The sequence below is a fragment of the Myxocyprinus asiaticus genome, chromosome 50, assembly GCF_019703515.2.
Source record: "Myxocyprinus asiaticus isolate MX2 ecotype Aquarium Trade chromosome 50, UBuf_Myxa_2, whole genome shotgun sequence".
NCBI lineage: Eukaryota > Metazoa > Chordata > Actinopteri > Cypriniformes > Catostomidae > Myxocyprinus > Myxocyprinus asiaticus.
The window spans coordinates 14,179,484-14,323,662 of NC_059393.1; the positions used below are offsets into that span (position 1 = coordinate 14,179,484).

Here is a 144,179-nt window from a genome sequence, read left to right on the forward strand (position 1 = left end):
CCACTTATGCTGCTGCCTATCTAGAAGACATCATCATTTACAGTAATGATTGGCAGTGGCACCTGCAGCATCTGAGGGCTTTCCTGAAGTCATTGTGACGGGCGGGACTCACGGCATTCCCTAAGAAGTGTGTAATTGGATGGGTGGAATTACAGTATCTGGGCTTCCACTTGGGTCATGGACAGTGTGGCCCCAAATTGATAAGACTGCAGCAATTGCAGCCTGCCTGAGACCTAAGACCAAAAAGGAGGTATGACAGTTCCTGGGGCTGGCTGGCCATTATCGTAGGTTTGTGCGTAACTATTCGACTGTCACCAGCCCGCTGTCTGATCTTACTAAAAAGGGGGCACCAGGTCCGGTCCAGTGGACGGAGCCATGTCAGCAGATGTTCATGCGTTGAAAGCTGCGCTTTGCGGCGGGCCGTTATTACACTTTCCTGATTTCTCTCTTCCTTTTGTGTTTCAGACTGATGCGTCGGACAGGGGGTTGGGAGGCGTGTTGTCCCAGGTGGTCGAGGGGGAGGAGCGCCCGGTGCTGTACATCAGCCGAAAGCTCTTGGTGAGGGAGTTGAGGTACAGCACCATTGAGAAGGAATGTTTGGCCATCAAGTGGGCGGTCCTTACCTTTCGGTATTACCTCCTGGGATGGCCTTCACCCTCTGTTCGGACCACGCCCTGCTCCAATGGCTCCGTCGCATGAAGCATACCAACGCGCGGATCACACGTTGGTATCTAGCTCTTCAGCCATTTAAATTCGAGGTGGTCCACAGACTGGTTACGCAGATGGCTGTCGCTGACTTCATGTCGCTGTTGGGGGTATGTGGAGGCCGGGGCATGGTTGAGCGCTGATTTGTGAATGGAGAGCGAGATCGGGAGATGAGAATGGTAAGGAGTCCCACCTCTGGGTATTATTTGGAACAGCTGTTTGTGATTTGCCATGAGAGCAGAGAGGGATAAAAAGGGGGCAGTCCAGACTGAAAAAGGGGAGAGAGAACGATACATGAAGCTGACTGTGTGTGATTGTGCTGAAAAGCCATTAGTGTGTGTTACAGCAAAAGAGTGTGGAAAATAAAAACTTACTTGGATTGTTTAACCGGCTCCCGCTTTCTCCTTAAGAAGAAAGCTAGTGACGTGTCACAACAACATTCAGAAAAAATAAGATGTGAGAGATTATATTCTTTTTTTCTCATCATTCTTGTCAAAAGAAATTTTTTTTTGTGATTTACTAATTCATGCTTCAAAGAGCTAATCTTTAACATCTATTATAACAACCTATTAACCCATTATGTTTCATATCATTCTCTAAAGACTTATAAATCTCAATTATATAACCCATTTTGTCTACTGTTGCTTTGGGTTTCAGGTTTCACTTTGTCCATGAATCATACACTGTTAAGGCTCCAATGACTGTCTTGTGTAAGTGCCGTGGGCTGGATCCTCCCAGCAGGACGGGTAGAGTACATGAGCCCGAGGTAAACAAAATAACAATGAAAATCAAGCAAACTGCGTAGGCTGGCGAGAGAGGCTTCACAAAATGGTCCTGCTAATTTTTTTGGACATTTTTCACTTTTTATTGCATTTCTACCTGCAGGGGTTTCAGTGTCTTATTGGTCTGGACAATAAAAAATTGGTTTAAAAAACTTGTAAAAAAAAAAAAAGAAACATTGTAGATTGGTACATGCCTAACCATGCATTTCAAATCTTATCTTCAGAGCATACTCATGCCATTAAGCCACCCACGGCAAGCTCTTCACTGTCTCAATCTGCATACAGCGTAGGAGGCTATTGTGTGGCCTCTTCAGTTCACATAAATAGCCACATTAGACTCACCGCTGCCCCTTCTATTTGCATAAAAACGGTACAAAACAAGTAATTGTACTGCATATGCAGCAAAGCTTTCAACTAGAAAGTTGAACTACTTTCTAGAAAACTCTTGTTTTTAGTCCTATAACGAGTTGTCTGTTAATTTATCTAATTTGATTTGACAAATAGTGTTCCATAAGTGCTGACATTTAAACCACATCCACATTTCCTTATGCTTTCTATTTTATGATGTCATTGTGTCCGAAGTATGCGGTACTAGAGGGCGCTTTCGAAAGTCTACATTGTTGGTGAAGGAAAACGCTGTTCCAGTGGGGATGAGAGGTATAAACATTGTAAAATCAGTGTTTTTCAATCAGAAACGTGTAACTCCACATTCACACAATTAAATTTTTGCTTAAACTCAATTTGAACCCTTGTGCTACCTTAGAGACATTTTTATCTTTTTCATTTTTGTTTTTTCTCTCGATCATTTTGGCTGTGTTAATGCCAACGGCATAAATTTTGCCAAAGGTGTGTATTTTTGGGGGAATTTTGATATTTCAACCTCAGTTCCTATAATACATATATAATACACTGTGTTCACAAAATAGTTACACTCAGGACCTTAAGGACAAAAATGTCCCCATTGCAATATTTGATCCCAGTGCCATTAAAACATAAAATTATGAATTCTATGGTATTATGCTTTCATTCCGGAGCCTGGCTTGCCAACAGATGGCACCATTTTTCTCATGTTTAGCCTATGGAGCAAATACATGCTTTTTTCCTATTTTCTGTTTGCTGTATTATAGAGCACCGCAGGCCAATTGAATAAATGGTGCAGCTAAAATTGTGTGGGTGTGTTGGTATAGATGTCAGAGTGTGTTTTGTATGTGTGAATGTGTGTGTGTGTAAAAAAACAACAGTGGCATTATGTAAACAAACTGGCATTTAAATGGTTAAAATCCTGAATTAATATTGGGTAGTTATGATCAGGACTGATGCTGGTTAAAAAATCTAAGTCAGTGAAAGTGGAAAATAATATATAATATTTTTATGGCAGTTTTTTGACGCGGACATTTTTGTCTTCTAAGGTCCTGAATGTGAGTTTTTTTTTTTTTTTTTTTTTTTTTGACTGCACAAACAATAATGATGGATCAAAATCAATGTTGTTGCTAATCACTGACATATCCCTGACTGTGATAATCCCAAAAAAATTTACCCTTAGCATTTAGTATATGGAAAATGACAACAGTGACATTATATAAACAAACTGGCATTTAAAGGGTTAAAATCCTGAAAATAAATGAATATTTGGTAGTTATGATCAGGACTGATGTTGGTTAAAAAAAATTAACTCACTGAAAGTGAGAAATAATATTAATATATAATATTATTATGACAGTTTTTTTGACGCAGACATTTTTGTCCTCTAAGGACCTCTGAGTAACTTTTTTTATTGATGCACAAGGGTTAAGTTTCCTACTGTCATCGTTTTTCCAAAGTATGTGAAGTCAAAGAGCATTTTCGAAAGTGTCTGTTTTCAGTGGAGAAAAATGCTGTTCCAATGTCAATAAGAGGCATAAATGTAGCAAAATCAATGTGTTTTTCAAGCAAAAAATGTATTAGGCTACGTCCACACTTAAATGTTTTTGCTTGAAGACTCCATTTTCAGTTTCCTAATGTTATCCTTTTCCAAAGTATGAGATACTAGAGAAAGCAAGTGTCCATTTTCGGTGGAGGAAAACTCCGTTCTAGTGTCGATGAGAGGCGTAAACATAGCAAAATCAATGTGTTTTTCTTACACAACAAAACACCTAAGCAAAAACTTAATTTGTCCACAGTAGTACATTTTCACATGAAAACTTCATTTTCAGGTTCCTAATGTCATCTTTTTCCAAAGTTTTGGTACTGAAGTGCATTTTTAAAAGTCTCAGTTTTTAGGTGGAGAAAAATGCTGTGCCAGTGAAGATGAGAGGCATAAACTTGGCAAAATCAATGTGTTTTTAATAAAAAATCTATTGGTGTGGATGTGGCCTCAGTCCATTGTTGAGGACATATTCTATTCTATACTACACATAGTTTGGAAAATGATAACGTTAGGAAATGTAAACAGTTTTCAACCAAAAATGAATTGGTGAGGACAAAGCCTAATTAACTGGCTATTATGTGTCTAAAAACTTGATATTACTTGTTTAAGAACTGTTGTTTTAAAGTAATATCACACTTGCAATCATGCTGTTGTACTGAAAATCTTCATCAGCCATTTGCTGGATTTTCTGTACAACAGCACACATGTGCTGATGCTCATGTGATATTGTTTTATTATACAACCCATTTGCATTATAGGATATTCACATAGTTTGTGGTTAGTTTGTGCAGGAAATGAATGTCCATTGTGTGTAACTTATATATTGAAAGTATCATTAAATATACAAAATATACATAAGAAAGAAACTAAACAGAGAACAGACTGATTTCATTTCCTATTCATTTCAAAGGACCTGGTACACTTTTTCCATTAATATTTGTGTTGGCCTGAGTGGGCAGGCCCTTAGTTGTACAGTATCTCCACTCCTGAATGGAAATTGGATTTTGAATATCAAATTTTCCCAGATATATAGCATTGAACATCTTGCTTTTTGTCTGTAAGCTTTGAGATGGCTAGTGCCCAAAGCCTATACTGATATTAGTATATGGAGAACAATAAATCCATTGCTATTCTTGGGCAGGCTGTAGTGTATCATTCTTTATAAGCTGATATTACACTCTTCTCCAGCAATTGTTCCCTCTGATTGCTTTCGGCGCTCTCCGCAATTGTGTATCATCCTATCATTCCGTAAGTAAACACTGGAAGATGGCTTGGCGATGGTTGATTTGTCGTGAGGGTAGGAGTCGAAGGAAATTGCTTAGCTTCTCTTTCAAAAAACCTCCCTCTCATTTACGTTCCTGCCAGGCTCCAACAGCCAAATAAATGTGTTGCTTATTGACTCAAGAATGGGAAATTTCACAGTGCCATTTTTTGATGGATTTGTTTGTAAGCTCCAATAACTTCCTGAGCTATGCTTAGCCTGGGTGTGACGTCACACTCAAATTTTTAACACATGGGCTGCATCAAATTCATGTACTTTCATAATATGTATGGCACTGAATTTGCTGAATTATGTTGTGTAGGTACGCAGGTGTGTAGTATAAATATATTTCCTGGACATATTTCATCCATCACGCTACTAGCTAACAACTTTGGCTAACATGAGGTAAAGGTTAGGAACAAAACAAGTTACTATTATGCTTTTTGGGATTTTACCTTTCCTTTAGTGTGTAATATAGCTGTTTGTGCATGTAAAAGGTCTGCAAAGTTACAAAGCACAAAGTCCACGCCAAAGGAAGTTACTCTCTACCACAGAAAACACTGCTCCTGAAATGCCTGGTTTGCTGTCCAGCCATTACTTCCGTGGCATAGCTATGTCACTATGTAACACATTTGCATAATGTCCACCTCAGGAATGCGCTGCTCAGGAAGCCTCGGGAACTGAAACTTGGTTGTGGTAAGGGGCATTACATTTCTGACACACACTCTAAGCAGTTGACTAATCAGAGCAGACTCGGCTTTTCGGAAAAGGGGGCTTTAAAGAGACAATGTACAGTATGAGAAAAATAATGTGTTTTTTGAACATTAAATCATGTAAACCTATTCTAGTAGACCCCCAAAATAAAATTATGAACCTGTAAATGAGCATAATATGGGCTCTTTAAAATAATCCTTACATCCTGACGTTCACATGTTCAGAAATCTTATGCTATCCATGAAATAACACTTCACAATGGTCCCCTTGTCTGCTTGAAAGGAGAGGTAGGGACGTTCAAATTGAGTGTTTTTTTTTTTTTACCTATTTGCGCTGTTTTGTAATTGTTTTCCTATGTAAACATGCTCTAAACAGATGTTTTTCACCACTGAGCTGTCTAGTGTTTTGTTCAGCGTCTCGCGCTGGAGTGTCAAATTTTTTAGACGCCATGTCAAGTTACTTCTTGCTAGTTAAGAATGCCTTTGGTCTAATTGCTGTTCGATCTTAGCATTTTGCTAAGGTGTTGCTGATATTTCTTTTGTTCGCGCACATCCCTGAAATTCTTGACCTAGGAGAACTCGGCTAGTCAAAGGTCATTGATGAAAACTAATTGTGGGTTTCTGTTTAGATGTGATATTCTTTAGTCATTTTCCTCAGCAAACTAATTTGAAAACAATGTTGCATGTAGTATAAACAATGTGTAATTAGGCTTTAGGTTTCCCTTTTTGTGGCACTGGTTGGCAAAAGTTGTGGTCTAATATGCCAGTTTTTCACTGTTCAACACACCACATCCCTTATTGGCTTTCCACCAAAGAAGCGTTTATTTATTTGTGACAGATTGAAAATTGGGGTCCATGACCGCAACAAGCATATGCTCTATCTACCCAGAGTTTTGTTACTCTGTATAATCAAGCCTTATATAAATGCAGTGCCATGGTTCGACCCTGTTAACATTTGTCTCCTCCGAAAGTGTTTTTTCTTGCAGATTCAATTTTGCGGGAAGTTGAGAGACAAAATCATTATGACATCAATGCTGACTCATTCCATCATGCCATGGAAACAAAAAGGCCAGAAATGGGGTCTCTTTCATAATGTTTGCTTTTGTCAAGCAATTCTTCCCGATGCTGCCCTGAGAGTACAGAGTAACTCTGTAAATATTACAATGTGTCTTCATTTTGACCAATGTGACACCACTCATGGTGCCACTGGGAACATGATTAAGAGATTAGTTTCCCTGTTATATGCTCTGTGTAGACAGCAGAGCACAAAAGAAGCACAATTGAGGTACACTCTGTGCAATGCTCTTTAATACAATGCAGCTTGTTCATGCACATGGGAAGGTTTTATTAGATGCTTGGATTTTGTGTCATCATATTAGACCCAGAGAATCTTAAAGTGTCTCATACATTTTAAGAAAGCATGTCCAGGTGACATTTTTTCCCCTTAAAAAACCCCAAAACAAAAAACAAAAACAAAAAATTCATTATATTTTACATAAAACAAAGCCTTTTTTAAGACCATATTTTTAGGTCTATTATTTTTATGATAATTAAGCACATTTTCCCCCAAATTCACATTACCGTAATGTGCACCGTGTTTTTCCGATTATAATTTTTATTTAAATCAGCATAAATGAAGAGCAATACATCACATTTTACCATGATGTATACAAAAAATATGTAAATATAACCTATTGCTACTTGCTGGTCAGTGGGGGGTGGGGATTCTCATTCTAGAGAGCATTTGATTGGATAAAATTATGTTTTGTCCAGGATGAGTCATCAGTGTTTTTGGTTCATTTTCCAGAAGAAATAAATTGTAAATTTTAAAAGCGAATATATGATAAAAGTGTACACTAGAATATAGACTACCTCAAAGTGAACGAACATAGACTTAAAGCCACAAAACTCTAATTTTAATTTAATTTCATAATTGACATGATAATGTATCACAATGCAAAAAATCTTAATGGTTCTATAAAGTCTTTATTTTCTTTCTTTGGTGAAATATTACCCACACATGTTCTTCATTCTCCCCAGAAGCTTGATTACAGAATATGAGCCATTCTTAAGGCAGACAGACGGCCTTTGCGAAAACACATGCTGTTTTTGGCCAGTGGCATCCTGTTGCCATAGTCTGGATTCAGTAATAGCAATGGCTTCATATTCTTGGCGTTACTCCCAGCGTTACTCTGGCATGTATTGCGGGGCAGAATACTTGGCTGTGTTCTGAATTGCTCATTACATTCCCTGAGGCATACATAGGCCAACCCAAAGATACAAACAAAGACAGACGCAGCCGACAGCAGGGACTCCCCCCCCCCCCCCACACACATACACACACTGCATGACTGCTCACATTTCTTTTGCAGCAAGTGTGTCATCTTAAGATTTTGCTGCTGCTAGGGATTAATTCATTGTGTTCCAAGAGCACATAGATTTAACTGCCTATTTGACCAGCTACAGCGGAGGTGTCAATTCCCAGCAGTGATCACAATAGATTTTTTCTATTGAAAGTTAAGTATCTCCTGAAGGACTGAAAATAGCATTTCTCCAACCACGCACTGCATCACCTGATGAAAACCATTAGCACCTGATCTTTGCTGGCAGTCTTCATTTAATTTATATTTTAGGTGTTCTCATGGTAACTTATAAGATACCATGAGAATAAATAAGACTGTGTGCACGTGCATCACGATCTAATCCTCTGATCCAAAACCTAGTGAGCTGACTTCGGAAGCAGCATTTTAAGAAATCATATGCTATGTTTCCATTCAAGCTGCAAATGAAATTTATGCGAAAAATCTGGATTGCGAATACAGCAGTGTTTCCATGCCATGTGTTTAAAAGAAAAAAATCAGCACTTCTGGGGAAATTGGCGTGAAACAGAAGTTAAAATGTAAGTTGTAGCTACTGTAGCTAAATAGTTCAGTTGAATTAAAAACAGCTTATTTTACCCAATATTTGTGTGTGCTATGTATTTTTATGCTTTTTAGAGTATTGCACAGTTAGCTTAGCAATATGCTAAACTCTAATTCCACTGAAATCAGTTTTGAGTCAAGTCTCCTGTGTGGAGCGCTATATGTGTAGTATTGCTGGAGTTAATATATTCATCAGTGTGAATAAAATCATGTGTTTGCAGAAAGGCATAAGGGCTTGGTCTGAATATCTGAATTAACCAGATATCTCTGCAGTGGGGAAGCACTGGGTTTTTTGAGCATAAACAATTGGATATTAATCCATCTTGACTTCAGAGAGAGAGCGTTTTTATGTGCTCTGGAACCACACTGGATGTGTAAGCCTTTAATGAAGTGTTGTTAAAAGAAGCCAAGGAGTGCAGAGACCCAGCATCATGCTGAACATCAGCCATGTTAGCGCTTATGACTTTGATGCTTGAGATCCATAGAACCAAATCATCATTTGGCTGTGTGTGCCAGATTATTGTCAGCAGGAGACAACCTATTTAGATCCCAATGAATGTCAAGAGAAGCTGCTAATATGCGTTTCGTCCTTTTCAATTGTGCATTCATAAAATTATTATGTTGACTTTACAAAACCAACATACTGTTTATTCTACAGACATTGTTGAGGGTTTTTCCAGAATCCCTAAACAAATCCAAAGTTAGCAATTGTAAATCCTAGAGCTTTCAAGCTACATCCACCAAACTCGGCACAGACCTTCAGACTGTTCTGACTTTTGCAATATATCTTCTAACTTATCGGAATTAGAGTTTTTGCAGAGCAGACTATCAGAAATCTGAGAAATCCTATAGAATGCTCAAACAACCCAATGGAATGTTTGTGAATTCAAAACTCAACTTAAAAGAAATTCAAACGTAAACAAACCCACATAAGGACTTTTTTCTGTTTTAAAAGAATATTCTGGATTCAATACAAGTTAAGCTCAATCAAAAGCATTTGTGACAAAGTTGATTACCACTGTGGCCTTCATCCTTCATCTTCTGATCATCCTTCAGTCAGGTTCACAACGGGAGTGGGCACTAGGCAGGAGATAGGAGAGGTGCAATTTAATTAGCCTTGTTTGGTAGCGTGAATGAGGTGCACCTAATAAGAACAGAGCCTCATCACTGCTGCCATTAAAACATAGAGCACATCTCTCCTCGAGAGGTCGACCTCTTTCCCCTAGTACATGCACGCTAGTTAGATGTGACGTCGGACCCACATCCTGGAGCCCTGGTGCCAATTTGATGCAACAGCAGGGACCAGGAAAATGGGCCGCCATTCCTCTCAAGCGTCGCAGCTTCAGGGAAGTTGAGCTGCTCAAGAGAAACTGTCGCCCCTCGCGCCAAGGACCCATGAGGGGAGCATGTGCGGGAGGACCCTGCCCCTAAAACCTGAATCAACTGCCTAACCTACACAGAGCCCCGTTGCAACGCGAGGATGTCAGATTTCCACTTTGTTTGGACACTTATCCCCCATGGACATTTTAGGGTTTATGCCCCTGCGTCATCATGTCAACAGTTGTAAAATTGTATATAACTTAGACACAGAAAATATTAGTAAGCGAATTTATCACACTAAAATCATGCAAACCCACATTTTGTTTATGTCTTGTGACTAAACTTTTGAAACAGTATTTGAACCTTTACGGATTGGCCCCATTTGCATCCTTTGTAAGTACGTTACTGTAACCCAGATTTGAGCTTTTTTTAAAGAAAAGGAGGAACGAGTCTAAATATTTTTATTTTTTTTTGTGTGTTATAATCAACATTATGCCAGAAATGCGGTTGTTTGAGCTTAACTTGTTTTGAGCCCAAAATATTACTTTAAGTTTCCTGAACACTCCCACCATCTGCCATTGGTCGGAAAAACAGTTAATCCCACCCCAGACTCATGTCATTGGTTGAGCCAATATTGACATGTCAGGCTGGTCATGATGCTAAAAAAACAGACCTATGTAAGTGGTACAGATCCACAGTGTTTACACTTTTTGGGAAAATCTTGTTTTAAGTTGGCTCTGCATATAAAGCTAGGAGAGGAGAAATTATCCTATGTTTCATATTTTTTTAATCACCCATATTTAAGTGAAGCTCATTCCGTAAGTGTGTCTCTGAATAGTCCTATTGTAGCCCTTGGCATGTCTTTATAGATATTTTTAACAGTGATGTAAATGGAGCAGAAACACTTGTGGTATGCTAAGCACGTTCAATAGTGATACCTGGATAATGAATATAAATAACCAGCTCGCCTTAGATTTGTCTAAAGGAACAAAAGGTGATGCCATGCTTTTGGAGTAGCTGCTTTGCTATTTATACTCATTCACTTGATGGGACTGTAATGCAGTGTGCTAGATGAGAATTGCATTCATCATTTGAGTGTTGTCAATTCGAAAAGTCTCCAGATTTCACAACAATCTCCAAGGCTGTGTCAGAACTCTACTTTGCTTCACTCAGTTTAAACATAATCTGTGTATTTTGCCTCAGTTGCTCTCCAAGTGTACTTTCTCGTCTTCTGCAGATGTTTGGCTGCATCAGCGGAATTATAGCAGGTGCGCGTGACTGATTCTCAACCCTGCCTTTATCTGCAACGTCAGCTTATTTCCACTTCACAGCAATATTTAAAGTGTGTCAGGGCTTGTGTTGTCTTGTTTTGAATTGTGTTACCACTGGAGGATACAACTGTACGTGAACCCAACATCAAAGCCTGTTGCAACCTCTTCTGCTGCTTCGAAAGAAGACTCGGTCCAGACTTGCACTGTCTCTGGTGCGGCTTATTGGATTTTGAAAAAAGGATGACCATAGCTTAATTTCCCTACTCATGAATTTCATGAGCTTAAGCTTTTTGGTCCTTAGAAGGAAAAATCTGCATCTATACTATCTCCAGTCATAATATTCAGGGCTATATTTAAATATAAATATATTTTTTTGCATAACTGTACAGTGCTCTGTCCTTGTGTTCTTGGTATGCTCTTTTCCATTTTTTTTGTTTATGGTAAATGGGAATGCTGCAGCCCTGCTTAGTGCAAATGAAAGAAATTTACACATGGCTTTGTGGACATCACTGACCCCTCCTGCCAGGCTAGGGACCGTCTGTCAAATCTTACACCACCATGAATTTCAGTGCTGGTTCAGGATGGTTAATGCTGGTAAAGCAAGCAAGTTTTTGTGTGATTATTAAGTATGGTTGTGGTTAATAATAAAAAAAAGGATATAATTAAATAACAGGAAAAAAACACAATGATCAATGAACAATAAATGTTTACCAATGATATTTACTTCTAAAATTGATACTGGTTAACTGTAAAAATACACATACATATACATACGTTTCTGAATTTAATTCTGCAAACATGATCTCCTGCATTGGCACAGTAGTTCTCCCCACTGGCATACCCCCAATGTTTCTCTGTTTCTCTCTCTCTCTTTCTCTCTTGTTGCCTCCCAATAGGGATTCTTTTGAATCCAGTGGGACTCCAACTATGCCCTTCCCCTGCATGAATCCTATCTCGGCTGCCTCAAGAGGCGCAGATTTGTTCTCTCAAGCAAACCCCTTACACACCATGCAAATTTTGCCCAGCTCAGGCAATGTCATTTACCGCTAAAAGAGAAGCACGGTGTAAGTTCAGTAAGGTCAACTTGGGGTCTAAGTGACATTGCAAATTTGAGTCACTTCTGCCTCTCTGCCTCATGGTGATTTCACAGCGGCATGTCACCTTGTATCATCGTGCAGTGCTCCTCTGCCAAACTATAGCATGTTAAAACATGCTCTGCTGTGTACTCAATCTCTGTGGTGGAAGCAAACAGTTTTACCTGAAACGAGTGTCAGGGAGTTACTAAAAGTAGCGACACTGACTTAACTTAAAGAATTACCTTTGTGTTTACCTTTTACTGTGGCGCTGCTGATAGCACATTGCACAAGTAGCCTTAAAGACACAGGTTCTGGTCCTGTGGAAACAAGTAAGTAATCATGTTCACCTAATCAATGATTCTGAGGTTGCAATTTCCATGTAGAATGACATTTGGGGTTTGGGTTAGGGCGTATGGTTAATGACATTTGGGGTTAGGGTGTATGGTTAATAAAGTATGTGTTCTTGTTGACTGTATTACATAATATCTAACTAAAAACAGTTCGCTTTTGGCGCTACCTTATGGACATTTCACCCAGAAACTGGATCTTCCACGTACCCTTATGTTCAATAACACTTCCAGCTTTGGTCACTGGAGGCAGTAGTTTGAATTTTTTTTTTAGGTAAATATTTGATTGTAAAAAGGAATTATAACACCTGATAGTTGTAAATTTAAAAATAAATCTCTCCTCTTAAATAGATTCAATGTAGTGGCAACTTTTTGTTAGAAACTTGACACATTTTTCAAAAGGGTTTGACTATAGTTTAACTGTTTTAAAGACCCTATGAAATCAGAATTAAATTTTGCTGTCCTTCTACTAGTCTATCTATTAGCTTTAAGGTCATCTATATGCTAGTGTACTTCGAAATGTTGACAAAATTCACAAGATATAAGTGTTTAAAATCTGCCGTCTCTCTTCTACGGCTAAAAAAAAAACCCAGGCAAAACCATAACGTCACACATAGAGCCTGAGAAACTTTGTCTATTAAAAATACTTTCTAGAACGAAAATGCACACTCCCCCTACATTTGTTCAGCACACATGGCTGTGTTCTCACCTGCGCTGATGATGCCTTCACAGAGCACTTTGAAGGGAGCACAATCCATGCTGTATGGTTGTTCCAAACAGAAATTCCAATTAGAATAACTTGAATGACCATAATCACTTTTAAGCCCTCTGAAGCTCTCACAGTGTACAGTGATTGTCTTCATAGGGAATAGGGCATAGGGATGATCACTACTGAACATAACACGCAAAAGCTGGATGCAAGGAAAGTTACTGGAGTTTATTTATATGTCTAATGCAGACATTTTTTTCGGAGGTTCTTGGGATGTACAGCACGAGTAAGAGTTCTTTATTCTTTGTTTACTGTATTTTGATTCAAAACATTGATATATTGTGATGTTTTACTAGCTTGTTTCTCATTCATCTGCATTGACTTGCAAAACAGTTCCAGCCTTGTTGTAAGCAAAGACGTGATGCGCTGTGTTTGTTTGTTGGGTGGTTATATTGTAACATGGTCAATTAGATCTAGTGGTGGGGATTTTTAATCATTCCAGTGACTTGAGTCTTTTGAATCCATTCACCAAAAAGATTTGTTCAGATTAGTTCATGAACAATTTCTGCAAATTACGCCTTTGCACCAGTAGATGGCGCTAAATGACCGTCTTTTACATTTTGACCGACTATTTGCATTGAACCAACCAGAGTCATTCACGACAGGAACAAGTTTAATTATTTTTTATTAAAATTTGCATGTCTACAAATCTACTAAGAGACTTAAAGGATTAGTTCATCCAAAAATGAAAATTCTCCCATAATTTACTCACCCTCATGAGTTTTAGAATAATATTTCAGCTCTGTAGGTCCATAAAATGCAAGTGAATGGGTGCCAAATTTTTTAAGCTCCAAAAATCATATACAGCCATCATAAAAGTAATCAGTTCGACTCCAGTGGATTAATGTCATCTGAAGCTAAATGCTAGGAGTGTGTAAGAAATTGATCAATATTTAAAGCTTTTTTTACTAAAAATTCACGAGGGTCGAGGTCATGCGCGTTGGCAAGTTCACGCGAGAACTGATGCTGGTTTGAATATGTCAACTGTGGCGCAATCTTGGAACGGTTAACAAGGAGAGCTGTTTGAATCGGTTTGAATGCGAGTGAGTGGAGGAGATGCCTCAGACTGAGCTCCTTGCTCAGACCGCTGCATAAACTCCTTTTTGTGTCGAAAAAGTAGCACGGTCCATAGAAACAGTTGCTAATAAGGGATCTATGTATGAATATCTATGCAGAGGAGGCTTACGCGCTTAGGTCACGCGAGAGGCAGTTTGAACACCACCCTCATCAACGTACAAACCTCAAGCTGGCCGGAAGCGAACATTTTTAGTTAAATGTTTTTTTTAATATTGATCTATTTTTTACACACACCTAGCGTTTCGCTTCAGAAGACATTAATTAGACCACTGGAATGGTATGGATTATTTTTATGATGGCTATATGTGCTTTTTGGAGCTACAGAGCTGAAATATTCTTCTAAAAATCTTCATTTGTGTTCTGCTGAAGAAAGACAGTCATACACACCTTAGATGGCATGAGGGTGAGTAAATGATGAGAGAATTTTCATTTTTGGGTGAACTATCCCTTTAAGCACTGCATAGTGTTTAAGCATCAGTGTTTAAGCGTTTCCCTACAAATTACAACAAATCATATCTATCATAATGTGAACTGCTGAGCATGACTTTTTATCAAGCTATACAAAAAAAGACAACAATACAGCCTAAAAAATAATTCTGAGTTTCAAGAACATCCATATTTCATTGCAATGTGTGGTTATTACTCACTTTTATACATAATTCATCCAGCCCCTTTTCCTGTTGAACGAGATTGCTGAACTGAACGAACGACTTGCCTCCTCTCATATAGCCAGAGAACAGATCATTGTTTATGAATGAGATGGCTTATTAATTTATTTCATTCACAAACAAGTGTACCAGTACATTCAGTTCAATCACGAATGAGATGTCTCGTCTAGTTCAGACTCAAATGACCGACTACTAGTTCAGTGAAGGGGTGTATTCATTCAGTGGGTCAAACCAATTATACACTATGCTCCTTCACAGCCCGCACTCAAATGCTTTTAGCTCAAAAGTCAGTGGAAACATGGTTGGACTCTGTATTGAAATCGCTTCTCAGTTTCCCCGTCTGTTGGCTATTTTTAAAAACAAGTCCCAGCCAAACTTCAGACTTCAGTAGAAAATATGTCAACACGCCAAAGAAAACTGTGCTGGTTAAGGCACTTCATGATTAAATTATGCGTAGCTTGTGGCTTGGTGAGCTACAGTTTCAAAACATCTTACCCATCACAGATTGAAATTACACTGTAAAAGAAATCCTGTTGTTTAAAAAAAAAAAAAATTAAACAGTATATTTTACGGTGCAGTACCGTTGTTTATATTATTAAATGATAAACTTAATATGGTAACCTTGTAAAACTGTAAAAATCTGCTTTTCACTTTATAATGTATTGTTAATCACCGTAGTAATTACAAAAGTGCATATGATGACATGAAGTTTATCAATAGTGGCCCTTCCTGGAGCAATGACCAATAAATATATAGAGACAGTGCTCAATGTCACTCACACAAACACAAAACACCATCAGGGTAACACATGTGAAATTAAAATAATGCAATAAACATTAACTAAACTACATTAAATATAACACAGAACACCCCAATGTACATAACTGATATTAAAAATAAGAAGAAACATAACTATTCCCATAAAATATAATGAAATGTAATGGGTCACGCAGAGAACTCTGGGAACACCCGATTACTTATTACAATAATTTACCGTAAAAAGTACATGTACTTTCTTTTTAAACATAATATACATTTTTATTGTTAATTATACTGGAAAATCATAATTTTTACATCTAAAAAATTTATATTTTGTAACATTTTACAGTAAAACTACATGTATTGTCTTTTTAAATATATATATATATATATAAAAAAATGTACGTATATTTTACGGTAACTACTCGTTAACCAATTTACATTTTTTTACTGTAGCATTTTTACAGTCTTTTACCTTTAAAATTAAGGACATTGTTTTACAGTGTACATTATCTCTATTACACCAAGGACTTTTAATTAAAATTAATTAACACACAGTGCCCCTTAGTGACTCATGTTACCCAATACAATGTCAGGCCACCATATGCAACAAGCCATTTAACATTGCGCATGATAAGCATCCTGACAGGCAGGAAAACGTGTGAATGTTATTCAGCCTCACAATGTTCTGTGGCCACTTTACTGCTTTGAAAGCAATTTATTAGGGCTTAGCACCCCCAGGGAACACACACACACACACACGTCAAGGTGACCTAATAATGTATGAGAACAAATAATGTATGAATCACTCATATGTACAGTATAAAGACTGTCCCAACCACTACACTAACAGCCTAAATGTGTCAAAATGGTGGGTAGACTAATTCCAAAGTAAACAAAGTAAATTCACCAACTCGGTCTTTACCACTTTCAGTGACATCCTATTTGAAATTAACTTTAAATTAATGACTTTAAAAAGTAAATGATCTGTGAGTGAGCTGGTTTTTGGCGAATATTCAGCTCAGTTAAATTAAAGCTGCACCTCTGTGTCTGTGAGTCACCACTTACCAGAGTTGTTTAATTGAAATACAGTTTGTAGTGAAAAATAAATGCCACATGAAAAATGCCTTTGAATGTATTGCAGGGATAGTTCACCCAAAAATGAAAATTCTCTCATCATTTACTCACCCTCATGCCATCCCAGATGTGTATGACTTACTTTCTTCAGTAGAACACAAATGAAGATTTTTTGAAAAATATCTCTGCTCTTTATGTCCATACAATGCAAGTGAATGGTGATCAGACATTTGTAGTTCCAAAAATCACATAAAGGAAACAAACGTAATCCATATCTATCCAGTGGTTAAATCTATAGACCATTTCAAGAATGTAAACAAAAACAAAGGAATTAGAACGGTCCAGACGTATTTACGGATCCTTTCAACAAAGTCTCTTTTTCAAGGTAAGTCAGTCCACTAAGCGGCCATTTTTGGGCAGTTTTGGCAGCTATTTTTCTATGTAAACAAGCGGCATGAATGTGCAGCTCCTATCTACTTGAATGGGGAAAGACCGAAATCTCCAAAATGGATGGTCAAGATTACGATAAAAGAACATATTTCAAATAAGCAGTAAAATCTGACAACACTATGCGGCTTCTCTCGAGCGGTCTAGCTTCCCTGGGCTTCAGCACTTGAGGGTAATAGAGGCCCAGCATCCTGGCCTGTCGCCCGTGACGCATGCTCCAACTCGCCCCGGGGTTCCTGAGCACGGGTCGGGCAACGCATCTAACTCGCACCAGACCCTCCCCGCTCCGTTCCTGGACCTGTGAAGACGCCAACAGGTAGAGACCGGTCACTTAAGGAGAGGTGCGCTCGGTGTTTAAAGGCAGTGGTGATGAGGCTCCTCATTTGGATCACGCGAGCTCCATCACATGGGGCAACAATGATCCACTGGAAGGGCGTGTTGTTCTGTCGCAATAATAAATTGTGTTCCTTTACCTCAGATAACGCTAAAAATGCAATTATACTGTCTTGTATAGCTAATGCACATCCGTGTTCTTGAGTTTATTGGCAGGCGATTTCTGTATCGAAAAGGTGATTGGCTATTTTACCTGTAAGGCGGGTTGACCGTTGGCTGCCATTGGGCATTCCAATTTCTCCCATTCATTTTAATAGAAGTGGCCCATCTCTGCTAAGTAGTCTCTGTTTTGACAAGCAGGAAATGTTCATGGAACAATGACGTCACCAACGAACAGTCCTTGAAACGGTCTGTATATTCAGAAGCAATATAAAAGGTGAGGGTCCTAAATCTCCAGGGCGAGTTGGAGCACGTGTCGCGGGCGACAGGCCAGGATGCCGGGCCTCTATTACCCTCAAGTCCTTTTTACCCTAAATATCCACTTTTACTTTCACTTTCAGATGTGAAAGTAAAACTAAACAGGCATCAAATGTGACTTTCAGATGAGATTTAGAGTAAAAAAAAGGACTTAAATTTTGAGCTGTTTCTCACCCACACCTATTATATACCAGGTTTAAGATGTTTCAGCAAGGTAAAGAAACCCAAGCAAAGAGAGTGTACTTTTTCTCCTCATTTCAGAAGTCCACCGCACCCCACTTGTTCTCAGAAATGCAGATAGGCCATCTCCAACACATCCAGGTGCCCTTTCGCTGTCCTCTACCAGGGTTTGTTGCTTCAAATAAAGTGTGACGCACTCCGGCACTTCCAGATCTCTGAAAGGTCATGCAGTCTTTTTTCTGAAAAAGAAGACAAAGGATGTTTTTCTTCAATTGTCTCAGAATTCCCCTGTCTCTGCACTGTTATCTGACCATTTATTTCACAGTTGCCACTCAGACGAGGCTATCTTAGCGGTTTTAGTGCTTGTGCTGAGATTTGTGAGGATGCTGAATTGCAAAAGGGCACACACATCTAAGGCTGGCCATGGTCATTAGGAACAGCAACAGCGTTGCAGTGTATTGTGTTTATTGTTATCTTAATATGTATCCCAATGTGTTGACTAGGGGACCTCTCAGACCGAACAGGTTCTTGCTAGATGCAGCGCAACGAATGACACAGAATGCAGGTTTTTGAGACACGTTTTTTCTATTACACCGATCACGTACTGTATATGTAAATGTGCTAGATGGATGTCTTTGACCATTGTGGCATCTTGCACAGGAATGGTGAGGTTTTTTTTAAAACCATGTCAAGTTATAAAAAACCTTAACATAAAAAAAGCACCTCAAGACACCTAAATTCTATTCTGTTCGTTTTAATGCATATTGCTTTATTCTGACGCAAGCAGGCATTCGTCCATGCGCAAGACGCCGAATAACAGTGAGACACCGCGCAACAAAGACATCCATCAAGCGCATGTTTACATAGAAAAACAATTAAAAAACAGTGCAGCTGGATATAGCACAGCCAGAAAAGTAAAAACACATTTTGTGTGAACAGGCCCTAAGGTGCCTTAAGGCCAATACATACTCCACGCAAGTACATAAATGCAGGCGCTTCTAGCTATGCAAACTTGCCACAAGGGGCGCTATATATACACTATCATTAGTGTGAACTGTCCACGTATACAGTGAGTTTACTCTTTCAAGTCAACTACACCCATTGCAAATTGGCACAAACTTGCTGCAAATTTGCCACTGATCATGATCAGAGGCAAATGAGCTTTGCAGCAATCTTGCAGCAAATTGTCCACTGTTGCCAAAGGTTTGCTGCAGGTTCACCACTATTGGTGAAGAGCTGCAAACTTCTGGTAAACATTTGCAGCGAATCACAAGCTCATTTGCATGTGAAAAGAATGAGTGTCAAATCTATGGCAAGTTTGCGGCTTGTTTACCTGAACTCTAGACTTTTTGTAAGGGCTGTCATGCCGGCGCAACAGTTTGAAGAGGATATTGCTGAGCAAGTAAGTCAAAGTTAATGTATTTTTAGTAACTTAGCTATATAATAACACATCCAGTTTAATGGTGCAGACTTTTGAAGTAACTCTATCGCCATCTTGAGTACTGAAGTTTGTTACCATAACAGTAATGCAGGAATGCAAGTTAAGCTTGTTCAACTTGAACCATGCGTTGGCAGTGTGTTGGCCAGTTGTTCACATTTGCACACATGTAATTGCGTAAAGTATGTTTCTGGAAATATGCTGAGTTCCATTTAAAGTCGAATGTGGAGTGGGATATTCCGATTGAATATTTCCAATTTACGACCATGCCTGAAACTCGGCATTAGCAAATCGCCATTCTAGCATTTACTTTGTAGGTCTTACCAAAGAACTTTCCAAGTTGTGGAGCATAAATTATGTGAGGAATCAATATTGCTGAAATGGCCAGTGTACAGTAGCACCTGGTTATTTTGGGGATGCAATTTCCTCTTCCTCTATCTTTCTGCTCCTATCTTTATTTTCCTCTGCAGTAATAAATTGATAATATTATTTTTCTCTGTTGATCTACTCTCTGATTTACGTTTGGTTTTCAGTCTGACAGTTGGAGTCTTGCTTGACTCTCTCGTTTGGCTTTTTTCCGTTTGTTTTTTTGTTTTTTGTTTTTTTTTCAGTTATGTGCTGCCATTGAGTGTTCCTTATTTTTGTTGGTTGTTTAAGCAAACCACTTTTACTGTTGCTCAGACTTAACATTTGAGGTTTATCAAAAGTGATCAGACTTACAATTTAAGCTGCGGCTACCTTTCGATTGACTTTTCGATCATCATCTACTCACATATCTTCTTGTCAAACTTGAACTCCCATCCGCAGTGATATGCAAGGTTTCTTCACATGAGCTTGCGTTTCCGTTCACTCATGTTCAGATACGTTTGAATGGAAATGAATGTAGCGCTAAGTGCCTGTTGTACTGTATATCAGAAAAAATTAAATAAAGTCCCCAAGACTGACAATGAAGGAACGACCTGAGCCATATCTATGGACCAAAGCCAAATCTTCTGACTTGGGTCAGTAAGCAACCACCCAGAACACCCAGCGTTGTGGCGGCACTCACATTTTCTTCAGAAAATTTACAAATTTTGTTCTCTTATTTCTCTCTTTCCCTCATACATGCAACACAAATAAATCTCTCATAGGATACATCTAAATCAGCATCCACTAAACCCCATACTGAGGGACTCAGTTTTGACAAACAGTCAAAAAAGGTCAACCAAAAACAGTACAAAAGATTGCACACATAGTCTGATTAAGAGTATCAAGTGTCTGCTGAAATGATGGGATTCCAGCTGCTGGTCTTTACTGTTGAGTATTCAAACCCTCATGGATTGATATCAGTGAGGGACTGGGTTGTGAAGTCGACTTTTGAGTCGAAAATCTAAATATTACAAAAACAACTAGCCACTGCAGAAGAATACATTTGTTTTGAACTCTGCAAGACAGTGTCAGTCCCTTCTTCAGGCTTCATAGTGTGGACGCCACTTCAAGTGGACTTTTGCCTGCCTAGTGGAGGGCACTTAATTGTTTTCAGTGGGATTGCACTTTTGAGACACTCCCTAAGTCATCAGTTTGCTGGCAGTGTGAGTTTTGAAGCTGTTCAGCTGTAGTGGAGAGTGGAAGAGAGACAGCCTCTTTCTTTCTCTCTCTCACACACACACACACACACCAGATATCACAGCTTCACAGAGCAAGAGCCGTGGCAGGAGTACGACTCATCCAGCCTTATACACACACTCTTTCACACACTTGTCCAGAAAGCCACACATCATCTTTTCTGTCAATGGGACAATATGTACAGAGAACCTGATGACTACTGGCTGCCGACAATAGAAAACAAAGACCAATCCAGCTTTTCTCTGCATAGAGGCTAAACTATCCAGTGGCTGAGTGAAACCACCAAAGCAAAAGGGACGATTTTGTTGGGATCTTGGAATCGGATGCTGCAGCTACAAGCATCTGGAGGTTTAATTGGTTGACTCGAACCGACTAGCTGTGCACAGCCCACTCACAGAAGCTGAAAGGGGACAGTCAAAACCGAGGATACAAGCGCTGAGCTGTTGTCAGGGTTGAGGGTACCACCTGTCAAGTTCTAGCCCTGGGTGAGCAGTTTCATCTTCTCCAGAGAGGTGCCGTTCAATGCTGTACAAATTGGCAGTGTTCCACCAGTAATTAGTGCTTAAATAAAGGGGGCGGGGGGCTAAAAAGAGCAACATGCTTCTCAATAAGGAAGACAGACTTGTTAACTGCATGCACCTAATTTCACTTGTCATCTTTGCCATTGGGTTTTAGTTGCTAGGTTAACAAAGACACTTGAGGTATTGTACATTTAATTAAGTTGCTATTGCATATCCATCTAATGCTCACTAATGTATCTAATACAAAAACGCTGCCTGCGCTCGCTTCTGCAAGCTTAATTACCACAGCAACATCTCTTGCATGCAAATAACGATGCTCATAATTTAAATACGTCTGGAAAGTCTTCTGAGGGTGTCCTCCGAGCTGGTTTAAATATGTAATTGATTGTTCAAAAACAATCTAATTGTGTACTACAGTGTATCACTGTCCTAAATCTCTCATCTTGAGAACCTTTATAAATGTGTCCCCAACTATTCAAGCATCAGATTATAATAATTAGTAATTGGCTCCCTTTTAATTGATGAGTTGAAATTATTAATTTAGCCACATTCCACAGGATGTTAAATTGAAATATGCATCAGATTGACAGGATGAGGAATTACAATTTAAAGAAGTTCAACACAGTAACTTAACAATGGAATTTTTCAAACATAAACAATTACATTAACTAATAATGGCAATTTATTTCCCATTATGTTGAATACATTTTAACATACTAGACATAATTCTCTAAACTATGTTCAGTACTGTCATAACTAATTAATAGCCATCAAAGCAGGTTTAATTATTATAATAATGATTATTACTATTTTAAGAGCTTTTTAGAACATTTTTTTTTTTTAAAGTATTCTTCCACCATGGTTCATAAAATTAAAGTTAATTTAAGAAATATAATGAAATATACTGTATATGAATTAAATACAAATTTGGGCAACACTTTACAATAAGGTGATAATAGTTAACTTTAGTTAATGCATTAGGTATCATGAACTAACAATAAAAAATATATTTTTACAGAATATATGAATCTTGTTTAATGCTAATTTATACAATTCATGTTCAGTGATAGTTCATGTTTGTTCCTTATACATTTTCTATTGTAAATGTGTACAACATTTAGTAGTATGCTGTATGTAGAAATTAACATGAACCAAGATTAATAATTGCTGTAAAATAATGTTTATTGTTAGTTCATGATAACTAATTTTGTTAACTGTTGTTAACAAATGCAACCTTATTGTAAAGTGCTACCCACATTTCTAAAGGTGGCATTTCAAACATTGATTATTAATATCATCTAATGTTTCTGGAAATGCCCAATAAGTTGTGTGCATGAAAATGTGTTTACATGTAATTAATTCTGAAAAAGTAGATAATTAAAAATTACACTTACAACAATTAATTTTATTTCTTTGAATTTCATTCCATTCTAAATCTACTTCCATCAATTCAAATTACAATTCTGCATTCCGTTTTCGACCTAAATAACAATTCATTCTCAATTAAGAATTTTTTATTCAATTCTCAATGGCGCACATCCCAGCAAGTACAAAAACCTCATTGGCCAATAGGAACACAAATTTTGATGTCAAGGCAATTTAATTTTGTGCTGTAGGTCCTCTTGGCATTCTTGGGTCTGGGTTCTTCAGCGGCCACTGTGTATGAAGTGGCAAGATGTGTCTTTACAGTATCGGAAAGTTGCATTGTTGCAACCCTGCCTGTTGGTTTGTATCACAACAGTAAGAATCACGAGCTCCTGATGAAAGGTTGATGAACAGAGAGGATCACTAAGAATGTGGACAGTGGAGGAGGCAGAGACATCAGCGCTGTTGTGTTCGGATCAGTACAGATAATAAAGATCAGGCATGCAGCTGGTTAAGAAATAATCACCTGCCTGTCCACCTTGATTCGTTTAGGAGCAGAGAAATGAATACATTTTTTTTTTTCTTAAATATGTTTCTTTATTAACTTGTTTATAAGGGTTGAGGTTTCTTGTATCTATCTATTGTTTTTGATGAAGAGAGCAATAGCTTTAAAGTTAACATGAATTCAGAATGGACCCTTTTTACTTTCTACATGGTGCTGTCAGCTAGGTTTTTCAACATGATCATGTGATAAAAAATAAAAAAATAAAAAAAAAAAACATGATCATGTGGGAAATCGATCATACATTTTTGCACCTTTTCAAGCTTTTACACATTACCCTCTTGCGCGAGCAACCTCCGAAACACAGGTTCTAGTCCCATGAGAACCAGGAAGTAATTGTGTTCACATGAACAATAGTGAGGTTGCATTTTTGCTCTAAAATTAAATTTTTACTTCATTGATGGTTAGGTTTAGGGTTGAGGTTTGGGTTGGTGGGGTGGGGGTCGGATAAAGTGGATAAAATATGCATTCCTGTTGACTGTAATACATCATTAACAGCTAAAAATACAACTTGCATTTGGTGCCACTCTGTGGACATTTTACCCAAAAAACTAGAGCTCACTCTTGCCCAGACATTAAAAAACAATTCCAGCTTTGGCCACTGGGGGCAGTGATTTGATTATCAGTAAGCACAGGCAGATTTCAGCAGCAAAACTTTCGACCTACTTTTGCTGAATTCACAGTGTGATTGGTCTGTTTTTTTGGAAATTCCTCACACAAAATGTCACTTCTTGGCAGATTTCACTGAAATAGGTTTACTTCGAAATTACACCTGTCTCCTTGACAGTCGGAGACCTTTATAGGCATTCAGAGATCTGTCCGTAAATTATTTTGCGCTTTTGGGTTTACTAATGTGTCTTTGGAGGGCACTGCTTTGGAATAGGCTGTGTGGTTGAAGTTAGCAAAACAGCTAAGCAATAATTTTTTTAATTCATGTTCCTAGACTTATTGTGCACGATTCTACGGAGCCCCTTAGAGGACAAGGTGGGAATATTTTTTCTGAAATAGTTTTGCATGCCCTTGCAATAAGTTTTGCATTCCCTCGCAATTTTTTACGTTCCAAAATAAATTTACCGTGGATGGTTTTACTACAGTAAACATATTTTAACCTTGATATTCATGGTAAAATCATAGTAATAATTTACAGTAGAAAAATGAAAACTATGGTAATAAAAACCATAATTTTGTGGTTATTATGGTTTTACTACAAATACAATGGTATTTAAGCTAAAAAAAAAAAAATTACAATTGTGTAAAACAATTAACAGAATGTTTAAAATTGAGGTGTTTAAAAAGTATGAAAGAATGGAAGCTGGAAGTGTTGTTGAAAGCATGGGCACGTGTGAGCTCCAGTTTCCAGGTGAAATGTCCACAAAGTGGTGCCAAAAGCTAGTTGTTTTTTCAGTTGTAAATGATGTAATACAGTCAACAGGAATGGATATTTAATTTACTCTACCCCCAAACCCCAACCCTAAACATCAGTTGAGTACAATTTATAGAGCAAAAATGGAATCTCAGACTTGTGCTAATCTATTATTTATAGTCTTGAATAGTCTGATTATTTGAACGCAATCACTTTCTGGTTCCCATGTGATCAGAACCCGTGTCTCTGAGGTAGCTCGCACAATGTACTGTCACGCTACAGGAAAAGGGAAACTCTGATGCAAGGATGTCTGATGGGAGATGATGCTTGTCAGTAACTTGGCAGAATGGGGTCCATGTCAGGGTTCTAGAACATTCAGTTAGCAACATGTCAACTTTCCATGTGAAAATTGTAAGTGTAAGCATTAGGATACACTGAGATGCGCCCGTGGGTGAACTTGACCTTCAGACTCCACATTCCAGTCCAAAAGCCACCTCAAAAGTGGGCGTTCAGCTGCAAACTTACATTCTGGTCTGGCTCCATTCTGGTAAGGAACACCCACTTTTTAATCCAATAATTTTCCAATATGTCAAGTCCAGCTTTTTATTTAATATCCTGTTTCACTCATAAATATGTCACAGTACGGAAGTAAAATGGGTTGCAAATCGGTTTCATGTTGACTAATGTTTTTTGGCTTTGGACTTTTTTGCTTTAAACTCCATTTAGCATTATTAGCTGGTGCTCTGTCAACACCTGTGTTAGCCTGCTTCTGATGAATGCCACAAAGGTTACGCCGCAACACTCTTTTGCTTATGTCCTCCTTAATACTATTATTCCAGTCACTTGTGTTGTGTATTGAGTGCAGCCCTTGTAAATGCTGCCATGCATCTTTGGCTTCACATTTAACGAGCTAGCTTGTGATCCCTCTGTTTCATTGTAGGCCTGGGCCTCCTCCAAGCCAAAGTACAGAAATTGGACATTTTAAAATATGATGAAATGAGGACAAAAGCAGTTTTGAGTCTACGTTAATGTTTTATACATTGGCTTCGGAACAAGGCTGCCTTTTGCACTTCTGAGCCTCCCAATGGAGCACTACAAAACTAAAGTGATTTTTCATGCAGCACATACTGTATGATGACTGCTTTGTGTTAGTGGTTTGCATATTAATCGATGGTCAAAGATTACTGTATGTGTGATAAATGTACCACAACAATACCTGAAATAACTGTTCGTATTTAAAGTGAATATTACGAATACTGAAACATTTTGGTATTATTGTAATGCAATAATTGTGTAAAATTGTAAAATCCCTATTTTTTATTGGTCTATCAATCAATTTAAAGACTGATGAATGACCCCCAACTTTAAAAAAACAAAATTACTAAGGTCGTGCTATAGTACAGTGATGGTATCAAATGATAAAAGTACCATAGTACAATTTTCACATTCCATGTTATCTTCATGGTACTCTGAGGTACTTCAAAGAATACTGTAGTATTATTTTACCACCGTTTTTACTTGGTACTCCAAGTTATTTCAAAGAACTCCTTGGTATTACCATGATACATATAAAAAAACAGCTATACCAACAAAACAGTTCTGTGGTATTATCATGGTTTTTGGACATGGTAATGTCTCTGGAAACTCTGGAAATACCATGTTAATAGGACCATGGTAGTACATGGTTTTCTTTAACCTCCAGAGACCCCCGCGTGACTGCTGTGTGCATTTTCCATTTCCCTTTTTGATTTGTAACTAGTAACACCTAATAAACAAGCAAATAAAAAAAAAATTCTATGGCAAATAGTTTTCCTAAAAATTGATGTCCACATATGTGGACAGCAGGATTAAGCTCCCTTGCTCACTATTTAGTGAATGACTTAACCTCCAGTGTGCTGTCTGTTTGCACTGGTCTCAGAACAGTTCAAAATGCACCTTATTTTCATCCTAACTCAATATAAAGCCTCTGAAAGCAACATTGTTCAGCTTTTGGATGAATACATTTATTCTCAATGTGAAAATCCACAGTAAATATATAGGAATGAATTTACTAATGTTAATGAATAGAACCGTATTGTATAGTGATAAAAAAATAAAATAAAATAATATTTTATTTATAAAATAAAGCGAAATGACCCACAAATGTGTTATAGTTGAAAATTAGTAAACATTCTTGAGGGAATAAGGTCCCATTTTCCACATATGTGGACATCATGTTTATCAGCGCGCTGATGCGTGAAAATTGCTTGGATTTTTAAAGCGGCATATCAAACGAAACGAGATGCTACTCTTTACACCCAAATACGGTTTCTTACCAGAGGTACTATTGTTGGTGCTGTGCTCGTAGGAGCCCTTCACAGGAAAACGACGTCACACTGTTGTGTTAAGTGACATTATGCGCCAGAAATGTAACCCTTAAATGACAGTATAGAGTCTTGCGAACAGTATTCAGTCGATTTTAATTCATTTAAATTATGCGTTTCATATAGCAAAGCCAAAATAAAATGTCCACTCGTGGACGTGGGGTCGCACGAAGTTAAAGTACCCTTGAGTATGCACTGTAAATACCACCACGGTACATGAATTGGGTACTCATTCAGTATCATGGTATAAGTACCATGGTATTGCCACAAAACATTTTTGTAAGGGTACTTCAAAGAACCCCATACTAATATGGTGCATGAAAAAATAACATTGTAATACCATGGTACTTTGATATATAAACTATGGTCCTGAAAGATACATGTAGCATGGTATTTTCATAGTACTCCAAGGTATGAAAGAATTCCATGGCATTACAATGGTATATGTCCACAAACATGGCAATACCATGGTACGTTTTTGTTAGTGCACTCAGGCGACATGTAAAAGTGGAGCCATTTAATTGTTGGTTTTGCCTGAGGATAGCCAGTCTGTGCTGCATAATCACACCGTAGGGAAAATATGACACTTTTCCCGCCGATATCTTTACCTTTTGACTGATTAATCTGGCTTTTGACGTTCAACTTGTAAACTGCGCCGTTGCTTTCTTTCTGAGGTTTCAGAGGACAACGTTCTTCTTCGTTGTCAGTCATAGACTAGGATTACCTTTTCACTGTCCTTGGCTACTTTTTAATGTTCTGGGTGAGGCTCAGGTTGCATGTCTTCATTGTCCCCCTGCCATAGGCCTTCAATTTAACCAGCACTTTAATTATGTAACTGGATTATCAACCTATGCACCAACAAGCCCGAAAACTGTTTTCCCACTTCTACTAAGATGAGATTGTTTTGATAGGAAGGTATTTGATAACCCTTCCCCTTAATTTCCCTTCATCAGTTGCTGGTAGATTGGGGTTGAATAATTTTTCAAATGTTAGCCCAAAAATAGCCCCTCTGGGTTGGAAGTCCTCCTCCTGTACCACCCAGAGGTTACACAAGAGGCAGATGTCTCATGTTTGATGGCATTAATAGCCGTTTCCTGTCTGATATGGTTGATGTTGACATTTTATCAATTATTCACCATGCTTGTGGTCTGCAGTATTGGAGAAGGCTCTGAAACCGTAGCTAACCAAGATACAAGCTCCTTATGTTTTAAAATAAGTTAAACTACAGTCAAACTACTCTCTTGAAAAAGCAGTTAGCTAAAAACAAGTAGCTAACTGCCTTGAGGATTTTTAAAAGATATAAAAAAATAGTTTATCTTTCATTCTTTTGTGGAACATAAAAGCTGAATATCCTGCCCACTTTTCCATATAAGGAAAGTAAATGTGGTCTGGGGCTGTCAAGCTCCATAAAAGTATAGCCTAAAAGTAGTCAATGGCTGCATCCGAAAACGTAGGCAGTTGACTTGCTGCCTTGCTGCCTAAACAGTTAATGTCTTAACTGACAGCTGTTTAGAATGAATGGAACTCTTAAGAAAACTGGTCTCTGAACAGTTCAAAAAAGCACCTTATTTTCATCCTACCTCTGTATACAGACTCCAAATGTAACTCGTGTGCTAGCTATATTTGCTAGCTAGCTAGCTAGATTTTTGGACTCAAGATGGTGCCGAGTATGGCTGCTGCGTTGCGAGCTCCGACACAACATAGTAGTGTTTTGTTTGTTTTGTTCACAATTCTTATGTTTTTCTGTCTTGGATGTTGTCTGCCTTATTGTCTACGACAGACAAACACTTTTGGACATTGGTTCAGCAATTTCACACCATAAACCGGACTTCAAATTCCACAATGCTGACCCGCTGTTTACAAACACGCAAGCGGAGCCCTTTGTCTGGGCAGTCCGGACGCGGAAATGCAAAAGGAAAAGGGGAAACAGAGCCGGCGTTCTCATCAGAGTACGACGCCGCGCAAATCGACCCCCGCTACCCACTATTCTACTGGCAAATGTTCAGTCTCTGGATAACAAGCTCTGAGAGCTGAAAGCGCGGATCTCTTTCCAACGAGAGACGAGGGACTACTGCATTATCTGCCTTACGGAAACTTGGATGTCTGCGGAGATTCCAGACTCAGCCATTGAACCCGCGGGGTTCTCTGTGCACCGAGCGGACAGAACGAAAGACCTCACAGGTAAAAGCAGAGGTGGTGGTGTATGTTTTATGATCAACAAATCCTGGTGTGATCAGAGGAACGTACATTCTATCAAGTCTTTCTGCTCTCCTGATCTGGAATTTCTCATGCTTCTGTGTCGACCATTCTGGCTACCAAGGGAATTCACAGCGGTCATTATCACAGCTGTGTACATTCCCCCACAAGCCGACACAGACCGGGCAATCAAGGAACTGTATGGGATTATAAGTGAGCAGGAAACAGTGCACCCTGAGGCCGCGTTCATTGTGACCGGGGACTTTAATAAAGCCAGTTTAAAATCAGTCGCACCAAAATACCACCAGCACATTAGTTTCAACACACGAGGGGATCGGGTTTTGGACCATTGCTACTCTCCCTTCCGGGATGGCTACAAATCCCTCCCCCGCCCACCATTTGGCAAATCGGATCACTCTTCCATTCTGCTTCTGCCCGCTTACAGGCAGAAACTGAAACAGGAAGCACCCACTCTCAGAACGATCCAGTGGTGGTCGGACCAATCAGACTCTACGCTACAGGACTGTTTTGATCACACGGACTGGGAGATGTTCCGGTCCGCCTCTGATGACGACATCGAGCTTTACGCTGATAGCGTAATGTGTTTCATCAAAAAGTGCGTGGAGGACGTGGTTCCGACCAGAACAATACGGATCTATCCAAACCAGAAACCATGGATAAATAACGATGTTCGCGCGGCACTTAATGTGCGGACATCCGCTTTTAATTCCGGGAACGCGGAGGAGCATAAACAAGCCAGCTGTGCCCAGAACAGCCAAACGCCAGTATAGGAGCAAGATTGAAGGACAGTTTAACACCACCAACTCTAGAAGCATGTGGCAGGGAATTAACATCATCAAGGACTTTAAAGGGAATAAAAACTCCACCATGAACACCGCTGCCTCTCTCCCGGATGAGCTAAATACTTTTTATACCGCAACAACCGCTCCACTGATGATGCCATTGCATCTACAATACACACTGCTCTCTCCCACCTGGAAAAAAAGAACAGTTATGTGAGAAAGCTGTTTGTAGACTACAGCTCAGCCTTCAACACCATAGTGCCCTCCAAGCTAGATGAGAAACTCCGGGCTCTGGGCTTAAACAACTTGCTGTGCAGCTGGATCCTGGACTTCCTGTCTAGCAGACGCCAGGTGATTAGAATAGGCAGCAACATCTCCTCATCACTAACCCTCAACACTGGAGCCCCACAGGGCTGTGTTCTCAGCCCACTCTTGTATTCCTTGTACACACATGACTGTGTGGCAACACATAGCTCCAATGCCATCATTAAGTTTCCTGATGACATGACGGTGGTAGGTCTGATCACTGACAATGATGAAGCAGCCTACAGAGAGGAGGTGCACACTCTGATACACTGGTGTCAGGAGCACAACCTCTCCCTCAACGTCAGTAAGACAAAGGAGCTTGTGGTGGACTTCAGAAGAAAAGACAGAGAACACAGTCCCATCACCATCAATGGAGCACCAGTGGAGAGAGTCAGCAGCTTCAAGTTCCTGGGTGTCCACATCACTGAGGAACTCACATGGTCCATCCACACTGAAGTCGTTGTGAAGAAGGCTCATCAGCGCCTCTTCTTCCTGAGACGGCTGAGGAAGTTTGGAATGAACCGCCACATCCTCACACGGTTCTACACCTGCACTGTAGAGAGCATCCTGACTGGCTGCATCTCCGCCTGGTACGGCAACAGCACCGCCCACAACCGCAAAGCACTGCAAAGGGTGGTGCGAACTGCCAGACATGTCGGAGGTGAGCTTCCCTCCCTCCAGGAAATATATACAAGGCGGTGTGTGAAAAAAGCTCGGAGGATCATCAGAGACTCCAGCCACCCGAGCCATGGTCTGTTCTCACTGCTACCATCAGGTAGGTGGTATCGCAGCATCAGGACCCGCACCAGCCGTCTCCATGACAGCTTCTTCCCCCAAGCAATCAGACTTTTGAGCTCTTGATCTCCCACGATCAAAATACATCAGCACTGCACTTTATTACCCTTACTCTTATATCTCACACCGGACTGTCATAAATTATATTATTATTATATTATATTCTCTCTTAACAACTGACTATCAACCGACAGCCTGAATGTCAATACAGTACAATACAACCTACTGTACATTCTATATATACTACTATATATACTTTTTTATATATTTTTATTTTTATTTTTTATTTTTATTGAATAATGTGTATCTATATAGTGCGTATTGTATACTGTACAGTGTATGTTATTATTTGTATATTGTTGTGTGTAATTATGTGTATATCGGACATTTAAATTGTGCTGTGTTAATTTGATGTTATTGTAAATTGGTATATGTCTCATCACTGTCACGACTGCTATGTTGATCGGAACTGCACCCAAGAATTTCACACACCATTGCACTTGTGTATATGGCTGTGTGACAATAAAGTGATTTGATTTGATTTTGATTTTGATATTGCTAGCTAAGTCTTTTGATAGCATATGTTAGCGATTCTTTGAGAAACAGACATTGAAGTCACTATATTCGCTTTTCCTATAGTCACTACTACTATATATAGTGCCATATCTTTTTAAATATACTGTATAACTGTCCATTGATATAATTTATAATTTAGTTTGAGACCTAGTTTAGAAACAATGAGAGGTTTTGAATTAATGAATACATCTTATTTACTGTAACAGCAAACTTGAACAGATCAATTTACACTAATGCAGCAAAAAATTAGGTGAAAACAGTAACGAACAGCGGCGTTTGTCTAAAAATTACCCTATTAAAAAAGAAGCACTAAAATGCAGCACACATATTTCTGAGTAAGGACTGGAATCAGTGAATCATTATGTGTATCAGTTAACTTACATAAATCGTCTGAATGAACTAGTATAACGCACTACATTGGATCAGACTTGTTTATTTATTTAGTTTTAGTTAAAGACTCTCCAACATTGGTTGTCTTTACACTGCCTATAACTGATAAAGTCGACTGCGTTGAGCAATGATATATTAAGGTCACATTTGAACATTCCTCTATACAAATTTAGCCTTGCCGCAGCAGGCAAAATCCGACAACAGTCACATCCAGAGCTTCATGTCATGAAGTGTAATGATGTATAGAGACTAATAAGCCTATTCCACTCATACACAGTGCTCATTTTCACGCATGACAATCATAGGATCAATTTAAAAACTTCCATCTCCCCTCTGTTCTGCATTAGAAAGTCATGACTCATTTCATCAGGCAATTATAAGACTGGGTGGAGGTTATGAAGAAGAAGGAAACATAGAAAGCAATTTAGCCTGGTGTCGCTTGAACATAATTCATATCCATTCAAAGGAGGAACAAGTACGATAATGGCGGGAAGTGTATTTGTGGTGCCTTTATTTCTTTTGGTGGAACATTGAAAGGTTGGGGGAAGCTCAGTCTGTTACATTTATTTTAGGGCTGTCAATTGATTTAAAAAAATAATCAAATTGATTTCATGATTTGGTGATTAATTTATTATATTAATTGCAAATGGTTGCAATTACTAATATTTGCTGGGTACAGCCCACAGATTATGAATTAAAATACATTATTATGGCAGACGAGTATTAAGTAGACATTACAAAGTGTGGCTTTGTGAGTCGATATATTCATCTTATTTTCAGTCCACAGCAATCCATACTTTGAGTTTATCAATCTGTTTTAGGGGCCGTTCACACAGAACATGTTCTCACATTCCATTTGCACAATTTTTTAATTGTTGTTCAATGTATACATGCAACAGACCGTTCTCTTTGGATGTTGCATTGCGTCTCACTATTTTGTATTCTGTTTCCTTCAGTGGTACTCCATCCAGCCGTTTTTGGATGCAAAAACGTACCCTGAATGAATAAAGCACCCTATAGGGGCCGTTCAGACCATACACATTCTCGTGCTAAAAGTTAGCAGTGCAACTAATAGAATACAACACAGGTATTTTGGGACGCACATTTAAAAAATGAAATTCTTTTTCACCTAACTCAGCGTCTAAAAAATATGCAGCTCCTGCGCATAATAGCTGGACATGGCACAATGGTTAAAAAAGCCATCAGTCTAGCGGATGTTTACGTGTTTTGCACGGGTGAGGGGGAATGATTGAATGTGTACATTTTTGTATTACATTTTTTTCTTCTTTATAATTAATAGGATTTAAAGAACAAGTTTATCTACAATATAAAAGTGCTATAGGTATTTCAGAAAGTTCCAGCCTAGAAGAGACTTTGTTGTCAATCGTAAGATAAAAGACCTGTTCCCCACGAATGGTTTAATTGTTCATATTCCTTTATTGGATCCTGACCATAATATCGACAGATGGTGAGGGAGATAAGTCTAAACACACTCCCGTCTACTTCCCCTCCCCTGAGGTAGCTGTCAAATAGTCCTGGATCATTTCATCAAATGGATTTCGTAATGGCGCTCCAGTTCCTCACACCAAATTGGAATCAGCAAGGGAGTTTGTTTACATAGTATATCAAGGTGCTTTCATGTCGGTGTTTAGCATGCAGCATTGGGGTGCCATCCAAAAAATATTCACTTGTGCCTCGCTTTGAGCATATGGATGTGCTCTGTACAGAGCTTTGCCAAATGTTGTCTTGTTTGACTGTAGTTGTCAAATTAAGGAACAGAAAGATGGATGTGAAAAGCAATCGATACACCTGCGTCAAAATATGCTTAATTTTAATTAAGATTTTTTTTTCAATTAACATTTTTTATTGAACACATACACGTCGAATCAACATTTAACATTTAACCCCCACTAATATCCCTCCCCAGTCACCAACCCCACCCTGACCCCCAACGTACACCCCTGTGGTCACATATAATAACACACACACACACACACACACACAAACACACACAAAAGAAAATATAATAAACATACATAATTAAACTAAACTTCTCTCTCCCCATCCCCTCCTCGAGAGTCCCCCAAAAACACTAAATAATTACCCAATTTCCTAACAAACAAGTCCCCAAACCCCAGCCTTCTACTTACCACCTCCTCGAAAGCTGCCACCTTCCCCATCTCCACACACCACTCCGGAAATGATGGCCCTCCGTCTGACTTCCAACCACTTAAAATAATTTGTCTGCCAATCATGATACTGGTCAGAACCCAATTTTTTTATATGTTTATCCCCCAAATTTATGACTGCCACATCACCCAGAATACAGAGTCTGGGGCAAAGTTAAATCTGAGTGCCCAAAACGTCACACATACAACACTGAACCTTCAACCAAAATTCTTGGATCTTAACACACCCCCAAAAGACATGGGTTGTGTCTCTATCTTCTGATTGGCATTGCCAGCAGGTGGGTGTGTCTTTAAGACCAAGCCTATACAATCTAGAGGGGGTCCAATCGAATCTGTGTAAAATCATGAATTGCATAAGGCGAACCCTTACATCTCTAGATGCAGACTTGAATTTTTTTTTAATCCTAGCCCACACTCCCTCCTCCAATACCAAATTTAAATCTTTCTCCCATAATCTCTTGAGAGAAGTTGAAGCTCCGTCCCCAAGTAGGATTATTTAAATTTTTTTAATATTTCTTATTTTAAATACATTTTAAGTCATCTTAAGGCCCCATTGGAAGTGTGCTGTGGCCCCCTAGTGGGTCCCGGCCCCCTGGTTGAGAACCACTGTGCTAAATGACTAAATGTAAATGTTTAATTTGTTGGTGATGAACAGATGTTTGTAGCCTTGTTGAATTAGGAATGCGCTTTTCCTTGAAACCCTTTCGCCACCTTCTGTACACTACACTTCCTGTGTCAGTGTGTTATTCAGCTGCCAGTAGACCTCAGGAGAGGCGATATCATTACTCTGATGACAAAGCATCCATCTCGGCAAGACTGTATTGGAGTGCTGACAGATCCTTGGGTCTCGATAGGTCCTTGGAAGACCTGCATGAATATCTCATGTGATTTAAAATAGAAGGTACAGGCAAACTCAAACTGCTCAAGCCTGTTGCAAGGCTTTGATAAATTATTCAGCTATAATGGAACACTCATGGTGATCATAGGGTCACCGGTGTTGCAGAAAATTCTTGTTACTCAGCTTAATTCTGCTTCTTGTTTTCCCTCTTTTGTTTCTAGCTATGCTCACAGGGTCCCAATGCATTGTTCACTGCTCCCTACGCACGGAGCAGGGAATATCTGTAGAAATTAACTCACTTCACAAAATCTGTTCAATTGGAATGCACTGCGATTGGAAAGCAACCACTGTGTTCTCCTTTTTCTCATCTATTTCGATTTCTTCGTACCTTGGCCTTCATTGATGTGGTCACGCTCTATTTGAGGGGTGTCCTCTCTGTGCATGTGATTTTGGCGGTGGTCTGAAAGGACATTGACAAGAAGACATGTTCACAACCCAGCTGTGTTATTCATGGTCTGTGTTTGATCAGAGTAATATGAAAATTCAACAACACATCGTGAAAGCAGAAAAAATGTCATGCTAGTAGGGAAGCAATAGAAAATTATGTGGTAATCCATCTGTTTTGTCACATGCATGCCATTTCTCGGCCATGTTGGTGATGCAGTTTGCAGTCTGCTGTTACTGAAAATGTAACAGAAAAAATGAAACATTTATACAAACTGCATTGCTGGGAAATGTGCTTATTTGCCATGAAAGTAATGTCATTTTGTAACTAATCCAGCCTGATCTCACAAAAATTACGCGACTGTGGCGACATTTGAGCAAAATGCTATTACTTGTTTCCTTACATGTACAGTATGGCGGCTTCATTTTGTTAATATAAAATAATTAGAAATTTTTTATATGAAATATAAATATGAAATATTGCTTATTAAAATATTTTTAATTGTATATAGAAATATGACCCAGACAATTCTTGACAGTGTTTGTGACATTCACCCAAAAGGCTTCATTCATGAAACACAGGCTGAGCGAATCTCTGTGTAAATTCTTATGTTTCATTCTTATATAAATTGTTGCATTAAATTGAAAGCAGCAGTAACACTAATAAGTTTTAGTTTGAAAATGCATTAATTTTGCAACATTTACGCCTCCTATCCACGCTAGAACGGTGTTTTCCTTTACTGAAAACAGAGTATTTAAAAAATGCTCTCCATGAGTGCATACTTTGGAAAACAAAAACTAATGGGAATTGTGTAGAGTAAGGCCTAAGTGTTAAATGTCTGGACAGCGTGAGGATATGCAAATGTTTACAAACTTTGAAAATAGCTCTAGGTTTAATATTTAGAAATACTGAAAAGTGGAATGCAGGCATTTGGATTTGCAAGACTGAACTGTGGCTATCCTTCTGTACCTTCTTACTTAATGTTCCCTCACTCGTTCTCATTTCAGCTTCCTTCCTCTCTTGCTTCTTAAGCCTTTTCTCAAAGAGGCCTTAGGACTGTCATTCATTTGCAGTGTCTCAGCGTTTAGTCCTCACAAAATCGAGTGCTCCCATCCTGGATTTATATAATGACAGCCAAAATGGGCTCTCACAGTGAGTTGGAAGGAAGCACCTTTCAAGTTCCAATTCTTTCAAATATTTCCGCCATCTAAGAGCTTTCTGATTCAACTGAAATTACTCTCTCCATTAATCCCTTATTTTGTTTTTTTCATCTCTTTCTGTCATCCTTTAATATATACAGTATATATATTATATGGAAAATGCAACCTCTAAATCACACTTATCATTGTTAATGTGAACATGATTACTTTCTGGTTTCCATGGGACCAGAACCCATGTCTCTGAGGCTACTCGTGGTACAGAAAAAGTAAACACATTTGAATTGATTCAAAAATGTGTGACGGGAGATGCCACTTGTCAGTAACTCAGCAGAATGGGGTCGATTGCAGGGTATTGAAACGTTCGGTACCAACATGTCGACTTACCATGCGATCATGTTGCTTGGTCAACCAGCTTTACCAGAATGACGATGCTGGTTGAACAGCATTCAGTGGCGGCCCTACGTAACAAGTGATATAAGCAGCTGCACAGACCTTATTCACGCTAGCGCCATCTTTCATTTTTAATGGGAATAACAACGAGGCTGTGAGGGATACATGTCGACTTACAGTCTCTTCAAAGGGCTGTACTGCAGTTTAAAGTGTTTTGGATTTTTCCTCAGACAAAACATTGATAAAATATCTGTCCAAGAACATTCAGTATACAAAGACCTCCAGACAACATGAGTTGTGGAAAATCAGATGTGAGCTAGGAGCTTTATACCGTTTGTGCCATTGAAGAGACTGTAAGTCAACATGTATCCCTCACAGCCTTTTTGTCATTTCCATTAAAAATCAAAGATGGCGCTAGCGTGAATAAGGTCTATAAGCAGTTACCCGTTCCCTGGACCTGAAGAGACCAGTTTATCTAGATATATAATACACTACTATAATAATCGTGTCTGCCACAATTTACAACAGGGTGCAAATTGCATGTGACACTATTTACACTTTCTTATTCATTTGCACCAGTGTTGGGTAATGTTCTTCTTAAAAGTAACTCATTAGAATATTGCATTTCTCCTTAAAAAAGTAACTTAATTAAAACGTTTATTTTTTTCTTTAATGAAAATTAAAGCGTTACGTTACTTTTGCGTTATGTTTGTGTTACTTTTTCTCACAACCGCTTTCTCTTCTGCTATGCAGTGCATTCCATACAAATAAGTCATTAGACTTTACAGGTCATGCTAGCTACTGTACAACACTCATGTCAAAACAACATAGTAAAAAAACAGACATGTAGAAAGTAGGTCTTCACGTCATATTTAAAATAAAGAATCAATAATATGAATATGCATGATTTGTTTTTCCATCAACATGGCAGCAAATATAAATAATGAAGAATAACCACTGTCTGGCAGCAAATCTGTGGGGATCAAACCAGCAACCTTCTGATTACAAGTTATGTGCTTTAGCTCGCTACGCCACCACCACTCCTTGTTAATTTCTACCAAAAGTCATAAAAACGGTTTGTTTCATGAATCAAAACCAAAATGTAGAATATTTTTAGAAACTAAGACATTTTCTCTGCATACACAATCAATGTAGATCGTTGCTCGGAGCGACTGATCCAGAGTCTTTTCTCATCCCATTCTCCCAGTTACGGGGAGCTGTAATACAGAGCAGTTCGGCTGCATAAGTCAGTGATTTGAGAGAGTATTTCACCCTGTGTATCATGTCGTGTCCAGTGGAAGACTACTCTTATAATCCCTCTGCCTAAACGCATTTACTAATTTTTTAATGCAGTGTGTATTAACACATGAATCAATCACGTTTCACTCAACCGTATGTTGAGCTCATATGACGCTAAAACACGTTAGTGAGTTGATTGACAGGTGATGTCTGTATCTAGAAGGTGATTGGCTCTTTTACCTGCAAGGTGGGACTTCCTTACTACATCCATTGACTGTTTGATGCTAGAGCTTTTTGGTTGGGCATTCCAGTTTCTCCCATTCACTTAAATAGAAGTGACTTGTCTCTATCTGCTGAATAGTCTCTGGCCTCACACTCTATAGAACTACAATGCCAATCATGAACTACGTCTCCTCCCCGAAGTTTGCACTTTTACTCCTCGTTTCTCGCAATACAGGGAAAATAAAGGTGTACAAAAGCAAAGCGTTACTTTATTTAAAAAGTAACTCCGATATTATGGTCTAAAATAAAACATATTGCGTTACTTTACTCGTTAATCTAAAAAGTAATCTGATTACGTTAAATCTGATTTTCGCGTTACCTCCAACACTGATTTGCACACTCTTGGAATTTAATTTAAGATATTTATAAATTTGTGCATGTGATTGATGTGTTTGCTTAGTTTCTTTATATAAACTCAGCAAAAAAAAAAGAAACGTCCTCTCACTTTCAACTGCTTTTATTTTCAGCAAATTTAACATGTGTAAATATTTGTATGAACATAAAAAGATTCAACAACTAAGACATAAACTGAACAAGTTTCACAGACATGTGACTAACAGAAATGGAATAATGTGTCCCTGAACAAAGGTGGGGTCAAAATCAAAAAGTAACAGTCAGTATCTGGTGTGGCCACCAACTGCATTAAGTACTGCAGTGCATCTTCTCCTCATGGACTGCATCAGATTTGCCAGATCTTGCTGTGAGATGTTACCCCATTCTTCCTCCAAGGCACTTGCAAGTTCCCAGACATTTCTGGGGGGAATGGCCCTAGTCCTCACCCGCCGATCCAACAGGTCCCAGAGGTGCTCAATGGGATTGAGATCCGGGCTCTTCGCTGGCCATGGCAGAACACTGACATTCCTGTCTTTCAGGAAATCATGCACAGAACGAGGTGGCATTGTCATGCTGGAGGGTCATGTCAGGATGATCCGGCAAGAAGGGTACCACATGATGGAGGAGGATGTCTTCCCTGTAACGCACAGTGTTGAGATTGCCTGCAATGACAACAAGCTCAGTCCGATGATGCTGTGACACACCGCCCCAGACCATGACGGACCCTCCACCTCCAAATCGATCCCGCTCCAGAGTACAGGCCTCGGTGTAACGCTCATTCCTTTGACGATAAACGCGAGTCCGACCATCACCCCTGGTGAGACAAAACCGCAACTCGTCAGTGAAGAGCACTTTTTGCCAGTCTTGTCTGGTCCAGCGAAGGTGGGTTTGTGCCCATAGGCGACGTTGTTGCCGGTGATGTCTGGTAAGCACCTGCCTTACAACAGGCCTACAAGCCCTCAGTCCAGCCTCTCTCAACCTATTGCGGAAAGTCTGAGCACTGATGGAGGGATTGTGCATTCCTGGTGTAACTCGGGCAGTTGTTGTTGCCGTCCTGTACCTGTCCCACAGGTGTGATATTTGGATGTACTGATCCTGTGCAGGTGTTGTTACACGTGGTCTGCCACTGCGAGGACGATCAGCTGTCCTTCCTGTCTCCCTGTAGCACTGTCTTAGGCGTCTCACAGTACGGACATTGCAATTTATTGCCCTGGCCACATCTGCAGTCCTCATGCCTCCATGCAGCATGCCTAAGGCACATTCACGTAGATGAGCAGGGACCATGGGCTTCTTTCTTTTGGTGTTTTTCAGAGTCAGTAGAAAGTTCTCTTTAGTGTCCTAAGTTTTTGTGACCTTAATTGCCTACCGTCTGAAAGTTGTTAGTGTCTTAACGACCATTCCACAGGTGCATGTTCATTAATTGTTTATGGTTCATTGATCAAGCATGGGAAACATTGTTTAAAGCCTTTACAATAAAGATGTTAAATTATTTGGATTTTTACAAAATTATCTTTAAAATACAGTGTCCAGAAAAAGGGAGTTTATATATATATATATATATATATATATATATATATATATATATATATATATATATATATATAATTATTATTTTTTTTATTATTATTTATGTACCTATGAAGCAGTTACTTATGCTAATAAACTACAGTTGATAGTTTTGTATTTCTATGCTTTTTGAATAAATTACCTTGTTTATTTGCACAATTTTAAGGTTGCTTAGTTATTGATGTTGGGAGTGTTTGGTTAGGTGTACCAGTCGGTAGGGGGCCCCATTTTGAAAATCTTCTTAGGGCCTCCAAAATACTAGAGCTGGCCCTGCGAGCACTGTTTGGTGGTGAGAAGCATGGCTGTGGTCTATCTGTTAAACCAGCACCAAACTAGCACTAACCAGCATAAACCAGTGCGGTACAGCATGAAAATTCATACTTGTCTCAGATGTTCTTTTCAGCAGGGATGCTGTATAATCTCTGTGTATTTCCCAAAAAGTATTCAAGTATTCAACAAGAATCATACCCCATTCCTTGCATTATGAATGAAAAAAATACACTTTTGAGACCTAGATTTTGGGTTTATTTACTTGTTGAAGTCAGCATAGACTTTGCTGCTCATAAAATAACTAGCATCCAACAGATCAAACAGTTGGGCTAAATCTGAAACGCTTCCAGCCTTGAGATAATCTAGTGCAGTTTTGTGAGAGTTTGAGAACTGTAGCTAACACCTCTTGATGTGTGACTGGGTCTTTTTTAAACCAACTGAATTTACAATAGCAGAACTATGATAAATCCAACAAAGCACGAAAACATTTACGATGCAGCAGGTATTACGTGGACCTCTATTGCTGGTTAGCTGCTGACGTGTGGTCTCTTTCCTAGAGACAGGATAAGTCTGCCAGCTATCTCTGGTTGGCTACTGTTGTCTAGCCAGTACTGAGATTAGCACTGGTTATTGGAAACTGCAAAAGCAGGCAGTGTGTCACAGATTAAAGAACACTCTGAACTAGGCCAGGCTCACATCCAGCACAGCAATACGGGGCCCAGAACATCGGCCGTGTAATAACGGTTAATCCCTCAATTTTATACAATCAAATGTGTGTTGTTTTGGCAGAGTTGGACGTAATGAAGTATGCTGCCCTGCTGTTACCAGAGGGGAAGGAAATAATTGTTTACTCCATGAGTTTTCTTTTCATAAGGGATGATTTTAGAACATTTTGTTTGTTTTTCCATAATTCAAGCCTCTCACTGAGTAGGTGGAAATCAGCATTACGTTTTGATGCGGCTGGGATTTTTGCAGGCATTGTAGTAACTGCCATTGCTGGTAATCAGCTATGCATTGAGATACAATAGGGGTTGGTATTATATTATTCAGCATTATTTGAGAAACAAGCAAATCCCAGCAGTGGTCATTCAAGGTTTGATTAACTGTCCATCTTGTTAAATAAAATCAATTGTTTAAAGTGCCTTCTTGTTGAAGGCTTGTACAAAGATTAGGTATTTGCAAAACCATATTCTTTCAAAACTGACTAGCTGTTGGGTTTCCTGAATGACTTCTTGACTTATCGGTCTCATGAGATTACTTTTGAAATCTTTCTCTCATAATCTCAAAAAAAGTTAAAGCTCCGTCCCCCAGACTCTGAATTAGCAGGGAATAATACACTGATGCCTTTTCCAAAAGCAGTAATCACCATTCCCAGAGGATCTGCCTCTTTAGGGGGGTGTATGCTACTCCCCAAAATAGTACAGAGCAGGTGGCACAGTTGTAAATACCTATAAAACTGAGATCTGGGAATCCCAAAATGTTGAACCAAATTTTCAAAAGATCTCAACACTCCACTCTCATATAGATCACCTAGCATATTAACCTCCTTCACAATCCACTCTGACCAGCAGAAAGGGGACTTATTAATACATAATATTGGGTTCAGCCATATGCTCAAGGCAACATTTAAATAAATGTCTGAGTTAAACACTCTGGACACTTTTGTCCATACTGCTGCAAATGCGAGATAACAGGTGTAACTTAACTTCTCCGAATAGTTTGATAGAAAGGCTTTGCAATGACAAAACAGGGGTAAGAACTTCCTGTTCAATACCAAACCAGGGAGGGGCTCTCTCAGGTGAAAGTGACCACGGTGACACAACCTCCCACCATCACCCCTGGAAAATCATCTTCCTTTCTTATTGTGGCTGCTAATGGTTCCAGGGCATGACAGAACAATAATAGGGAAAGAGGGCAACCCTGCCGGTTGCCCCTATCCAGAGTAAAATAGTCTGAAATTAATCCATTTGTTTGTACCGCCGCTACCGGGTGTCTATAAAGTAACTTAATCCATCCAATAAAAGTATTCCTGAACCCGTATATTTCCAAAATCTTAAAAAGATAATCCCATTCTACCATATCAAATGACTTTTCATCATCAAGTGAGATGACTGCAACCGGAGTCTGATCATTTGCCACTGACCACATAATATTGATAAGATGCATAATGTTGTCAAAAAAGCTGCGGCCCCAAATAAACCCCACCTGATCTATATGTATAAGAGATGTCATAACTTTACTTAATCGGTTAGCCAAAATTTTTGACAATATTTTAATGTCTAGCTGGATCAGGGAAATTGGACGATAACTCTTACACTCGCTTGGATCTTTGTCTTTTTTAAGAATTAGACTGATCCGGGCTTGTGTCATGGTTGGCGGAAGCTTTCCATTCTTTAATGATTCTGTAGAAACTTCTAACAAAAGTGGAGCTAGTTCTGTAGTATTAGATCTAAAAAAACTCAGCAGCAAAGCCATCTAGCCCCGGAGACTTGCCTGTAGGCAAGGCCTTAATTACCTCGCCAAGCTCCTCCAAGGTTATCTCAGAATCAAGAGAATTGTTTTGCTCAGTCATCAGTTTAGGGAGTTCTAATGGTTCCACAAAATTTCTAATATCCTCATCAGTAGACGAAGACATGGAACTATAGAGATCAAAATAGAATTCTTTAAAAGCATTATTAATATCAATGGCTGAGGTAAAAATGTCACCACCAGCAGATTTCACTGAGGGAATAGTAGAAAAGACTCTCTCTGCTTTATATATCTAGCTAAAAGCTTCCCTGCCTTGTCCCCGACTCAAAATATGACTTGCCCTGAATAACCAAAACTCCACCTTCTGCGACAAAATAGTATTATATCTGTATTGCAATTGGGTCAATTCTCTGAGGCCATCAGACCACATTCGGTGCTTCAGCTCTGCCTCGGCACTTTTAATATTCCCTTCCAACTCCACGAATTCTCCTGCTTTGGATTTTTTGATGAATGAGGCATACTGTATGATCCGACCCCTAAGAACTGCCTTAAGTGCCTCCCAAGCCATGCCCACAGAGGATACTGAGGACCAAATGGTCTCCATATAAACATTGATTTCTGCCTTTAACATTTGGGGGAAATCAGGATTTTGCAAAGGGATACAATAAAGTGCTGAATATATGATTTATTTTTCTCCATATAAGGCAACACCTCTAAACTTATCAGGGTGTGATCTGAGACTAAGATGTTTCCAATTGAACAATCAACAACAGATGAAATGTGGGACTTAGATATAAAAAAAAAAAAATCTATTCTAGAATAAATCTTATCTACTAATGAAAAAAAAATGTATAGTCCCTCCCATATGTGTTTAAAACTCTCCAAATATCTGCAAGACCAAGATTTTTACACATCCCGTGAAGTGACAGTGTTGCTCTAGGGGGCTTACACACTTTTGCTTCACTATGATCAAGGACTGAATCCATCAATAGATTAAAGTCTCCTCCCAATATTATATCATGAGGGGTGCCAATGGCTTGCAACATCGCTTCAAGATCTACAAAAAAGCCCTAATCATCAGCATTAGGTGCATAAATATTAGCCAAAATCAACATTTGCCCCTGAATTTCTGCTAAATCAATAATTGCTCTACCTAATTTATCTTTACTCTGCTTGAGACATTTTAATTGTAGATGTTTACTTATCAGTGTAATGACTCCCCTGCTCTTACTTGAGCCAGCACTAAAGAAAATGTCATGGTTACTTTCGTAACCTCCGTTCCCTGATGGAGGGAATGAGAAGTTGTGTCGATGTAGTGACACTAGGGGTCACTCTTGGGAGCCCAAAATACCTCTGCTTTTTTGAAAAAAGGCCAATGAGGATTGGCAAGTGGAATTTGCATGCCACTCCCCCGGACATACGGGTATAAAAGGAGCTGGTGTGCAACCACTCATTCAGGTTTTGTGCTGAGGAGCCGAGACAAGGTCCCGGCCATTTCAGCGGGTAGTTCAGCATTGTGGCAAGAGGGACACAACGTCTCGTTCCCTCCATCAGGGAACGGAGGTTACGAAAGTAACCATGACGTTCCCAATCTGTCATTCACTCGACATTGTGTCGATGTAGTGGCACTAGGGGTCCCTATACAAAAACGGCACAATTAGCTGAACTGTGTTATGTGAAGTGGCGGTGTGTGTGACGGGCAGACTGCTGTGTGCCTCGTAGCCAGCGCACCAGACTGTCACGTAACCTCCCCCAATGCTCTTTATGAGCGTCGAACAGTCCTTCAGGAACAAGTCGACTGCTCAACAAATAGGGACAGGCTGGCCCAGCCAAGGCCTCTTTTCCTTCTCTTTTCTCCCCAAAAAGAGTGGAATTTGTTAACTGACTGGGAGCCCTAAGTGTCTACATCGGGGGGGTGTCACTCCTAAGGGGAAGACACCGCAGAGACCACACCCCGCCCAAAAAAGGGGGATCAGGGATCACAGTCTGTGAACACTACTGGGAGTCAAGAGCGCACATCTTCCCCTCAAGGGAGGGGAAAGGCTCTATGCGCAAGCGGTACACCCGGCCAGCTGTCCTGGAACTTACCTGCTTGGGCCTGCCACTACACGGGATGAAGCCGACTCAACCCGGAGATTGTAGAACCTTGCAAAGGTGTTGGGTGTTGCCCAGCCCGCTGCTCTGCAGATGCCTGCCAAAGAGGTGCCACTGGCCAGGGCCCAGGAGGCCGCCACACTCCTGGTAGAGTGGGCTCGTAACCCCGCAGGGGGTGGCACGTCCTGAGCTTGATATGCCATAGCGATGGTGTCAATGACCCAGTGGGCAATCCTCTGTTTGAAGACAGCGCTTCTTTTCCGCTGTCCACCAAAGCAGACAAAAAGCTGCTCGGAGCTTCTAAAGCTCTGCGTGTGATCCAAATAGATGCATAAAGCATGCACCGGACACAGCAACGTCAGGGCTGGGTCTGCCTCCTCCTGGGGCAGTGCTTGCAGGTTCACCACCTGATCCCTAAATGGGGTCATGGGAACCTTGGGCACGTAGCCCGGTCGGGGTCTCAGGATCACGTGAGAGTAGCCCGGACCGAACTCCAGGTACGTTTCGCTGACAGAGAATGCTTGAAGGTCTCCTACCCTCTTGATGGAAGTGAGCACAGTCAGGAGGGAGTGGCATGCAAATTCCACTCGCCAGTTCTCATTGGCCTTTTTTCAAAAAAGCAGAGGTGTTTTGGGCTCCCAAGTGTGACCCCTAGTGTCACTACATCGACACAACGTCGAGTGAGTGACAGATAGGGAACATGTCCACCCCATATCTTACCAAATTTTTCAGCTTCCTGCGGGGAAAGATGCATTTCTTAAAGAAACACTATATCATGTTTCTTATGTTTAAGAAAATAAATAACCTTACTTCTTTTTATGGGGTGCCCCAACCCATTCACATTCCACGTGGAGAGAGACAATCCACTCATATTAACATTTGACATTTTGAAAAAATAGATTGTGTGTCAAAAATAATATTATAAAGACACATTCCAACATTAGTGCAACAGTCAAACCCCGAACTTCCCCCCGAACCAAACAAACAGAAAAAAGAAAAATGTGCGCATTAAACCCACGCATGACAGTGCCAACCGGCGTCATCCCTTTAAACTCAAACAATCCATGTATGCCTACGAGAGCCCCCACGACAACTTTACTGTCGGATTGCTCAAGTCCGGTGTTTCTGTTCAAATTTGGTGAGAAAGAATTACATAATCTATAATACAAACTCCAGCCAACAGGCAGAATAAACACAAAGAACGTGTATATTAATTCACAAAACTGTCACAAAGGTGTGTTCCTCCACAAAACTAGCGGAACCAGCACACACACACACACACAAACAGATGTTCAGTTTCCTTGGACAGTCAAGCGAATGTTCAGTGAGCCTGCTGTTCATGAGTGCAGCAGGTGACCTTATCCTTCCAATGTCCTGCAAAAATACTCCACAAAACAAACTCCAGTCAACAGGAGGCATAAACAAAAGGAACATGCAGATTCATCCACAACTGCCCCAAAGGAGTGTTATTCCACAAAACAAACTCCAGCCGCTAGGTGGAGCCAGACAAAAAGAAACAAAAAAGGTGCCCAGCTTCCTCAGACAGTCAAGTGTATGTTCAGTGAGTCAAGCTCACTTTGGTGCAATGTGAGAGACACACCATGACTTCCTCAGTCCATTGATTTTATGAAAGACATTGCTTGTTGTGGGCATGTAAATATTTTGCAGCCATCCTTAGTATCTATTCTCAATTTGGCCGGGAACATCAGTGCAAAAGCAATCCTCTGTCGATGTACAGTTGTGCTCAAATGTTTGCATACCCTGGCAGAAATTGTGAAATTTTGGCATTGATTTTGACTGATCATGCAAAAAAAAAAAACTGTCTTTTATTTAAGGATAGTGATCATATGAAGCCATATATTATCACATAGTTGTTTGGCTCCTTTTTAAATCATAATGATAACAGAAATCACCCAAATGGCCCTGATCAAAAGTTTACATACAAGGTGACACACACAGGTTTAAATGGCAATTAAAGCTTAATTTCCCACACCTTTGGCTTTTTAAATTGCAATTAGTGTCTGTGTATAAATAGTCAATGAGTTTGTTAGCTCTCACATGGATGCACTGAGCAGGCTAGATACTGAGCCATGGGGAGCAGAAAAGAACTGTCAAAAGACCTGCATAACAATGTAATGGAAAAAGATGGAAAAGGATATAAAAAGATGTCCAAAGCCTTGAAAATGCCAGTCAGTACTGTTCAATCACTTATTAAGAAGTGGAAAATTCGGAGATCTCTTGATACCAAGCCAAGGTCAGGTAGACCAAGAAAGATTTCAGCCACAACTGCCAGAAGAATTTTTTGGGATACAAAGAAAAACCCACAGGTAACCTCAAGAGAAATACAGGCTGCTCTGGAAAAAGATAGTGTGGTCGTTTCAAGGAGCACAATACGACGATACTTGAACAAAAATGAGCTGCATGGTCGAGTTGCCAGAAAGAAGCCTTTACTGTGCCAATGCCACAAAAAAGCCTGGTTACAATATGCCCGACAACACCTTGACACGTCTCACAGCTTCTGGCACACTGTAATTTGGAGTGATGAGACCAAAATAGAGCTTTATGGTCACAACCATAAGCGCTATGTTTGGAGAGGGGTCAACAAGGCCTATATTGAAAAGAATACCATCCCCACTGTGAAGCATGGTGGTGACTCACTGATGTTTTGGGGGGGTGTGAGCTATAAAGGCATGGGGAATTTTGTGAAAATTGATGGCAAGATGAATGCAACATGTTATCAGAAAATACTGGCAGACAATTTGCATTCTTCTGCATTAAAGCTGCGCATGGGATGCTCTTGGACTTTCCAGCACGACAATGACCCTAAGCACAAGGCCAAGTTGACCCTCCGGTGGTTGCAGCAGAAAAAGGTGAATGTTCTGTAGTGGCCATCACAGTCTCCTGACCTTAATATCATCGAGCCACTCTGGGGAGATCTCAAATGTGCGGTTCATGCAAGACGACCAAAGACTTTGCATGACCTGGAGGCTTTTTGCCAAGACAAATGGGCAGCTGTACCACCTGCTAGAATTTGGGGCCTCATAGACAACTATTACAAAAGACTGCACGCTGTCTTTGATGCTAAAGGGGGCAATACACAGTATTAAGAACTAAGGGTATGCAGACTTTTGAACAGGGGTCATTTCATTTTTTTCTTTGTTGTCATGTTTTGTTTTATGATTGTGCCATTCTGTTATAACCTACAGTTGAATATGAATCCCATAAGAAATAAAATAAATGTGTTTCGCCTGCTCACTCATGTTTTCTTTTAAAATGGTACATATATTACCAATTCTCCAATGGTATGCAAACTTTTGAGCACAACTGTAAGAGTTTCTTGAAGAAGTGTTACTACACAAAACAAACTCCAGCTGCTAGGCGGAACCAACACAAAAAAAGGGTGCCCAGCTTCCTCAGACAGTCCAGTGAATGTTCAGTGAGTCAAGCTTCCTTGGGGGCAACATGAAAATCACCAAATGGCTTACTCACCCCACTGTCTCTATGAAAGGCAATGCCTGCTGTGGGCATGTAAATATTTTGCGGCCATCCTTAGTATCTATTCTCAATTTGGCCGGAAACATCAGTGCAAAAGCAATCCTCCGTCGATGCAAGAGTTTTCTGAAGGAGTGTTACTACACAAAACAAACTCCAGCCCCTAGATGGAACCAACACAAAATGAAACAAAAAGGCACCAGGTTCCTCAGACAGTCAAATGTATGTTCAGCGAGTCAAGCTCACTTGGGGGCAACATGAGAAACACCTTGCTTACCCCATTGTCTCTATGAAAGACAATGCTTGCTGTGGGCATGTAAATATTTTGTGGCCATCCTTAGTATCTATTTGGTCAGAAACATCAGTGCAAAAGCGATCTTCCATTGATGTAAGAGTTTCTTGCATTCCTTGAATCAATCACATTTCTCTCTTGTTGAATTCAAAGTCGGGGAACAAGAAAATGTTGTGGTTCTTCCAAGAAAGCCTTCCTTTACTCCTCGCCTCACGTAACACAAGATCTTTATCGGATGATCTCAGAAATTTGGCCAGAACTGATCGGGGCCTGTCTCCCTGTGAGCTTGCTCAATTTCCAGTTTATTGCCTGTTATGCCAAGCAGACTCGGGAAGAGCTCCTCTAGGAATTTCACCAAATATCTACCTTCTTCGTTCTCAGGAATTCCAACAATTCAGACGTTTTTTCGCCAATTACAATTCTCAGGGACTTCCAACTTTTCCCAAACGCATTCCAAATCTGCTTTGGACGCTAGTGGATTAGCAGCTTATTCCCTCTCTGATGACTCCAGATAATCGATCCGTTTCTCGATGTCTCCGATTCTTGTAACCAACTCAGTGAATTTAGTTTCCATCGCAGTAATCGATCGACGTATTACAGCAAGATCCTCCAAGTCCGCCACGACCTTCACCAGCATTACAGACATGCTGGACAGTTGCTGTTGAATCTCTCTCGCTGCACCATCCAAATTGAGTCCCTGGTCTGCGGCCCTGTCAGAGGTGTCAGCTTGAGCACGTAAGTGTTTTTTAATACACTATATTGCCAAAAGTATTCGCTCACCCATCCAAATAATTGAATTCAGGTGTTCCAATCACTTCCATGGCCACAGGTGTATAAAATGAAGCACCTAGGCACGCAGACTGCTTCTGCAAACATTTGTGAAAGAATGGACCACTCTCAGGAGCTCAGAGAATTCCAGCGTGGTACTGTGATAGGATGCCACCTGTGCAACCAGTCCAGTCGTGAAATTTCCTTGCTACTAAATATTCCACAGTCAACTGTCAATGGTATTATAACAAAGTGGAAGTGATTGGGAATGACAGCAACTCAGCCACGAAGTGGTAGGCCACATAAAATGACAGAGCGGGGTCAGCGGCTGCTGAGGCGCATAGTGCGCAGAGGTCGCCAACTTTCTGCAGAGTCAATCGCTACAGACCTCCAAAGTTCATGTGGCCTTCAGATTAGCTCAAGAACAGTGCGTAGAGAGCTTCATGGAATGGGTTTCCATGGCCGAGCAGCTGCATCCAAGCCATACATCACCAAGTGCAATGCAAAGCGTCGGATGCAGTGGTGTAAAGCACGCTGCCACTGGACTCTAGAGCAGTGGAGACGCGTTCTCTGGAGTGACGAATCACGCTTCTCCATCTGGCAATCTGATGGACGAGTCTGGGTTTGGCGGTTGCCAGGAGAACGGTACTTGTCTGACTGCATTGTGCCAACTGTGAAGTTTGGTGGAGGAGGGATTATGGTGTGGGGTTGTTTTTCAGGAGCTGGGCTTGGCCCCTTAGTTCCAGTGAAAGGAACTCTGAATGCTTCAGCATACCAAGAGATTTTGGACAATTCCATGCTCCCAACTTTGTGGGAACAGTTTGGGGATGGCCCCTTCCTGTTCCAACATGACTGCGCACCAGTGCACAAAGCAAGGTCCATAAAGACATGGATGAATGAATTTGGTGTGGAAGAACTTGACTGGCCTGCACAGAGTCCTGACCTCAACCCGATAGAGCACCTTTGGGATGAATTAGAGCGAAGACTGCGAGCCAGGCCTTCTCGTCCAACATCAGTGTCTGACCTCACAAATGCGCTTCTGGAAGAATGGTCAAAAATTCACATAAACACACTCCTAAACCTTGTGGAAATCCTTCCCAGAAGAGTTGAAGCTGTTATAGCTGCAAAGGGCGGGCCGACGTCATATTAAACCCTATGGATTAAGAATGGGATGTCACTTAAGTTCATATGCGTCTAAAGGCAGATGAGCGAATACTTTTGGCAATATAGTGTATCTCCAATGCCCGAGGATTTTGAATTCTTTGACATGTTGACTTCATAGAACAGTTATATATTGGATCTCACCGGTTTATGACATGAAAAACTAGCAAATTGCGCAGAGCTCGTCGTTCACACGTCCAACCCCAGCATGGCGCCACGCGACTCCCCCCTCATGACAAGTTTTTAAAAGTAGGAATTATTTTTCTATCTAAAATGCAACGCTTGTGGCAGGATGCTTAAAAAACGATGCATCAGCCAAAAGACGTCTGTCTGAATGTGTATAGCCGTAGCAGCAGTGCCTTAAAGGGGATTCATTTAAAGATGCAACTTGTCTGAGAAGATTCTTACTGTGCAAACTGTTTAACAACTAAAGCACAACACGCTAAATTTATCACAACCTAAAAAAATTACGAAATAATCTAGATAGATTAGTTGTCCTCACTAATTAAATTGGTAGTTGGCTGACTAGTCGACCATTCTGCCAATCCCTAAAGCCTGAGATTCTTTTACCATGAGGGCTTTTTACACTTGCATGGCATAATGGGTTCCCCATGCTTTGACTGTAACTAAGCTGCGATGTATAGAGTCAATATGGACCTGAATTGTCAAGAGACCACATTGAATCCAGCTACTTGGGGTCATTATCCTTTAACAGCTGCACGGTCAATGGTGACCTGGTGTCAAATGGTTGTCACTGTGCTCTCAAATTCATACTGGTGGACTGAATTCAGTGATAAACGTATGGAGTCAAGTGTTCAAGAATACATTGTAAATCTTCTGTCAAACCCTATTTGTCAAAACGATGACCTCAACATTATCTGCAGTGCTTTACTGGATTGACGGTCCTTCTCATTGGAAATGTGCTCTGAAAAGAGCATAAAAATTGTCAAGGAGAAAATACACCCTCTATTTTTAATTCAATTGAGTGAGCTAAGAGAGTGAGCATTTGGTTTGATCAAGGTACAGTTTCCAGGCTTCAACTTTCCCATTCAGTCATTGATTTCGAACTTCTTAAAGGCAGTTGAACTCAGTTTTACCATAGGAGTTTGACTGGCTTTAGACATAGGTTAGAGCAGCCATTGATTCTAAAACACTTTACAAGATGTTCATTCTTTAAACACTTATTTCAACAGCTAAACCTTAAAATCGAGACACTTGCAAATACTTAACTGCTTTATGAACTCTTGCCATTTCTGGTTGCCATCTCACTATTGTATGCCAGAGGATAATGTTTTAGGTCTTTAGCAGTGTTTCAGATGGGATTAGTTTTCTAAACGATAATTAATTATAAATAATCAAGATTACAAGTACAGCTACCACAATTACCTAATCGTAAAAGGTATACTCCTGCATCACATTTTTTGTGCAACTGTGAAGCATTAACCACCTTTTCTCGCTTTCTGTGTATAAGTATTTTATATGTTAATTATATTAATCAAAATCAGTTACAATTACAATTTTAATTTTAACAGAAATAAAAATTAAAATTTTTCCAGGCGGAGCGGGCAGTGGGCCTGGAGACCGGCATGGACCAGTAGACCAGGGCAGAGCGGGTGGAGGGTCCGGAAATGATGTGCATTTGAACATAATTTATGATTTAAATGTATTCTACATAAATTAAATTATTTTAGATGTGTGTACCTCAAGAAATGTACTTAAAATATACTTAATTGAAAGTCAGTAACTGTAATCTGATTACAAAGAGAAAAATTAGTTGAAAAAACTGTGAAAAATAATTATATAAAGCAATCACAAACATTCCTATCAGGACAGCTGTTAACGGATTAAAGTCCTCAGAGGACCTCCAAATTCACCAAAAAATAGTAGGTAATTTGCTCTGGCATTTTTACAGATGTTGTGCGAGAAAATGCAAAGGTTTGATTTGTACGTAATAAAAAGTACAAAGTAAGCCTCTGAGACACAAATTTACCTAACCTACTCAGGGAAAACCAGTTCCATCCAAATTGGGCTTTAGTCAAACATTTTACAGTCTGAAACCTGTACTATGATAAATTAACATGTAATTGGGAAGAACAAGGTAAATTACTGAGGTAAAGACAGAGCATCAGCCTTCTCACAGCAGGAGAATAAAAGCCAGCTCAACTCTTACTGCTGCTTGACTCCAGCTAATAGTGTCTAATTGCTCGCACTGATTTGTAAGCAGTGAGGAGCTTGATTAAAGGCAACAGAGATGTGAGAAGAGGCAGCATACAGATTGCCAACAGCCGGGAGGGGAACTGATCGTCATTGCAGCTGCTGCAACATGCAAAGTTATAAAGTCTTGCAGTTCTCAGTTGAAGGTCACACCATGAACCAGACTGGTCTCATGGAGATTTCGGCAACAGTAGGTCGACAGCTAAATTTTTAAACAGAAGGAAATAGTAACAGTAGAATAATATTTCTGAAAAATCTGTTTAAAATTATGCCCACTCAAATGAGATGAATACTCGAGTTGTATCAGTCAATCAATCAGAGAAAAAGCTTCTTTATTCTATACATGATGCTGAACGTGTTGCACCTTAAATAACCCCCCTATAATTTGCACCACGGCCAAAAAACTGTAGGTCATTTCCACCGTAATTTTTACCATAGCTGTGCAAGGACCCCCCCTTAATTCACTCTGTGGCCCTGACTGAATTAATGACTAGAATAAATATATATTGTCCATTAGTAAAATTGCACAGTGTTGCACTAAGTGAAACTTTGAAAGAATCAATGCAAATAAAGCTTTCTAAAGTTTTCTCTTTCTCTTTCTAAATTTGAATGTGTACCTGTGTTTTGTGTGTGTGTCTATCTATCACACAACAATTTAAAAATCACACGCTATACACTCATATCCACTCTTATGGATGGCTAAGCTAACCGCTAGGCAGCAGCCAGGCAGTTTGAAGTGATTCTTTCTGACAGGGTTAAAATGCCAGCCAGTAAAGAGTGTCTTCTAATCCATTCAAGCCAAACAGACGACTGCAGGATGGCATGCGACCTAGCTAAGCCATGGCCTTTTCCGAAACTGTCTGAAGAGATTTCTCATGCAATACCAGTCCTCACATTTGCCTTTCTGCAGCTCTCTCATCCTTCTAATTAAAAGCTAATGCAACTTCAGTGTTATATTCACCCTGATGGAATCCGTTACATAATTGTATCGCCTTGTGTTTATGTATAATTGGCCCCAGGAGTCAATTGCGTCAATGAATTGGCAGTTTTGGTAAATATCTCGAAGGGGCTCATGGCAGAACACATCATAATTGGATGCTTCCTTTGTTGCATGAATATGTTTTTTAAATGTAACATTTCAGGGGGATCTCATTTGTATTCGTAGGTAAAGTATACATGTACATTTTTGTACGTTTGGAAAAACACTGAAATGTGTAATATCAATGAATTTACGGCATCTAAAACGTTAACACATTCACCATACACTGACATTGTATTTTGTGATATTGTAAAATGTACATGATAGAACCACATTCTACATATGATTTCTTACAAATACAAATGAAATCATCATAAACATTTCTATTTATGTTCTTGGCTAATTTTTTTCTTGTTAAGTGACTTATGAAAGGAAAAATAATGAAATTGTAGCGGGGTTCCAAAAGAAGGAAGCGGGAGCCGGGGTTGCAGTCCATGTAAATCGGATTTTATTCTCACAACTCAAACTCAAAATCTGCTTTTCAGCCAGTCTCTATTGTTTTGCACACACAGCTTCACTACTAACAATAAACAGTACAACGTAAGACAACAACAAACAGCTTTTTATCTGTCACTACCTGATACTCGTGAACATCCCCATGCACACACCTTACCATCACCTTGTATTTTGCACCCAAAGCCCCATCACGAACCAGGCTGTGGTGGATCGAGGTTTGATTACAGCCTGAATCTACCAGGGCTTGGTATGTACGCCCCTTAACTCTTACCGGTATGCGGTACATCCCAGATTGATCGGGGGCGGTCTGTGGCGTGTCGGGGACCTGGATCCATGTCCCCACCTCCATTACTGGACACAGGTCTTGGACGTGTCCCGGCTCCCAGCAACTCCAACAGACCGGCCCAGGCTCCCCGGCTGCACTCGTGGCAGCAGAGACATCATCCTGGGAAGGGCGACGGAGAGGGGTAGGTGAGGGGTACAGGGCGAGAGGGAGGAGAGGGAGGAGAGGGAGGGACAAGAGGGGGAGGAGCAGCAAGAGAGGGGGAGAGAGAGAGGGGTTTGGACTACTCGCCGGCTTCTGGGTAGGCCGCCATGTGGGCTTCAGCCAGCTGGGTGGCGTCATCCACCGACGTGGGACGATGGCACTGGACCCATTCTGCGGTTCTTCATGGCAGGCGAAACAGTCAGCTGCTCCAGCACCATCAGTTCCATGATGTCCTCCATGCCATGCCCTTCCTCGGCTAGCACCCATTTTCGGCAGACATCGCGGAGCTGCTGGGCAAACACGAACGGGTGACCGGTGTCGCTCAGGGTGAGGGAGCGGAACCGCTGGCGGTGTTGTTCTGGAGTGTAGCTTCATGTAGTCCAGGTGGTCCTCGCTGGTAGTTGCTGTGCCACGAGCTGGGCCTCCCCGGAAAGCAGCGGCAGCATGTGGAGGGCCCAATGGGTTCGTGGCCAGTTGGAAGCAGTTGCTGACTGCTCAAAGAGACTCACAAACGCCTCCGGATTGTATTGGGGTCCTATCTTCGTGAGCAGCAGGTGTGGCTTCATCGCTGCTTCCGGGGCCGTGGCGGAGGACCCGCCTGGAGCTATCCAGCTCCGTAAGGCCTGCCGATCCTCAGCTTGGGCTTAGAGGAGCTCCTAGAAATGCCGCTCCTAGGTGAGGAGGGCCTGGTGGTGCATCTCCTGGATGCTAGCCAGGGCACAGATGACTTTGCCCAGCGGTGAGGTGTCCATGGTGGCCAGTCTTCTTTTCTTTTCCCAGGTTTCGGCACCAGTGTAGCGGGGTTCCAAAAGAAGGAAGCGGGAGCCGGGGTTGCAGTCCAGGTAAATCAGATTTTATTCTCACAACTCAAACTCAAAATTTACTTTTCAGCCAGTCTCTATTGTTTTGCACACACAGCTTTACTACTAACAATAAACAGTACAATGTAAGACAACAACAAACAGCTATCCAGCGCTCAGCTTCAGGTTGTGTGTGCCTCGGACTCTCTCTCCCGTTCTGTCACTCCGGCGGCCTTTTAGAGCCTGTCTTCGCTGTCACTGAAACGAGACACAGGTGTTTAATATTAGCAATCACCAGGTGATGGTCCTTACCGCTTCCTCTCTCCCCACTGACAGACACACGACCATGTCCCGCTCCACAGAAATGTACAGTATATCTGTCTACAGTAATTGGCCGAACTCTGCTGGTAGCTATGGAAAGAAGTTGAGTTAACCTCCGGTATCATTAGGTGCACAGTAGAGTGTCTGGTATGGGTGAGTTAATGAATGTCATGTATGAAGTACCTTGGGTGTTGACGTTAGCTAGAATCCTTTTTTTAGAGAAGTGTGATAGGATTTCTGATTCATTACAGGCTCTGTGAGAACATCACTATGTCATAATCTTAGTGGGGTGCTCTCAACTCAGTAGGGTAATTACTTGGTAACATGGGGGCTAGTTGTAACTTGGGGAAGTTGCCAGAATGGCTATATCTCAGTAACTATAAGGTTTCGAGTCGAAAGAGGATTAACAAATGATTTAACGAAAAGTATGTTTGTTTGAAGCACCTGAGTCAAAACCCACTAAAACGAAGATTTTTTTAAATTATTATTCTTAAAGGTTTGGGCAAGTTGTTACATGTGTTTTATATATTGTAATTTTAGTTTGCAATCTTTTACATTTTTCATTCTAAATCAGTACACTGCTGATATACATTCGGTAAGTCTTCGAGTGTTTTTTGGAAGAGGGGGGAGTTCTTACATGTGTGTATTGCACTCAGAACTGAAACTTGCTGCCAGCCAGCCAGATGAAGGAGGAGCGGTCTACCTCAGCATTTAACCACTGGATCTATAGAGATTATTTCATTTTTAAGGAGACACGGGGCAAAAACATCACTGTGGAATATAAACTGCCTTTCAAAAGTTAATATCCTGTCAACTGCAAATTATTCTACATCAAATCTTAAGAAGCATTTGGAGGAATGTTTGCGTGTTTTCTTTTTTTTTTTTTTTACTTTACATTGTAAATCTAACCAAATCAAACACATTTTTTCAATTATTATTTGAATTATCACTTTTTGTGTAATATAACCATGTCGCAATGTCTTTGGAAGGGTTTTGTCCATCAAACGCATCAAAATGCACAAATACACATAATTTCTTATTTAATTGGATTAGCGCCGCAAAGTTACTTTTAGTTTCTTAAACTGCTTTTGTAGTCGTTTTCAAAAATGTATATGAATGCACTTTTGGTGTAGTGATAATTTTTGTGACACTGATTCACAGATATAACTACACTTTTACTACAAGTGGCGTTTGTAAAATGGCAAAATTGCATGACCACATTTGTGTTAACGTGCCCTGGGAACCTATCCATAATTTTAGAAATGCCTGTTAAACTCAAACATATTTAAGTCTGTCATTGATGTAGGGCCTAGACCTCGATCAGCATCATGGGGGAAAATATGAAAACATCCTTAATATTTTTACATTTGAAGTCATTTATCTGAATTTGTGGATATAAGCACCACTCACACGATTAAACAATGCAGAATTCGGTTGAAAGTAATCCAAAAGTAATCTAAAAGTAATCAGATTATATTACCCCAAAAAATTAAATCTGCAAGATTACATTACTGATTGCATTTTTACCTGATTACAATGAATTCACAAGTAATCCGCCCAGCACTGTATATACTTTATGACTATTTTAACGTTTACCGATTGGCCCACATTCACTTCCATTGTAAGCCTCACTGGAACCCAAATTTTTATTTTTCTAAAGAAAAGGAGTGACAAGTCGAAATTAATTTTTGTGGTATAAACATTATGCCACAAATGCTGTAGACTGAGCTTGAAATCGTAATATTCCTTTAAGACATGTACCTATACAGAAATTGACTCACAATTTAATATACCCTGAGAAGTATACACTAAAGTGAAAAGTATGACAACAAGTCCTGGTCTCCCCTATATTTATCTAATATTTACTACATGTTATATAACTTTATTACATTCTTGCAAGTTAATTGTGTTACTAGCTGCCATATGCATGAAATGCCAGCTGAGTCATGGTGATAAATGCTTGCAGTTTATGACACTGCGGTCGTGTGTAATTACAATCTTTATAACACTTCCGTAATCCTCTTAATTTATTTCCCCAACACAGAGGATCTCTAGGACATCCAGTGACCACACTCCTGTCATTGCCATGTCTCAGTTTGAAGGGGCTTACAGAGCGGATGTTCATTAACGCCTATTGCTGGCTGTGCCCAAATGCCAGGGGTGCCATACATGGCTGACCTACTTTACAATTGCCCTGTCCACATGCATGCTGACTGCAGTGCTGCCAGACCTGGGCTCCCCAGTGGAACTTATTAGCTGCTGCATAACTACAAGGGGGACCACTCATTTAAGAAATCCTGAAGAAGGAAAGTCACTTATTTTGTGTGGAAGATGTAAGTGTTTGAATTTTTCAGGTCTTGTGGCCTCTTATTTTTTACATTATGCATTTGGCAAATGCTTTTATCAAACGTGACTTACAGTGCATTCAAGGTATACAGTACATTTGATCAGTTTGTGTGTCAGAATTGATTTGGAGATGCTGCAGGATTTGGGGTCCTGGATTGCTCTGGGGAGCATGTCAGGCCACATTAATCAGATGAGTCGTGTCATAATGGAGAGTGACATTCGCCATCATTGTATATTAAGCTGCTTCATTGGACTTCATTGGACACACTCCAGTCAGTACGTTTACATGCACTTTAAAAGTTCGATTTCAGTCAGACTAAAACTATAATTCATCTTTTTAAAATGTCATGTAATCTCTTTATTCCAGCTGAAATTGTGTCTGTATGATTTTTGTAAATGCAAACTAAAAGACATTGGTAATGCAATTGTAGCTCTTCTTTGTCCAGTGTCTATACACGTTAATTGGACCACAACTGGCTTCGGCGTTGTGCACAAAACCAGCATTGAGCGCCAAGCAGCTATCATGTAGAGCATCTTTCAGTTTGTTCCCAGAATCCAGTTTGTGAGTGATAGCCAATGAAAGAGTGAGTGCATAAGTCTGTATGTCTCTAAATCACTATTGTTGTTGGAGATGGTCCACCATGGAGCCACGGTCAGTATCTCTGTGTCAGTAGGTCATGTCCATAGACCATGATAATCTAAATAATTAATTGCATCAGCAAACTGAGCAACAGCAGTTGTAGGTAGCATAGAAAGCCCTTCTTTTCTCACCTGTATTAAATATGCATGTTAGACAAGTCATGTTCCCTGCCTGTGGTTAGCCATTGTCTTTCTTCCACGAAACACAATTGATATTCTATCCCCTCAAGAGTTGTGTGTGATTGTCCATTGCTGCTGCTACAATAGCATGCCGTTTCTCATAGGCTTTAACTGATTAGCATGCCTGTATATTAACTAGATCAGGTGACGCTTCATAAATGTCTTTAAAGCTGTAGCGTGTAATTTTTTCAGTGTTAAAATTCTTTCTCTTATTTAGGGATGGAAATCACAAGAATCATTCTGGTTCCAATTCCTCTTAATGATTCAGATTCCTAAACGATTCCATTAACAATTATTTTAGTACTTTTAAAGAAGAAATATTTGGAAATAAGAAATGCAACTCTTGCTGTAAGGGGTCTACTCCCCTTAGCAGTTTGTTATTAAATGAACAGATTCTTGCAGAAGTTGTTAAATCTTGACACCAGTAGTCTCCTTGGCGATCATGATTTCAAACTCAATTACACTTCGTAGCGCTCTGCGTGGGCTTGAAATCACGATTTTGCCTAGAAACTGCAATGGCAGGATTTACTGTGAAAAAGGGGTTACATTTCGGTCTGTTCTCACCCAAAACCTATTGTATCACTTCAGAAGACATGAATTAAACCACTGGAGTTTTTTGGATTAACTTTATGCTGCTTTTATGTTCTTTTTGGAGTTTAAAAATTTGGTCACCATTCACTTACATTGTATGGACAAACAGACATCAAATCTTCATTAAAATATCTTTGTGTTATGCAAGAAAAAGTCATTTGTATAAGATGGCATAACAATTTTTTTTTAATTACACGTCGTCAAATGAACATCTAGCAATTAATCTGATTTTAATCTCACAAGTTGGGTATGGTAAAATTATTGACTTTTGGTTTAGTATGTTTTTGATTCACTAAAATGAACCAGCTTATAAGAGTCATTCACTGGGTAGGTAGCATTGTATGTTTTGTCTCATATGAGTCATAAGTTCAGGAACCTGGCTGCACTGGTCACGCTGTTTGTTTCTTGCTATAGATTCTAAAGAATCTTTTGTTCTGGAACCGCACTACGCTGGTTGTGCTGTATGTTTTGCGCTGTAGATTCAAAAGAACTGGATCATTAGAGTCATTCGTTTGGGAACCGCACTACACTGTGTTACGCTATATGTTTTGTGCTGTAGATTCAAAAGAACTGGATCATTAGGGTCATTAGTTCAGGAACCTATTGACTGTAGATTCAAAAGAACCGGCTCAAAATTTTATTCCTTCAGGAGCCACACTAAACTAATCACGCAGTATGTTCCATGCTGTAGATTTTAAAAAATAGGCTTGTATGAGTTATTTGTTTAGGAATCTGTCTGTACTGGTCTTCAGTACAGACACGCTGTATATTTTGTGCTGTAGATTCAAAGGAACCCTCTCAGAAAAGCATTTGTTCAGTAATCAGAGTACACTGGTCATGCTGTATGTCTTGTGCTACAGATTAAAATGAACCTGCTAAAGAGTCAGTCATTTGGGAATCTGACTACACTGGTTATGCTCTGTGTTTTGCACTATAGATTCAAAAGAACCTGCTCTTCATTAGTGTCAATCCTTTGGGGACCTCACTATGCCAGTCGTGCTGTATGTTTTGCGCTGTAGATTCAGTAGCGGGGCAGCACTGCCACTGACTAATGTAGGAGGAAACACTGCAGAGTGTTTTAGTGCAGTGTTCCATCCGCATCAAAAATGTTCAACATTGCTGCATCATGCTGTTAAAGTGTGACCTGATAATATATAATAAATGAAATTTAAGGTTGTCAAAATGCCTTCCGTAGGAAAAATGTCCCTGAGACAAGCCATTACATTTGCTTTTCAGTTACATCGACTGTGTTGTGCTACCAGCATGTATAATGTCAACATTTCACAGCCTTTGCTCCCCATTTGTCATCCCTTGAACTCCCAGATCTCAATGGAATCCAAGAAGATCCCTGGATCCCAAATGTCTGCTGTACTCCAGCAACAAGCCAGTGCCCTTGTCTGCTTTTGTTTGGCCAGGGGCACCACTGCCTCTGTGATGTATGACATTCCCTTGAGACAGCACCTCCAGGGAGTCGACGTTCAACCTGAGCATCCATCATTCGCCCCCTCCTCATCCCTGGTCCACATCGTCCTGTCTGACTGTCCCCCCTGTGGGACACTGCTGGGTTTCCCCAAGCTACCAGTGATAGATGGGCTTTTAGAGCAGAGTGAGACAGAATAAGGAGGTTATGTACGGTTATGTAAAGAGTTGTGTGGGCAGAACAGTTTGAAATCGATGTGAGTTGAAGAGTGCCATCAGCAGCACTAAATTGGTGCAGATCCAGCGATGATTTATGGAAGTGTTGACGCCTCCACACACCTCCCTCCAGCTCATGGGCCCTCAAGACCCCTTCTTTGAGTTCTCGCACCTGCCCTGGAGTTACAGTAGTGTTCTTTCCTTCTAGTTCAATTTTCTTATTCATTTTAATGTGCTATCTCTCTCATTTAGGATCTAGGTTTCCTTAATTGCACCTAGTTTGTATCATCTGTAACTTTTTCAACACAGACTTTTCCTCTGATGTTCATGCTTACAGTAGCAACTTGCCAAGCTACAATATTTTTTTCTACTGTGTTTTAGCATGATCAAATCTTTCTTCATCTTTTTCTATGTAGGAAATTCCCTGAAAATCACAAAAACATCAAGCACCACCTAGTTGCCTGTTTTCATACTCAAAGCAAGCACTTGCAAAAGTACTCATTACACTTTTATTTCACCATAGGAGTTGAGCTCTGGGTCACAGAAACTGTTTGGACACTCGGGCCACAATTAAAAATACAGTGTGTGAATTTCTCTGCATTAGAAAATAAAATATCAACCAAGTGGCAAATATCTCCAAAGAAATGATGCTAGACCCTTTTTTTGTTTAGAACTAATTTAACTTTTATAGCCATTTTGCAATGAGTTTAAACCAAATAGTCCATTACAGTGATTTTAACTGGATGTAGAAGTCAGTTCCCCAGAAATCTTCACAGGTGTTCTAGCAACAGTAGTTCATTACATTAACTATGGACAAGTTTCACATTTGGCACGTTTGACATTTCGAACAGTGTCGATATTTTTTGTCTTCATTTTGAACAGTATCTATTGTTTTATGATTTAAAACCTAACAAACTACTTTTTGTGAAATGTTTTGCTTGAAACATCTTTCTGTAAAATAAATGCCTCTTTTACGATATTTTGCTATCTAATGCAATGACATTCGTACGTTCTAAGTATGTATTGGGGCCACTTAACAGTATATGCCTATGGATTTGCAGTTCTTTCCATCTGCCTACTGAAGACCTAGCAGCAGTGTTTTCCCATTCTTTATCCTATTTTTATATCATTGATGTTCTCCCATGTAGATATTTTATATTTATCCAGCCTCTCAACAGCTGTAGTACAGGGAAAAATACTAATTTGCTTTATTCACCCTGCACGTATCTGCTAACAGCTGTTATGTAATTCTCAGGTGGATTTGATACCTTGCCGAGGTGAACAAGAGAGCAAAGAGGTAGTCGTGTCTCTCATTTAGTCATGACAGCTTTGGGGCCAGAGGTCAGCTGCATTCGAATTCCATTGCAGCAGAAGCTAAAATTGGAACTTAAATGTGCTTGAAATTCATTTACATTTCAAATGCACCAATACATTTTTAAGTGCAGAAAATGAGTCTTCTCATGATTGAATTGCTGTATCAACATAGGACTGAAGTCAGCTTTGGATAGCTCATTATGTAGTATACTGTAGCTCTTGTAACTTTTAACACCTGTCATGCAATTTTTATCTCCCTAGAGAGTTTGGATTAACTTAGATTGTATCGTTTTTTTAAATTTGAAACAGTATATCTGTATTCCGGACTGGGATAGGGCGAGGCTAGAGAATGGCTTGGCCTCGTGCCCTTTTAAGAACACAGTATTTTTATACATTATTCATTCCAGTCATTGACTGATCCTTGGAGACTTCCCATCACTGACATCAGACTCCCATTCTTATTCACTCATTTAGCTCAAATTGAAATTTGTACTAGGTATTGAATATTTTTAACAATTCAATATCAGCATTGCTCGTCACCAGTCTATGTTGTGTATGGGATGTTGGTGTGTTGGTGTCCCAACCAGGCTTCTTAACTGCCTTAACCAGCAAGACTTTACTAGAAAGACCATTCTGGTCTGTGTTGCCCAAAAGCATTGCAAGCTTAAGTTGATTGTAGAGACCACTGGCACCAATGGTTTCAATGATCTACTTAGATGCTTTTGGGAAACGCAGCCCTGATTGACTATTTTTTGCCGTTTATCAGCATGGCTGTGCTGGTCCACCTACTAGACCAGAACAAAAACTGCATAAGCAGCCTGATATATATTCATTTTGATCTAAGCTGTTTCAGAAGGGTAGGCCAATGTAGCACCTTTAAACACTTGTATTTCTGCATTCCGGTAGAGTTGTTGTACATTAGCATGGATATGTAAATTCACATAAGAGCACTTTTCTAAATAAGACAATTACATTTAATAAGCAGCTTAAATGTGCTCTGTTGACAACGGCGCATGAGGCCGAGAGATGTAGTGTGTGGAAAGAAAGTGGCAAGGTAGTAATCAGTGTCTATTATATTAGTTCTCGTTATTCCCTGACATAATGACCTATGATACCAGCTGTGACACCTCAGTCATATTCAGGTATAGTTTTGAGTTTCACATACTTTTGCACTGTTCTACACCATTTGTAGTACAAGTAGTATATGTCATTTGTTTACAATGGAAAATGCAACACGAATTAGAGTACTACGAGTACTCTATGAAACTGAATGATCTACTAAAAATTTTCTGTGGGGAAGAAAATACCTTACAAATGTGAGTTGAATGCTTTATTATCACCCCACATTGGGTGAATATGAACTTGCTAAGATATGATAAGGTTAGCTAATGTGCTAAAGCTAGTACAGTGCATCCGGAAAGTATTCGCAGCGCTTCACTTTTTCCACATTTTGTTATGTTACAGCCTTATTCCAAAATGGATTAAATTCATTATTTTCCTCAATTCTACAAACAATACCCCATAATGACAACATGAAAGTAGTTTGTTTGAAATCTTTGCAAATTTATTAAAAAAAAAAAATTTAAAAAAAAATTTAAAAAAAAAACACATGTACATAAGTATTCACAGCCTTTGCTCAATACTTTGTTGAAGCACCTTTGGCACCAATTACAGCCTCAAGTCTTTTTGAGTATGATGCTACAAGCTTGGGACACCTATTTTTGGGCAGTTTCTCCCATTCTTCTTTGCTGGACATCTCAAGCTACATCAGGTTGGATGGGGAGCGTCGGTGCACAGCCATTTTCAGATCTCTCCAGAGATGTTAAATCAGGTTCAAGTCTGGGCTCTGGCTGGGCCACTCAAGGACATTCACAGAGTTGTCCCGGAGCCACTCCTTTGTTATCTTGGCTGTGTGCTTAGGGCCGTTGTCCTGCTGGAAGATGAACCTTCACCCCAGTCTGAGGTCCAGAGCGCTCTGGAGCAGGTTTTCATCAAGGATGTCTCTGTACATTGCTGCATTCATCTTTCCCTCAATCCTGAATAGTCTCCCAGTTCCTGCTGCTGAAAAACATCCCACAGCATGATGCTGCCACCACCATGCTTCACTGTAGGGATGGTATTGGCCAGGTGATGAGCGGTGCCTGGTTTCCTCCAGACATTGCCATTCAGGTCAGAGTTCAATCTTTGTTTCTCATGGTCTGAGAGTCCTTCAGGTGCCTTTTGGCAAACTCCAGGCGGGCTGTCATGTGCCTTTTACTGAGGAGTGGCTTCTGTCTGGCCACTCTACCATTCAGGCCTGATTGGTGGAGTGCTGCAGAGATGGTTGTTCTTCTGGAAGGTTCTCCTCTCTCCACAGAGAAATGCTGGGGCTCTGTCAGACTGACCATCGGGTTCTTGGTCACCTCCCTGACTAAGGCCCTTCTCCCCCGATCGCTCAGTTTGGCCAGGCGGCCAACTCTAGGAAGAGTCCTGGTGGTTCCAAACTTCTTCCATTTACGGATGATGGAGGCCACTGTGCTCACTGGGACCTTCAATGCTGCAGACATTTTTCTGTACCCTTCCCCAGATCTGTGCCTCAATACAATCCTGTCTCGGAGGTCTACAGACAATTCCTTGGACTTCATGGCTTGGTTTGTGCTCTGACATGCACTGTTAACTGTGGGACCTTATATAGACAGGTGTGTGCCTTTCCAAATCATGTCCAATCAACTGAATTTACCACAGGTGGACTCCAATCAAGTTGTAGAAACATCTCAAGGATGATCAGTGGAAACAGGATGCACCTGAGCTCAATTTTGAGTGTCATGGCAAAGGCTGTGAATACTTATGTACATGTGATTTTTTTCATTTCTTATTTTTAATCAATTTGCAAAGATTTCAAACAAACTTCTTTCATGTTGTCATTATGGGGTATTGTTTGTAGAATTTTGAGGAAAATAATGAATTTAATCCATTTTGGAATAAGGCTGTAACATAACAAAATGTGGAAAAAGTGAAGCGCTGTGAATACTTTCCGGATGCACTGTACATTATGTGCTAGTTTTAGCACATAATGCAAAGCAGACAAACACATGAACACAATTCACAAATGTAAGATACAGTCAAAAAGCAGCACTGGTCCCACTGGGAAAGTAATTGTTTCATCAACTGGCCCACAACGCGCTCACACTGACCATCCTTGTTGATGACCCTTGCAGTGTATAGTACATCATTTGAGCTGCTATTCTCCATAGTCACATCACTACTGATTGTCTTGTAATGATCCTGTACACTCCACCTGTTGTTTGAAGCAGTGATCTGTGCTGATTGGACAGCTTCTTAGTGTCACCTGATACGGGTTTGACCTAGGGGCTGGATATTTGTTTCGGTTACCGGAGAACATGGGGGAGGGTTTGAAGAAGGGTTGTGCTGGGGTACCTCTAAAATCTCACTGTTCAATAACAACCTGGTACTTAGGGACTGGACTGTTGAAATTTTGAACCAAAGGTGAGTCCTTGTCTGTCATTATTATGGTGATTAGTGGCACGTTAAAATTTAGCACTAGCATGGGTCGAAATACTTGGACTAAAAATGCATTTAGCGGGATATCTTCCATTGCATACTGGTTAGAGAGGACTAAATGAGCATTGAAATTTCTTTTTATGTAAGATTTTTCTGTCTTTTTATTGCAATGATAACTCATGCAAAGCAGATATGATCTGAAGCCATGGCTAGCTCAAAGCCTGGATAGATTAATTTCCTTACTTATTAGACTAGTAGAAAGGAGATTAAAAGGATATCATGAGCTTAAACAGGACTAAGTCATCTGAGATATCAGCTTGTTCATGTGTAAAGTGTTCATGACATACTAAAGCCTTTCCTACTTTGTTTCTCTCATATCTGGACCCATGGGCGCCTGCAGGATTTAATCTGAAGCTGTTAAGAGCATTTTCTACGAGCGATTTTATGAACATTCATTATTTTTTATGTGCGCCCAGGGTGTGAAATAGCACCCACCAAATGCGATGAGACTCAATCCAGTTCGTGAGCTCCTCGTCCAAATGCAGGTATTTCATGCTCGAGTAATTTTGCTCATCTACCCGCAACAGGTGGGTGACTTGTAAGACGTCTTGGAGTGACACATGACAAGAAATGCTGTAAGTCACAAAGACACGCGCTTGAATAAACACACTTTATTATATTTTTAAGAACAGACAAAAGAAAAACCATCAATGCTCGTGTCTGATTCGCTGTTTGTTCAGAGACGTGCAGCGCGAGCCTGTCTCGTAGAACAAGCACGTAAAGAGTTATCACTCCTTTTTCTCTGTTTCATTTGACTGAAAACTTTGCAAGAATAATGTCATCTATGAGAATGCTGCAAATGATCTCCAATCATCTCGTGAAGTGCTGTGAGTTTCGCTTTATTTCCACGGAGCAGTTCGCTCTTACACATTGTGAATGTGACTCTGCTGGTTCAGTAATATATATACAGGTATCTTTGTATTAAAGAAACAAAGACGAAAGTGATAACATAAAGTAATACAAGACACGCTCACCTTGAACCTAAAATTGAGTTCTATTTTATTTTCTTTAGGCAGCATAAACTGTATTAACAAAACGCAATACAAACACATTCGCTAAGAACACACATTTGGCAGCATTTTTTGGGAACAGAAGGGAATTTATTAGGCTTATTTATTATGATGATTATTATAATTATCTTTACATTTATAATTGTCTTTAGTTCTTCATTTGTAGGCTATTAGTAATTTTTCACCTGGTGTTTTTGACGGATGCTTGCGTGATAGCACATGGGGCCGTTGGAGACGGTAAATGTTTGGATTTGGGGAGGTGATTATATATAAGATTTTTTAATCACTTTATTTTAATTGCTTTTTTCATTTTGTGCAATTTTAATTTAGAAATGTGTTAAGTTTTTCGTGTTTCAATAAATTTATTTCATTTTTAAGCAAAATCAATAAAGCAAAAATATTCACCGACCCTCGGCAGGGGGGTTGACCATATAATCGGATATCGCGATATTTTAAAGGCGATTATCATTAAAATATTTTTAACATATCGCCCAGCCCAAAAGGGATGTTAAATTTTTCATGAACAATTGTAAATTGAAGTAGTTTTATGGAGACAAACACGTGTACTCAATTCCGTATTGCAACATGTTACCTATACATTTTTGCATATTTGTTTGTTTTTGTGTTTTTTAGTCTATGGGCAATATAAACATTTTATTTTATTGAAAAATGTAGAAAAAATTATTTGTTTGTGCTATGGCTCTTTTGAAAAAAATGCATCAACTAAATATTAAAAAATTGGCTCCTTAGTGAAAAAAGGTTCCCCACCCCTGCCCTAGGGGGCCACCAGAAACTCCACCTGCTGCCCTTCCTCGCACATTATATGTTATTCAAGGATATGATAGCAGTCGCTGAACACAGTGATCACCTCGCAGCTCGCACCACATCAGATGCCTCACATACCCAATCCCACCCCCCACCCCCATTCCGATGATCACAGAACTCGCCGTAGGGTATAAATTTGGCCAACGCCAGCCCTGGATAGCAGTCACAGGTTAGATTCCCATGGTATGCATGTACTGATTAAACTTGTTGCCTAAATGCACTGTAAATAGCTTTTGAGAAAAGTTTGTGCCAAATGCATATACTGTATATATAATGTAGTGGGATGGATGGATGTGGGATTTTTGGGATTTTCGATTGGACACTACAGGACAACCATATGTCTGATCAGTTAGACAGCATAAAACACTAGGTCAGAACAGTCTGAAGGCATGTTCCGAGTTTGGAGGATATAGCTTGAAAGCTCTACAAGGAGTTGCATTTGATAATTTTGGTCTTGGTTGAGAGAATTTGGAAAAACCTCAACCATGCCTTTAGAATAACAGTTTTAACAAAGTTAGCTTTGTCTAGTCAACATAAATGTTTGTTTCAGAATGTTATAGATGTGGTGTTATAGATTAGTGTTGCAAAAGTATTTATTAATTAATACCTGTTTTTTTGTGTTTTTGTCTATAGGTGTGAGGTGCAGTGATTCAGCCCCTGTAAGGTAGCGAAGGGGCATGGCGGGTTGTCCACGCCTGAGCTTACCGGGGCTGCTTCTGCTCCAAATCACTGCATTCATAACACATGGCCAAAACTGCCCACAGCGCTGTGACTGTATCCCTCAGCAGAGAACTGTGTTGTGTCAGAACAAGCACCTGAATTCTATTCCTGGGGGCATCCCTACTGACACACGGACACTGGACCTGAGTGGCAACAGTTTACGCTGGGTGGAATACAATGACCTGGCAACCTTCTCAAGACTGGAAGAGCTAGACCTGAGTGAGAACCTCATCAGTGTGCTGGAACCCAATGCCTTTTCCAGCTTACTAAAACTCAGAGTGTTGCGTCTACGAGCCAACCAGCTTAAACTCGTGCCTATGGGTGCCTTTTCTCATCTCACAAACCTCACCACTCTGGACTTGAGTGGGAATAAACTGGTCATCCTCTTAGACTTCACCTTCCAGGACTTGCGGAACCTCCGCAATTTGGAGGTCGGTGATAATGACCTGGTGTACATTTCAAACAAAGCGTTCCTGGGTTTGGTGGGCCTTCAAGAACTCACCATTGAAAGGTGCAATCTGACTTCTATATCTGGACAATCTCTTTCTTATCTTCGCGGCTTGGTGACTCTTCGATTACGCTACCTCAGTATTGCTTCATTGGAAGAGCAGAACTTTCGAAAACTTGGAGGGCTCCGAGGTCTTGAGATTGACCATTGGCCCTTCCTTAAGTACATCTCTCCACACAGCTTCCAGGGTCTCAACCTTTCTTGGCTCTCGATTACCAACACCAACATTTCCACCGTGCCTACGGGTGCTCTTCGTAACCTTGTTCACTTGGCCAGCCTCAACCTTTCTTACAACCCCATCTCTGTTCTAGAGTCCTGGGCTTTGCGGGACCTTGTCCGCTTGAAGGAATTGCACCTAGTTGGAACAAACCTGATATCAGTGCAGCCCTATGGCCTTGGAGGTTTGCAGCAGATACGATTGCTCAACTTATCAAACAATGGATTAGTAGCTCTGGAAGAGGGCTCTTTCCACTCAATTAACACATTGGAGACATTGCGAGTAGATGGTAACCCTTTGTCTTGCGACTGCCGCCTACTGTGGATACTGCAACGCCGCAAGACCCTCAACTTCGACGGAAAGTCACCCGTTTGCAACACACCTGTGGAAGTACGAGGGAAAGCTCTTAGTACCTTTTCGGACTCAGCACTTTTTGACCATTTTACATGTCAGCGGCCAAAAATCCGCAACCGCAAATTACAACAGCTGACAGCACGTGAAGGCCAAGTAGTGTCATTTGTATGTAGAGCATACGGAGACCCAACTCCAGTTATCTTTTGGATTTCACCTCAGAGGCGTCGTATCACCACCAAGAGCACTGGCCGTGTCATTGTTCTGCCTGAAGGTACACTAGAGATCCGTTACGCCCAGGTGACAGACAGTGGTACCTACATATGCATAGCAAGCAATGCTGGCGGCAATGATACCTACTTCGCCACACTAACAGTGAGTGGATTGCCACTAGATGGTGCTTTTGCGACAAATCGCACCTACTACGTGAGCGATCTCAATGACACAAACTTAAACGACACCCGTGTCTTCCTAAAGTTCACGCTGGACCTCAAAACTATCCTGGTGTCCACAGCAATGGGTTGCATCACTTTTTTGGGTGTGGTGCTTTTCTGTTTCATTCTTTTGTTTGTGTGGAGCCGAGGACGAGGTCAGCACAAGAACAATTTCTCAGTAGAGTATTCCTTCAGAAAGGTTGATGGTCCTGCTGCCAGTGGTGGGCAAGGGGGTGCTCGAAAGTTTAACATGAAGATGATATAAAAGGGACGTATGGACACGCCAACAAGTTCAATAGATAAAACACACATTTTTCTTATTTCAGACTGAAATACATTTCTATTACCAGTCCTGTATCCTGCTACGGTTCACTCTTTTAAATTTTGAGATGCAGAGGATTTTAATGGGCTCAAAGAATAATGCAGTTACTGAGAGGTACGTTCAGTCAGCTTAATATTAAACTATATATTTGTTGGCTTGTGGAATTTTACACAATAATTAAGATTTCAGACTGCTGTATGGGGCAGGCTGGCATATGGTACCTACAGTATTTGAAAATTCTCATGATTGTACAGCGGGAAGGCTAAGCTTGTAATGATGTGTAATAACAATTTAAAATTTTAAAATGTAATTTCCACAGAATATGTCTGCATCCTGAAAAGAAGAAAGATTGAATGAATTCTTCTATATTTTGGGGGTTATTGCTGGAAAATTCCATAATAATTTATAATATAATTATCAAGGGGTGCTTTCTGCATGCCAAGTAATTGCCAAATGTCCTCCAAAGTTAAACTTTTCAAACAAAGCCAATTCAAACTTGTATGCCCATGAGTTTGTAGGTGATAAAGCCCACAGTTCACACTGCCAATCTTAAAATACAAGGATTTGTGGCAGACACGCCTCTTGTTCGTCAGAAAGGACGTGTGTCTCTTTCTCTCTCTCTCTCTCTCTCTCTCTCTCTCTCTCTCTCTGGCGTCTCTGGCTCCTCCTTATCTCTCTCTCCCGCTGACTGGAACAACTCAGCGTCAGGCGTGCATTCTCATAGCCCGGCCACGCCCTCCTCCTCGTCACATACCCCCAACGGCCGATTCAGGCCGGGGAACCAACCGGCCTGACCTACCCCCCCAACCCGGAGTGGAGGAGATGCTCCTTCGGCTGTTACGCTGCCGGCTGGTCTTCCCTGCCTCCTGGGAACCTGAGTAGGACGAGGGGAGGGAGAGGGGAGAGAGAAAAACACTCCAGTTCCCCACCATGCTGCCATTTGGTCCTCAGCCAGCTGTGCGGCGATCCTTCGTGATGCCAGGCGATGTACTTCGTCTCCTGGCGGACGTCAGCAGCTCCTCCGCCTCCTGGTGTGCGTGTCTCTCTCTCTCTTGCATCTCCGGCTCCTCCTTATTTCTCTCTCCCACTGATAGGGGCAACTCAGCGCCTGGTGTGCATCCTCACGGCCCGCCCTCCTCCCCATCACAGATTTGTTTTTAGATAAGCCCCAAATTTGGTCAGCCACTAGACAGAGAACATGAGTTACAAGACTGTTTAATTGTATCTTGAAAAGTGAGTTGACTTCAGTTCTCATTTCAATGGTTCATGATAATTACACCAGGTATAGAGTGCTTTTGTATTACACTGCCACCTACTTCTGCATCATGCCCATTTATCCATAAACATGAACATGTTGACAACAGATAAAGCACATTGTCTTCATAGCATAATATATTTACAATTCAGAGGAAACATTTATAAATAAAATACCAATACTAGCATCAGTATCCAGAATATGTCAAGACATTGTATTAATATGAGATATTTGTATCTTACTTGTATATATTGCTGTTTTGTGTGTACATTTTGGTGCCCTGTCTTCATTAATGTTAAACAACATTATTAATGTGAATAACTGATCACATTAATTAAATATAAGCAAAGATAATATGCAAAAACTCTGTTTTTCTGTAAAAAAAAAATTAAAAAATTGTTTGAGGATTTAATTACTGGTGATCATACTGTATGTCTTTATGCCTGTACTGTGAAAAATGTGTTAGACTGTTCTGAATCAAACAGATAAAAATGGAAATGTCACCATTTCATACTATAGTTTAATTTGCATGAGGTTAAATGTTGTTAAATGCCCGATGGGAAAACTGGGAATCAAATTACTATGAAAGAAACATTCTGAAAGTGTTTAATACTTTGATCCATAATGGAATTGTTTTCTTGTATTCTTTGTTTATAAAGAGAATTCAGCACCAGGCAAAGAACATTCTGAATTCTCCTCTATTTGAAAAAAGTGCTGCGGTCTGGGACAGGAAGGCACCACTTGATTAAGCTATTCTGCTGCCCCCTACTGTTTTAAATATAACAGCTTAAAGAAAACAGGGTATCATTCTCGGATATAGAAGCCAATATTGCCTTTTACCTGTCAGTCTGTGTAAAACACAAATCTTATATTAACTATAATTATTATACTATTATTAATATATATAAATAATTATTATACTTTGAATTTTATGGTGCATTTTACGGTCTTCTTTAAGCAGCATTATAAGTACATTTCAAACTGCCATAATTTGTCAACAACTAAAACTATTTAAAGAAGCTTTTTGATATTTTTTTAAAAATGTCATTTTATTTAATGTAAATTAAATAAATGGGGATCCACAACATTGTTGTTTTATTCTTAAATATGTTGAAAACATTGTATTGTATTAATGATAAAAATACTGTTTATAAAAGCATGTATTCAAACCCCTGTGTTGGAATTCTTTTCTTCTTTTGTGTCTTATAGCTCATAAAGTAATATTATAAATTAATCCATTATTTGCTTAATTTACTGTATGTAATGGAATCCATATACAGTATCTTAAAAGGATAGACTAATCTTCAAAGGTTCTCTGAAATCATATTCTGATAAGGTTTTGCAATTTACTGTTAAATTATATGCTTATTTTTCATTTTTTTCCAATGCCTACAATAGACCCAGGTTGATAAAGATGAAGTATTCAAGGGAATGTTCAAAATAAGCATTTCACAGCAATTACTGACACCTTCTGAGAAATTGACATAGGAGACAGACGGCTAGAGTTGGGTGTTATTTTTCAGCACAATGAAACCCAATCAGAAAAAAAAAAGCCATTCACGACACAATTGGACAGAATAATGACCTCTAGATCACACACTACTGTAGCACATGCCTGACTAGCAACAGCCAAACCAAGCCATTCTTAACGCAATTGAACATGTCGTCTTCAGGTTTGCATTGGAAATCAGTAGAATAGCCAACTGGCAGCCCTGATTCAGCAACAGTGAGACTATTTTTGCCTAAAGTTTCAGCAGGTTGTCAGCATATTTGGGTTCAGTTCCACAAACTTTGGATGAAATTATGTGACAACTGAGCAATTGTTGGCCATAAGCATCTGTTTCGGATGCAACTCATCTCCAGCATGTATGCAAACAAGAAAATGTCAATTATTTTCTTTTCATGACATTTTTCTCTACATACCATCTGCTTTCTAAAATAAAACTATGTGAAACATAGTGAGTTTATCTCCAACCTCAATCAAACACACTAGAGCCTTTCACCATTTTTATTTATTTATTTATTTATTTTTCATACATTAAAAAGGAATGTTGACTCAGGCTGTCATTCTGTCCTTTTAGGTGGGTGTATTTTAGGAACCAGATGACCTTTTGTTTGTGCACATTAATTACTGACATTGATACTGATACATAATTGCTCAGTCATTACAACATTTCACATAAACATATCAACATTTCAGGATATTTCATAAAGTGTCACACACAATGCCATAGGAATTCTTTCAAATGCAGTGACCACAAATGAAATAAAGAAAATAAAGACATCAGAGATAGGAATTCTGATCAGAATACAAAATGAAAGTGATTTATTTGTTCAAGGATGTTGATGATCTGCTTGAGTTCGATCAGCTTGGCTTATTTTGTACAGAAGTCTTATGAACCCTTTGGATGGGTTTGCAACATTTCAAACCACACCACGATAGTGCTAACAATTAACAGTCTATGAATAAATTGAAGAAAGAGAAGTGTCAAACAAGTGTCCTGTTTCACTTCCACACCAAAGATACATAGAGATCGCTAACAATGGATTAGTAATATGCAGTTGTTTAGAAATTCAGTAGTAAGAGATCCACAGATCATGCTCCATACTGTTTCTTTATATAGTATATAGTATTTAATTTTTCTTTTATCCCCTTTTATCTCCAATTTTGGAATGCCCAATTCCCACTACTTATTGGGTCCTCGTGGTGGTGCGGTTACCTACCTCAATTTGGGTGGCAGAGGATAAGTCTCAGTTGCCTCTGCTTCTGTCAATCTGTGCATCTTATCACGTGGCTTGCTGTGCATGACACCGCAGAGACTCACAGCATGTGGAGGCTCATGCTACTCTCCGCGATCCATGCACAACTTACCACGTGCCATTGAGAGTGAGAACCACTTAATCGTGACCACGGTTGCTTAGGAGACCTGGCTGGAGTCACTCAGCACACCCTGGATTCAAACTCGTGACTCCAGGGGTGGTGGCTAGCATCAATACTCGCTGAGCTACCCAGGCCCCCTATAGTATTTCTTTTTAGGATTTTGATAACATACCAAGAAACTGCACTTATATAATTCTGTGTTTGTAAGTTTTTAAAATCCTTTCCAGCAATGTTCTGTTTTTATGTAATGACCATACTGTGCACTGTACTGTATTGTATGATAGCATTGATGAATTTGTTGTGGAAATCTTGAATCATCATCATTACTACTACAAGGTGTCTAATGGTGTCTCTGGAATGTTCGTATTCATAAGCATGCATTCATTTGACACTTCTGCTAACCAACCTATGATGATGTCATTGCACTAAGTGTGTGCATGTGTGAGTGACTCATATTGAAAGAAAAATGTGTGCTTAATGACAGAGTTTCAGATGAATCTGTTGCTATTCAGGAAAGATGCTTATTAATATAGTTAAATGTGTATATTTCTTCAAGCCGCTGGTGTAGCAAATAATAATATATTTTTCTATTAGAGTTAGCATAGGTAGGCTAATGTGTTTAGACCTCCATTTTAAGTTGTTGCCCACTTTAGATCAGTCTGTTGATAAACTTTGACAGTGTCTCTTTGTATATTATTGTTTAATGACAAAAAAATAACAGTAGACTAGCCCTAAACAAAAACTTTTTTTATTATTATTATCAAGATTAACAGAGAACTCAAAATTTTAGAGTTTGCTTGTCTTGTTAGCTTACCCTTTCTAAGAATGCCAAGAAATTATTCTTTTTTTAGTTAACTTACGGTGAAAGATCTATAAAAACAGATTTTCAAAGGACACGATAAAAATAAAAGGTAACTAGATATTGTATTCTTGCAATAATGAGCTAATTTGCACTGCATGCTAGTGGCATCCTACAACATGTTTTGTTATTAGCAAGATTAGCAGAATTAATCTTAGCATCGGCTAGCAGGACAGCAAACAGTTTGTTAGAATACTAAGAAATTAATGACTATTATGAAAGGAAAATTCACTTTGGAGTGGAAATACTTTAGATTTGAATGGACATGATGAAAAAAAAGTAACTAGATCTTGTGCTCTTGCTATATTGAGCTAATTTGTGTGTATACTAGTGGATGTGGTCATCTTACATAAGTCTAAACATCATGTTTTGTTATCAGCAATTAGCAGAATTCATCTACTGGTGTGTCTCAATCAGCTCCCAAGCTTCCTATGTCATAGTATTTCGTGAACACGAATTCAGGCACTGGCAAGGGTGTTAATCAAATGAACATTGAGAGACTTATGACAAGTTATGATAACGAACTCCTGTATTAAAACACTGCATTGATCAACAACACCGCTGTATAAAAGTCACTGTTGTGCATTCTCGTTGTAGATATTCAAACATACAATGATATTATGAAAGATACATGACATAAATAAAGAAATACAAATATAAAGGAGTCTTTTTTAACCTTCTTCTAACAACTGTAATATTTAAAAGATTGTTTCCCTGTCTTGGTCATTATGGATGTATGACATTAACCTCCTGAGACCCGAGCATGACTGCTGTGTGGATTTTTCATTTCCCTTTTTGATTTGTAACTAGTAGCCCCTAATAAACATGCAAAAAAAAAAAAAAAAAAAAAGAAATATATATATATATATATATATATATATATATATATATATATATATATATATATATATATATATATATATATTTATATATATAAAATTAATAATATAATATTTATTATTATTATTATTATTTATTTATTTATTTAAAAAAAAAATTTTTTTGAGCAGATAGTTTTCCTAAAAATTCATGTCCTCATATGGGGACAGTGGTGAAATTTAAAATAATACAAAGCTATAGAAAGATTTCCTGGTAAGCTGCTTTGGAACAATGTGTTCATGAGAACAAAGGGAAATGTAAAAATAAAAAACTTTACAAATAAAAGTTATTTGACTTGATTTGACTTTTATGTTACAAAGTTTTTTCTATTTTGGCAACAAAATCTCAATGTTCTCTCTTTGCTCTGTCAAACAAACAAGTGATAGCCAGTGCTGAAGCATTTTATCAATCAGAAATTAGCATAATTAATTCTGATACAAGTAATAGCCAACATTGTCCAATCACTGCCAACCATGTTAAAATAAAATTAGACATTATAAATTCTGAATCTAAGTACTGATTACCATTGTCCCATGTCTGCCAAACATGTTGAGTTATCCAAACTTCATCTGCAGCCTGGAAGTGAACATTTGATCGGATGTTAGGAGTGAATGCACTTTGCTGCACAGGAAAGCTATAGGATGCTCCCTTGCTCCCTATTTAGTGAATGACTTAACCTCTAGTGTGCTGCGCTGGTCTCAGAACAGTTTGAAATGCACCTTATTTTCATCCTAACTCAATATAAAGTCTCTGAAAGCAGTATTCTTCAACTTTTGGTGAACCCAATTATTTTAAATGTGAAAATGCATAGTAAATATAGGATTTCTAAGCTGAGTAAGAATCATTATCCACGCCGGAGGTCAGCATGTTTAACAGAGTGCCGTTTCATGATATATCACTTGAATTTTTTTAAATGGCACATCGGATGAAACTAGAGACTCAACTGTTTTGACTTAATGTAAAATGTAAAAACTAAATTAGGTTTCTTACCAGATGTAGTTTTGTTGGTGTTTCTCCCAAAGACAAACTCCACTTTGATCGGAGCCATTTGTTTTGTCACTTGACTCTTTGCATCAAAAGTTTAACCATTTACTGACAGCCCAGAATGTCCTGAACTGAGATCAGTCAGTTTAAATTAAATTAAATTAAATTATGCAGAGCGTATAGCGAAGACACACAGTCCACACAGAAGGACGCAGGGTCGCACAAAGTTAAAGAGAAAATAAGGCTTTGACTTCATAATTTTACACTTGTGCTCATCTTATAACAACTTAAAAGACTTCAGAAGACATGACGACATTTCCGGTAAGGGAATAATGTGAGCAGTGATGCTCTCTGGTTTTCACGATGCATTCTGGGAATTTTTAGGGAGTGAATGTTTCAGTGTACTAAAATGATTTTGTGACTGAGACAGCCCTAGAAATGGCCGACTCCCTTTTCAGTTCCCTGACTAGCAAACTAGGGAGCTGATTGAAAAGCACCCTTAGCATCCACTAGCATGACAACACACAGTTCGTAGTTAAGTTCTTCTATAAAAACGGCAAGTTAAGTAAACTTAAATAGTAAATTTTTTGAGATGCCATTAAATTGAGGGAACAAATTTATGCAATCATCTGTGTAATTGGGTTTTCTGTGTACTCTTGCTATATTGAGCTAACTTGCTTGTATGCTAGTGGACGTGGTCATCTTACTTATAGTTAGCCTAACTGACATTTGCTATCAAGATTAGCAGAATTCATGTAAGCATCTGCTAGCATGACTTGTTAGTGCACAGTTAGTTAGAATTCGAAGGAAATAAAGACTTTTATGACAGAACAAGAGACAAGAGTTCACATTGGGTCAAAGATCTGAGTTTAAATAGATTTTCCACACACATGATGAAGAAAAAAAATAACTACTCTTGCTATATTGGGCTAATTTGCTTGTATGCTAGTGGATGTGGTCATCCTTCTTACAGTTGGCCTAATTGATATATTTTGCAATCAAGATGAGCAGAATTCATGTTAGCATTTGCTACTGTAGCATGACTTGGCGCACAGATTGTTAAAATTCAAAGAAAATAAAGACTATGCATTACAACAGAAAAAGAGACATTTTAGGTCAAAGATCTGAGTTGAAAAGGATTTCAACGGACATGATGAAAAAAGCATAACTAGATCTTGTACTCCTGCACTACTGAGTTAATTTGTGCTAGAGGATGTGGTGTACAGCTACAAAAGACAAACACAATATACTTCTAACTTCCTAACTCTTCATTGTACTTCTCTCCTTTCGCCTTTCAGGTGGTTACAGAAAGACAAAGAAGAAATGAAAAATTGAAACAGGTGGACTCAGAGAAAGAGTTGACATGTACTGTATGCTGAAGACATCCCTCCTGAAAGACCAACTTAGACCAGCATGAGGCTGTTTTATGCTGGTAAGTGTTGGACTGGTGCTGGTAAAGATTATGGACCAGCATAGCCATGTTGTTTACCAGCAAAAGTGGTTAGTCAGCTGGTTGACCGAGGGAGGCTTGCTGGTGTTTAGCTAGCTAAGAAATCTAGCAGGGAAACCAGCATACAGTACCATACTGGGGACCACCATTCAAAACACAACATATGTTGGTGACCAGCAATGTTTTTCAACAGGGATATGAACTTGATGAACACAAATTCAGTCTTAAACAGCAAGAATTCTAAATACAACTTTGGTTTATATTTTTTCTGATTAACAATTTTTTATTGATTCACATATTAAACACAGAAAACAAAACATATATATACAGAATCAACAATTAACACTCACTATTACCCCTCCCCCTCCAATCCCCAACCCCGGCCCCCAACAACATCCCAGTGGTCATACATGATTATAGACACACACACACAAAAAAAAAATAATAATAATAATAATAATCACACATATTGACAACTACACCTGTCTCTCCACTGCCCCTCCCCGAGAGCCCTCCAAAAACTCCAGATATCCACCCCATTTCCCCACAAACGAGTTCAATTTCCCCAGTCTTCTAGATGACCCTTCTTCAAAAGCCGCCACCCTCCCATCTCCGAGCAACACTCCTGAAATGAGGGTGCTCCAGCCGACCTCCATCCCCTTAAAACTATTTGTCTGGCGATCATGACACTGGTTAGAACACAATTCTTTATGTGTATTCTCTACATCGATGACCGCCCCATCACCCAAAATACAGTCTGGGGCAAAATGAAACCCGAGTGCCCAATATGTCACACACAAAACTCTGAACCTTCAACCAAAATTCTTGGATCTTAACACACCACCAAAAGACATGGGTTATGTCTCCATCCTCTGATTGGCATTGCCAGCAGGTGGGTGTGTCTTTAAGACCAAGCCTATACAATCTAGAGGGGTTCAGATAGAATCAATGTAAAGTCTTGAATTGCATAAGGCACACCCTTGCATCTCGAGAGCACACTCCCTCCTCCAGTACCAAGTTTAAATCTTTCTCCCATAATCTCTTGATAGAAGTTAAAGCTCCATCCCCCAGACTCTGAATTAGCAGGGAGTAATACACTGATGCCTCATGACCTTTTCCAAAAGCAGTAATCACCCCTCCCAGTGTGTCTGCCGCTTTAGGGGGGTGTATGCTACTCCCAGAAATAGTACAGAGCAGGAGGCACAGTTGTAAATATATAAAAAACTGATTTGGTTGAACCAAATTTTCAAAGGATCTCAACACTCCGCTCTCATATAGGTCACTGAGTGTATTAACCTCCCTCACAATCCACTCTGACCAGCAGAAAGGGGACTTATTAATACATAATTTTGGGTACAGCCATTACATTTAAATAAATGTCCGAATTAAACACTCTGGACACTTTTGTCCATACCGAGTGCAGATGCGAGATAACGGGTGTAACTTAAATTCTCTGGTTAGTTAGATAGAAAAGCTTTGTAATGGCGAAATAGGGGCAAGAACTTCCTGTTCAATACAAAACCAGGGAGGGGCTCTCTAAGGTGGAAGTGACCAATGAGCCAAATGTCTGAGACTGAACGCATAATAAAACAAAATCTTGGGTAGGCCTAGCCCACCTACGTCAGTCGACCTATGCAGTTTACTGAAATGTAATCTGGGATGTTTACCATTCCAAATGAAAGACTTTGCAATGCTATCAAATTGCTTGAAATAAGAGAGGGGGATATTTATAGGGAGAGACTGTAGCAGGTAGTTTTTGGAATACAATTAATTTGAATAACATTAACCTTCCCAATCATAGATAAATGTAATGAAGCCCACCTGCCCACATCGCTCGAAAACCTTTTTATTAAAGGGTCAAAATTAACTCTAATTAAATCACACAAATTTGCTGGGAATAAAATATCCAAATACTTAATGCCCTGTTTGGGCTACTGAAAGTTGCCCAGCTGAAAAGCCGTTACTGGGCAGTACACTGTCAGAGCCAAAGCTTCGGATTTAGACCAATTAACTCTGTATCCCGAGAACTTAGAAAAGGAATTAATAATTCTGTGGAGGCAAGGCATAAATCTAGCAGGGTCAGAGACGAATAATAAAATATCATCTGCGTAAAGCAAAAGCTTATGCACCACACCTCCAGCCATTGCCTCCTATCTTGTCACGGCTGCTAATGGTTCCAGGGCAAGACAGAACAATAATGGGGAAAGAGGGCAACCCTGCCGGGTGCCCCTATCCAGAGTAAAATAATCTGAAATTAGTCCATTTGTTTGTACCACCGCTACCGGGTGTCTATAAAGTAACTTATTCCATCCAATAAATGTATTCCCAAACCCATACATTTCCAAAATCTTAAAAAGATTATCCCATTCTACCATATCAAATGCCTTTTTGGCGTCAAGTGAGATGGCAGCGACTGGAGTCTGATCATTTGCCACTGACCACATGATATTGATGAAACGCCTAATGTTATCAGAAGAGCTGAAGCCCCAAATAAACCCTACCTGATCTATATGTATAAGAGATGTCATAACTTTTCTTAATCGGTTAGCCAAAATTGGATGGTAACTTTTACACTTGCTTGGATCTTTGTCCTTTTTAATAATCAGACTGATCTGGGCTTGCGTCATGGTTGGCGGAAGCTTTCCATTCTTTAATGGTTCCATATAAACTTCTAGCAAAAGTGGAGCCAATTCTGTAGCACAAGATCTAAAAAACTCAGCGGCAAAGCCATCTGGCCCCGGAAACTTGCCTGTAGGCAAGGCCTTAATTACCTCGCCAAGCTCTTCCAAGTTTATCTCAGAGTCAAGAGAATTTTCTTGCTCATTCGTCAGTTTAGGGAGTTCTAATGATTCCACAAAGTTTCTAATATCTTCATCAGTAGACAAAGACTTGGAACCATAGAGATCAAGATAGAATTCTTTAAAAGCATTATTAATATCAATGACTGAGGTAAATATTTCACCACCAGAAGATTTCACTGAGGGAATGGTGGAAAAAGTCTCTCTCTGTTTTATATATCTAGCCAGAGGTTTTCCTGCTTTGTCCCCCAACTCAAAATATGACTGTTATGCCCTGAATAGCCAAAACTCCACCTTCCGCGACAAAATAGTTTTATATCTGTATTTCAATTGGGTAAATTCTCTGAGGCCATCAGATGACATTTGGTGCTTCAGCTCTGCTTTGGCACTTTTAATATTCCCTTCCAACTCCACAAATTCTCGTGCTTTGGATTTTTTGATGAATGAGGCATACTGTATGATCCGGCCCCTAAGAACTGCTTTAAGTGTCTCCCAAGCCATGCCCACAGAGGACACTGAGGACCAGTTGGTCTCCATATAAACATTGATTTCAGCCTTTAATATTTGTTGGAATTCAAGATTTTGCAAAAGGGATACATTAAAGCGCCAACTATATGATTTCCTTTTCTCCATATTTGGCAACACCTCTAAACTCACCAGGGCATGATCTGAGATTAAAATGTTTCCAATTGAGCAATCAGCAACAGATGAAATGAGGGACTTAGATATATATATATATATATATATATATATATATATATATATATATATATATATATATATATATATATTCTAGAATAGAAAAAATAGATTATCATTTTATTTTTGACGCACAAAGACCACATTCCAACATTAGTGCAACAATCAAACCCCAAACTTCCCCCTGAACCAAACAAACAGAAAAAAGAAAAATGTGCGCATTCCAACTTTATCCAGACGTGCTCTAAATCCCCCTTGGTTGCTAGCGGATTAGCAGTTAAGGATCAGGGTGTATCGAATCTCACCAGTTTATGACATAAAATGTATTAAAACCAGCAAAGTGTGCAGAGCTTGCCATTCACATGTCCGAACCTCACATGATGTCACGTGACTCTACAACTTTGGTTTATTTATTTTTTTAAAAATGTGTTTTTCTTTTCTCCCCAATTTGGAATTCCCAATGCACTCTATGTCCTTGTGGTGGCGTAGTGACTCAGCTCAATCTGGGTGGTGGAGGATGAATCTCAGTTGCCTCTGTGTCTGAGACCTTCAATCCGTGCATCTTATCATGTGGCTTGTTGAGCACATTACTGTGGAGACATAGTTTGTGTGGAGGCTTCACACTCTCCAAGGCATCCATGCACAACTCATCCCACACCCCACCGAGAGCAAGAACCACATTATAGCGACCATGAGGAGGTTACCCCATGTGACTCTACCCTCCTTAGCAACTGGGCCAATTTGGTTGCTTAGAAGACCTGGCTGGAGTCACTCAGCATGCCCTGGATTTGAACTCGCGACTCCAGGGGTGGTGGTCAGTGTTTTTACTCGCTGAGCTACCCAGGCCCCCTACAACTTTGGTTTATTAAAGAATTCAGTGATCCAAGATTATGTTGTGTTCAGACCAGTGATGCAAGTCACTAAATTCACTTGGCTTTAGTGGTAACTGTCTACTCATTGTCTTCACTTTGCGCAGTGTGTTTGCGGCATTTGCTGTCAACATCGCTATTGATCATGAACGGTGACTCAGTGCTGAGAAATCCCCACTTCAACTTTCCCACCCCTACATGCCACTGAAACTGTTTCTGCAGCCCCCCTTTCACACTCACAAACCACAGCAGCCCCTGTGAAGTCCTGTAGACTGTCACCAGAGCCAAGCCATACATCATGCATGTTTTATGTAAGGCTAATTGAATGAATAACAAATAACAGCAATAATTGGAATATAATAATTAGAAGGTGAAAGATAAAAGTAAAGATGAGCAAACAACTTAATCGTAAAATGAGATGTGAGAAAATAACCAGTGGTAGAGCTGTAAATTATTAATCCAATAAAATGATTGGATTACTACTTGCAATTATTGTCCGCAATAGTCTTATGAAGAAAAAAAGACGGCACAAGAGATGAATAATGGACGAATAAATGCTAAAGTGCGTCATTTCTGCACAAAATGGAATTTCAAAAATAGTGAATGTTTAGACATTTCAACTAAAAGTGTAAACTTTACAATTTTAGTCTATCAAAACAGTCCAGCAACATTGTCTCAACCAGTGGCGTGCATTTGGGTGGGACTATTTGTTTGTAAAACTAATGCAAGACAGGAGGAATTTTCTGGAATCTATTTGAAAACAGTGATTATTTTTAATAAACACTGAACTGTAAACATAGGTTTACAGTTTCAGTGTTTGAAATCTTATTCATTTGCTTTGAAGCTAATGGTTTTTCAACAGTTGTTATTAACATGCAAGGGTTCCAAATTGATTGTCAGTGGCTTAAACAATTTGAGGTGTCACTTGTGAATACTGAAATGTCAGACATATTGTTATGAATAAGTTCTAATGAGTCACAGATCTATTAAAAAGGCTATTGTATGTCCCTGAAATACTAGCGCACCTAAAAGCTACTAAATGTAGAGATGTTTTGACATGAGCGGTTCAGGAGGAGATCTTTCAAAGCTGGCCTATGTGAAGCTATGGTTGTGAAAACAATGTTAAAGTATGAAATAAGAAGACATTTGCTTAGCTAAAAACTGACCAAAATTAAATGCCTGAGATGTGGAGGTTGATGTTGTTGACTACTCAGTCCAAACTTAAGATATTTGTGCCTAATTGCTGAGTGTTGACACAAAAAATTGTGAACTTTATGCTTTTTGCAAGAGTGGTTTTCATTGTAAAAACATTGTGCTTCACTGGTGACAGAGTTGCTATGCTTGCCATGCTTAATGAACCCCATGCCATGCTTAATAAACATAGCTATCATAGCACACTTAAGAGGCATGTCGGATAATGAGAATTTTGCAGTATAACACTCCTCCCACAAAAAAAGATTGTTTTTCTTTTTTATTATTAGAAACTGAAGATTGAAAATGAAAGGCAACTCATTTGTCCAATTGCCTTGGAATTTATCAGAAATTGTATGGTATAACTTGAACAGAAGAAGCATCGTCAGAGAGCAGCACTCTTTAAGGATTACAAGTCTTTCAAAAGCAGGGACCTAAAACGAAATGATCTTCATTAAGGTTTGTTCTGAGCAAAAACGCTATTTTTTCATTCCGGTTCAGAAGTTCCACAGCCTCCTGTCCATGTAAGCACAGCGTAGTTCTAACGGGAAGACTAGCAGCTGTACATCATCGCCCCATTAGCTAGGTAACTCCTAGCCAATCACATGTAAGCCAATGCCTTATAAGCCTGCTCACAATCTATCACATTGCTGTTTCAGTGTGCTAACACGGCAACCTCCACCACCCCACCACTACCAGTTGAGTCCTGTCCTGCACAGGGGTAGGCTCCTCGCCCCTGCCTCCTATCTCCGGCAGGATATGACGGTTCCGAGTACAACTTCTTCGGACCGCCAGATGGGGCTTACGCCAAAGAGAGACATTACATTTCTGTTTTATATTCATCAAATAAATGTCATCTTGAATTTCACTCGAGTCTACGAGTCTTCCTGATAGAAAAATGGTTACCGGTTAGAATGAAATAAAAGAACTGTAAAAGAACAGTTAATAACATTCTTTTTAAAATGACAGTACTCTGCGCTAATGGTTGGGTGAAATATCAGTTGCAGTGATGCCAGATCTCACAAGAGAAACAAGCGTCCTGGTCTGGAAAAACAAGCCCAAAATAAGCCACTTGCCTCACCAAAAAAAATAAAATAAAATAAAAAAAAGAAAATTAGCAATTAATTTTTTTTTTCCCCTGTGTGGCGGATTTATCAACATATATAGCATACAGTTAATTAACAGTTAAGTATAATTTTAATTACAGATCTGCTTCTCAGTCAAAACCCAGCAGCATCAAATCTGTATTAATGCATCATATCTAACAATAATTTAGTGAAGACTTGGCAACAACTGAGAAATGAACTATTTACCTCTAATAATGTTTTCCTTGTATCTGGATTAGCAATGCATGTATATGTAGTAATTAAACATAGTTGTTAAAAAGGCCATAATTCAGAGAATCAGCAACGGGCAATTAGGCAAAGAAATGTGTGATACAGCAGTTTCCTTCAGGATCAAAGGGAATGTTTCATTTTTTCAGGCAACATGAAGTGTAGTTAAAAATGTTTACTGTGATAAACCCTTTAGCCTTTGGTTTCATACAAAAAAAAAAAATAAATAAAAAAATTGGAACAAAATTAACCGGTTATCAGCATTTTTAAATAAAGTTTTCACTCCGGAACAGTTGAAAATCGCTTTGTTCCAGTTTTAGGTTATGTTCTGCCAAAAAATTTGTTTGTTTTCAGTTTTCATTTTCGTTCCTTGAACTATGTTAGTCCCTGTTCAAAAGCATATTGTGTTTACAAAAATAAAATGTTAGTTTACAGCAGGTATGCTCATACTTTGTAACAACACTGCACATACAGTACTGCACATGTGGAGCACTAGGTCATATGCAATTCTGATGGCTTTATTCACTACACTGAAAATCAAAAAGCTGATTGTCCTGAATGTTAATAACTAAAATGGCCAGGCCTGGGTAGCTCAGTGGTAAAATATGCTGGCTACCACCCCTGGAGCTTGCTAGCTCGCTAGTTCAAATCCCAGGGTGTGCTGAGTGACTCCAGCCAGTTCTCCTAAGCAACCAAATTGGCCCAGTTGCTAAGGAGGGTAGAGTCACATGGGGTAAACTCCTCATGGTCACTATAATGCGGTTCATTCTCGGTGGGGTATGTGGTGAGTTGGGCATGGTTGCCACAGTGGATGGCGTGAAGCCTCCACATGTGCTATGTCTCCATGGCAACACACTCAACAAGCCATGTAATAAGATGCACAGGTTGATGGTCTCAGATGTAGAGGCAACTGGGATTCATCCTCCACCACCCAGACTGAGGCAAATCACTACATGCCCACAAGGACTTAAAAGCACATTGGGAATTGGGCATTCCAAATTGGGAAAAAAAAGGGGAATGAATAAATAAATAAATAAATAACTAAAATGGCCAGCTTAAACATTTTGGTCTCATCTACATATGCCTTATTTTTTGGTTGTTAAACAGTCACTTATTCCTGAGGTATTAGGGGCAGTTCACACCGAATGTGTTTTTGCATCTGTCCATGCTGCTTTTCAATATTCTTTCTATGTAAGCATGCACTAGATGGATGTCTTTGACTGTTGTGCTATGTATCTCAAGCGGGAGCTTTTTTCAGATGCCGTGTCAAGTTAAAAATAACTTAAACTGTTAAAAACATGTCTTGAGACACCTGTATTCTGTTCGTTTTTTTTTTTTTTTTTTTTTTTGCACAAGCGTGTGTTGGGTCTGAACTGTGTTTTTCTTTTTCTTTTTTTTCTTTTTTAAAGAAACTGACAACCTGTATTGCTATTATCATACAGTGTGCTTCAGATTTTGAAAATGGTTTACTCATGACACCCAAACTTAAAATGGTCCAGTATGTATGTACAGATCCAATCTCTAATTAATTTTTTCCCCCTGTCTTTTCCATTTTTTCTTACAGTAAATTTGAGGTATCAGAAATAACCATTTCTTTCCCGATGTCAAAGTTATTACTTATTTGCGAGAGTTATTCTACCCTAGTGCCTGTTTGTTTTCAATCTGGCATATATACTGGGATTGGAGATGTAGATTTAGTGCCATAGTTTTTGTGCTGTGAGTTTTGCGTCTTCAATCTGAGTTTATGAGGCAGTGCAGTGCTGGAATCTGCCGGTGCCTTCTGTTCACCTTCCTCATCTGACAAGATCCTCTGATTTCCTGGCTGGAGCAGGGGTCGACCTGCCCAAGGGGCAGCTGCTGGGGCAAGGTGTGGAGGTAAGAGTAAAGGTGTAGTTGTAGGAGAAGGGAGGCTGGGAATATCTAGGCTAAATGGGTAATTTCTTTGTAAGCCCATAGGGTTTGTAGGCTGGAATGCTGACCCATGGAGGGTACCCAGACAAACAGGTGGCTGCTGGTTTCCAGATAGATTGGAAGACTCTCTATCTTGCCTTCTACCCCAGCAGAGGTCTTTGTCTGGGCAGGAGACCAGAGGTTTTGGGGCCAGTGGGTGCAGTTGAGACAGGGCTCTTTGAGATGAAGAATAAGACACCCCAGTGCTGAGAAGACCATACAGAAGCTTTAGTGCCAACAGCTCAGCTCGCAGACGAGTGTTCTCCTTACTCATCGAAACCAATCGTGTCTCCAGAACATAGTCATTGATCCTCCATTTTTCTCTTGAACGTCTGGCTGCCTCATTATTCTTGCAGCGTTTCTCCCAGTAGATTGCATCTTTCTTTTCCTCTGGGATGAATTCTCGTCTGCGATGCAATCCCAGACCCCTTAGAGATGGCTCTTCAGCTTTTTCCTCAGGTTCCCACTTTACATGTGAGAAAGCAGACTCCATCTTCACTAGCCCCGACGAGGTGCACAAATTTCTGGTTGGTTTTGCAGAATATACACCTGTTGTCTTTCTCAATGTGGTATCTGGAGTTTGTCAGATATTAGTCCCAAGTTCACTTCTCAGTCATGTTGCCACCAGAACCTGTACCTACAATGAAAGGGCAACGTTATTTCCTTTGCAGGTGTTCAGTTGGTGTATGTGTGTCTCAAATTACACCAAGGAGTTATTGTTACAGTCTGCAAGAAAATGTGGTTGTCATTGGGTAGCAATTTCTGATTAAACTGACCTTTACCTGCTCAACACCAGCATGGTTACAGATGCCTCACATCTTAACCTAAAACCTGACTCGATTCGTAATTCACACATCGACTTCCTGTAATCTTCCCGTCATGAGCATTAGGGTGTCAATGAGGTAATAAGACAAAAATTCCACTCATGGTCAGTGTTGGTGTAGAACATTGCAGTTGCTCTAGTCAGCTGAGCAGTTACATTATAGCAGTAACAATTATTGTTAAAGCTAGTTTGCTGGTCAGGTTGGTCTGTTTGATGGATTTAAAAGGCACTTTTTAGATGGTCAGGCTGGAAGACATTTTCTGGTTTTAGATGGTTATTTGTTTTTTCAACAGGAAACTGTAAAAAAAAATCATCCAAGTCAATGTCTAAGACCCTGTAAGATTTTTTTGAGTCAGTTTTAAAATTTGTCTGTGTATTAACATTTATGATGCTAAGCTATGCATCAGTGATGCTAAAGAAACCATTAACCAAAGCCACATCAAAGCCTGACTCTCAAGAGACTATGAAGCATTGTTTTAGTCATGAGCATTGGGGGTGTTGACTGCATCCTGCACAACAAGTGTGACCACTAGGGTGATTCAGACATCATGGGATCCCAAATCATCCCACTCAGGGTTCCAAGAGCTCGCACAAAGTCTGATGGTCTATGATTCTGCGGGTTACCAGTGGAAGAACGATCGAATGAGACTTACAGACAGAGGTAGAGAGTTAAAGACAAAGCTAATTCTTACTAAGTAACCATGCTGCAACTGTACAGACATACTTCCTCTCTGATGTCATTGCCACATTGTACTCGCTCTATACTGACATTTATAAGTAATAATTTTAGCTTCCTTTCCAGACAAAAGGCCAGATGCAAGATAGTTTTCTTTCATTAGATCACATTAGTCATGTCGACTCATTTGTTTTTATAAAGAGTGAAAGAAGAGTTAAAGATCACATGAAATTGTGCGACAAGTGCCGTTTTCATTCCTGTGTTGATGTATTTCCTATTGAAAAAGGAATTTGAGACGGGGCATATCGAAGGTCTTGTCCCTTTTTTCAAATTGAAATTTTTGAAAAGGCATTTGTTTACATCACAGATGTGAACCGTGATTTGCTACTTGTTATTGCTAGTCAAAGTAGTATCGGGGGTGTGGATTTCTCATTCTAGATAACATTTGATTGGACAAAAAGTTGGATAGTCTGCGAGTACAGGAGACTCATCAATTGATGGTGTAGAGAAGAGAAATACTGAAAAAGAATTTTTGTCAACTTTTAAGTGTAACTAGTAGATACAACCTGGTCTCAGAATCCCATTACTATACCTTCTAAATGTTTTTAACATGGGTTGAAGTAAGGTATCATAGCACTTTTGTGGTGAAATAAACACTAGAGGCGCAACAACAATGACTTGTATTCACTTTCACACAAATCACAAGTAAAACGTCAGGTTATCAGTTCATAAACATTTAGTTTTCTCCCTGTTGCTCACACAATGCTATCTTATAACATAAAAACACTTTTACGCATTACTTGTAAGGCAACACAGTTTAACATTTACATTACATAAGCAACAACATTTACATTTTCGAGCTCATTCAAGCTGCATTTGCATCACGAAGGACTGGGGTCCAGAACCGAAAGTGTCACAGAAGAAACACAAAATGGCTGCTTCATGAATTGTATTTTCCATCTCAAATTTTTATTTTATTACACAATCGGTTAGGCTTAGGTTTAAGGTTTTGGCTAGGGAGGTAGGTTTTGTTGATTTAAAACCTGATAGAGCATTAACCTCAAATGCCTCATCTGACTGGGATAATTTTTAACTCGCTTTTAGCGCCACTCAGTGGACATTTCGCCTCGGAACTGCTGGAAAATGTCGCAACAGTCTAGTACATTTCATGAGATAAGGCTGAGTAGCTAACAGACATCCTTGCTGGAAAAAAAAGGGCTTAAACTGGGTAGAACTCTGGGAAAGTAGCTAGACTATCTGAAGATCATCCTAGCCAGGTTGGGAGACTAACTTAAACCAGTAAAGATAAAACCATCAAACCATCTTGGGCTGGAATAGCTGTTTTTCAGCAGTGTCTAAAAGTCACAAAACTCCTTTTGATATCATGTCTTTAAACCTGCTGATATAGATGAAATATTACATATTATACATATGATCAATCTCAACATTAGCATCAGTGTACATCCAAATCTTTTAGTCCTGTGTGCAGTTAGCGACTTGTTCGACTAACCCTAAGTTTCCTTGTTCATATTCCCCATGCTCACTGTGGTTTCTTATTTGTTTCTTCAGAACCTGTCTCCAAGTAAACAGAGTGTCTGTATTCTCATGCAGACAAACCACATCCTGTTCATCCCTTTATTTTATCTTCTCTACCTTTTTGATTAGCTGGAAATCTGGGCTCAGAGCATGACAGAGAGGTGTATGAAAGCTCACCACAGAGCAAAATAAACAGTCTGTTAGGCCAAGCCACGAGCCAGTGATGTACTGTGTGTTTGTTTAACACAGCGCAAGAGCATGGTCTTGGTGTGGAGGGGATGTATTGTGGAAATCTCGATTAAACCACAGCTACGAGACCGAGCTTGCAGTGTGGCGCTACACTGACCAGTGTGTACATTAGTGTGTATGCATGTGCGAGCACAGTAATTCATCGCCACTCACATGAAAAAACAACCAATTGAAGTTGCTTTTGCAAACCAGCAAGTGAAAGATAATCAGTTAAAACAGTGAGTGGCAATATTGTAAACTCCTGCAGGAAATACCATTGCTTGCTAGGCAGCAGAAGGATAGTTTTTGCAAAGCTTATTATTTTTTTTTCTTCTGCAGAACAGAAATTATTATTTTAAGAAGAATATTTCAGCTCTGTAGGTCCTCACAATGCAAGTGAATGGGTGCCAAAATTTTGAAGCTCCAAAATCCACATAAAAGGAGAATAAAAGTAATCCATATGACTCCAGTGGTTAAATTAATGTGTTCAGACATGATATAATAGGTGTGGGGGAGAAACAGATCAATATTTAAGTAACATTTTTTCATAACTTCTCCTCCCTGCCCAGTAGGGGGCGATATGCACAAAGAACTTAAATATTGATTCTCACACACACCTATTATATCGCTTCAGAAGATATGGATTTAACCATCAGAGTTGTCTGAAGTACTTTTATGCTGCCCTTATGTGGATTCTGGTGTTACAAAATTTTGGCACCTGTTCACTTGCATTGTATGGACATACAGAGCTGAAATATTCTTCTAAAAATCTTCATTTGTGTTCTGCAGAAGAAAGAAAATCATACACATTTGGGATGGCATGAGGGTGAGTAAATTATGAGAGAATTTTCATTTTTGGGTGAACTAACCCTTTAATTGCAGAGGTTGAAAACATCCTGGTTACTTTTGTAACCTCCGTTCCCTGATGAAGGGAACGAGACGTTGTGTTGATGTAGTGACACTAGGGGTCACTCTTGGGAGCCCCAAACAACTCTGCTTTTTTGTAAAAAGGCCAATGAGAATTGGCGAGTGGAATTTGCATGCCACTCCCCCAGACATACGGGTATAAAAGGAGCTGGTATGCAACCACTCATTCAGGTTTTGTGCTGAGGAGTCGAGACCAGGTCCCAGCCATTTCAGCGGGTAGTTCAGCATTGTGGCAAGTGGGACACAAGGTCTTGTTCCCTCCATCAGGGAATGGAGGTTACGAAAGTAACCAGGATGTTCTCTATCTGTCACTAACTCAATGTTGTGTCAATGTAGTGACACTAGGGGTCCCTATACAAAACGCCACAACTAGCTGAACTGTGTTACGTGAACTGGTAGTGTGTGATGGGCAGACTGCTGTGTGCCTCGTAGCCAGCGCACCAGGCCATCACGTAACCTCCCCCAACGCTCTTATGGGCATCGAACGGTCCACCAGGAACAAGTCGACTGCCCAACTACAGGGACAGGCTAGCCCAGTCGAGGCCTCTTTTCCCTCTCTTTTCTCCCCAAAAAGAGTGGAATTTGTTAACTGACTGGGAGCCATAAGTGTCTGCATCGGGGGTGTCCCTCCCAAGGGGAAGACACTGCGGAGACCACACCCCACCCAAAAAGGGGGGGGGCTATTTTGAGTGGAATACGTCACATGGTCTTACCGAGTCTTGTCAGAAGTATGTCATGTGGAGAGGTCCCATGGTAGGTCCTACCCGAAGGGGGAGGAGTTTCTACAGAACATGGTGACCGGGGGCAGAGGGGCCTCTGCCCAAGGAAGACGCAGTTTGCCGCCAGGGAAACAATTTTGCGGAAGGTATCACATGGGGTCGTGTTTGGGGAACCAGCACATATGGAGCACCTGCCTCAGTACAGGGGCTCAGTAGCGCACGTACTGGACCGGTCAGCGAGTTTCTCTGCAAACTCAACTGCCAGAGGGCTAAGGAGGAAAGTCATCCAGGGATCACAGTCTGTGAACACGACTGGGAGTCAAGAGCGCACGTCTTCACCTCAAGGGAGGGGAAAGGTGCTATGCGCAAGCGGTACACCCGTCCAGTTGTCGCGGAACTTACCTGCTCGTGCCTGCCAATACACGGGACAAGATCGGCTCAACCCAGAGATTGTAGAACCTTGCAAAGGTGTTGGGTGTTGCCCAGCCCGCTGCTCTGCAGATGTCTGCCAAAGAGGCGGCACTGGCCAGGGCCCAGGAGGCTGCCACACTCCTGGTGGAGTGGGCTCGTAACCCCGCAGGGGGTGGCACGTCCTGAGCCTGATATGCCATTGTGATGACATCGATGACCCAGTGGGCGATCCTCTGTTTGGAGACAGCGCTTCCTTTCTGCTGTCCACCAAGGCAAACAAAGAGCTGCTCAGAGCTTCTAAGGCTCTGCGTGCGATCCAAATAGATGTGTAAAGCTCGCACCGGACACAGCAACGCCAAGGCTGGGTCTGCCTCCTCCTGGGGCATCACTTGCAGGTTCACCACCTGATCCCTAAAAGGAGTCATGGGAACCTTGGGCACATAGCCCGATCAGGGTCTCAGGATCACGTGAGAGTAACCCGGACTGAACTCCAGCCATGATTCGCTGAGAGAGAACGCCTGCAGGTCCCCTACCCTTTTGATGGAAGTGAGTGCAGTCAGGAGGGCAGTCTTCAAAGAGAGTGCCTTAAGCTCAGCTGACTCCAAGGGCTCAAAGGGAGCTCCCTGTAGACCCCGAAGGACTACAGAGAGGTCCCACTGGGACAAAGCACGGTCTGGAGGGATTCAACCTCCTAGCGCCTCTCAGGAACCTGATGATCAAGTCATGCTTCCCCAAATACTTACCATCTACTGCATCGTGATGAGCCGAAATAGTGGCTACATACACCTTCAGGGTGGAGGGGGACAGCCGCCCCTCCAGCCTCTCCTGCAGGAAGGAAAGCACTGATCTGACTGCGCATCTCTGGGGGTCTTCGCGTCGGGAAGAAAACCACAGGCGCCTCGTAGAGGGAGCCCTAGCCTGAGTGATCGTGTCTACCACCTTGGGTGGTAGGCCACTTAGGTCTTCCACATCGCGTCCAGGGGCCAGACCTGGAGATTCCAGAGGCCTGGTTGCGGGTGCCAGATGGAGCCGCATCCCTGAGAAAGAAGGTCCTTCCTCAGGGGAATTCACCGGGGGGAGTGTGAGATCCGAGAACCATGTCTGGGTGGGCCAGTAGGGTGCTACTAGGATGATCTGCTCCTCGTCCTCCCTGACCTTACACAGGGTCTGTGCAAGTAGGCTTACTGGGGGAAACGCGTATTTGCATAGTCCAGGGAGCAAGCGCATCTATACCAAGGGGTGCCTCGGTCAGGGTGTACTAAAGCGGGCAGTGTGAGAATTCCCGGGAAGCAGACAGGTCTACCTGTGCTCGACCGAATCGACTCCAAATCAGCTGGACCACCTGAAGGTGAAGTCTCCACTCTCCCCTGAGGGTAACCTGGTGTGACAGCACATCCGCTGCGGTGTTGAGGTTACCCAGGATGTGAGTGGCTCATAGCGACTTGAGGCGCTGCTGACTCCAGAGGAGACGGCGGGCAAGTTTTGACATGCAATGGTAGCGTAGACCACCTTTGGCGGTTGATGTATGCTACCGATACTGTGTTGTCCATCTGGACCAACACGTGCTTGCCCTGGATCAATGGCCGAAAACTCCGCAGGGTGAGCAGTACTGCCAACAACTTTAGGCAGTTGATGTGCCAATGCAGCCTCGGGCCAGTCCAGGAGCCGGCGGCTGTGGGCGCCTGGCGAACTGAATAGCGTAGCCGAGTCGGACGGTCCTGGTCAGCCAGGCTGGAAAGTGCGAGCCATGCGCCCAAACTCCGGGCAAGGGGGACCAAGGGAATGATCACATCGGATGTACCGGCGGGTGGGGCCTTGCGGCAGGGCGGAGCTCGAGATGTCACGTTGAGTGGACTCGAGCCCGTGGCCGTGCTGAGTCCAGGGACATCGAAGCACTTATCTGGCTCCTGCCGCCCACCATAAGATTGGCCTATGAATGGGGAGGAGGAATCTTGTCCCCGTAGTCCACTGGAACCAATCCCGTGTGGGTGTGTTTGTGCCACAGCTGGGCGCACAGGGGCGGGGGGTCTGCCGCTGGAGCGCCATACCAGCCAAAATGGGATGGTGGACGGTGGTCGTGACGACGGCCGTGCGCACCGGATATGTGACCCAGGAGACGAGGGAACCATTCGCCAATTCTCATTGGCCTTTTTTCAAAAAAGCAGAGGTGTTTGGGGCTCCCAAGAGTGACCCCTAGTGTCACTACATTGACACAACATCGAGTGAGTGACAGATAGGGAACTTGAAGTGATACAAAATGCTTGAGGAATAACAATACAGTATTTCCTTGTAGGTATTGTAATTATGCATAAATAAGCCATGTAACAAATGAAACTAGGCAACAGAACATTGCATATTTCCATGGACAACATTACCAACCCTTAAAACAATTTAGCCCCTGACCATTTCTTTCCTATGGGTCAGTGGAATTCTTAAACCTAACACCCATATAACCAGTGTTAGGTTATAAACAGGTTTTGTTTTTAATAATTGTGTGGGCCATGGTAACCACAGTGACATGTGGTTCTACTCCAAGACTAACCCAATTCTCTTTATCAGTCAACATTTCTTAGTGATGTACCAAAAAAAAAAAAAAGGCTAGAACAAATATTTAGGTGTCAAATTGTTCCACATCAACAGCTTTGCTGCTCCACTCAAAACACTTAGAATTGAGTTGCAGTCAAAATTCTCACCTTGTGTTTCTGATATTTCATGTATAGTTTAATCACTTTAGCTGTACAAAGCATGCCATCTAAGACCATCTACCATCTATTTATGATTATTTTAGCTAGTAATATCAGACTGTTTATTTTCAGTCAGTTTGCTGGTATGTGAAACTGACGCGCATTTTATATGCATAAAGCAGCTGAGTTGCAGATGGCCTCTTGCAGGCAGTACCACAATATCTGTCCGTTTTGCTTCATTTAAAAAGGGGATAGATTTTGAAGCGCATCCTCTGGGGAAATGTACAGTAACTGAAAATGTAGAACAAGCATTGCTCATTAAATTGATAGTTCAGCCAAAAAAAAAAAATAAAAAAAATAATTCATTGTTTACTCATCCTATTATTATTTCAAACCCGTTTGACATTCTTTCCTCTGTGGAACACAGAATGAGATTTTTAGCAGAATGTTAGCAAAGATGTTCGAACGTTTGGAACGTGGACATGGGGGTGAGTAAATGACAGAATTTTCAGTTTTGAATGAATCATCACTTATATTGTGAGACGTTTTTGTTGTTTGCTAGCCAGCTAATTCGGACATGGGCTTAAAACATTGAAACATGAACAGTTTATGAGTGGTGGTGGTGACCCGCTGTGTAGCTAAATATACCTTCTGCCCGCTCTGTCGCCATGCCACAGCCATACACACAAACACACAATTACACATACACACACTTGCATACACGAAGAGAGCATCAGCTCTGCAACAATGTAGTGGTTCTCATGCTTTCCCCCTTCCTGTGTTCAGTTAGCTAGTAATATCAGACTGTTTATTTTCAGCCAGTTTGCTGGTATGTGAAAGTGACGCGCATTTTATATGCATAAAGCAGCTGAGTTTAGAAGTTAGCCAGAAAACCAAAAACCTCATGAAACTCTTGAAATTACAATATGCTGTGCAGTTTAACACAAAGTTTCACAAGATAGCATAAAAGCCACTGTATGCTCAGTGATCTGTACAGTGGCATTCAAATGTCTGAGTCCACTTGTGAAAAATGCTTCTATTTTGCTTTTTGCTTTTTTTTTTTATGCAGTTTATTTTATGACAAAATCTATTATTAGCATAACAATTTGAGAGAAAAATGTATGAATTTCCAATTTTCTTAATATTTGGTATTTTCCCCTTTTTGCTTTAATGACAGAATGCATTTGAGCTGGCAAGGACTCTACAAGCTTGTGAAAACCTGATGATCCATGTTATCCCAGCATGACTTGAGAATTTTCCAAAGAGCTTCTTGTGTGCTCCAAACAGCTTCCTGTGTGCTTCTATGGAAGCAAGGTAATTTGCCTTTTTTATACAAAGGAGTTATCATGGTCAGTGTCACAAATTTAATTATTTGATTAGTGACTAAGTAATGGGCCTAGTGCAGAATCTTTCTTCTTCTTTTACAACATAATTATGTCAAACATTTCTATGTTTTAAATTTCTCAAAATCCTGAGGGGCCGTTCAGACCGAACACGTTTTTACGCTCAAGACAAGTTTTTAAAAGTTGACATTCATTTATAACCTGACACGGCATCTAAAAACACAGCGTTCCTGCGAGAAACTCTGAAAAAAAAAAAGAAAAGAAAAACAGTCAGACACGGTGCACGGTCAAAGACATCTATCTAGCGCTTGTTTACATGGAAAAACAAATGGACGCATAGACGCGTTCTGTGTGATTGGCCCCTTAGGCTTTCAGGTTTGAAGATTTTGAATCCCAGATTTTCAATGTGGACTCACGGTAATAATACCGTGTATATCATAGTATTAATATTTGTCTAATGGGCATCAAACAAGGCTTTCGATGACTGACTGTAGTTCTATGATGGCTTTATTGCCTCCTGAGGCCTCTGCCAGGCCTGCACCTGCAGCTTGCTTACATTCTATATTTAGGTGGTGCTGTTCAGGAATTAGCTCCTAAACTTCTGCTTTTTTGCCACCTAGCTAGTTTCCTTTTCCCCTAACCACCTGCTTCTCTGTACAAGTTTATTTCCTGGCTCATGGTTTTACGTTTATTTATTTATTTTTTTTACCTCAGAGCCTCAGATGTTTGCATGGAAAATAACATATGCTTGCAAAAAGTTCAAAAACGAAAGAAAAAAAGAAAAAGTTGTTTTTCATATTTTCCTTGAAAGTATACAGTTGCATCAGAGAGGCCATTTACGACTTCGGTTTGAATATGTTTTGCAGCTTTTTGTCTTATCTAATCTTCCCTTGAAATCATTTAAGATGTTAAAGATGCCACACCACACATCCCTTAAAACTACCCACATTTACCAACCTCACAAGATCTTTACCTCACTTTTGAAGCTTTCATAAGCTGAAAATATTTTGCAGGTCTTATTGTACATTTTGCGATTTACCATTTCTAATATTAGACGTGTAGTCCAATTTATAGACTAATTTAGAGATGTCTAAATACAGTTTAAATACAGATTATGTAATGTAATGTGATTTGAAATATTATCTTTACTTCAATCCTCTAATATTCCATACTATTAAATTGTCTGAGAAATTGTTTGATACTTAGAAACATGCAAAATGCTATGCAAATTTATATCACATTAACCTCATAGTTACCATGATTTTGGACAGTTTAAGACAAATTGTGTACAGATTTACACAATATTCGCCAAGCACTCTGAGATTAGTAGATATGATGCTTAAAGTAAACCAAGGGTTACGTCTGAAATGAGTTGGTTTTGTTTAGAGATGCACACCAGTTACAGTTGATGTGAATTATTTTTGTCCCAAACTAAGACAGTTCCCTTGATATTGCACAGAATAAGACGATTCGTATACAGATTGATATATAAACGCCTCCCACATTGCGATAGCAAGATTGGATGGCTGCAATGCTTAAAATAAACCAACGGTTGCATCTATATGAAGTTTAGTTACAGTATGTTAAGTATGTTCAGCTACCGGGTACAACTGATGTGAAACATTTTAATCTCAAACTAAATCTGCATATCTGATATGGCTTATCTTGTACTTCTCATTTTGAAACTGTACTATTATTACAAAACGGTAAGCCTTAAATGATCTAGTTTCTATTCACGAACATTTTAAGCTATTTTTAGCCTCTTTTACATGCTCATTTAACATTTAGACAATGCCATGTTTTTGCAGTCAATGTCATTGTTTATTGTATTTGATGAGATACATCTCAAATTCTACAGAAAGCCAAAGGATGTTTGTTTATGTTAATAAATGTTATCATACTTTCATACTACTGTATATTTAAAGTTGACCATGGACGTACAAAAGCCCCATTCTTACCTTCACAGCTTCTCACAGTTCATGGAGTCTCGTCAGGTCACCCTGCATTGACTTCAATGAGGATGCTCTTCAAATCTGGAACCAGCAGACTCTCAACCCCTTTTTTTCTGTCTGTCTGTGACCTGAGCATCTCACCTGCCTTGGAGTGTTGATTAAGCACTCTCTTCTCTGACTTGTGGCTTCTCTTTGGTGAAAAGTGTGATTAAAAGTTAGAGGCTGCTTGTTTGGCTCTTTATGAGATCAGTTCTGCCCACAAGCCCCTGTCTGTGTTTACTGCTTCTAACACAGAGCCAATAGGTCTACGCCATGGCCTCACATATGTGCAAGTGTGTGTTTTTGTGAAAGAGGTGCCAAAAGTCATCAGTTATGGAAAGCCGACTCTTACTGATTGCATTTGTGATGGGCAAATGCTTTTCACTTCTATCCCTTGACCGAGCTCTTCTCTTTCAATTTTTGCAGCTGCTAACTAACAATGTGAAGGCTTTAAATTATAATATTAAAGGAAGATTCCGGGTTCAATACAAGTTAAGCTCAAACGACAACATTTGTGGTATAATGTTGATTACCACAAAAAAATATTTTGACTTGTCCCTCCTTTTCTTTAAAAAAAAAAAGCTAAATTGATGTTGCAGTGAGGCACTTCCAATGGAAGTGAATGGGGCCAATTTTTGGAGGGTTTAAAGGCAGAAATGTGAAGCTTATATTTTTATAAAAGCACTTACATTCATTATTCTGTTAAAACTTGTGTATTATTTGAGCTGTAAAGTTGCTTAATCATTTTTGCAGGACAACAGGGATTACGGCACTGCGCCATCATGGCAACGAAGTTGTAAAAATTGGATATGAGGGACGAGTCAACATTTTTTATTTTATATATATATATATATATATATATATATATATATATATATATATATATATATATATAGTATAGATATATATATAGATATAGATATAGATATAGATATAGATATATAGATATAGATATAGATATATATAGATATAGATATATATATATAGATATAATTATTATTATTATTATTATTATTATTATTTTTTTTTTTTTTTTTTTTTTTGTGGTAATCAACATTATGCCACAAATTCTGTTGACTGAGCTTAACTTGTGTTGAACCCACAGTATTTCTTTGTGCTGTTTTGGGAAGGCTTGTCCACTTCCAAAATAAGATATTTTAGTATGTCCTTTACTAGTTCCCAGGGCTGTAACCATAATATATATTGTTCTATTATTCAGAATAATGGTCGATAACTATGGCATTTTCAATGACCAGTTCTTCAAATCTTTTTTTTTTTTTTTTTGAGCATTTTTTTTATTTTTATGTATTAATTTATTTTTTTTTGTTTGTTTATCATCCAATTAATGACCACATAAATGTTGTATGGTGACTGTGTTGCTCTTTTCTGGTGGTATTCACAACACATATGGTGGTATCCAGATATGCATTTTTAGGATCATCGCGCCCCCTACTGGTTATTCCAAAGCTTTTTATTATTATTATTATTATTATTATTATTATTTATTTCACTTAAGTCTAAATTGTAATTTAGAAGTTACGTAGTTGGGTTCATATATCATTCGCCAATCAGAAAACGTTATTTTATCGATCAACGCGATAAGATAAACTCTTAAAGGCATAGTGCATATGTTACCAACACAGAGTGCAATTGAAAATATCCCTTAATAGATTCTGTATTATTCATGAATTTTAATAGGTTAATTATTGTAAATGTGTCCTCTATAAGCAATTGTAAGACATTGGAAGCATTATTATACTCGAAGGATTCACTTTTTTTTAACGCCGTAGCACACCAACAGCATCGTCTAGTGTGGCTGTGTGAGGTATTTTCTGTTGAAACTCCAGTCAGCGTTCACTTTCAAAAGGTGTTAAAATAATGTTAATAAAGTTGAAGTAAAGTTTGCTATCGGTATAAAGAAGCCAAATTACAGCTGTTTTCTTCATGTTGTTTGTCTTTAAGTCAAATATTCACCTCAGTGTGGTTGGCACTAGCTCATGCTCATTAATGCTAGTTATTTTAATGCAAATTTTGTCGCACTACATACACAAAATTGTCTCTAAGTTATCAGTAAGATCATGAAATGCACTGGTCTTTATCTGACATGTTGCTCAATGTTTATATTATCTTAATTCAGCTTGTATTATTTTAAAGAGATGACTGAAATATACAAAAAAAAAAAAAAACAAAACATTACGAACCAGACAACATCTTGAAAGATCTACTATAATGTACAGGCTTACTGTTGGGTAGACCATGTCTGTTTACACCCCTGCATTTGTACAGTGCATTTATTAATAGCTGCCTAGAGCTGTCTTTATTCCACATCATCAAGAACATCCACACACCGCTTAAATATCAGAAGTGTGAACATGCGGTTTGACAAGCCTCTGGGTTCAATCAGATATCAGACAAATTTACTTCAGACTGAAACCGGGTCTTCATTTTGTGCCCAATTCATATTTAACCATGAGCACTTTAAACCACGATTTGCTAAACATTTTTTGTTCTTCATACAGCCCCATATTTATAAGGATATAATTTATGGACATTTTTTGTGTCATTTTTCTTTTACTGTAAGAGACTGTAAGTATACCCTTCGTAGCCTCGTTTTCATTCCCGTCAAAAATTAAATATGGCGCTACTCTGAATAAGTTATCTAACGTAGATTTAAAATGTCTGTCCCTTTAAATTAAAATAAATGAAATTCAGTTTTATTTGTATAGCACTTCTTTCAATAGCCTACATGGTCCAAAGCACTATAGTACATACACATATACATACATAGGGTAAACAAATAAACATAGGATATCAATAAATCAAGTTTACTTCAGTTCTGTTGCAGTTTACTTCAATGCTTGTGTGTATCAGCACCCACTTAATTTTTCCCTTATTGTTTCTTTTTTCATTTTTTCCTTCTTTATGTGGAACATTACAAACATGTAATGATTCAGTGAAAAGGTGACTATGTTTTTAATGTAATCGTTGTTGGAACCGGTATTTCACACAATGGAGGGGAATACTATTTGCGTCAATCAATGATCAATTAATCATGTGTCAGTCAGAATATGTATTTTTCTTTCCCAAAATTGAATCAGATTTACATGGAGTGAATGCAAAATCATTTATTGCTTTTATTAACGGTGCAATTTTTTTTAGGTCTAATTAAAGCATAGACATTTTTAAATTATCCAAGTTATTGCTTAATTTAAGTACTTTCAGTCTTTATCGTCCTCGATGGCAAAAACTCAAAAGACAATTAACAATACAAAGGAGTATTAAAATGAGCCATTTATAAAAGTGATAACTACCAGAATAAAAGAGTACATGTATTTGTTGGTCTTACCCTGAGGAAGTTTGTATCTTCGACCAAAAGGACTCAACCAAAACTCAATGGACAAAGGATGACTAGGTCAGAAAGGATTAGCCGGTCCTTTCTTGTCGCTCTAGTCACATAGCCTTACGCCATATTAGTAAGATCAGTGCCAAATATCATAACATTTAAAAAATATTTCCAAGTTTAGTCATATTCCTTGAAGTAACGTTTACCAGCACATCTGGCATAGCTATTGCTTATGTATTTTTTTCTACTCATACATTAAGCACCCACAATAGCTCCTCACTACATCTATTTGAAGCAGTCTGTTAGCACAATGAAAAGCTGTTCACATTAAGAGTTCTCTGTGCTTAATATTCTTCTGAGCTGTGCGATCTCAGCAGACAGCATGCTGAACCTGCTGTTAAAGTTCCAGAGGGATCTTGCACCATTTTGAGATCCATCTGGATCTCTTGGGTACAAAGGGAAGGACAGGGGCCAGCTGGGATGAAGGGGAGATGGCTGAAGGGATGATGAGCCCCAGGGTAACAGGTTGTTGTGCTGGGTGGTGGAGTAGCTCAACCCAGGCAGTAGCCAGCTTTGGGCCAGATGAGAAGGTGGCAACGAGGGAGAATTCGAAGACGCAGCTGCTCTCTGGGCTGGGAACAGTTGTGGGTGGCTCTGTGGGTCATTGCTGGAGGAGACTTGTGTGTGAACTGCTTGGTCCTGCTCCACTGAGTCAGTATTGGGAATGGACTTGTCTGACAGCTTGTCATCTGGGTGATTAATCTGTGAAGGTATGTTGACACTTTTAGGTGGCATTCTCAAGGGGCAGATGAATGGAGAGGAGCTACCAGGTGGACCAGAGCTAGACCTGTACTGTGGCCAACAGTGGTACAGCTCTGGCCCATCTGCTGGAAGGGGAGCATTGCTAGCAGCCATACCCAACAGGGAAGGCTTAAGGTGGGATGGAATGGAATAGTGGAATGGCATCACTAGATGACTGGCATCCAGACCAATTTGATTCTGCAGACTCAACACTTCCGCTCTGAGCTGAGCGTTCTCCTCGCTTAGTGCCAGGAGCTGACCCTCCAGCATAAATTCATTCAGTCGACGCTTCTCTCGGGAACGCTTGGCGGCCTCGTTGTTTTTCTGGCGCTTGTCCCAATAGGAGGCGTCTTTCATCTCAGCAGGAGTCATCTCACGCTTTCGACGTCTGCTAGGAATGAGCGGGTTGCGGCACGACTGGAGGCGGAACAGTCGCCTAGCCAGTATTGATGAGCCAGTTAGGGGCAGTTGCCCCCTTTGATATGTAGGTTTGTCTTTGCTTGTTGAGATCTCACCCGTGGAGGCGGGAAGACAAATCTCTGCTAGATGTTCAGGACCTCTCATGTTAGTCATAATTCTGGACAGATAGAAAGGTTAATGATCAGTTGGCCACAGTTGGGGTTACATTCCAAAAAAGCACACGTTATCAAGCTTTAAAACATAGAAATGTACAGTAGATCAATGTCAAAACTGTTATCATCAGGGGTTAAATTGTGATTTTGGAGGTGGGGACCCCTAAAATTGGGTGGTGATTCTGGTGCCCTAAGCAAGATGGGTCATTACATGACATTAATGTAATGAACTCAAAAGTTTTTTTGAGCAAGTAAATTCGCTTAATGGGGACAGAATTTGTGAAATGGGTCAAACAAAAATGGGTCTGCAGCATTTAAGAAACGCAATGGCTTGACCAACAAGCTGCCAATTTTTATTTATTTATTTTTTTAATCAAATGTGCTGGAATGCTGTTCCGGCCCAATTAAACCCCTGGTTATCGTTTACTGTATGTCTGCTTTTACAAAACGTATCACTTTTTTGAAAACCTCACTGATCTTATAATAAACTCATTGATTTTTCTAGCTGCTCATATGGAAGTTGGATAGAACAAAGTCAAACTGCATGTTTCCACCACTCATAGCACTTCAAAATAGAATTTAACAAGAATGTAACTGATAATTTTTAGATTCATTGTCACTTTATTATGCACATACTGCAGTTTCCTGTTTGAAAGAGAGGGTAGAAATGGGCGTGAAAAGTTTATCTGCCTACCAAGGACATGTACCATTATTAGATGCAGTATATAATAATATGAAATATTCCTGAAGTTTAATTGGCAGAGGGTGTCCATTGCAACGCCAAGATCATGGGTTCATACTGGGAACACGCAAACTTACAGTGCTGTGAAAATGTATTATCCTGATTTCTTCTATTTTTGTATTTTTCATACTACATTGTTTTAGATCTTCAAGCAAGACAGAACATAAAACAAAGGCAACCAGAGTAAACACAAAATACAGTTTTCAAATCTATTAATATTTTTTATTGAAACAAAAAAAGTTATCCAACACCTATATCACTCATGTGAAAAACGAACTGCCCCCTTAAACTTAATTGCTGGTTGTGCCACCTTTAGCAGCAACAACTGCAACCAAACGCTTCCGATAATTCTCACACAGGCCCAGTTGGTATTGTTTTGCTTCAACAAATAACATTATCATTTAAAAACTGTATTTTGTGTGTACTCAGATTGCCTTTGTTTTATGATTTCATCAAATTTCATTTTGAATCAGTTTAGCATAAGATATACACAAAAACAGAATAAATCAGAATTCACAGCACTGTACTTTACTTTAAATGCACAATTAGTTGCTTTGAATACAAGCGTCTGCAAAATGTTCTATAAAATCTAAAATATGCAGAATAATGTCACAACTCGTAACACTGACATATGCTCATTACAGAGCATATCAGCAAAATGTACAGTAATGGAACATAGAAAGATGGCTAGTCATGTTATGAAAAGCAGTTAATTTACAAAAATATTATGTTGGGGTTTGACAGTGGTGAATATTTCAACCTCTTCAGCTACTTATCCAAATATGCATGTGTGCATTTACATAAACTAATAGAAATAATAACTAATATTATTGCATGATGGTTGTATGCCAGCTTGATTTGTATGAATGATAAATTATGCAGTCATGTAATCTATTTAGTAATTTTATTATTATACTTATAGAAGAAGAATTGTTTTTAAATACTAATGTAGCAATAATACTAAAATACTAATGTACAAATACTAATGTAAATTCATTTTAAATATCTTAAATGAGGAGAGCTGTCAAAAAAATTTACTGACTTACCATACACTGCTGCAACAGGAATGATGCAAAAATAATGCTTAAAGTGGATTAAAGGACAACATCTAAAAAGTAAACTCTCAGACTATGCCAACCAACGAAAGCCAAGAAGGCACATAACAATGCATATGTGATATGCACATACACATGCCTATTGCATGAAAGGAGCAGTAGTAGGTGAGGACCACATCTTCCTTCCTCAGATATGGAGGCGGAGACTTACAAACAAGTATCTCAAACAAGTGGTTTGAGTTATGACGCACTCTTTTGCTTGTTCTACTTAAAAATTATAAAATTACTTTTATAATTTTTTAAAAAATGATCGCTGGCATACTCATCACTGATATTCAGCAGCTTAATGTCTTGTTAAATCACTTGCGTTTTGCCCTCAGTTGTTTATTCACAATCTAAACTTAATTAAAATACTCCAACATCACTAATTCAAAGTCTGTATGTAGAGGATAATGAACTTTCGCATAACAGAGCAATTAAAAAAAATAATAATAACAGATTTTAGATCATGTCTTCTAGCTCTGGCATTCCTCAAAAATGACCATCCAACACTTGTGAAGATTTTAATCAAACTGTTGACCCTGGAAGAACAGAACTTCAATATCTACTTCTGCTGGATACCTGACCATTGTGGAATCCCAGGAAATGAACAAGCAGACATTGCTGCTAAAGAAGCACTTTCCACAGATCCACCCTAAGATCTCAAACCCATCATGATCTCTTACATCATCAACAAATGACAAACTGGGACCAAAACAAACCACATGAAATCATCCCTGTAGTTACTTCAGTTTTTAATCAGTGTACCCTTTAATGTATTTTTGCTTTGAAAATAGCCATGGAAGCTGGCATGGCATTAAATCACTAACAAACAAACAAACAAACAATTAAAATACTCCAGAGTTGATCACTTTGTATTTTAATTGATTAATTTAATCACACATTATCTTGTGCTCCATTGTCTAAACTTATTTTTTTTTTTTTTTTTTAATTTCAAATGTTAAAAACTTTCCATTGTCCTCAAGAAGAGCTTTCAAGACAAATAATTATTATTTATTTATTTATTTTGGCAAAATTGCACTGATCTGTTAATACCTGTAATACGGAAAGACTTTACATTTTCATTGGGAATAATCTCTTGCACTTTAACCAAAACTGATACATAAATCAGACAAACTGCCCAAACCTCCATCACTAGAGCCTGCCACCCTGGTTGGTGTCTTTTGTATGTTTGTATAGAGGCCCGTATTGATGGTTTGGATCCGATTAATTTTTGTATTTATTTATTTATGTGGCTTATTTCAAATATTGTGCTTGGTCTAGCATTAAACGTATTTAATGAGAATGTTTAATCACAGAATTCCCAATGAACCAGTGTTTCCATTGTTAAAATGTTAGGGAAAATGCATATACAGTAACTCTGCAAGAACATAATTCATCATTCTATATCTGCCCAAATTGTCCAAAAATTGGAAAAATGGAAGAGATTTGTACTGCCTAACTTTAAGAATAAGTTGAAGCATGTTGTGGTTCGTTATACACTGGTTCAGATAAAAAAGCCACAACTGTAGGTAAAGAGAGCATATTACTGAGAATGACACAAAATTAAGACGGTCTGTGTTTGCAGAGCTTACATTTGTCATCTGGGACTGTCCTTCCAAATTTCCACAGTAAAATGTTTGCTAAATTCAACATTATGACTAAATATGTGTCTATGTCTATTGTAATGCAGGTTTGTAGTTTGCGCCACAGGTTTACACTAGCTTCTTTTTGATGCCAGAGGTCACCTGCAAAACCACTCTAGGTTAAATACCACACTGAGTAAGATGCAAAAACTAGAATGTGTAGAACTATGACTGTTTAATAGGAACAAAATGTAATGTCATTATTAAAATAATGATGCATTTAGTCTCTGCTTTAGTTATGAGAGTATATCAGTAATGCTCTGCATCTCTTGTGGTTACAAAATTTTGGTTTTGAAGAATTAGCCACACTTGACATTTAAAGACAGTTTGAGCATCGCAATGTTTGGCGCCTTAAAGACTGGTGAAGAAAATGGGCCATGCATTATTCACTGAAGCACAGGATGTTGTTGTGGTGTATCTGGGATTGTCCAGCAGGTATTGATTCACATTCTTGGCCTCGGGGCTGCAGCAGTTGTGAAGGGTGGGGGTTGGGGTGATATACCTGTTACCGTTTACTCATCTAATAAGTTTTGGATTTTCTGTGATTTTTATTTTTTTTGTGCGTGGTGACTCATAACAGCACCTCAAAGCTCCACGGAACTCATGTGTTTTAATGTGGGGCATAACTCAAAGTTCAAATGTACTGTTTTGATTACCGCAAACAATCCCCAAGTTGGGTCTGCACATTCACATGCAAGTTTACACACATACAGTGGCCCCAGAGAGTATTTGGACACTTAAAGGAATAGTTCACCAAAAATGAAAATTCTATTATAACTATAATGTCTCTCCAAATCTGTATGACTTTCGTCCTTCCGTGGAACAGAAAAGGAAGAATTTGTAGTCGATAAAGTAGTCGATACGACTCATACACCATATTCCAAATCCTCTAAAGCCAAAGGATCACTCTGTGCAATGATTTAGGCTGGGTTTTTAACTTGTTTTTCGCTCTCAAATTAAACCATTTAGCAAATTTACATGAACACCGGAAAGCCGTTTATTGTAAGTAAGCTGCTTAAGACACGAAAGCGCCGTTCACGTTTAAATGCACTGTATTAGCGGCATACTCTTTACTTTCGTATACATGTGTCTTAGACAGTAAGCAGCTTTCTGTGCAGCAAAGGGGATATAGTGTAATTTTCCTGTGATGCTATTGTAAATAACAAACATGGCATCTGAAGACGACCTCGCCCTTTTCCTCAGTTGCTTCGCATTATTTACAGTTGCTGCGTTGTTTGTTTCCCATTCCATTGCGAACTGCCACAGCATTACGCTGAAATAGTAGGGTTTCCTTCTTATGTCATACTGCGGGATCTCTCCCTCACACTTGGTTGCATATATACATGCACTCTTCATAAACCAAAAGGCTAAGAACTTTGCTTGTGCATTTACATGGTCACGTAAGCCACATTCTCTGGCAGAAACTGGTATGTTAAACCACTTACTTTTATTACCTTACACTGCGTAAGGAAAACGGTGTTCATGTTAACATGATGCTTCAGAAAGCAGCTTTCTCCAAAAACCCTGGAATGAACCATTTCCTTTAGTGCATGTAAATGGGATCATCCGACAATGCAGGAAAACTGCGTTTACATGTCATTTGAAATCATTGGATTATTCTCTGTTATTGACTTCATACCGTAAACCGTCATGCGCACAACACTTGCACACATTGGATATGCTGATAAGAACGCAGGCAATAGCAACACAAAATCGGGATAATGGCCATATATCTATGTGTACTGATTGTTTTTTGCTTAAATCATTTATGACCTTACCCCCGAGAACCCCCCAAGAGTTTATGCCCTTTACATGACCTTACATGTTGTTGGCTTAAGTATAATCATATAAAACGTGCATGTAAACGTGCTCAGTGATCAACTCCCATTTGCAGCAGCCAGATCATATATAGCAACTACAGCACAGGGTTTGCGTCAATAACATCAAGCCTCATTGGTTCTTGTGTTTCTTGGGAACACGATGTCAAACCAAATCTCATCTGAAAACAAATCATTCTAGTCCTTTCCTCAGAACTAACTTCACTTTCTTGGCAATTTTGTGCCGTGACTTTAAAAAAATAAATACAATTTTTTTAGTGGATGTATGAAGTCAGTTCCCCTCATATTCACACATATGTCTTAGCAGGGTAACAACAGGTGTAGTTCATCACATTAACTATGAACATGCTCTACTAACGTTTGACCACCAGAACGTTTCAAAAGACTTTTTATCTTCATTTTGAACAATATATATATTTTGTCATTTGAAATCTTACAAATCTTCTTCTGTGTAATGGTTTACTTGAAAAGTGTGCTTGTGCTACATTTCTTAACTAAATGCCACACAATTCGATCTTTTGTTATATAATGCAAAAACATTCATACATTTTTAAGTGTGGCTTAAGTGTCCACATACTTTTTGGGGCCACTGTAGGCAAACAGTTTGACCAGACGATCAATCACAGATCTGTTAATTGAAAATTATTCAAAATTGCACTTTTCTCAGGTATAGGGCATCATATGCAAACTAGTGCATGTGAATGAGGAGGGTTCACCACATTCAATGCAGGATGAAGTCTATGAAGTGTGAAGCCTCTCACCTTTGCATACCGTTTGGTTCTCTGTACAGTAACTCCAATCACCCCTGTGTTTCTTTCTCAAGTCACTTCAAACCACTTCCTTCCTTTAAGCATGTCACTGTTTTCTCCACACAGCGACCTCATTTTAAGTAGCCCCTCTCCTGTTTTTGATTCTCGTTCGCTGGAACAGAAACTACAAGTACGATTGCAGAGCAGTACAGTGGGGTATACCCAATAAACCTCATTCAAAGCCACCTACTCACTTCCCAGAAAACAAAAGATATTTTTTCTCTGCAACTGCAGAGATGCTGCTTCTCATTGTACTGATGTCTTGTCATTATTTGTGCACTTTTTATTCTTTGACATGCCTAGTTCATAGTCAGTTTTAGCAGGGTCACTGCTTAAAATGGGGTCTGGGAATTTTTTTTCCTGTGGACCCAATGAGTAGGCTATTCCATAGATACCATATAGGACCTTAGTAGCCCCCCTCATCACAGGGCCTGTAAGGGGTATTACAATCATACCCAACAGATTGTTAAGGTAATGAAGGGTGAAAACAGCAAAGCTGCCAAACATTGGCTACTCAGTGGTGATGCTTGGACGTTTTGCAAGATTATAAAATTTGAAGGCTATTTAAAGTGTGCAGTGTGTATTTCACACTAATACACAAACTATAATTGATTTTGCAATGATTTTACACCTCTCATCCAGACTAACTGCATTTTTCCTCCAACGAAAATGGAGCGTTTAGAAAACACTCTCCATTACCGCAAACCTAGCAAAACAATGGCATTGACAAAAAAACTGAGTTTTCAAAAGAAACCGGATTTGTTTGAATGTGGTCTAATGCTGCATTCCATTCAACTCGGATGTGGGATATTCCTACTGGATATCTCCGAGTCAGGCATTCCATTGCCAGATGCTCAGAAGATGATGTGTAAGGAAACAAATCTGCAATGCTTCCGTTAGCTTTGCAGGGATCGACTGTGCCCAGAGACATCTCCTAGCAACCCAACTGATAAACAATGCTGCAACTGTAGCTTTTGTGCTACAGGTGTACGATTATGAAAAGAGAGTATAATTTACCATGTTTTATACACCTGTTTCTGCAGCTGTTTTTTTAAAGTTTTAAATTTCATATAAAGTAGGAACTTTGATTCTTTTATTGATATTAATAAATACGTGAAAAATTAAGTGCCAACATGTTTGTGTGACATCACATACATGCATCTCAATGAAATGGAGTTGAAAATTTCCACACGAGTTTCCAAGTTGGAATTCCGACTTCAAATGGTGTTTCATTGCACATTTCAAGTTGGAAAATACGACTTTCCGAGTAAGCTGGAAATCAAGCGAGCTCACAGGGTCCCGGCTCGTAGATCCGCAGAGGGAGACAGGCCCCGATCAATTCTGGCCAAATTTCTGAGATCATCCAATAAAGATCTTGTGTTATGCGAGGTGAGAAGCAAAGGAAGGCTTTCTTGGAAGAACCACAGCATTTTCTTGTTCCCAGACTTTGCGAATTCAGCAAGAGCGAAACGTGATCGATTCAAAGAATGCAAGAAACTCTTACATCAACGGAAGGTCGCTTTTGCACTGATGTTCCTTGCCAAATTGAGAATAGATACTAAGGATGGCTGCAAAATATTTACATACCCACAGCAAGCATTGTTCTTCATAAAGTCAATGGAATGAGTGAGTCATGGTGTGATTCTCACATTCAGCCAAGTGAGCCTGACTCACTGAACATTCACTTGACCGTCCGAGGAAGCTGGGCGCCTTTTTTTGTTTCTTTTTGTGTTGGTTCCACCTAGCGGCTGGAATTTGTTTTGTGGAATAACACTCCTTCAAGAAACATTTGCATCGACGGAGGGTCGCTTTTACACTGCAGTTCCCGGCCAGATTGAGAATAGTTGCTAAGGATGGCTGCAAAGTATTTACTTGTCCCCAACAAACATTGTCCTTCATAAAGTCATGGAATGAGTAAGTCATTGTTTGGCGCTCGCTTTGCAGCCAAGTGGACCTGGCTCATTGAACATTCACTTGACCGTCTGAGGACCGTTTTTTGTTTCTTTATGTGCTGGTTCTGCCAAGTGGCTGGAGTTTGTTTTGTGGAATAACACTCCTTCGGGACAGTTGTGGATGAATCTGCATGTTCCTTGTGCTTATGCCTCCTATTGGCTGGAGTTTGTTTTGTGGAATATTTTTTGCAGGACACTGGAATGATTAGGTCATCTGCTGCACTCATGAAACAGCCGGCTCACTGAACATTCATTTGACTGTCTGAGGAAACTGAAAGTTTTTGTGTGTGTGTGTGTGTGTGTGTGTGTGTGTGTGTGTATGTACTGGTTCTGCTAGAGGCTGGAGTTTGTTTTGGGGAGGAACACACCTTCGGGACAGTATGTGGATAAATCTACATGTTCTTTGTGTTTATTCTGCCTATTGGCTGGAGTTTGTTTTATAGATTTTCTTCTGTTATGTAATTCTGTCTCACAAAATTTTTATAGAAGCACCAGACTTGAGCAATCTGATGGCAAAGTTGTCGTGGGGGCTCTCGTAGGCATACATGGACTGTTTGAGTTTAGAGGGACATTTTCTTTGTTCTGTTTGTTTGGTTCGGGGGGAAGTTCGGGGTTTGACTGTTGCACTAATGTTGGAATGTGGTCTTTATAATTTTATTTTTGACACACAATCTATTTTTTCTAATATGTCAAAATGTCAGATGTTAATATGAGTGGATTGTCTCTCTCCACGTGGAATGCAAATGGGTTTGGGCTTCTCTAAAAAGAAGGAAGGTTATTTATTTTCTTAAACGTAAGAAATATGATATAGTGTTACTTCAAGAAACACATCTTTCCCCGCAGAAAGCTGAAAAATTTGGGAGGATATGGGGTGGGCATGTTTTCTTTAGTGCTGGCTCAAGTAAGAGCAGGGGAGTCATTACGCTGATAAGTAAACATCTACAATTCAAATGTCTCAAACAGATTAATGATAAATTAGGAAGAGTCATTATTGTTTTAGCAGAAATTCTGGGGCAAAGTCTTATTTTGGCTAATATTTACGCACCTAACGCTGATGATCAGAGCGTTTTTTATAGATCTTGAAGGGATGTTGCAAGCTGCTGGCACCCCTCATGATAAAATATTGGGAGGAGACTTTAATCTTTTGATGGACTCAATCCATGATCATAGTGAAGCAAAAGTGTGTAAGCCCCCTAGAGCAACACTGTCACAGGATGTGCTTCACAGGATGTGTAAAAATCTTGGTCTTATAGATATGTTTGAACCCATCTGGTAGGGACTATACATTTTTTTCATCAGTCCATAAGATTTATTTTAGAATAGATTTTTTTTTTTTACATCTGAGTCCCTCATTTTATCTGTTGTTGATTGGAAACATCTTAGTCTCAGATCATGCCCTGGTGTGTTTAGAGGTGTTGCCACATATGGAGAAAAATAAATCATATAGTTGGCGCTTTAATGTATCCCTTTTGCAAAATCCTGAATTCCAACAAATGTTAAAGGCTGAAATCAATGTTTATATGGTGACCAACTGGTCCTCAGTATCCTCTGTGGGCGTGGCGTGGGAGGCACTTAAGGTGGTTCTTAGGGGTCGGACCATACAGTATGCCTCATTCATCAAAAAATCCAAAGCACGAGAACTCGTGGAGCTGGAAGAGAATATTAAAAATGCTGAGGCAGAGCTGAAGCGTCGAATGTCATCTGATGGCCATAGAGATTTGACCCGATTTAAATACAAATATAATACTATTTTGTCACGGAATGTGGAGTTTTGGCTGTTCAGGGCAAGACAGTTATACTTTGAGTCAGGGGATAAAGCAGTGAAGCTATTGGCTAGATATATAAAGCAGAGAGAGACTTTTTCTGCTATTCCCTCAGTGAAAATTGCTAGTGGTGAAATATTTACCTCGGCCATTGATATTAATAATGCTTTTAAAGAATTCTATCTTGATCTTTATAGTTCCACTTCTTTGTCTACCGATGAAGATATTAGAAACTTTGTGGAACCATTAGATCTCCCTAAACTGAGATAAACTTGGAGGAGGTTGGCGAGGTAATTAAGGCCTTGCCTACAGGCAAGGCTCCAGGGCCAGATGTTTTGCCGCTGAATTTTTTAGATCTTATGCTTCAGAACTGGCTCCACTTTTGTTAGAAGTTTATATGGAATCATTAAAGAATGGAAAGCTTCCGCCAACCATGACACAAGCCCGGATCAGTCTGATTCTTAAAAAGGACAACGATCCAGGCGAGTGTAAGAATTACCATCAATTTTCCCTGATCCAACTAGACATTAAAATATTTTCAAAAATTTTGGCTAACCGATTAAGTTATGACATCTCTTATACATACAGATCAGGTGGGGTTCATTTGGGGCCGCAACTCCTGTGATAACATTAGGCATTTCATCAGTATCATGTGGTCAGTGGCGAATGATCTGACTCCGGTCGCTGCCATCTCACTTGACATGGTAGAATGGGATTATCTTTTTAAGGTTTTGGAAATATACGGGTTCGGAAATACCTTTATTGAATGGATTAAGTTACTTTATTGACACCCAGTAGCGGCGGTACAAATAAATGGATTAATTTCAGATTATTTTACTCTGGATAGTGGCACCCGGCAGGGTTGCCCTCTTTCCCCCTTACTGTGCTGTCTTGCCCTGGAACCATTAGCAACCACGATAAGAAAGTAGGATGATTTTCCAGGGGTGATGGCGGGAGGTGTGCCGCATAAGCTTTTGCTTTACGCAGATTATATTTTATTATTCGTCTCTGACCCCACTAGATCTATGCCTTGCCTCCACAGGATTATTAATTCCTTCTCTAAATTCTCAGGTTACAGAGTCAGTTGGTCTAAATCCGAAGCTTTGGCTTTGACAGCGTACTGCCCAGTAACGGCTTTTCAACCGGGCGCCTTCCAGTGGCCCAAACAAAGCATTAAATATTTGGGCATTTTATTCCAAGCAAATTTGTGTGATTTAGTTCATTTTGACCCTTTAATAAAAATATTTTCCAGTGACGTGGACAGGTGGGCTTCATTACATTTATCTATGATTATGAAGATTTAAAGTTATTAAAATGAATTGTATTCCAAAATTCAACTACCTGCTACAGTCTCTCCCTGTAGATGTCCCCCTCTCTTATTTCAAGCAATTTGATAGCATAGCGAAGTCCTTTATTTGGAATGGTAAACGTCCCAGATTACATTTCAACAAGTTACATAGGCTGATTGACAAATGTGGGCTAGGCTTACTCAAGATTTTGTTTAATTATTATGCATTCGGTCTCAGACATTTGGCTCATTGGTCGTGTCCACCTGAGAGAGCCCCTCCCTGGTTTTGTATTGAACAGGAAGCTCTTGCCTGTATTTCGCCATTGCAAAGCCTTTCTATCAAACTAACTGGAGAAGTTAAGTCACACCCCGTTATCTCGCATTTGCAGGCGGTTTGGACAAAAGTGTCCAGAGTGTTTAATTTGAACATTTATTTAAATGTTGCCTCAAGCATATGGCTGAACCCTAAATTATGTATTAATAAGTCCCCTTTCTGTTGGTCAGAGAGGATTGTGAGGGGGTTACTACACTCGGTGACCTTTAGTCACCGTGCTGAGATCTTAAGAGTATCTGCCCCCCCAAAGTGGCAGATACTCTGGAAGTGGTGATTACTGCTTTTGGAAAGGTCATGAGGCATCGGTGTATTACTCTTTTTTTATTACTCTGTTTTTTGGGGATGTGTTAAGAGCCAAGAATTTTGGTTGAGGGTTCAGAGCTTTATGTGTGAGGCATTGTACACTCAATTTTCATTTTGCTCCAGACTCTGTATCCTGTGTGATGGGACGGCTGTTAACATTGGGGACAGATATTTAAAAAGTTGGGTCCTAGCCGGAATCATGATTGGCAGAAAAGTCATCCTCAGGGGATGGAAGTCTGCTGGGGCACCCTCGTTTAGGGAGTGGTGCGGAGAGATGGGCGGGGTGGCAGCGTTTGAGGAGATTATTTTTAGAAGGCTGGGGAAATGGGATTTGTTTATCAGGAAGTGGGGGGGTTACTTGGCTTTTTTGGAGGGTTCTTGGGGAGGAGCTGTGATGGTGGGGGGGGTGGATGTTCAGGGAGAGGGGTTTAATGTGAATAAATGATTCCGTTTTTTATGTTGTGTTTGTATGTTTTATGATTGGGATCAATAATAAAAAAAAATTAATAACAAAAAAAATTACTGTATAATTTAACAATTTCTTTTACAAAAAACTTAAGATAAATATGCATCACAATGCATATTTCATACCAGCCCACGTAAAAATATTATCCATTCTGTTAATGAGAATATTTTGCCAAAAACCGCGTAATCTCCCATTCATTCCAGTGGGGAGTTCTGCAGAGCTTGTCAGAGCGAGCGACCGTAACTAAGGAGGGTGGAGCTTAGCGAAGGGTCAATTACCATCATTTTTTTTTTTTAATTTTTTTTATAAATTATTATTTTTTTTTTTTTTAAGGAGAAAAACTGGGTAACAGAGGCTTACAATAAAAGTGAATATGGCCAGTCCATAAACATTAAACTACTTACTGTTTCAGAATATACAGGTGCATCTCAATAAATTAGAATGTCGTGGAAAAGTTCATTTATTTCAGTAATTCAACTCAAATTGTGAAACTCGTGTATTAAATAAATTCAATGCACACAGACTGAAGTAGTTTAAGTCTTTGGTTCTTTTAATTGTGATGATTTTAGCTCACATTTAACAAAAACCCACCAATTCACTATCTCAAAAAATTAGAATATGGTGACATGCCAATCAGCTAATCAACTCAAAACACCTGCAAAGGTTTCCTGAGCCTTCAAAATGGTCTCTCAGTTTGGTTCACTAGGCTACACAATCATGGGGAAGACTGCTGATCTGACAGTTGTCCAGAAGACAATCATTGACACCCTTCACAAGGAGGGTTAGCCACAAACATTCATTGCCAAAGAAGCTGGCTGTTCACAGAGTGCTGTATCCAAGCATGTTAACAGAAAGTTGAGTGGAAGGAAAAAGTGTGGAAGAAAAAGATGCACAACCAACCGAGAGAACCGCAGCCTTATGAGGATTGTCAAGCAAAATCGATTCAAGAATTTGCCACCACACACAGACATGTCAAGGAATTTGGCTACAGTTGTCGTATTCCTCTTGTTAAGCCACTCCTGAACCACAGACAACGTCAGAGGTGTCTTACCTGGGCTAAGGAGAAGAAGAACTGGACTGTTGCCCAGTGGTCCAAATCTTCTTTTCAGATGAGAGCAAGTTTTGTATTTCATTTGGAAACCAAGGTCCTAGAGTCTGGAGGAAGGGTGGAGAAGCTCATAGCCCAAGGTGCTTGAAGTCCAGTGTTAAGTTTCCACAGTCTTTGATGATTTGGGGTGCAATGTCATCTGCTGGTCTTGGTCCATTGTGTTTTTTGAAAACCAAAGTCACTGCACCCGTTTACCAAGAAATTTTGGAGCACTTCATGCTTCCTTCTGCTGACCAGCTTTTTAAAGATGCTGATTTCATTTTCCAGCAGGATTTGGCACCTGCCCACACTGCCAAAAGCACCAAAAGTTGGTTAAATGACCATGGTGTTGGTGTGCTTGACTGGCCAGCAAACTCACCAGACCTGAACCCCATAGAGAATCTATGGGGTATTGTCAAGAGGAAAATGAGAAACAAGAGACCAAAAAAATGCAGATGAGCTGAAGGCCACTGTCAAAGAAACCTGGGCTTCCATACCACCTCAGCAGTGCCACAAACTGATCACCTCCATGCCACGCCGAATTAAGGCGGTAATTAAAGCAAAAGGAGCCCCTACCAAGTATTGAGTACATATACAGTAAATGAACATACTTTCCAGAAGGCCAACAATTCACTAAAAATGTTTTTTTTATTGGTCTTATGATGTATTCTAATTTTATGAGATAGTGAATTGGTGGGTTTTTGTTAAATGTGAGCAAAATCATCACAATTAAAAGAACCAAAGACTTAAACTACTTCAGTCTGTGTGCATTGAATTTATTTAATACACGAGTTTCACAATTTGAGTTGAATTACTGAAATAAATGAACTTTTCCACGACATTCTAATTTATTGAGATGCACCTGTAGACACAAAATTAAACTATATGCCATAAAATTGCTTTTTTTATTTAAAAAGTTTTATAAAAATCTTCGTTGTCATGATGATGTAAAGCCGTAAACCCTAAAACCACCGTAAAAAACAGGACTTACACAATTTCACAGCTCAAATAATACAATAATGTAAGTGCTTTAATCAAAAGTTAAGCTTCACATTTCTGCCTTTAAACTCTCACTGTAACCTCGATTTTTGCTTAAAAAAAGGGATGAATCTTGATGAGTTATTTTTTGTGGTGATTGACACTATGCCACAAATGCTGTAGACTGAGCTTAACTTGTATTGAACCCAGAACATTCTATTAAGTTTATTTCTCTTTCCTCATTGGCAAATAGCACTTACCCAACGGTGCCTTTTCTGATTTGCTGTTAAGCATTTTCCCACTGAGCACTTTCAAGAATAGCGCTGGGAAGTGCTCTTCCCTCTCCAGGAAGGAGAGCACTACGAAGACCACATCCTACCAGAGGGAGGTTAAATGTGGAGGATACCTCACATGGACTTACCAACGGGGAAGATCACATATGGAATGATACCACCGGACGACCCTATCTACAGAGAGGGTACGCAGCACAGTGGCCGAGGCAGAGAAAGCTCTGATGAGGGGAAACACAGGGTTCACCTAAGGGGAAACCGAACAGTGGAAACTCATCATACGGGATTACCAAGGGGGATTCACCACGCATGGAGCACTGAGCCCGAGCACACAGACTCACCTGAAAAGGGGCATACCACGAGTACTGGGCCTGGTGTCGTTACTCCTCTGCCGAGTTCGTCACTGAACACTGCTTAAGAATTAAAGAGGTGTCCGGGGTTCACCGGATCCGGAGAACTGTTGTGGACAAAAAGGCGCACATTATCACCTTTGAAAAAAAGGGAAAAGGCACAATGCAAGCGGTACACCCAACCGGCCGCCCCATCTACTTGCTGTTACCGCGTAACACTCGGGTCGAAACCGGGTCTATGCGTAGGTTATAAAACCTTGCAAAGGTATTGGGTGTAGCCCAACCCGCAGCTCTGCATGTCTGCTAGAGAGGCCCCCTTTGCCAGTGCCCATGAGGAAGCAACACCTCTAGTGGTGTGCACCCGGACTCCCAAGGGGCACGGCAAGTCCTGAGATTGGTATGCGAGAGAAATGGCATCCATAATCCAATAGGATAGCCTCTGCTTGGGGACAGCTTTCCCCTTCTGCTGTCCTCCAAAACAGACAAAGAGCTGCTCCGAGCATCTAAAGAGCTGCTCCGAGCGTCTAAAGCTCTGCGTGCGGTCCAGATAGATGCACAGGGCACGAACTGGACACAGCAACGATAAGGCCGGGTCTTCCTCCCCTGAAGGGAGCGCTTGCAGGTTCACCACCTGGTCCCAAAAAGGAGTGGTGGGAACTTTGGGCACATAACCTGGCCGGGGTCTCAAGATCACATGAGAGTGTGCCGGCCCGAACTCCAGGCATTCGCTGGTAACAGAGAGCGCCTGCAGGTCCCGCACCCTCTTGATGGAAGTGAGCGCCACCAGGAGGGCCGTTTTCAGAGACAAAGTGCTGAGCTCGGCCTGCTCCAGGGGCTCAAATGGGGCTCTCTGTAGGGCAGGTAAGACCACAGAATATCCCAAGAGGGAATCAGGCGCGGTCTAGCTCTGGAGCTCAGAAGATTCGCCACTTCCAAAAGCAGAAGCTCACCCTCCGATGCTGCCACTGAAAGCTCATCCTCGTCGCGAGCCGCGAGCGACACATTAAATCCGCCCTGAGGCGTACTGCCTGTATCGCACGACAGCTCTTCCAGATAGAACGAGCGTGCTGGGTGATGGGAGGTCCGCTGGGGTTGAGCTGGTGAAAACGCTCCCATATCCACATCCAGATCGCCCGCTGTGCTTGCCGACCCGGCCTGCTGAGCATCAGCCCAGGACGGAGTGGGTTGGGGAGCAGCCGCGGTGACTCCTTGCTTCATGAAGAAGGAAGTGGGCCACGACCGCAACGTTCTGACGGGCATGTTCTCGCAATGAGAACATAACCCTTCCACGAAAGCTGCCTCGGCGTGAGAGATAACGGCCACATCCAGTAGCGCAAACGCTGAAGGGCATCTTTAAAAAGATGCCAAGCATTTGCGCGAGCTCTTTTAGAAGGAAATATACTCTTTTGAATATACTCTTTTAGCACCCACGGACTCTGCTGCTGAAGCACCCAGGGGAAGCTCAACACTTGACCGTGCGAGGGTGACAGCTAATATGCGCCATAAAATCCATCAGTGTAAGCGAAAGGTGAGAGGACGAACACAATCATGCATTCGGCTCTGAAGAAAAAATCTGAATGAGTGGTGCATGCCATCTCCTTTTATACCCGTATGTCCGGGGGTGGAGAGTGGCATGCAAATTCCACTCGCCAATTCTCATTGATCTCAAGATCGAACCCCTAGTGTCACTACATCGACACAACGTCGAGTGAGTGACATACAGGGAACAAGACAATAATATTTATTTTTTGCCTTGTATTTTGACCTCTTGGAGTAATCAGTGCTCAAATCTTCTCTTCTGTCTTCCATAACTATAAAGACAAAAGCAAAATAGGACATTTTAAAGATTTTTAATAGAGGTCATTACATAGAGTGAATGTTGACTAATATGCACTGACAAATGTATGACCTTTATGTTACTGTACTCATACAGACATATAATATACACCTAGTACAACACCTTTCTCATGGTTTCCCCTAAGGCCACATATGGTTCATACATGTATTTTCAATCTGTAACTTTTTTTATTTTACATGTGAGATATATCCACCTTTGTTCTTACTGACTAAAGCCGCTGAGTTCAGACCATAGGTCACCATTTGATCTCAATGTCATGGACACTGGCAGACCCCATACTAGGCCTCCAACATCACCTATGGAACTGCTTGCGGTGAGGCCCTGAAAGTGAGATACTAGTGCTCACTAAGGTTTGAAGTGTTTGGGGCATTGGTTAAACTATAATGGAGCATTGCCAATAGCAACCTGGTCAACCGGTCACAACGGCAGTACAGGTCTTGGAGTCCCTTTCACTGGTCCCCTCTCATCTCACAAACCACTCTGTGTCTGAGAGGCCACATGTAAAAATAGATGAGCTTGATAGAACTTGAGACATGTTATCTCATGCACACACACACACACACACACAAGCAGTCACCCCTCCCATACGCCTTTAGCGCTGCCCACTAAGCTTTGATAGTTCTCTCACACAGGGGCCTCCAAGAGGGGTATAATTTGATTTGAGACATGAGGGGTCATGATGTGGAATGAGGGTAAACAGACAGAGCATCTGCACTTAGGCTTGTTGTATGTGGCCCTGAAGCAGGTGGATGGAACTTAATCAAGCTGCAGTGTGGCTAAATAACCACTAGATGGAGTGCTAAGTGAAGGCCATTGAGCATTTTAGTTGTGCTGGTAAAAAGGACGGATTATGGACTAGGCCAACACACTTTATTCACAATAGCGCCATATTTGTTTTTTGACGGCAATAAAATTAAGGCTGTGAGGGATAGACTTACAGTCTGTTCAATGGCATGCACTATATAAAGCAATATAAATGTCCTAGATCAAATAAATTCTCACAATTTTGAGCTTTCTGAGCATTCACAGCTTCCTGGAGATTGTCTATTGAACTTTTTTGGAAAGATGTTTTTTTTTAAATATATACACCCCTGTCAAAAATAAATTATCCATAGAGCTGTTCAGTTATGACGTCAGTTTGTTGGGTTTATATTTGAGTAAATAAAGTCTGTAATAAACATTACCTGAAGAGACTTTCACATTTTGTTCTACAACATAAATCACACAGAGTCATACCTTAAATGTGAATTTTGACGCTGTCGTGTGCTTAAAAAGGTAAGTTGCTTACAAGTTCCTACATAAGGACTACAGCGCTTGTCCGATACATCAAGCACGTAAAGTCACATCCTTGTGGTAATTGTAGTCCTTACTAAGCAACTTATGACACAGCAGCTTTAAAATTATTATTAAAATTAGCGGCGCTTCTAACTTAACAAAACTTTTCAGTATCCCAGCTATTTTCACATCAGTGTAGCTTTTCCAGCTGCATTTTCCAATGAGTAGAGGTGTAGCATTATAACAAGCTACACTTGTTGCATTTAATGCAAATGCACCAAGGAGCAGAGGGAGTATTCAAATGCTAGGCATCTGCATAATACAAATTTCGTCATCAGCAGAATGCTTGAGCACTGAAAGTGTGCGACCCGGTTTTTCTAACTGCATGTACTCTGAACATGCAGAATATTTATGCACCTGGAATTATTTGCACTAATTAGTGGGTTTAGTATTTGCACTAATTAATTAATCTGAAGAGAAATAGTATCTCATAGCAGTTGTAGCACACATGCGCCAACCCCCTGTGTATGCGCACACAGTCAAATGAAGTATACTTTGAAAGACTGCATGCTCGACTGTGCGCATATGCTAAACGTTCGTGTCAAAACCGAAGTAAATTTCTTTCTCATGTAGAGCAGCAAAATTCAAATAATTTAAGTGAATCGGTTCTTCTGGACAGTTCACGTAAATGAACCGGTTACATTTAACGATTACCTTATGTTTAGCGTTGGGAACTCAGATTCATTTTAGTGAGTCGGCTCGTTCGGACGCTTCATGTAAATGGAGAATGGCCAGACTGATTTGAGCTGACGGAAAGACAACGGTAACTAGAATAACCAATCTGTACAATTGTAGTGAGCAGAATAGCATCTCAGAATGCACAACATGTCGAACCTTGAGGCGGATGGGCTACAACACAAGAAGACCATGTTGGGTTCCACTTCTGTAAGAAGAACAGAAAACTGAGGCTGTAGTGGGAACATGCTCACCGAAATTGGACAGTTGAAGACTGGAAAGACGTAGCCTGGTCTGATGAATCTCGATTTCTGCTGAGGCACACAGATGGTCAGGTCCGATTTTGGCACCAACAGCATGAATCCATGGACCCAACCTGCCTTGTGTCAACAGTCCAGGCTGGTAGTGGTGGTGTAATGGTGTGGGGAATGTTTTGTTGACACTTTGGGCCCATTAATACCAATCAATCATCGCTGGAATGCCACAGCCTTTTTGAGTATTGTTGCTGACCACGTGCATCCCTTCTTGGCCACAATTTACCCATCTTTAATGGCTACTTCCAGCATAATAATGCATCATGTCACAAAGCAAAAGTCGTTTCAAACTGGTTTCATGAACATGAGTTCACTGTTCTTCAGTTGTCTTCCCAGTCACCGGATCTGAATCCAATAGAACACATTTGGTATGCGGTAGAATGGGTGATTCACAGCATGAATGTGCAGCTGACAAATCTGCAGATATTTTGTGATGCAATCATGTAAACATAGACCAGAATCTCAAAGAAATATTTCCAACATCTTGTGGAATCCATGTCACGAAGAATTGAGGCTGTTTTGAGAGCAAAGGGAGGACCTACTCAGTATTTGTATAGTGTTCCTAATAAAGTATTGAGTGAGTGTATATGTTTAATGTTGTCACCCTAATTGTTTAATGTTCCTCTCATTAAGTAATATCATCTAATTGTTATACATATTAAAATAATTTCTTCTTTAAATAGTTTCAATGTAGTTAGATACCTTTTCTTTTTTTTTACTTTCAGAGTAGGTAACTACTTTTTTATTTTAAGAGAAGCTTGACTATAGTTTACCTACTTTAAATTATGAGTAGCTTAGGAAGCTACAGTTTCAGAGTATGAAACTGTATGGTCCCTCATCTTCTACAGGGCCTTCTGAACCCCTTTTTGCAGATTTGATGTTGTATATTAGCTGTGTTACATTGGTGACTCTTTGTATTGCTATGTATTGCAGTGTGCTCATTCTTGTAAGTGCAACTGTGAATTCGTTTTACATTTTTGATATATCATCTCATGCAAAAGAGGGGGCACGAAAGAGGCAGGTGCCCTGAGGTACTGCATGACCATAATCAATTTTTGGCTGAGAAGCCATAGTTGCACTATATACATGCTAAAACCAAACGGTCTCTGAGGCCAGTCTTCTTCACACCTAATGCAGCTCTCTTGATCTCAGACAGTTTTAGCACTAGTAAACTTCCTGGCTTAGGTTAGATTGTTGTTGCATGTCTCTGATGTGGAAAGTTGAATCTTTTTCCATGAAGCAAAAAAAGAAGAAGTGAAAACAATAAACAGCAACAACAACAAACAGAAAGGCATAATAAAATGACAGAACTGATATTTTGTTTAGCATCAGTTTTAGGTTAAATCAATCAGTGTAACCATGTAATAACTTAACATATTTTGCATAATGATACCCCTGATTTTAAGTATCTGAAGCTTTCGACTGTCTGAAGATATTTCAGACAAAATGGTATGTCTCTGCATCTTCTCTCACTGAAATGCATATTTTTATACTTGAAAATCAGATTTAATTTCAGATAAGCACCTTGGCAGGGAAATTTGACATTTGAAAATCTATTCGTAGAGTGCTATTTCCTTCTTTGTCAAACAAAAGGTTGTTTTCATATGTGATGTGAGGGGTTACAAATTAGACACAATTAACTAGATGTATCAGTTAATAACACATGCACAGTGTCTTTGCTCTGTATAAAGACACTAAAAGGCCTTCAAGCCAATTGTCTGGACTAGCCATATAAGATATACCAAAGAACAGCAAAGCCTCAGGTTCACATCCCCTTCAAATGTCTGACCAGAAAATAACATCTGCTCCAATCAAAAGACCTACATAAGAGGAGTGGATCACTACAGCGGCATTCTAACTGAAACAGTTGTTTTCTCTGCGTCATTCTTCTTTCTCTTATGGTGGTCCTCAAACTTAACTTGTGCATTTCTGCCACCTACTGAGCTACAGCTTGGACCAGAGACACTATATCCATCATTATTTGCATAAATTGTTATTGTTGTGATTATTATCATTATTAGTATCATAATTATTAATAATAATTATAATAATAAAAAAGTGTGCATTTTAATATGATGTTGATATTAATATGAATATTAATGTTCCACTTCAAGTTTGCAGTTAAAGATTTTCCAAGTTTTCAGTTGTTATGCTAATATAATATAAAATAATACGGGTTTGTACCACTTCTCAGTGGAAGGAGGAGGCGAGAAGCAGATTTCCTGGTTCAGGTAGGCGTTTTCATTTTCCTCACCGCAGCACAAACACACTCTCAGGGCTTTACGTTGTTGGAAAACACAGTCTGAAAACATCCACAAACTAGCTTACAAAATAAACTCTCATTTGTAATCATAATAACTTCTGGCTTCATAGTCCGTGCCCAGGCTCTCTCTCTCGTCTAACTGCTGTGTGGCTCTATTTATGCCGCTCTCCCCGTGCTCACTGAAATTAGAGACAGGTGTTAGACATAATTTAACTCAGGTGTAAGTGCCCTTACCGCTTTCTCTCTCTCCGGAGAGATGCTTGACCATGCCCCTGCTGCCACATATCCCCACCGCCCGACTCAGGCTGGGGCGGCATCCGGCCTGCCTACCACCCCCCCCCCCCCATTCCTGGAAAGGAAGTCGGCGACAGCCATCTGCATCCCCGGTCTGTGGACCACCTTGAACTTAAACGGCTGAAGAGCCAGATACCAATGGGTGATCCGGGCACTGGTATCTTTCATGCGGTGGAGCCATTGGAGTGGGGCGTGATCGGAACAGAGGGTGAAGGCCCGCCCCAGCAGGTAGTATCGGAGAGTGAGGACCACCCACTTGATGGCAAGACACTCCTTTTCTACGGTGCTGTACTTAGTTTCCCTTAACGAGAGCTTACGGCTAATGTACAGCACCGGGCGCTCCTCCCCCTCCACCACCTGCGAGAGTACGGCCCCCAGCCCCCTGTCTGAAGCATCTGTCTGTAAAATAAAAGGGAGAGAGAAGTCAGGTGAATGTAAAAGCGGCCCCCCACAAAGTGCGGCTTTAACTTGCGTGAACGCCTGTTGACACTGCTCCGTCCACTGGACCGGGTCTGGAGCTCCCTTTTTAGTGAGATCAGTCAGCGGGCTGGTGACGTCCGAATAATTAGGTATGAACCTTCTATAATAGCCAGCCCCAGGAACTGTCTCACCCCCTTTTTGGTCTTGGGTCTCGGGCAGGTCGCAATCGCCGCTGTCTTGTCAATTTGGGGACGCACCTGCCCGAGGCCCAAATGGAACCCCAGATACCATACCTCCACCCGTCCAATCGCGCACTTCTTCGGGTTCGCTGTGAGTCCCGCTTGGCGCAGCGATCTCAGGACCGCCCTCAGATGTTGCATATGCCGCTGCCATTCATTGCTATAAATGATGATGTCATCTAAATAGGCAGCGGCGTAAGCTGAATGCGGTCTGAGGATTCGGTCCATGAGACGCTGAAACGTAGCCGAGGCCCCAAACAAACTGAATGGAAGTGTCACAAATTGGTATAATCCAAACGGTGTGGAGAAGGCGGTTTTCTCATGGGAAATTGGTGTCAAGGGGATCTGCCAATAACCCTTCGTCAAATCCAATGTTGAATAAAAACAAGCAGTGCCCAACCGATCGAGCAACTCATCAACGCGAGGCATTGGATATGCATCAAATTTAGACACCGCGTTGACTTTTCTATAATCCACACAGAATCACACAGACCTGTCGCTCTTAGGCACTAGAACAACTGGGCTGGACCAATCACTGTGGGATTCTTCTATTACCCCCATATCAAGCATTGCGTCCAATTCTTCCCGAACGATTTTCTTCTTGTGTTCGGGTAGTCGATAGGGGCGGCTATGTACCACGACCCCCAGCTCGGTCTCGATGTGGTGATGGATGAGGTTTGTACATCACAGTAGAGGGGAGAACACATCTGCAAACTCCTGTTGCAACCTAGCAACCTCCGTGAGTTGGCTCGGTGAGAGGTGGTCTCCGCAAATGACCGGGGTGAACTGATTATGTTTTGAACTCACCTCCGGTCCGAGCTCCGTCTTCTCGGGAACTACCGTAGCCAACGTCATGGGAACCGCCTCCCTCCACAATTTCAGGAGATTGAGGTGGTATATTTGACGTGCGCCCCCTCTATCGGTTCGTTTAACCTCATAATCGAGATCTCCCACTCGTCGTGTGACCTCAAAGGGTCCTTGCCACTTGGCGAGTAATTTAGAGCTCGATGTGGGAAGCAATACAAGCACTTTATCTCCCGGTGCAAATTCCCTTAGCTGAGTTCCCCTGTCATACAGTCGGCGCTGTCGTTCTTGAGCTTGGAGCAAATTCTCCTGTGTAAGCTGCCCCAAAGTGTGGAGTTTTGCTCTAAAATCAAGAACGTACTGAATTTCATTTTTACTGTTTGAAGGTCCCTCCTCCCAGGTCTCTCGCAATACATCAAGCACACCACGTGGGCGTCGCCCATACAGCAGCTCGAATGGGGAGAAGCCAGTGGAGGCTTGTGGAACCTCTCGTACTGCAAATAACAGGGGGTCGAGCCATTTATCCCAATTTCTAGCATCGTCGTGCACGAACTTACAAATCATGTTTTTGAGGGTTTTATTAAATCGTTCCACCAGGCCATCCGTTTGAGGATGGTATACGCTGGTGTGAATCAATTTAATATTTAACAACTTGTACAGTTTGCGTAGTGTCCGTGACATAAACGTTGTGCCCTGATCGGTGAGGATTTCTTTCGGAATCCCCACCCGGGAGATGATTTTGAAGAGTGCCTCCGCAACACTGCGTGCTGAGATGTTGCGAAGAGGCACTGCTTCTGGATATCGCGTTGCATAGTCCACTAGGACCAATACAAAGCGATGTACGCGTGCTGACCATTCTAATGGCCCAACGAGGTCCATTCCAATTCTCTCAAAGGGGACCTCGATCAGAGGGAGAGGGCGCAATGACGCTTTTGGGGTGGCCGGTGGGTTGACCAGCTGGCATTCGCGGCATGCCGCACACCACCTGCGGACATCGCCGCCAATGCCCGGCCAATAGAAACGGGCTATTAGACGGTTTAGTGTCTTCCTTTCTCCTAAGTGACCTGCCATGGGATTATAATGAGCCTCCTGGAATACCATTTCCCGACGGCTCCTTGGAATCAAAAGTTGGGTTGTATCCTCTTAGGGGTATGAAAGGGCGATGTCAGGCTGGAGTCGTTGACCATCGATGACTCTCACATGGTCAAAGGCGTGTTTGAGGGTTTTGTCTCGCGACTGCTCCAAAGGGAAATCCCCCTCAGGGAATTCCCTGAGAAGGGGAGGGGCTGCAGCCTCTCCCCCTCTCTCGTCATTATGACGTGGAGCTGTCGAGGACGGCCCCGGCTCCGCCTCCCCTGCCAGAGCATCGCACATTGCACATTTTTCCCCCAGAATTTAATCATCAGGGTCACCACCGGATACTTGTGAATATCCCCGTGTACACATTTCACCTTCACCGTTTTAGTTGTGACCAAAGCCTCGGGTTGAACCAAGCGTTGGTGGATAGTGGTTTGATTACACCCGGTGTCCACCAACGCTTGGTGAGTACCCCCCTTGACACTTACCGGTATCCGGTACGCTCTGGCCCGGTTGGGGGCAGCCTGTGGGAGGTCAGAGACCCGCACCACCATCCCCAGCTCCATCAGAGGGCACTGATCTCAGAAGTGGCCCGGGTCTCCGCACCTCCAGCAGGCCGGCCCAGGTGCTACGCCCGCACTTGCGTCGGCGGGCGCCCCCCCCCCGAGGGGGAGAGCGGCGGGGCATTGGAATAGGGGAAGGTGTCGCCTCCCACACCCGGGGAACTGGTCTCTGTGGCTGAAGTCCTCCTCGTCTGCATGGGGCAGGAACGGGACCTGGAGAGAGAGCAGAACGAGAGGAGATAGGGGAGGGGAATGAGACAGGGGGAAGAGAGAGAGAGAGGGAGGGCTCTTCCGCCCTCGGGATCGCCGCCATGTGGTCTTTCGCAAGCCGGATAGCTTCCTCCAGCGATGCCGGGCGGTGGCACTGGACCCACTCCGCCGTCCCTTTTGGCAGTTGATGTACTAATTGCTCCAGTACCACCTGATCGATAATTCCATCGACGTCGCGGTCCCCCGCTAGCAGCCATCTTCGGCAGGCGTCACGGAGCCGCTGGGCGAAGGCAAACGGGTGGTCGGAGCTCTCCAACTTCAAGCTCCGGAAGAGTTGATGACTTTCCTCTGGAGTACGACCAACCCGTTGCAAGATGGCTCTCTTTAGATCTCCGTAGGCCAGGAGGCTCATCGCTGGTAGTTGTTGAGCCGCGAGTTGGGCTTCCCCGGACAGTAGCGGTATGAGTCGGGCCGCCCACTGGTCGAGTGGCCAGCCCCAGATCTCGGCGGTGCGTTCAAAGAGATCCAGGAATGTCATCCGCCGCCCCCATCTTTTGTAACGCAGGCGGGGGTAACGGCGTGTGGGTGTTCGGGGTCGCGGCTGGGGATGCCTCCTGGCTGAGAAGGCTCCGGATCGCCTGTCGGTCCTCTGCTTGTGCGCGCATGAGCTCCACAAACCGGCGGTCTTGATCTTGCTGGAGCTCAAGCAGGGATTGCTGGTGGCTCCGATGTAGGCCAGCGAGGGCTTGGAGGATCTCCGCCAACTGGGAGGACTCTACGGGGCGACTTCCATCCATCTTCAACCAAACTTTAATTCCCGGGTTTCAGCACCAGTGTACCACTTCTCAGTGGAAGGAGGAGGCGAGAAGCAGATTTCCTGGTTCAAGTAGGTGTTTTTATTTTCCTCACTGCAGCACAAACACACTCTCAGGGCTTTACGTTGTTGGAAAACACAGTCTAAAAACATCCACAAACTAGCTTACAAAATAAACTCTCAAATTTGTAATCATAATAACTTCTGGCTTCATAGTCCGTGCCCAGGCTCTCTCTCTCGTCTAACTGCTGTGTGGCTCTATTAATGCCGCTCTCCCCGTGCTCACTGAAATTAGAGACAGGTATTAGACATAATTTAACTCAGGTGTAAGCGCCCTTACCGCTTTCTCTCTCTCCGGAGAGATGCTTGTCCACGCCCCCGCTGCCACAGGGTTAAAAAAAAAAAAAAAAAAAAAAGATGTACTGTATTAAATTATATTGTTTTGTATGATAACATTGCATTAAATTAGACACATGCAAAATAAAGGGAAATCCCAAAGTCACAATAAGTTCTTTTTATTTTTGTCTTGATAAAACAAGGCAATAAAATCGTAACCATTTCAGTTTACTTAGCTACAATGTTTTAATCTCATCCTTCAAAACAAAAGAAAAACAAAAAAGAAAAAAAAAACAAAGAATGCTGTCAACTTTCTGAGAAATGCTTTCTACAGTGAAGAACCAAATGTCACCTTTAGGGCAGTTGAGGTTTCTCTGGGAGTGAATTTTTTTTTTTTTTTTTATCTTTATCCTTAGCTATTTCAAGCAGTTACTGTCATGGTATGTAAGCAGGAAGAAGGACCCAAAAGCAGGAATGAGTGAAAATAAAATACTTTTATTAAACAGAAATGAAACAGCAACACACAAAACTCACAAGGGAGAGAAAACAAACTAAACAAAAACCAGAATTAAAGACAATAACTAAAACCGACCGGAAACAGGAACAGTACTGGAATTGATGAAAATTCAAACAAACTAACAAAACGAATCGACAAACACAAGAGAAGTGAGGGCACAATATATAGAGGAACATACATGAGGGACTGGTGCAGACAATCAACATGACAAGGACTAATTGAGGAGGCATGGCAGGAGGAAACATGCAGGCAGGGAAAAGAGAGTGCATGGCAGACAGAAAACACAACAGAGCCATGTGCTCAAACACAAGACAGACACAAACACAGTCACAGACAACAGAAAGGAGAGGGCTGTCAGACCGAGGTTGTGACAGTAACCCCCCCAGCATCCAAACCAGACAGACCAGACCAAGGAACAGTTGACAGACCAGAAAGGGTGGTCACAATATATAAAGGAACATACAGTACATGAGGGACAGGTGCAGACAATCAATATGACGAGGACTAAACGAGAAGGTGTGGCAGGAGGAAACAAGCAGGCAGGGAAAGCAGAGCGCATGGCAGACAGAGAACACAAGACAGACACAAACATATTCACAGACAACAGGAAGGAGAGGGTCGTGACAGTTACACAATGGATAAAATTCTGTCACCTCACTAGAATTCAGGGCCAATTCTTTGGTCCATAAACAAGTTGTAACACAACTTCAGGTTCAGGTATGGAAAGGAGGAGGCGGGAAACAGCTGAACAATCAACATAAACTTTTAATGACATAACTTTAAACAACATAAATCATAAGACACACACACAGCTGCCACGTGCGTCTCTCTCTCTCTCGAACTGGCGTCTCCGGCTCCCCATTATCTCGCTCTCCCGCTGATTAGCTGACTCAGCACCGGCCATGCACCCTCACGGCCCAGCCACACCCTCCTCCTCATCATACGCCGTTCCGCCAGCCGGTGGTCCACCCCACCTCCTGGGAACCTGGGGGAGAGATGAGGGGAGGGAGAGGGGAGAGGGAAAGGGCAAGCGGGAGACACAGAGAGAGAGAGAGAGAGAGAGAGAGGAGAGCGAGCGAACAACTTGCTCGCCAGTTTATGGACATGCTGTCGCCTGGTGCTCAACCACTCCTCCGCCCTCTGGCGGACAACAGCCGCTCCTCCCCGGGTGGACGGCAGCGAGTCCTCTGACGGCAGCGAGTCCTCTGACCCCTGGTGAATGGAAAGGCTCCTCCCCTTCCTGGCGAATGGCAGCGGTTCCTCCGACTCCCGGCAGCAACTCCTCTGTCCTACCTGTAATACAGTATTTCTGCAAATCCATTTCCCATGTTTAATATATAATCTCTCGTGATTTAGACATTACAAACTGCAATTGCAAAAATGGGGCCCCCCAGCTTTGTTAATGTTGCTTTTCAAACTAAAAGCACTTTCATGGTACTTTACCATAGTACTTTTATGCATACGATGATGCTAAATTTTGCATACGCCATGCTTTTTATATGGTACATGAAAAAGTTATTTTCATGTAATGTAGTGTTATGAAAAATCAACGATTCTCGAGCTATTCGTTCTTTTGAGTCGGATCTTTTCAATAAATCAGTTGATTCAGTTCATAGATCTTAAGTGTAATTCACGGATTGGACTGATCTGGTTCTTGAGTTCAACTCACTGATTCACTCATCCTGTCCCAACGGTTAACAGCTTCAAGGGGGAACATTTAGCAAATAACGCTTTTGGTGTTCTCTATTAACTAAATGTCATCTGTTCCTCACACAAAGCTGCCTTTTGACTTCAGGGGCTGCTTTTATGATACTGTTATGCTCCTTTCTTTTTCTTTTTTTCATTTTGAAGCTTTACAGCCATATACACAAGGGTGACCTCTAGGGCTATGTAGTCCAATCGCAGGCTATTATTGGCCTGGTCACACTCTCCCCTGCTACAAGTCAACATCCGCGCAGACTTCCCTCTTAGCTGTCCACAGCTCCCTTTAGTTTTTCAGATGTATAAATTACCATGCCTGCTAAAACTTGAAACAAAATGTCTGGGCTGAATGACACCGCATTTCAAACGGACTTGGGCAAATTATTTGGGTTACTGTGTTTACCCGCCGTCGGCCTTTGAGACTGATGTGGCACCAGTGTAGGTACTTTTGGCTCATCTGGCACAGCCAAACTACTCCTCGGAGCCGGAACTGGACGCTTCACAACAACAACCAAAAACAAGTCAATTTTTACCACTTCCATGCCACCATTTCCTTCATCTAATTTTCCCTCAATCACAGTAAGTGTCTCGCCAATGCCCTCACATTCCTCAACCTTAATTTCCACTGAAACCTCTGCCTGTGGTCTGAACTGCCCCATTCTCCCCAACACAGGAGGCATCGATCGCCCTTCCTCAATTGGCCATGTCTCCTCCACCACTACACACTCCACATCTGAGGACACTGATGGTCTCTCATCCACCTGATTAACAACTTCCCTCACAGGCCATACCTTGCTTCGTGGTGCTGGCACAGGGATCGGTCGGGGACAGGGTTGAATATATGACCGGTGTATTCTTTTCTGCACACCTCCTCCTACCGGTTCCACCACATATGTAGCCCCTTGAACATCTCTCACCACATAAACCACTGGTGCCCAGGCATCTTGAATCTTATTTCTCCCCACAGGACGGTGCCTTAAATACACCTGCTGTCCAACGGCTACCTCAGGACAATACACCTCACTCTCATGCCTGGCAACTCGTTCCGCTGCCTTCTTCTCAGCATATTCTCACGCTCTAGCATGGGTGTCTTTGAGTCGCTCCTTGTGAACGGACAACCAGTTGGACTCCGGGCCCCCCTCAGGCTCCCGCCCCAACAACGCATCAACCGGAAGGCGCGGTTGTGTCCCAAAAAGCATGTAATATGGGGAATACCCCGTGGAGGAGTTTGGGGTCACATTGTAGGCATACACCCAGGTAGGTGTTCAGGCCACTTACATTTCTTGTCGGGTGGTAACAAACACAGCAGGTCATGCAGTGTGCGGTTAAATCGCTCACACTGGTATTTCCCTTGCAGGTGATACGGAGTGGTCCTCGACTTCCACACCCCATACAACCTACAAAGTTTGGCCATGACCGCACTCTCAAAGTTCCTCCTCTGGTCAGAGTGCAGTCTTTGCGGTACCTTGTACCTGAGAAACCACTCTTTCAACAAGATCTTAGTGGTGGTATCTGCCTTCTGGTCTCATGTAGGTAACGCCTGGTTAAACTTCGTGAAGACGTCTGTCACCACAAGGATGTTCTGTCGACCATCAGAGGTGGGCTCCAGTGTAGTATAATCAACAGCCACCACTTCCAGCAGTTGGGAAGCCAGAAAATGGGTCCAGGATGCCTGTATCTTAGGCTGTGGCATCTTTGCAAGCACACATCATTAACAGGTTTTCACCCACTTGTCCACAGCCTCATGCATCCCTGCCCAATAGCACCTTTATTTGAGCAAGCCCAATGTTCTCTCAATCCCTTGGTGCCCCATTTGGTCATGGACACTCTGTAACACTTGCTCAACCAAACAAGTAGGAAGTAACAGCTGCTAACACTCACCTAGGAACACATCATCAACTACCTGATACAATAATCCTCCTTCTTCCCTGATTCTGCCCCATTGCTTGAGCAATGACCACACTTGCCGGGAAAAACCCCGTCTCTCATGGGCGGAGGGCTAGCTTCCCCCTCTAGTAGCTCCACCAGAGCCGGTCCAAACACTGCAAGATCTGGTTCTACAGCCGTTCCCGCACGCAGCTCATTGCAAATAGCCACACAGCCATCATACTCGGCATCCTCAGTCACTACCTCCACCTCTTCCAGCCCTGGCCTCCGGGAGAGAGTGTCAGCTGCTGTATTACAATGCCCCGGCCGATAGCGGACCTCGAAATTGAACACAGCCAGCTGCGCTGCCCACCGTTGCTCCACTACTCCCAACTTGGCAGTGTTTAGGTGACAGAGCGGGTTGTTGTCGGTGAAGACAGTGAACCGAGACCCTAGCAGATAACCCCTAAACTTCTCTACTTCGGCCCACTTTAATGCCAGGGGCTCCAGTTTCATGCTGTAGTTTCGGTTGTTACATTCGGCATCCCTCAACCTCCGACTCACGTAGGCAATTACCATCTTCCTCCCACCCTAATGCTGGTACAGGACAATGCCCAGGCCCAAATTACTGGCATCTGTCTCCAACACAAAAGGGAGAGTGAAGTCGGCATATCCTAGCATCGGAGCACAAGTCACCTCTCTCTTGAGGTGCTCGAACGCATGCCGGCACTCAGGTGTCCAAGAGCCCTTAAACAACCTTTCGCACTGAGCCCCACTAGTCTTCCAAGTGCAAGTGTTCATGACATCGTGCAAAAGTCCCACCACCTTGGAGAAACCCGCGATAAACCTGCGGTAGTAACTGCAGAACCCCAAGAAGGACCGCAGCTCCTTCACCGTGCTTGGCACTGGCCACTGTTTTACCACGCTCACCTTGTCGGGGTCAGGGCCTACCCCTTGGGCCGACACAAGGTGCCCCAAAAACCTTACTTCGGCTTGGAGAAAGTGGTATTTCTCCACCTTAACCTTCAACCCGGTCTCCCTCAGCCTACGGAGTACCATCTCAAGCCTGGTCAGGTGACTCTCAAACGTACTTGAATATACCAACAGATCATCCAAGTGTACGAGGACCATCTGGAACACCAGATCGCTCATTACGGCCTGCATGAGTCTCTGGAATGTCACCGGCACGTTACAAAGACCGAACGGCATCCGTAAATACTCATACAGCCAGAACGGTGTGACGAAGGTGGTCGTATGTCAGTCCTTCTCATGGATGGCTACCTGATGATAACCGCTCGCAAGGTCGATAGATGAGAACACCTGGGCCTTACACAGCGCATCTAGGCTCTCATCTATCCATGGCAGGGGAAATGCATCACGCTGAGTCTTTGAGTTCAGCTTCCGGTAGTCTATGCACAGCCGCAGACTCCCTTCAGACTTCCAAACTAACACCACTGGGGACGCGTACGAACTTGGGCTTTCCTTAATGACACCCTTCTTAAGTAGCCATGAAGTATACTCCCTAACTTCCTCGCATTGGTTTGGAGGTATCCGTCTGTACACTTGGGTGACAGGGATGTCGTCTGTCACGGGGATCTCATGCTTCACCTGATCGGTGTACCCGAGATCCTCGTCACACACCATGAACACAAACGCGTACCGCCTCAGCAATGCTCGTAACTCCGCCTGTTGCGCAGGAGTTCCACCTATCTGCACCTTGTCCGATGGACACTGTAAGTCACCTTGGGTCTCTGTCATTGACCATACACTAACAGTGACTTCCTCATGATACCCAGAAATCCACTGAAATGCTACGTCACAGGAACCACCCTCGACCTGACGACCTTGGGTCAGTACCCCCAGCCTTACTTTAGGAGGCAGCCAGACATCTTAAGGCACTAGATTCTGCACCTATACTGGGAACACACATTTACCGAAGGATACCACAGTGGGGACTAGGGCCAATACCCCCGGTAGCGGCGCCACCCCCAGTTTTAGTATCACCACGCCCTTATCCTCGGGTAGCTCCTTATGTATTCAAACCCGAACCGTGGCAACGGAGGCTGCAGGTACGCACGTTTTGCATTTTCCAGCTATTCTAACTGTAGAGGTTGGCCCAATCAGCGCAGCCTCGTGTACCTTACCGTAATCGGCTCGCCAATCTGAGTCTAACATTCCCACCAGAGCATTGTCAAACTCGGCCAAACTAAGCTGCTTACAGCGCTGGGCAATGTTCATGCCGATAATGCCTGGAGGTGAATGCTCAGCCTCGCCATCACTCGGACTATCAAGAATCTGCAGCCCGGTATCGTCATCCCCATTACCTGGATATCCAACTCGACGTACCCCAAATATGGAAGGGGCAGTTTGTTAGCGGCTGTAATCCTTAGCCATTTCATGGTGCTGTACATATCCCTATCTTCCCCATGTAGGTGCCCTCTGAAGAAGCTCTCCGCCAGCATACTCACATTGCTGCCCGTGTCTAAAAGACACTTGTCAGCTATCCCCCCATACTGATTTCGACCTTGGGGCACTTGCCCACGGTGCATTCCAAGAACCGCTCTTTAGTCAGAGGACTGCTGCTTGAGCCATGGGAACCCCCTTTCATTGCTTGGCTCTGCACAATGGAGGGACAGCATTTCCTGGCATTAGTGTTTCTGCAGGGGCCGACACCTGGTCTTCCTGATTGCCCTGCGCAGTGCACTGGTGGGCTATGTGTTCCACACTCTCACACCTCAAGCAAATGGGCTGACCGTCTCGGGTATATCTGGACCTAAGCTTAGTCTTTTGGGACCTTTCAGGGCCCGAACTGACTCTCTGAGTCGTGAGGCTATGGACCGCGTCAGTCAGCTCTCCAATTGCTTTCTCTTGTTGTACAACCACCTTAACTACCTCTTGCAAGGCAGCGCTCAGGTCACCCGATGAGGATGCTGCTACGCTCGCAGATCCCACACCTCCCTCTACACCCAGGCCCATCAAGTTACGAGTTCTGGCGACGCTCGCCCCGTGGGGTCTCTCCTCCGCACACCACATTAGCACCTCTTCCCTGACCTCGTAGCATTGCACGAGGTCGGTCCCGCACTATTTTGTGCAGTTCTCGCTGGAGTACGGAGTCCCTTAACCCCTCAATGAACTGATCCCTCAGCGCTTGCTGCACGTCGGGAACCACGTTAGATGACTGATGGAGTGCGCCGTTTAACATCGTTGACAAGACATGCGAATACTCCCGGAGGTCCTCCCCTTCTAACTGTTTCCACACATAGAAGGCGTGTAACAGCTGAGGGGTTGTCCACTTCTCTCGGAAAGCGGCCCTCAAGTAAGCAAACAGGTCCCGAGGCAGTGTATCCTCCCCCCATACACAATTAAACTTCATCAAGTGCCGATCCCCTTAAGTGTGACAAAATAAAACCTACTTGATCCTCTGCACCCAATCCCTTTACCCGGATTACTCGTTCAAGTTCCTCGATAAACTCATCAACAGTCTGACAGTCTTTACCAGAGTCAACACATTAAGGTACAATTTGTCTTTCTCTGGGAATATAGACATAAGACCTTGTATTAACAGTGCTCAGACTAGCAAGTGTAGACATCACTTGATCGTGTCTCCTCCCCAGCTCCTGAATTTGAGACTGGAGCTGTATGAAAGGGTTACCTCTCTCGTCATCACCTGGCTCAGTGGCGGCACCAGTCCCTTGGTCATCTTCCTCTCAGGTGTTGATGAGAGAGGTCAACAAAGAATGGCCTGACTGGTTCGAACTGGCAAAGTCTACAGTAACTCAGATAACTGTTCTATGTAGGTGTGGTGAGAAGAATATCATCTCAGAATGCTCGGGAACCGTGAGAAAATGCTATTCTGAGATGTGGGTTGGCGCTGTTTTGGCAGCACGAGGGGGACCTACACAATATTAGGCAGGTGGTTTTAATGTTGTGGCTGATCAGTGTATATATATACACAAAAGTTTTAGGCACTTGTGAAAAATGTTGCATAGTGAAAATGTCTTCAAAAATAATGCCATAAATAGTTTTTTCATTCATCAATAAATGTCATACAAAGTCCAGTAAACATAAAAAAGCTAAATCAATATTTGGTGTGACAACCTTTGCCTTCAAAACAGCACCAATTCTCCAAAGTACACCTGGACACAGTTTTTCTTGATTGTTGGCAGGTAGGATTTTTCCAGCTTCTTGGAGAACTTGACACAATTCTTCCATCTATTCAGACCCTCTCAGTTGCTTCTGTTTCTTCATGTAATCCCAGACTGACTCGATGTTGAGATCCGGGCTCTGTGAGGGCCATACCATCTGTTGTAGGGCTCCTTGTACTTCTTCTATTCAATTCAATTTGCAAAGGGAATGTTGAAATCTAAAATTTATATTTCCTACTGATACACTAAAAGCAGAATATATAAAATATGTTTTTGTGAAAAATATAATTCTTATAGGACTTTTATACTTTATACTGAATATATATGCTTCTTTATCAACTAACATCTGTTAATATGCTTTTATCCATCTTTTTCAGAACTATCTGTCCCTGGGCATTACTCCACTATGGCCAATACTGAGACTGGTATTACTGGCAGGCTTTTTTTCTTCAGTCTGTCTAAATTTTAATTTAGTAAAATGGAATCAATGCTTGTGATTGGTCCAAAATATGTATCATAGTGTGAGAATTATTATATATTATATAAAAGTATATAATATATAGGTAGCTGATGCATGTATCCACCAACATTTTTAATGAACATCAAGATTTTTATTGATTTGAATGTACAGGATAAAAGTGTGTATATTAGGTCCTGTAACCGGTCACCATTTCTTTTAAGTTTTTAACCATTTTAAATCACCTTTTATAGCTTGAATATTTAATTTTTAATCAAATCAAAGGGGCCCCCTTCCACAATCTGATAAGGAGATAAGAACTTGCCCTTCCTAAAGATGAACCGGCCCTGTTTTAAATGGTCCTGTGGTATGCCAAGGGACTTTTTACAAGAATACCTTGTAGTCTTTCAATTAATATGAGGTCATGAAACTGAATACAGTACATAACTGAAAAGAAATAAAAAATAACAATAGTCAACAATAGTTTTAGCTGGAGTATGTAAAAGATATAAACTATACATGTGAATAAATGGAACTTAAAGTAGTGAAGTATTTCATACATGAAAAATATTTAACAGCATGTTCTTTCAATTAAAGCATGGTAAAGTAATATGACCCATCTTTAAAGCTACATATTTCCAGGTCAGAAGGTTAGAAACATGGCATGGTATAAGACGATTAATGGATCCTTCCTTCTTTTAAACTTTTCAGGAGTGAGTTGGGAGGTGCGGGCCAACGGCCGATGTTTTCACGAGTCATTGCGCCGCAAATCTTTCCTATGTATCCGCTGGGGGCGCTATGCTGTACGTAAGAAACCTTTTTGATTATATTGAGGAAAAAATAGTTATAGAAGTATCGATAGGCATTTGATACAAGGGCACACCTCATATGTTAAGGGATAGGTCACCTAAAAATGAACATTCTGTTATCATTTCCATATCATGAAAGCAAATGGTGCCTGAGGCTTTTATTCTAAATTTTAATTTTTGGGTGAATGGTCCTTTTAAAATAAATCTTTTTTTTTTTTTCTTAAGAGTTTTCTCAAATAAAATACAGAACACACCCATAAATTACCAATGAACCCAGATTGTTGGTCACATGATCAAAAGAGAAAGTAGTTTGAAAAATATAAATACACACGTCAAATCATTAAACATATTATATATTCACAAATAGTCGTAAAGTAAAATTTTCCTTAACAGAGAAGCAACGCATTAAAACAGTTCTTTCACACTTTCAGAAATCAGAATTTATGCATTTTTAAAAACTATTATATAAATAAATATTTGAAGTCAAAGAATAATCTCTAATATTCTGGGTGGTCCTGGGTCTAATTTGGGTGAGGTCCAGGCCCACCCCGGCCCACCCTTGGCTATGCCACTGATATATATGCTGGTCTAAGTAGTTTAGAAATGCATAGATTAATGCACTAATAACATGGTCAAATCTTGGCTGTTTGCAAACTTTCATTTATTTGAAATACAAGAACCATCATTAGGTATTTACTAGAAACACAAAGGAAAATTTTAGTCAAAACTTTCTATCCAAACAACCACCACAGCACGACATGTAACCACATTCTGTTGGTAAATTAAGTCTGTCCTTATGAATCATCAGTGTATTGCTTAGTGGTTAGAGTATGTCTCACTGGGGTGTGTAAAAATGTATGCTGGTTTTTGTATCTTGTCTATTCTCTGGTTTATGTGTGCATATTTTTCATTTGCAGTGTGTTCCTATTATTTCAACTATGCCGTGGTTTATCACAATGCTTCCACTCCTTAATGTTCTGCTTGTGCGTGGGTTTAAAGATCTGGCCACCGATGTGGTAAGTTGAATTAAAGAACAATCTGACACCTATTACAATCTTAATACATTAAGCCATATACACTTATTATGGAAGATGATCCCTCTGTTCCTGTGTCTCTCAGGGCCGGCGGCGTAGTGATGCTCAAATTAACAAGCGGCCATGTGACATTCTTACTCCCGATGGGTGAATAACACTGGGGGTACATTGCAAATAATAATTTTCTTTCTCAACATTTATGTCTTGTTTTCCAGTAAAAATATCTAAACACCCTTATAAGATTCCTTGTTAGATTTCTCGGAAAACAAGACTCAATATGTCATTTTGCTTGGGAAGTAAATGTAGCCTATCTTGTTTTAAATATGTTTAGACACTTTTACTGGAAAACAAGAAAAAATACTGAGTAAGAAAATGTGCATTGTAGTTAGACCCAAAGTTTTGGAACATAAATTAAGCACATGAGCAGCTGAATTTAGTTTTAAATTAATACACTGGAAAATGAAAATTCAATCATAATTTACTCACCACTTGTGAACAATCCCTTTAAATGGAAACTCTTCCCCTTTTGATTTTTTTTTTTTTTTTAAAGCTTCAAAACAGTTAAATGGAAAGACGTTTGCGTTGGTGACATTCTACGCATTCATAAGGATCAGGTCATTCCTGTGAGTATTTCTTATGCTCATGAACAGGGCTAGATTAGGGCCTTTTTATTCAAATTTGCTTTTGTTTTTTATATATATAATTTTTATTATTTAAATGAAACAATAAAAGTCAATGGGACATCTTAATAATGTATTTCAGTTCTATATACTTTTCATCTCCCAGGCAGACCTGCTCCTTCTATGCAGCACTGAGCCACATAGTCTTTGCTATGTAGAAACTGCAGACATCGATGGGTGAGAGCATCTCCATCTGACCACCACCAGAACTGACAGCAGCTTAACACCAATACTTTAAAAAAAACTAAAATATAATAATTTACAAACTGCATATCGCAGTATGCAAATTAGTTCTAAAAACCGCCATGGAAATTCTCATCTTTTATGAATGACTATGACTATTGGTTTCACTAATCTGCCATTTGCAGAGAAACCAACCTGAAGTTCCATCAGGCTCTTGCTGTCATTCATACGGAGTTGAATGAAGAAGAAACCGAGAAAAACCTCAAAGCTTTTGATGGTTAGTGTGCAACTACAATATATGAATTTTATGGGCAAACATGGTGTCACTTATTTCACAGCCTCTTTCTCTTGTATTACATGAAATTCTTCAGATTTCCCCCCAAACAATCAGTGCAGAAAAAGTGTGCAGACTCTGTGTGGCCCTTCCATATTATGTCAGGCACTCTGATTATTTCTGTTAATTCTATAAGTTGCATGCAAAAATGTGTCCTATATTAAACCCTAATTATCAGAGTAAGATGATCCAAAGTTATTAAAACATATCCTCATTCTTTCATTCTCTCTCTTTGTCTTTTCTTCCCAGCTGTTGTGTGGTGTGAGGAGCCAAACGGTAACCTGCACTCCTTCAGAGGTGAATTACACTGGAAAGGAGAGCGCCACCTGCTGGACACAGACCACCTGCTGCTCAGAGGAGAACTGTACTGAGAAACACAGATGCAGTCTATGGGCTGGGTTTATACACGGGTAAATCAGATATACATATATATCTGATATATACTGCAGACTTAAACTGCTTCAAAAGTATTAAGCTTGTGAAAATACAAAAACTATGGCCACGTTCACACAGCAGCAGAATACGGTTGTCAGACCTGTTGTGAGTTCTTAATACGGTTACGTTCACATACAGGACAGTCATTTATGGTAGCGTTGGGTTCGAGTCCACCTTAGTCGAGTCGGAGTCAAGTCCGAGTCTTTAAAAAATCGAGTCTGAGTCGAGTCCGAGTCCAAAAGGGGCAGAGTCGGACTCAAGACCGAGTCCATAACAGGCCGAGTCCGAGTCGAGTCCGAATGAATCTGTTCATGAATCTGAATTAAAATTGTAACCGAAAACTCAACATCAATATTTTACGCTTATTTCAACCTTCACAACTAAGAAAAACTATTTGTCAATATAAATGCAACAAAAACACCTCTGTTGCATTTCATATTCACATTTTATGATTAGTATCCTGCTGAACAAATTTCAAAGTGGTTTCAGAATGAAAGCATATGATTTAGGTGTATGAAGACAAAACTGTTCTTCAACACACTTCTTATTGTGTTCTGTTGACTTTTTATATTTGTTGATTTTTCCCCTCCACTCAAACATAGACTAAAGAAAGTGAAAGCTGCGTTAGTCGTTACAGAGTTATTATTATTTCAAATTTAATTTAGTTTTTCTTCTACTTCATTTTCAATTTGTCCATTCAATTTAGTTTAGTTTTTTCTAAAATGATGGGTGAAATATTGCAATGTAATTAATTAAATACATTTCATGTGTTTAATACATTTAATAAATTGTAATATTAAAACATTTAATAATGCCCATAAAATTAAACAGAAAATAACAACATTAAAGATCAGATACCATTAGAAATGTATTTTTATTCTACTACACTTCACACTTTTCAGTCCTCTGGCTGTGTCCAGGTGTAGCCTACTTCCCTAAAGTTAAGATCAAATTTTTTATGACAAACTCTCCTTGAGCTGACGTGTTGTTCTTTTCACATTATATTTAGTATGGATAATAGGTGAAGAGACTTCTCCCATCACTTGTGTTCTTCATTGTATTTTCTGACTTTTTTTGCCATTGAAACGCAAGTGCCAGCTTTACAGGTAACACACAGAGGTTACACTACAAATATGTAACAGACTGAGTTGTAAAATTGCCATGGTCTATTTCATATTAGTTTAAATATCCCTAATACATAGCATATTTGATTTTGTCTTGATATAGTCAACATTTTCAGTTAGAAATGGCTTTGCGTAGTAACGTGAGCCTGATAAAACATTTGTTCTATTTAATAATTTGCAGAGTTGGGCATGGGTAGCTCAGCGAGTATTGACGCTGAC

The 144,179-nt window shown here is 40.6% G+C and overlaps 3 protein-coding genes across 6 annotated transcripts; 1 reads left to right on the plus strand and 2 right to left on the minus strand.

Moving 5' to 3' along the window:
• Positions 1 to 21,168: 21,168 nt before the first annotated feature.
• On the plus strand, positions 21,169 to 73,656 carry LOC127439289 (leucine-rich repeat and immunoglobulin-like domain-containing nogo receptor-interacting protein 3). Of its 4 annotated transcripts, none has more exons than XM_051695526.1 (3): positions 21,169 to 21,617; positions 58,722 to 59,010; positions 69,412 to 73,656. In XM_051695526.1, the coding sequence occupies exon 3, from the start codon at positions 69,456 to 69,458 to the stop codon at positions 71,271 to 71,273; it is 1,818 nt and encodes a 605-aa protein (XP_051551486.1). In that variant the 5' UTR covers positions 21,169 to 21,617; positions 58,722 to 59,010; positions 69,412 to 69,455; the 3' UTR covers positions 71,274 to 73,656. The 4 variants fall into 4 exon arrangements, with proteins under 4 accessions (XP_051551486.1, XP_051551488.1, XP_051551487.1 ...); XM_051695527.1 differs by lacking the exon at positions 21,169 to 21,617 and adding an exon at positions 55,580 to 56,398; XM_051695528.1 differs by lacking the exon at positions 58,722 to 59,010.
• A 13,805-nt stretch (positions 73,657 to 87,461) lies between these two features.
• Positions 87,462 to 99,967, minus strand: LOC127439312 (nuclear factor interleukin-3-regulated protein-like). Its single transcript, XM_051695582.1, has 2 exons — positions 99,785 to 99,967; positions 87,462 to 89,116 (listed from the first exon to the last, which is right to left on the minus strand). Exon 2 carries the CDS (start codon positions 88,970 to 88,972, stop codon positions 88,187 to 88,189), a length of 786 nt encoding a protein of 261 aa, XP_051551542.1. The 5' UTR covers positions 88,973 to 89,116; positions 99,785 to 99,967; the 3' UTR covers positions 87,462 to 88,186.
• A 2,104-nt stretch (positions 99,968 to 102,071) lies between these two features.
• Positions 102,072 to 106,466, minus strand: LOC127439307 (basic leucine zipper transcriptional factor ATF-like 2). Its single transcript, XM_051695565.1, has 2 exons — positions 106,322 to 106,466; positions 102,072 to 104,538 (listed from the first exon to the last, which is right to left on the minus strand). The coding sequence occupies exon 2, from the start codon at positions 104,532 to 104,534 to the stop codon at positions 103,488 to 103,490; it is 1,047 nt and encodes a 348-aa protein (XP_051551525.1). The 5' UTR covers positions 104,535 to 104,538; positions 106,322 to 106,466; the 3' UTR covers positions 102,072 to 103,487.
• Positions 106,467 to 144,179: the final 37,713 nt, after the last annotated feature.

What these genes read in the sequence shown, in the direction of transcription:
- LOC127439289 (XM_051695526.1), top strand. Translation starts at nt 69,456, where the DNA reads ATGGCGGGTTGTCCACGCCTGAGCTTACCGGGGCTGCTTCTGCTCCAA.
- LOC127439312 (XM_051695582.1), bottom strand. Translation starts at nt 88,972, where the DNA reads ATGGAGTCTGCTTTCTCACATGTAAAGTGGGAACCTGAGGAAAAAGCT.
- LOC127439307 (XM_051695565.1), bottom strand. Translation starts at nt 104,534, where the DNA reads ATGACTAACATGAGAGGTCCTGAACATCTAGCAGAGATTTGTCTTCCC.